Source organism: Oncorhynchus tshawytscha, linkage group LG04 (assembly GCF_018296145.1).
Source record: "Oncorhynchus tshawytscha isolate Ot180627B linkage group LG04, Otsh_v2.0, whole genome shotgun sequence".
NCBI classification, from domain to species: Eukaryota; Metazoa; Chordata; class Actinopteri; order Salmoniformes; family Salmonidae; genus Oncorhynchus; species Oncorhynchus tshawytscha.
In genome coordinates this window covers 34,849,841-34,994,019 of record NC_056432.1, presented here as the reverse complement: position 1 = coordinate 34,994,019, position 144,179 = coordinate 34,849,841, and the positions used below count along the sequence as shown (strand labels likewise).

The window sequence follows — 144,179 nt, the reverse complement described above, 5'->3', positions numbered from 1 at the left end:
ATGGCCCACTGATGGTGAGATGGGCTAGGGCTTTCCTCTCTCTCTCTCTCTCTCTCTCTCTCTTCTGGCTTCGCAGTGATTGATTTCAGACAGGTCTGGATTTACAATCACAACCCTGCACCATTACAGAGCAGCTCTGTTCCAGCCGGCACCTCTCTCCTCATTGTGCCGGGCATAATGACACGCTGATGCACTCTGGGTAATAGGCAGAGGAGATGGAACACGTCTAGGAGTTGGAACGCCCTTGATATTTCAAATCAAATACCTTTCTAACCCTTACAGAAATTGATTCCTTAACCCCAGAGCCCACTCCACTTGAACTCAGAATTATGCCCTAAAAAAAAGAATAGGAAATGTGGAGTTATAGCCTTCTTTCACACTAGAAGGAGGTTTGTTTATGGAGAAGTTTTCTCTTGCAGAAAAATGTGGTTGTGGCAACAGCAGTCAGTCTTTCCAGATGTGCTACATTGCTAGGCTACATCATCCTACACAAACAAACAAACTAACTAACATCACTTCTCTTACACATCAGCAAACAAAGCTTTATTTATTATTTTATGTATTTATTCTTGCTCTCCCTGAGGAATCTCCACTGATCTCTTCTATGATAGAGCTTTATTAGTGAGATAGGATGGGAGTTCTATCTATGGTGAGTCACAGAGGTGGCTGCTGGTATAGTGCAGAGTAGGGTTGAGTCCCAAATGACACCCTATTTCCTATTTAGTGTGCTACTTTTGACCAGACCTCTAAAGTACACTATATAGGGAATAGGGTGCCATTTTGGACGCATCCTAGGCCTAGATGTAACAGATTACCTTCACCATGTGCTGTGCCTAGCTGTACTGTGCCATCCCCTGCCTGTCCCTGGCCACCTGGCCTACTTCCCAGCCCACTGTTACACGCAAATTAAAGGCAAATTCAAATACACGCTAGTCTTTTTTTTTACGAGCCATGGTGCTATTTATAAATCCATGGTCTACATTTTTTAAGATATGATCATGCATTTTGTGACCTTTCGAAGAGAAAAGATGCTATGCAGTTGCTGAGGAAAATTAAACACTATAAAAATTGACCTATACAGTAGTGATGTACTGTACTAGCATGAACCCTGGGTTTGTTGAATGCAAGCCTAACATATCCTACATGACCGCTATGAAGTTATACCATATTTATATACAGCTGGCCTATATCAATATGTCAGTATCCCATACCACACAGTGGTTGCTATAGGTCACATTATAATGTACTTACATTTTTATTTGTCTATCACCCAGAACCGCTGAATAGAATGCTATTTCACACTGACACCTTGCAGTAAGGCACATTTATTGAAAAGCAAATGTTCCGTAGGACAGAACTGTGCTTCAAGAAGAGAATCACTTTGGTGAAATGAGACCTTGACTGACCTGTCACACTAGTTTTTTTTTAATGGGACCTGTCTTGCCAAATAGTGTCCCCCGGCCAAATAGTGTCCCCCTCTACGTCACAATGGGATTCGATGAGTTCTAGCTTCTGTTGCTAGAACTTGCCAAATACTTACGGATTACATAATGAACCAAAGCATCTGTTGCTATGCTGGTTGCTTGACTCTATTTCACCTCATAGCAGTGTCATAAGGAAGGAGGATGCGGGCAGTTCTAGTTATATTTCACCGCATAAACGCTTGCTCAGTCCGTGCAAAATTATTACCTCAGATTTGCTCTCCAAGGACGATGTTTTTGAAGGTGACAACCTGCTGCTTCAAAGGACCGAAATGGCTGGAAAGAGAACACTCTTTCTTTACTATATATTTGTCTTTATATAAGTAAATATTGTAAAATAGGAATAAATCATTTAAGCTGTTTTATATTGAAGTTGCTAGCTACTGTACTTATTTACGTGGGCCTGCCTAGCAGTGGTGTAAAGTACCTAAGTAAAAATACTTAAGTACTACTTAAGTTGTTTTTTGGGGTATCTTTACTTTACTATTTATTTTTTTGACTACTTTTGCTTTTACTTCACCACATTCCTAAAAAATATATTGTACTTTTTACCCCATGCATTTTCCCTGACAAACAAAAGTACAAGTTACACTTTTTTTATTTAAATTTTTGTAATATATTTTTTGATTTATAATACAAAAATACACTTACAATGCTACATCAAACATGTCGAGCAAACCAAACACAGGTATTAACACTACTCAAACATACAATGATGATGATAATGATTCATGAAGATGTTATTCTTGTTGTTATTCACTAGGGTTAATGTTTTAATAAGATAATTACATTCAATCAGAAAAATGTGTAATTTTGGTATGGAATTTTGAATTTTTGTTTGTGTATAAAGTATTTGGCAACAATAATACAAAAAAATAACAATAATTTCAGTGGTTTTGTTATCATTGAAATAGTAACATTTTAAAACTTTTTATGTAAAAAATATAGGTAAATAAGTTCCCTGCAAGGTTTTCCCAAAATTCTGACACAAATTTACATTCAAAGAACAAGTGTGACAGATTCTCACCCTCTTTTTCACAGCACTCGTTACACTTTGAATGCTTAGCAGGATAGGAAAATGGTCAAATTCATGCACTTATCAAGAGAACACGGGCATCCCTACTGCTTCTAACCTGGCGGACGCTCTAAACACAAATTCATCTTTTGAAAAGCCCTTAGCTATCCGTACATTTTTAAAACAAGAAAATGGTGCCGTCTTTGCTTAATATAAGGAATTTTAAGGGATTCATATTTGAGCAATTACATTTACTTTTGATACTTAAGTATATTTTAAACCAAATACTTTTACTCAAGTAATGTTAGTATTTTACTGGCTGACTTTCACTTTTACTTGACTAACTTTCTATTAATTAATAAGGTACCTATACTTTTACTCAAGTATAACAACTACATACAATAAATACAATAAATAAATACAATAAAATTTCCTCGAGGGATACCGTTGAAGTGCAAGCTACATGCAAACAGAAAGCTACAACAACAGTTACAGTAGATAGAAGAAGAAGAAAACGTTAAGGTAGCTAGCTAACGTTAGCTAAATAAAACTGTCTGGCTAGCTGGCTAGAATCTGTCTCACTTGTTCCTCCACTGCTGCCTAGTCAGCTAGCCAGCTACCCAACTAGCTAGCCAGACAGTTTTATTTAGCTAACGTTAGCTAGCTACTGTAACTGTTATTGTAGCTTTCTGTTTGCATGTAGCTTGCACTTCAACGGTATCCCTCGAGGAAATTTTATTGTATCTTTCCAACCAGGCGAAGTACTATGAAGACACCACTGATCTCGACAAGAGGTGCAACATTCAGAGAAATTCACAATTCAGGGTAACGTTGAGCAGTTAACTTCTATTAGATAACTGACGGATTTGGCTATGTACAACCATTTTCCATCTAGCTAGTTGCTATATAGTTCAGTGGAGGCTGCTGATACCATTAATTGACTCCATTCCAGACATAGTTATGAGCCGTCCTTCCCTCAGCAGCCTTCACTGATATAGTTATATGTCTGTCATATTGATAAGTTAAACCTGATTAATCAAATGGATAGGTGTAAGCAATTATGGTAATCCAAATGCCCTTAACTAGGTGTATTCACCTTGGGTGGTTGAGAAAGAAGGGGAGAGTGAGGTGGGAAGACAGATGGAGAGAGGGTTCTTCCTAGGTTTTGGCCTTTCTAGGGAGTTTTTCCTAGCCACCGTGCTTCTACACCTGTATTGCTTGCTATTTGGGGTTTTAGGTTGGGTTTCTGTTTAGCACCTTGAGATATCAGCTGATGTTTATTTACCTTTATTTAACTAGACAAGTCAGTTAAGAACAAATTCTTATTTTCAATGACGGCCTAGGAACAGTGGGTTAACAGCCTGTTCAGGGGCAGAACAACAGATTTGTACCGTGTCAGCTCGGGGGTTTGAACTTGAAACCTTCAGGTTACTAGTCCAATGCTAGTCCAATGCTCTAACCACTAGGCTACCCTCCCACCCATAAAGCACCCACCTCCTCTATATTCCACACACCAGAATTCAGTATTTTAGTCTATGATTGCCATGTGAGTGTACAAAATATCTGTGAAAATAAATGAATGACACAACTGTACCAAAAACTATCAACATTGATGTATTAAAATCTTAAATATTGGCAGGTTGGTTTTCAAAGCTATTTCACAAGGTGTTCATTATTGTAAGTTGTATGGTATCCTTTGATGGTATTTATTTGTCCCACATTATTTGTTGTTATATCCTAGGACCTACAATAGATGCATATATATATATATTCAACCACAAGGGTGTAACGATGAGCTATGCGAGATAGAAAAAAAGGAATTTATAATCGAGGGGCAGGTTCAAATAAAAACATGGCAGCCAGACAAGCCAGTGTATGAATCAAATGGATTTGCATATGAATGGAGTGGAAATTAGCTGACTTTGTGACCTGTAAGATAAGTAACTTTGAAGTGTCAAGCAGATTAGACATATTCTTTGACATTTCCGAAACGCAAAGTTTAAGGCATGGATTTAATTTTGTACTGTTAATAACAAGGTACGCAAAAGTAGTTTGAATTGATGTTTTAATTTTATTAGCTAAACAAAATTAGTTTAAATAGCGAAACTGTCATAGAAATCATCCTTGTTTGCATAGAGATTATGAAAAGTACGTAATTTAGGCTGTAATGATCTCCAAAAACGTAATCATTAGTTAACCACACCGTTGATATAGCAACGTTCACTAATAGTTTATGAAATCCCATTGAGACCCAGTGGGGGACACTATTTGGCCGCGGGACATTATTTTGCATGACAGGCCTCATTATATTTGTCAAAGCTGTCTCTACATGTCAGGCCTGTTGTCTTTCATTTGGAGGGGATGGAGAGAAGTGTGTGTGTGTGTACGCGTGTGTACGTGTGTGTGTGTACGCGTGCGCTCATGCGAGTGGTCGTGTTACTGCATTCAAGTGTTTGCATGCATTCACTGCCAGACCCCTCCCTATTGAGAATGAAATGATTGGTCATGTCCAAAGTGTCTCTGTCACCTTAGTCGCACAACAGATATGACTTACCAATTCACACCAGCCATACGCCTCTGGTGTTAACATGGCCGTTACAAATATGGAGAATGTAGCATAATGTGTGAAATATATGTCTGTCATTGTTATGAGTTATGAGAGAGTCTTGTCAAAAATAACAAATTGTTTTCGGAAACAGACATACTGAAAAACCGTATAGGGCTTTTATACCAGCAATGGGAAATTATAGATCATAATGTGTGGGGTGGTAATTGAGTGAAAGGTGAAGATACTATGAACCAACATGAATTGTTTGCTTCAAAGGGAAATATTTGTGAGAAAAAAAAAATAAAAAAAAATAATGTTCTAGTGTGCATATTGATTGGATATGCCTCCGTTTCTTGCACTTTCTATGATTATCTCTGTGATTTATGGTGATTTAGGTCAGTGCTACACTCCCCTAGTATTGCACTTGAGGGTCTGAGTATTTCATTCTGACAGGAATACAAAATAAAAATAAGAGTAAAATAAGTGTCTGGCCTTGCTGGTGTTTCTCCCTCTCCATCTTTCTCAATTAAGTTCAATTCTAAGGACTTTATTGGCATGGGAAACATATGTTTACATTGCCAAGCAGGTGAAATAGGTTAAATAAACAATCATAGAAACAGTGAACATTACAATCACAAAAGTTCCAAAAGAATAGAGACATTTTAAATGTTATATTGGATACCAATAAATATAGATTGTATTTAAAATGGTGTTTGTGCTTCACTGGTTGCCCTTTTCATGTGGGAATAGCTCACAAATCTTGCTGCTGTGTTTCACCTAATGGATATGAGAGTTTATAAAAATTTGATTTGTTTTCAAATTCGTTTTGGGTCATTGTAATCTGAGGAAATATGTTTCTCTAATATGGACATACATTTGTCAGGAGGTCAAGAAGTACAGCTCAGTTTCCACCTAATTTTGTGGGCAGTGTGCACATAGCATGTCTTCCCTCGAGAGCCAGGTCTACATATGGTTGCCTCTCTCAATTGCAAGGCGGAGTCTATGCATAGTCAAAAGCTTTCCTTCATTTTGGGTCAGTCACAGTCGTCAGGTATTCTGCCACTGTATTATGTTTAGGGCCAAATAGCATTCCACTTTGCTCTGTTTTTTGGTTAATTCTTTCAAATGTGTCAAGTAATTATATTTTTGTTTTCTCATGACTTGGTTGGGTCTAATTGTGTTGTTGTCCTGGGGCTCTGTGGGGTCTGTGTTGTGAACAGAGCCCCAGGACCAGCTTGCTGAAGGGACTCTTTTCTTGACTAATCTCTCTGTAGGTGATGGCTTTGTTATGGAAGGTTTGGGAATCACTTCATTTTAGGTGGTGGTAGAATTTAACAGCTCTTTTCTGGATTTGGATAATTAGCGGTACTATCCTAATTCTGTTTTTGCAGAATTCTGAATGTAGAGTCCCGATTTGGTGTTTGTCCCAATTTGTGAGTTCTTGGTTGGTGAGTGGACCCCTGGGCAATGGGTTCTATAACTGATTCAAAGTATTTTTAGCCAGATCCTAATAGGGATGTCAAATTTTATGTTCCTTTTGAAGATGTAAAAGGCCCCTCTTGCCTCTCAGATTGTTCACAGCTTCGTGGAAGTTATCTGTAGTGCTGATGTTTAGGCCGAGGTAGGTATAGTTTTTTGTGTGCTCTAGGGCATCAGTGTCTAGATGGAATCTATATTTGTGGTCCTGGCAACTGGCCTCTTTTGGAACACCATTATTTTTGTCTTACTGAGATTCACTGTCAGGGCCCAGGTCTGTGCAAAAGATCTAGGTGCTTCTGTAGGCCCTCCCTGGTTGGAGACAGCACTAGATCATCGGCAAAGAGTAGACATTTGACTTCTGTTTCTAGTAGGGTGAGGCCGGGTGCTGTAGACTGTTCTAGTGCCCTTGCCAATTCACTTGTATATACACATCCCATTTTTACCCCACGACTCTGCGGAAATAAATATGTGTTTTTTGCTCATTTTAACTACACAATTTAAGTTTGTGTACACGTATTTTATAATGGTGCATGCTCTCTCTCTCTGTTTCTCTTTCTCGCACTCATTCTCTATTTCTATCGCTCTTGCTCTCTCTCTCTCTTATTCCCTCCCTCCTTCTTTCTCTCTCTTTCTCCATCTCTCTCCCAGCGGGGTGAGACAGGGCAGTGGAGGGCCAGGCCAGTGGAGGGTCAGAGGATGGTCTTGCTGTGCATGAGTTATGATCACACTGAGGTCCAAACAACTCCAGAAGCTACTGAGGCAGAAATAAAAGTCACACATGATGTCTGCTCACAGGGTCCCTCCCACCGCCCCCCAGCCAAGCCACGTCAGGAAGTCTAGAACACTGCTCCTCACTCAAATCTAATATATCTGACTGGGAGAGGAGGGTGAGAGGAGGAATAGACAAAAGAGATAGTGAAAAAGGGACAAGTGATAAAATAGGGGGAGAAAGATAGAGATACAGTGAGAGTGAGCAGAAGAGAGGGGACAGAGAATAGAGAAAGGTGGACTGAGAGAGATAAAGACAGACAGGAGGGAGCCACACAAAGAAAGATGGATGTAGAAATGGCGAAAGAGAGAGAGCTCCAACAGAACTGTTGAAGGGCTTAGTATGTTTAATCTGTGACGCCTCCTACTGTGAACTAACTGTGATAGGAGGTGATCCGTTAAATAAATGATGATGCTTCTGTCTTTGTAGTGGAGGAGAGGAGAGGAACCACTGGATACTTCAGATCCCCGTTTACTGTCTGATGGAGAAGTCCAATGAATTACATAATTGTAGTCATTGTGAGGGTGACACCCTGAAGAACACAATGGTCGTACTGTTTTTAAATGCTGTTGGTGTTTATGCTGCTACCTCTTGGTCAGAGAACAGGATTTAAAAATAGATTAATATCTTAATGGAACTCAACTGAATAAATTAAGGATACATAAAAAGGTGTTTAGTAGCATGCCGCCATTGCATTATTGTGGAGGCTCAATGTCACCTTGAGGCCCAGAGACCAAATGGTCTCTCTTCCATAGTGACCATCCCTTTAAATGTCTGTGGGAAAATCATCAAAGATAATCCCTAATGCCACCAAACGATTGCATCTGTGGCAACGATTGTTGTTGTAGAAGGTATGCCTAACGTGTACCTTGTAAAACCCATTATTTTAGAAAAGGTGATGAATCTTTTATGATTACTATAAATTAATGCAGTAAAACTGTGGTTATAGCCTGCTGTAATGGTGCTATAAATTGTGAGTGAGTTAGAGAGAGCCACTGAGGAGAGATGAGATGAGAGAGGCTCCTGAGAAACACAGCTGTAAGGAAGCAGCACATCTGTTCTGCAGGAAAGGGTCTCATGTGCCAATGACTATAGTCATTATACAATGCATATTATCCCAGGGAAACAACCACAGTGGCGGCTGCTGTGAATGCCTGTGCCTTAGGGGACCACTCAGAGCCTAATTTATGTTGTTGTCGTTATTGTTGGAAATCAATAGGCTTCCATGGATGTTGAGCGCATCCCAAATGGCACCCTATTCCCTATATTGTGCTCTACTTTTGACCAGAGCCCTTTGGGCCTTGTCACTATTTAGGGCATAGGGTGTCATTTGGGATGAAGTCGTTGTTGTTTTCCTGTACTGTAAAAAATATATATGATTCAATGTACAATTATATGTACAATTATAAGGTAACCAGCTGCAATAGGATTCTGAGTTTGCAAAAATTTGGGCATATACCTGAATCAATCACATGTATTTCTAAAGCCCTTCTTACATCAGCTAATGTCACAAAGTGCTGTACAGAAACCCAGCCTAAAACCCCAAACAGCAAGCAATGCAGGTGTAGAAGCACTCTGGCTAGGAAAAACTCCCTAGAAAGAAACCTAGAGAGGAACCAGGCTATGAGGGGAGACCAGTCCTCTTTTGGCTGTGCCGGGTGGAGATTATAACAGAACATGGCCAAGATGTTCAAATGTTCATAGATGACCAGCAGCGTCAAATAATAATAATCAAAGTGGTTGTAGAGGGTGTAACAGGTCAGCACCTCAGGAGTAAATGTCATTTGGCTTTTCATAGCCGATCATTCAGAGTATCTCCACCGCTCCTGTTGTCTCTAGAGAGTTGAAAACAGCAGGTCTGGGTGAACAGGTCAGGGTTCCATAGTCGAAGGCAGAACAGTTGAAACTGGAGCAGCAGCACGACCAGGTGGACTGAGGACAGCAAGTAGTCATCAGGTCAGGTAGTCATACATTTTCATGTTAAATTGTATGTTCGCTCAACTTAGAATTTTAGGTTGAGTGAACATATAGGTAACTGCCAAAATAAAGGAAACGCCAACATAAAGTGTCTTAATAAGGCGTTGGGCCACCACGAGCCAGAACTGCTTCAGTGCACCGTGGCATAGATTCTACAAATGTCTGGAACTCTATTGGAGGGATGTGACACCATTCTTCAATGAGTAATTCCATAATTTGGTATTTTGTTGATAGCGGTGGAAAACACTGTCAGGTGCCGCTCCAGAATCTCTCATAAGTGTTCAATTGGGTTGAGCTCTGGTGACTGAGACTGCCATGGGATATTTACAATGTTTGCATGCTCATCAAACCATTCAGTGACCACTCGTGCCCTGTGGATGGGGGCATTGTTACCCTATGGGGGCATAGCCATGGTAGACCCCAAAAATGGCCTGCCCAGCATGTATACATGACCCTAAGCATGATGGGATGTTAATTGCTTAAATAACTGTGGAAGCACCTGCTTTCAATATACTTTGTATCCCTCAATTACTCAAGCTCTTCCATTATTTTGGCAGTTACCTGTATAATTCAATTTAAGAATTTATTCTACCTTACTTGCATATTTCCCAGTGTAAAATGTAAAAACACTTTTTTAGGGCCTAGTTACATCCACGTCAAGCCTGCACGGCACATTATTCTGGCTTACAAAGTGATGTGTCATTCCTAATGGATTTCAGCCAGAGTGAGGATATCCAACAATTGGAACTTAGACTCACCTACAACCTGCATTGCAAATAACTTCCAAGGTATAGAAGACTGATATTGCTGTCTACCTAAATCATATAAACTGGAACAGCCATTTCAGTAACAGGATGCGGAAGTCCAACTACTAATAGATTGGATTAGTTTAGAAAAATATGTTATTTATGTTTGTGTAGCATAACATTAATCAACTAATCAATGTACATGCAAAAACACAGGTATTGAAACCAACAATTTTGAAAATCAACCTGCAATAGAGCATGCTGGGAAATATGATAATGACGGGCGTGGTTTTAAGCAAACCTACAGCTCTCTTCGAGCAGAATTTGTTGATTTGTGCTCAACATTTCAATCAAATCAAATGTAATTTGTCACATGCTTCGTAAACAACAGGTGTAGACTAACTGTGAAATGCTTACTTATGGGCCCTTCCCAACAATGCAGAGAGAAAAATAGAAACATAATAGAAAGATAATAATGCAAGGAATAAATACACAGTGAGTAACGATAACTTGGCTTTATAAATGGGGTACCAGTACTGAGTCAATGTGCAAGTGTACGAGGTAATTGAGGTAGATTTGTACATAGGTAGGAATAAAGTGACTTGGCAACAGGATAGTTAATAAATCGTAGCAGCAGCGTATGTGGCGAGTCAAAAGAGTTGGTGCAAGGGAGGTCAATGCAGATAGTCTGTGTAGCTATTTAGTTAACTATTTAGCAGTCTTATGGCTTGTGGGTAGAAGCTGTTCAGGGTCTTGTTGGTTCCAGACTTAGTGAATCGGTACCGCTTGTGTGCGGTAGCAGAGAGAACAGTCTATGACTTGGATGGCTGGAGCAAAATTAATGATGGTGTTGGAGTCTTGCATGGCCACACAGTCATGGTGAACAGGGAGTACAGGAGGGGACTAAGCACGCACCCCTGAGGGGCCCCTGTGTTGAGGGTCAGCATGGCAGATGTGTTGTTGCCTCCCCTTACCACCTTGGGCATAGTATATAGCTGAACCAACATATAGTGTTATCTTCCAAAGGCAAATATTAATTTGTAATTTGACTCAATAAGTTTTTATACAGTGGGGCAAAAAAGTATTTAGTCAGCCATCAATTGTGCAAGTTCTCCTACTTAAAAAGATGAGAGAGGCCTGTAATTTTCATCATAGGTACACTTTTGGTCACCTACAAACAAGCAAGATTTCTGGCTCTCACAGACCTGTAACTTCTTCTTTAAGAGGCTCCTCTGTCCTCCACTCATTACCTGTATTAATGGCACCTGTTTGAAGTTGTTATCAGTATAAAAGACACCTGTCCACAACCTCAAACAGTCACACTCCAAACTCCACTATGGCCAAGACCAAAGAGCTGTGAAAGGACACCAGAAACAAAATTGTAGACCTGCACCAGGCTGGGAAGACTGAATCTGCAATAGGTAAGCAGCTTGGTTTGAAGAAATCAACTGTGGGAGCAATTATTAGGAAATGGAAGACATACAAGACCACTGATAATCTTCCTCGATCTGGGGCTCCACGCAAGATCTCACCCCGTGGGGTCAAAATGATCACAAGAACGGTGAGCAAAAATCCCAGAACCACTATGATGAAAATTAAAGGCCTCTCTCATCTTTTTAAGTGGGAGAACTTGCACAATTGGTGGCTCACTAAATACTTTTTTCCCTCACTGTACATTTAGCTCACTGTGAGCAAAGTTTGTTCAGTGAACATTAGATGCATTTCTTGTCCTTCTGAAGTCCATCCAACTCACAGGATAACGCTGATTAAGCAATTGTTTAAGTTGGCTTTTTTTTACAGTGTGAATGTTAGGCTGTTGTGCCGTGGGGGGATCCATTACTAGCTTACAGTTCCAGAACCACCAGTTCCAGAACCATCATCTCATCGTTCTGAGTCTATAACAGCAGAGAAGTAGGGGCCATATAGTAACATTAAAAACACTGTTGATTTCGATTGAACGACTGCACTCTTAAGTAGTGTAAATCTCTAACTGATTAGTGGGCCTATGTGTGGCTTGCCAGGCCAGGCTTGATCATATGGAGAGCAGAACAGATCTTGCCAAGGTACCACTCACTCTCTGTCGTCAGAGAGCGTTTCTTTCCTGGAAAGGTAATCTCATTGCCAGGGGTGTACCCATCACCTTGTTCTAGCTAATACAGTCTCTGTAACTACGGATCACCAGGCGACAGTGTGGACAGCAGATAAACACTGTCAGAATGTTTTCATGTGATAACAGCAAATAGGAATGGCAGGGAACATGTTGTTTTCTGCCCGGGCTCCACTGCGAATTCCCATTTGCATGAAATGAATATGTGAATGGGGAAGAAAATGGCTGAGCACTCAAGTTAAACTAATTAGCAAGCCCAGCAGGGGCATTTGTTCCACAGCTATCAAGGAATTCTGCGCTGAGCTTTTCATTATGCATTCAATTCCAACACTCCCAGTCTCTATTTGGTTGGATAAAAAGCATTTAAGTACTAGAGATGGGGAGAAAAAGCAATGCTTGGAGCAATATGTTAAAAGTGGTTGTTACATTTTAGAGGAGCCTTGCTTGTTTGTTTTTTATTTTGTCTAAAAGGACACATAATTCAGATGTCACTGACTGGGTGTTAATGTTACTTTGTTAGGGTTGTTGCTTTCATTTTTGTCAATGGTGCTTTCATTCTCTGTAATTCATTTTTAAATAGTGGAATACTCAAACTAGGGCTGCACAACATGGCATGTTCTTAACTCCATCACACAGCCCTAACTTAAATTCAGTTATTCCTCAGTTATGACTTGCAAAAAATGAATGCTTTCCTTTATCATGTCTTTTGTAGCATGTAAAAGGAGCACAACTTAAACTCCCTGAACCAACCAGGACCTTACTGTTTTAGCATAGTACTGTGTAGATGCAGAAGGGAAATTCCATGGTAACGACATTAAGCTGAGACTCTGATTTTTCACTTTAAATGTGCACAGTAAATGAATAAATACATTTGCTGGAAAAACTGCAGATGCAAAGATTTGGTAACAGAATTATGGTAAAACTCAGTTTTATTCTGTTACCAAACATTGCATGCGCACAGTTATTCCTGTAAATGTGTTTTTGTAAAATGTTCAGTGGAAATTGTTAAAGGTTGTCCTTGTGCATAGAGTTCAATGGTTTGTAAAACTTTGAAATCTATTGTTTTTGTTTGGTATGCATTTTAAAGTAAAAAAATGTCTCAACTAAATTACGCTATCACGGAATTATCCAGAACTACCATTAGCTGAGTCAGTCCTTCGATTGGTTTCTCTTTCTCTTTTCTCTGTATCATTGAGACTTGTAAATGCACTTAAAATGGGAATTGTCTTCCGAGCAATTCTCTAACGCATCATTTCTAAGAACCCTTAGCTGTGTGTTATTCACAATATACCCATGGGCTCTCGTGCCTTATTGCTTACTTAACTAACCACACATTTTCAGTGTTTTACTTCAGTGACAAACAATGTCATAGTGAAATGATCCAAATTGTTAAAAGACCAGGAGATACGATACACAAGTTAATCCAAAATTGATGAGCGGTTGACTCTCAACCTTCCAATACTAATGTCTTCCAGACAGTCGCAGTGCTGATTACAATATTCAGTATGATTGATCCCAGACTGAGCCTTGCTGATAGTGATGTCTCTCCTCTGCAGAAGTGTCAACAGCTCAATATACTGGACATGTCCCAAATGGCACCCTATTCCCTATGAAGTGCACTACTTTTTACAAGTTAAAAATGTTCACTCTACATGGGTGTCTGGTTACTTAAGTATTCCTGTAAGGTGAATGACTTTGAAGCAGTACATCCATTTTGTAGAAAATCTAGCAATGTTTATAGCACACAAAACATAAAGCTAACCTGCCACTGGAAATACCACAGTGGAATTTCTATTTTATTTACTTGTATTTACATTTTATTTCACTAGCCAAGTCAGTTAAGAACAAATTCTTCTTTACAATGACGGCCTACCAAAAGGCAAAAAGGCCTCCTGCGGGGATGGGGAATGGAATAAAAATGTAAAAATGCAAAATACAAATGTAGGACAAAACACACATTATGACAAGAGAGACAACACAACGCTACATAAAGAGAGACCTAAGACAACAACATAGCAAGGCAGCAGCACATAACAAAACAGCATGGTAGCAACACAACATGATTGCAACACAACGTGGCAGCAACACAACATAGTAGCAGCACAAAACATGGTACAAACATTATTGGACACAGACAACAGCACAAAGGGCAAGAAGGTAGAGACAACAATACATCACGCATTGCAGCCACAACTGTCAGTAAGAGTGTCCGTGATTAAGTCTTTGAATGAAGAGATTGAGATAAAACTATCCAGTTTGAGTGTTTGTTGCAGCTCGTTCCAGTCGCTAGCTGCAGCGAACTGAAAAGACGAGTGTGTGCTTGTGTGTGCTTTGGGGACCTTTAACAGAATGTGACTGGCAGAACTGGTGTTGTGTGTGGAGGATGAGGGCTGCAGTAGGTATCTCAGACAGGGGGGAGTGAGGCCTAATAGGATTTTATAAATAAGCATTAACCAGTGGGTCTTGCTACGGGTATACAGAGATGACCAGTTTACAGAGGGGTATAGAGTGCAGTGATGTGTTCTGTAAGGAGAATTGGTGGCAAATCTGACGGCCGAATGGGAAAGGAAACCTAGCCGCCCGAGAGCACCCTTACCTGCCGATCTATAAATTACGTCTCCCTAATCCAGCATGGGTAGGATGGTCATCTGAATCAGGGTTAGTTTGGCAGCTGGGGTGAAAGAGGAGCGATTACAATAGAGGAAACCAAGCCTAGATTGAACTTTGTGATGATATACAATGCCCTTTGTCCAGTGAGAGAAAAGAAAACAACATTGCAGGTTCTATATTTGTGATAAGGTCTAATTCTCCCTGCTTTTGTATTTACATTATGTAATCAGTTAATCAATGTTGCTCCAGCCACCAAGACATAACAGGTTCCATGAAAAAAAGTTAATCTGCTTAAAAGAGACTCAAGGTTGTCACAGTGATAAAAAGCTGGGTAAATTCAATTGGATGAAATGAGTTGAGACAGTTAATACGAGAGCTGCTTGGCTGATGAAATGGATTCATTGTGACGGCTGCAGATAATAAGCTTTACTCAATCAGCTTGAGAGTGCATCCAACTGCCATTTCAATTGCTGCTACCTTGCAATACTGATTGAATAGAGCCCTTTGTGTCTATTGGGGACACATACTGTCAGGGAGAACAGCACTGTATTGTAGTGTTATCAAAAGAGACCGCCATAGAGCTGGGAACATTAGAACATTTGAATCTGTTACAATGAGAAAAATGAACAATTTAATGTGAAAGAAAACCTTCAACATAGGGGTTTCAAATACAAATGATTGTTATTATTGCGCAATACACATCCAATCCATTGAAAAGTTCAATTGTAATTTTCAATGAAAATGAATGGCTTGATAAACATATGGTAAACATCCTTGACTATATAGTAAGCACGTCCTCATTTCCCCATGTGAGACATGGTCCATGATCATCAATATCAACAATCCTTCAACAAATCACTTAACTGACCCTAGATCGTTATTTTGTTGTGTTGATCTTGATCACCCTTTAGCTGTGTTGACGCTGAAATGTTTTTTGGGATCGTCATTTATAGGTCATTTTAACAGGAGGATTTCAGAAAACTGGCTTTTCTCACAAATTACAATTTTATGCTCCACTCTATGAAATCAGGATGTGCATATGGTAGCCTGCTTAATAGTAGTTATATTTTATCTTGTACACAAGCCACTACAGATAATCCTTTTATGGCCACATATGGTAATTGATTGGTTGGCACTGTCACAGGGTTATTACTTACCGTGATCACATTTTTTTTATCATGTTCATGTTACTAGAAAAGTTTTCTGCAATTCTCATTTCAATCCATATCCATTCACTTTATTGGAGAAAAAAATCAATCGAACTCTCTCCAATGACTGTCAATGCGAAATCTTTCTGCCCCAAGCTCTAGTCTAGTAGTCACTAAAATGTAAATGAGGAATTCCTCAAACATAGCATTTGAGAAATGTTCATTTCAGAGACAGAGATTTCTTTTGGGGAAATATATAATGTGACTTCCACACAGTGAGACATTTTGCTCACATGGCCAACTGGAAAAAGTCTGTACATCAAAGAATACATATCTTAACATCATGCTTTTAAAATGTTCTATTTGCCTCAGGCAGAAGGGATTTTTCTACAATCATCTTCCAAATGATTTGGGAGTCATGAAAACATCCTTTTACACAGTCAACAAATCCTTGACTGTGATGTCCTTCTGTTGTCTCATCTCAGGAGCTTTTAGGTTATTTGAGGATGTTATATGGCAGCCTGAGTATGAAGTCTTATGAAGGCTGGAATCCCTGTCATGTCATTATTGATCATGCAGCAATGAAAAAGAACATGGACAACTAATGCAATATCTGCTGTCCATCCAAAAGCAGCCAACTATTCCATTGACAAACCAGCAGATAAACGGTTACCATACAGAATTATTGTGAAATGCTACACCCAATGACATTGGGCAGTAAATGATTTAACTCCAAACATACAGTATTGGTATAGCCTATAGTGTCCATACCATCCACCATCAGTGCTGGTTGTTGTTTAAAAAAGCCTTGAATCAAGTCAAGTCGCAGCAGAGGGGCGACATGTGAAACACAAACATTTACTCTGGGAGAGATCTCTGAATAATTACCTGTGTGTGTGTCTGTGTCTGTGTCTGTGTCTGTGTGTGTGTGTGTGGTTTCAAATGAAACAATTGAATAGTGGACAGATTAAAGGAATCCGTCCTCCAGCACCCATTAATCAAAGACATTCGAATTAACTTTCAATTGACTTTCTTACCTTTGGGGCTAAAATAGATGTCACACTGAAAAATGGGGTAAGCAAGCAATCTAATTCAAACTTGGTTAGTTTCTGTGCTCAGTCTGCTGGTAGGCCATTCAAAAATAACTTCTGAAAAATGCATTATCTAAAAGCCTGATGTCTATTAAATATGCCAAGTAGTTAGCATAATAGATCGTAAGCACAATTTACTTGTCACGTCCTGACCTTAGTTCCTTTTTTATGTCTCTATTTTGGTTTGGTCGGAGCGTGAGTTGGGGTGGGCATTCTATGTGGTTTTTCTATGTTTTCTTTTCTATGTGTTTGGCCTGGTATGGTTCTCAATTAGAGGCAGCTGTCTATCGTTGTCTCTGATTGAGTACCATACTTAGGTAGCCGTTTCCCACCTGTTGTTTGTGGGTAGTTGTTTCCTGTTTTGACCTTTCAGGACTGTTTCGATTTTAATTTCTTACATTCACTTTGTTAGTTTGTATTTTCATGTTCTGGTATAAATAATAATCATGGACACGTACCACTCTGCGTTTTGGTCCGATCCTTCCTACTCCTCATCCGATGAAGACGAAGATCGTTACATTACCATGTTTTTCTTGCCAATATTTGTATTTCTGCAGGCAATGGCAACACTTTACATCACATTGCTCCTATGTACCTGTATAGAAACACCATGCTTTACTTACTGTACTATAGTAATAGCATTATGCATGTAAAGTGTTACTTATGTATTGACCATTGCTATCTACATCATATAGGCCCTTATATTGTATAGTATATTCTGCTTCAATACTTCTTAATTCCATTACCACCTTTCTATTATACCACCTTTCTATTACCATCTTCCAGACACGACAGTGTCCTCCCAGGGGGTGAGGTGGTAAAACGGGGAGCAGAGAGAGAGTTCCAGTGGGAGAGGAGTAGTATTGAGCCCCTGTAGTCCCCACATATGTCACCCCTCCTCTCAGTCGTCTGCCCACCGGCACCCTGCCTGTAGCCTTTTGCAGTCACCAACCACCGCCCTCCTGCATCAACTTCTCTCTTTCTCCATCGCCACACAATCATTTTCTCTGGAATAACTTCCCAAGTCTCTTGTCTTTAATTACCATCACACAGACGAGGGCTTTAGCAAGGGGAGAAAGAGAGACACGCGCAGCTTTGATGTCGGCTGGCTCCTGTGCTGTGTCTCCATTTTTTTTAAATGGCATTAATGCTGTCTCACTAATTCCCACAGTATATGTTTGTTCTCTGTTAAGTAAATAAGAACACATTCTTGCTGTTGTTGAAAGTATGTTACAAAGGCTTTTGATAGGAGAAACGCGGATGTGATTTGGCCTGACACAGTGGCTCCCCAATGCAATGTTCCAAATGTGGATTTTAGTCTGGCCATCTGGGATGCTCTGATCTGTGGTGCCAATTCCCACTTTTGGTGGATTGATCTGGATGCATGCACTAGTTTATTCATAAATACACTCAGTAGCCTTGTTATTAGGTACACCCATCTAGTACCGGGTCGGACCCCCCTTTGCCCCCAGAACAGCCTGAATTCTTCGGGGAATGGAAACATTGCTCAATTGGTATCAAGGGACCTAACCGCCACAAGGCTGTACCGATGACACCAGGCAGGATGGGGTAATTGATTCATGCTGCTTACGCCAAATCCTGTCTCTGCCATAAGCATGACGCAACAGGAACTGGAATTTGTCGGACCAGGCAATGTTTCTCTACTCCTCAATTGTCGAGTGTTGGTGATCGCGTGCCATCTGGAGCAGCTTCTTCTTGTTTTTAGCTGATAGGAGTGGAACCCGGTGTGGTCGTCTGCTGCAATAGTCCATCTGCGACAAGGACCTGCTAGCTGTTTGTTCCGAGATGCCGTTTTGCACACCACTGTTGTACTGTGCTGTTACTTGCCTGTTTGTGACCCGTCTGTTAGCATGCACAATTCTTGCCATTCTCCTTTGACCTCTCGTCGACGAGCTGTTTTCTCCAACAGGACGGTGACTGGATGTTTTTTGTTTGTCACACCATTCTTGGGAAAACCCGAGACACTGTCATGTGTGAAAAGCCCAGGATGCCAGCTGTTTCTGAGATACTGGAACCGGCGCACCTGGCACCGATGATCATGCCACGCTCAAAGTTACTTAGGCCACTCGTTGTGCCCATTCTAACGTTCAATCAAACTGAATGCCTCGATGCCTGTCTGCCTGCTTTATTTAGCAAGCCATGGCCATAGAGTACGACCTTTCTTCACACAGGAAGCGGCAAAGGACCTAATCTGGGCACTTGCCATCTGACGTCTGGACTAATGCAACTCTCTGTTGGCTGGGCTCCCCGCTTGTGTCATCAAACCCCTGCAACTTACCCAGATGCTGCAACCACACCTGGTGTTCAACCTTCCCAAGTTCTCCCATGTGACTCTGCTCCTCTGCACACTCCACTGGCTTCCAGTCAAAAGCTCTCATCCACAACAAGGCCATGGTGCTTGCCTATGGAGTAGCAAGAGGGAAATTCTCCTCCCTACTTTCAGGCTATGCTCAAACCCTACACCCCAACCTGAGCACTCCGTTCTGCCACTGCTGATCTCTTGGCCATCTCACCCCTACGGTGGGTAGGCTCCCGCTCAGCCCAGTCAAAGCTATTCTCGGTCCCTGGACCCCAAAGGTGGACCGAGCTTCTCCCTGACGCTAGGACAGCAGAGTCTCTGCCCATATTCTGAACATGTTTGTCTTTTCCTACGGGCACTGACTTTACTAGAGAAATGTACTTACTACAACTGTGATATGTGTTTGTCACACCTATCCATCTTACCAAGCTACATGACTCAAATGTAGAGACCTTAGCCACAAATACACACGCACCCTCACACCAACACACACACACGCGCACACACACACACACACCCTCACACACACACCCACACACACACACGCGCACACACACACACACACCCTCACACACACACCCACACACACACACACACACACACACACACACACACACACACACTGCACAGTAGACCCACATGTGGAATGCACACAGTACATGTGGATGTTCATTCCAGCAGCCTGGCCAGGACGACTACAGTAAATTGTTAACCATAAGAAATAATGATCTTTCTATTTTAGCATTCAGACAGTAAATCATAAACCATAAGCTTTGGGAACGTTCACTGTCTCCAGCGACAAACCTACAGAGACCCAATCAATCTGCATACTTACAGGAACAGAGCTGGATCGTCAGTATAGAATAATGATTAGTGTGCACACAGGGATTTAAAACAACAATCTGTCTGGAATAATGATGAGGTAATATGGATAGTCCATTTATCTTTGATTAGATTTTTGATGCAGTGATTCATTCCCTTGGCCAGCTGTTTCATTATTATTTCTAATTACCTGGACCGATCTCCTATCAACGCTCGCTACACTGGCGAAACGTAATTGCTTCTGCCATAAATCAAGAAACATTTCAGGGGAGTCTGGAGCGTTCCCACCCTAGTCAAATGGAAAAAGTCAGGTTTATGCTTGTATTGAATTGTATTGATAAACTCCATAATTTCAGTTTGACATCATGTCCATACCTTTGAGCAGCTGTCCGAACAACCATCTCAGCTCAAGGCCAATGTGTTGTGTTGTTGTCAAACAGACAACCTCCCTCAAGAGTGTCTGTTTGGTCGAACTTATAAAAAAAAAACGACTTGCATCTGAGACCAGAGTGGTTAAGAATGATGAATTATGGGTAGCGATAGACTAGTGTATGAAGCTCAGCGAGCACATTGTCTCTTAATGAGGCTTGTTGCTAATAAACACTCCGTCCCGTCGGCCAGCTCAGCTGCCTCCTTTCAGTGAGACTGCATTAGTCTGGGAAAAACAAAAGCACCATCAACCCATTTCAAACTTAACAGTCCACAGGGTTATTAATATTGTAATTGACGTTAAAGCATTAGGCAAATCAACGGTCCCATTTGTACTGCAGGAGAAGTGGCTTGGGCGGGTCAAAATCAGCCAAGTTAAGGCAGATAGATCTGGGTTAGCCTGAGGTCAAAGTGATAATGTATGAACTTAGAACTGGCACACTCTCAGGGCAGGCACCACTGTACAGGAAGGTATGTTTAAACGAGACACAGTTTTTGCCTGTATACGTGTACATCTGAGAAAAGCACAGTAATTAACTCTGCATCCACTACCAGTTATTGTAATCCCAGACGCACATTGGTTTGTTTTCTTCTGTATTGTGTTAGTTGCTTTCATATACTGTACTCTGAAATGTAAACCTGTTGTGTTGGCACTTTATTTTGCAGTTCAGAAATGATCATTGACATGATGAAATGGTAATTACACAGTAATAACCCATGAATTCTTTGGTAGCAAAAAACATTAACCATATGCTAAAAGCAACAGTAGCCACAACTTTGTCTAATAGGTAAGGAAAAGTGATATCAAAACCTCCATTACAAGTGGACAAAAGGGAGAACAGTGAAACCTCCTTTAACACCTCCTACCTGCTAAAGTAGTGCAATAAACTCTACATTTGGCCCTTGTCATCTGTTTCCTGAGAGTGGGTGTCTATTTGCACTCTGTCTGCTGTTTCCTTTGGTCTGGACATTTCTACAGTAGACTCACAGCGTGGATGCCCATGATCGGTCTGACCTCTGGGTATTCTTGCATAATAGCATCTCTTCTGACCGCAGTACATCTCTAAAGGATTCAGCAGACTATGTATGTGTCCCAAATGACACCATTTCCCCTATATAGTGCACTACTTTTGATCAGGGCCCATGGGGCTCTGGTCAAAGGTAGTGCACTATGTAGGTAATAGGGTGCCATTTGGGATGCAGACAATGGCTGACTCCTGTGAACCACATGCGGACGGAGAGAGGCTTCAGAGGATGAGAACGTTCTGCACACTCATCTAAAAGCATCTGTTCAAGGTTGGGGAAACAAGTTGTGTAGACTAAATGGCTCACAGGAGTTTTCCTGACTAGGTGACTGACTAGTTACATGGAAAACTGCAGGCCCGTATTGAACATTTCTACTTACAAGTTCTTAACATTGTCGGATATTGTATATATGGGGGACATTTCTTTAGCATACTAATACAAGGGACACATGCTCAATTACAGCGTATTAAAACATTCCAAATTGAGGCATTTCTTGTCAAGTGTCAATTTGATTTGGGGCTAAACATAGAATATGAGGCTCCGTAGCCTCCTCCTCTCCATCATGTCACTTTCATAGGTTTGATAGAGACGTGCAGAGACACTGTGAGGTGGATGAGTAAGGTGTGTCTGACAGCCTCCAAGGCTAATACGGCTAAAAGGCCTCAGAGCTAGTTTATGTCTGGCTAAGCTGTCTTGGGCTGCGTGCTGAATACACAAAACAGGAACCGGTCACATAGAAAGTTTAGGAGAGGAGGGGAAAGAAGGGGGAAGAATGAAGGTCGCACAATAATATACTATATTTATGTAAATGAGGTATTTCTGTTTTTCTATTTTTAATACATTTGGTAAAATTTCTAAAAACCTGTTTTCGCTTTGTCGTTATGGGGTATTGTGTGTAGATTGCAGCAGCAGTGATATTGGTATCATAATCGTAGTCATAATAGTAGTAGTAGTAATACTAATATTAATAGTATGAACAGCAGTGGACCAGTGGGCTACTGAATGATTCCCCATGACTGTCTGTTTCAGCAGCAGACTTCACTCTCCACAAACCAAATCAGCGTATTTTGTAATGTGATTCATATTCAGCAGGAAACCTCATTAAGTTCTGCAGATAAAGCCAATTATTTCAAATCTACTTGTCATGCAGAGCATAATATCTAAAGGGATAGATACATGTGTATGAATAACAGCCGAGGAGCCAACATGTTACCTAATGTGTTACCTCTTCTGAGCCTAGCAGGATAGACCATGGCCTATCATCATACAGTTGTGAAGTTCAATAGAGCAATGTCTTTCATTAACATTGAATGTCAAACAGTCCATATGTCCTGTTTTATCTCAGAAATGGAAAATTCACTATTCAGATTGGTTTCAACTAGAATGGCTTCAATTAAGTAAAACATATGCTTGGTTTAGGGGGAAAGGCTGTATGTACAAAGGATGTTGTCGTTCTTGATTTGGAGATTGAAGAAAGTAATGGTGGGGCTAATGAGCACCCATATCAGTTTGATGTATTTTGGGGGCATTTAAAATGCCATTACCAATGTGGGAAAGTTTGAAATGAGAAAGATCTCCCTGATAAGTCTAACGCTGGCAACCAAGTTGTCCTGATAAAGCACAAGAACCACAGTTGTCAAATGAAGAATGCTAGTTCTTGAAGGCCTTGGTATCAGACTAGTTTCCTGAAGAAAAACACTATCAACCTCTATCTGTAAAACGTTTATCTTAAAATGTCTCAAGAAATGTACTCTAGTGCGAGAAAACATTTATAAGCCTTGAGCTCTCTGTACCCCTACCATTCAATAAACGTTTTACAGTTATAGCCCAATTCTAATTGTATTGGAAAGTCAAACAAATCAAAGAGCATAAATCTGCACTTGGCTCCTCTGAGGAGAAAGGCCAGGGATGAAAATGTTTTGGAAGGCCCTTTTCTGGGTTACTCTAATCAAGAGAAAGTACACAGGGACTGGCTCTGTTGACTGTAATTTACTAGAATCGTGATTTATTTGTAACCACTGATCAGGCAGCAGTTGGTCTCTGGCAGGCAGGGTACACAGTGGTGAGCATAGATAAGAGCTTCAACTGGCAATTGGGTAGATGGAACCTCCATTCCGAGGACTGGGGGACTGATTTCTTGGAGGATTGTGTTCTTGAAATAGGAAACCTTTTAGCCATTGAAGTCAGAGGCTTGAAATCAAGGAATTTGTCTGGAAATGTTGTAAAAAAAAAATAAGTAAGGAAAGAAAATAGAACACCCTTTTATAGGCTATTATCAAGGGTATTAAAACCTTACAGTATTTACAGTGCCTTATGAAAGTATGCATACCTCTTGACTTATTCCACATGTTGTTGTGTTACAGCCTGAATTCAGAATGGATTTTCTAACCCATCTACACACAATAGATACCCCATAATGAGACAAAGTTTCAAAAAATAATAATTTAGAATTCATTGCAAATTTATTGAAAATCAAATACAGAAATATCTCATTTACATAAGTATTCACAACTCTGAGTCATTACATGTTAGAATCACCTTTGGCAGCGATTACAGCTGTGAGTCTTTCTGGGTAAGTCTCTAAGAGCTTTGCACACCGGGACAACATTTGCCCATTATATATTTTTTTATTATTCAAGCTCAGTCAAATTGGTTGTTGATCATAGGTAGACAACCCTTTTCAAGTGCTGACAAATATTTTCAAGCAGATTTAAGTCAAACTGTAACTCAACCACTCAGAAACGTACACTTTCTTCTTTGTAAGCAACTCCAATGTAGATTTGGCCTAGTGTTATAGGTTATTGTCCTGCTGAAAGGTGAATTCATCTCCCATTGTCTGGTGGAAAGCAGGCTGAACCTGGTTTTCCTTTAGGATATTGCCTGTGCTTAGCGCCATTCCTTTTATTTTTATCCCCAAAAACTTCAGAGTCCTTGCCAACGACAAGCATACCTATAACACGATGCAGCCACCACCATGCACTCTTACAAAAAATGGTTCCAAAAGGCTTCATTGGCTCTCCCCATAGAATAAACTCTTTTGGCTTTCATGTAGAACACTTTGTGTAAAATGTTCTACATGGAACTCAAAATGCTTATAAAGTTTAAGTCTGAAGTTTATATACACTTAGGTTGGAGTCATTAAAACTCGTTTTTCAACCACTCCACAAATTTCTTGTTAACAAACTATCGTTTTGGCAAGTCGGTTAGGACATCTACTTAAGTAATTTTTCCAACAATTGTTTACAGACAGATTATTTCACTTATAATTCACTGTATCACAATTCCAGTGGGTCAGAAGTTAACATACACTAAGTTGACAGTGCCCTTAAACAGCTTGAAAATGATGTCATGGCTTTAGAAGCTTCTGATAGGCTAATTGACATCATTTGAGTCAATTGGAGGTGTACCTGTGAATGTATTTCAAGGCCTACCTTCAAACTCAGTGCCTCTTTGCATCACATCATGGGAAAATTAAAAGAAATTAGCCAAGACCTCCACAAGTCTGGTTCATCCTTTAAAGCAATTTCCAAACGCCTGAAGGTACCACGTTCATCTATACAAACAATAGTACAGAATAGTACATATAAACACCATGGGACCACGCAGCTGTCATACTGCTCGGGAAGGAGACGCGTTCCATCCCCTAGAGATGAGCGTACTTTGGTGTGGAAAGTGCAAATCGATCCGAGAACAACAGCAAAGGACCTTGTGAAGATGTTGGAGGTAACAGGTACAAAAGTATCTATATCCACAGTAAAATGAGTCCTGTATCGACATAACCTGAAAGGCTGCTCAGCAAGGAAGAAGCCACTGCTCCATAACCGCCATAAAAAGCCAGACTATGGTTTGCAACTGCACACGGGGACAAAGACTGTACTTTTTGGGCAGCATCAAGTTGTGGGGGTGCTTTGCTGCAGGAGGGATTGGTGCACTTCACAAAATAGATGGCATCATGAGGACGGACAATTATGTGGATATATTGAAGCAACGTCTCAAGACATCAGTCAGGAAGTTAAAGCTTGGTTGCAAATGGGTCTTCCAAATGGACAATGACCCCAAGCATACTTTCAAAGTTGTGGCAAAATGCCTTAAGGACAACAAATTCAAGGTATTGGAGTGGCCATCACAAAGCCCTGACCTCAATCCTATAGAAAATGTGTGGGCAGAACTGAAAAAGCGTGTGCGAGCAAGGAGGCCTACAAACCTGACTCAGGTACCCAACTTATTGTGGGAAGTTTGTGGAAGGCTACCCGAAACGTTTGACTCAAGTGAAACAATTTAAATGCTATGCTACCAAATACTAATTGAGTGTATGTAAACTTCTGACCCACTGGGAATGTGATGAAAGAAATAAAAGCTAAAATAAATCATTCTCTCTACTATTATCCTGACATTTCACATTCTTAAATTAAAGTGGTGATCCTAACTGACCCAAAACAGGGAATTTTTACTTGGATTAAATGTCAGGAATTGTGAAAAACTGAGTTTAAATGTATTTGGCTAAGTTGTATGTAAACTTCCAACTTCAAAGGGTTCTCCTATGGGGACACCCAAAGAACCCTTTTGGTTATAGATGGCACCTTTTTTTCTAAGAGTGTGTTTGAAAATATGAAGAGTGGTTCTCAGTGATGTGTTGTATTTGCCCCAATTATAACACTTTGTATTCAGGACTAACATGACACAGGATAAGACCAAGATGCAGACACAGGAGGCAGACAGTTCAAGTCTCAGAGAACCAGGGGCAGGTAAACAGCAGGTCCAGGGCAGGCAGAGGTCAGTTATCCAAGACAGCGTCAATAAAGGACAGAACGGCAGGCAGAATGGTCAGAATCGGGAGGACTAGATAACATAAACTAGAAATACTGGACAACAGGCGAACTTGCTGGTAAGACTTGACAAGACAAACTGGCAACAGACCAACAGAAAATGCAGGTGTAAGTACACAGGAGATAATGGGGGGAAATGGGTGACACCTGGTGGGGGGTGGAGACAAGCACAAGACAGGTGAAACAGATCAGGGTGTGACAAGGACAAAAAGTTGATTTATTTTCCAGATTTTTTGCAGTATTACTTTAGTGCAATGGTCACCAACCTTTTCTGAGTCAAGATAACTTTCTGAGTCTAAATGCAAGCTGAGATCAACCACTCAGATTTTTTTTAAACGTGACTTTAAAAAAATTAAAGCCTATATAATATCAACCAATTAAAACAGCTCTATAGCAATGACGTTTGTGCAGTAGGCTATGGGCCCAATACATTACCACTGCATACTCTATTTTAATGGACAGGTGGCCTGCATCTGATGGTCAGTCTGAGGGGAGGGAGGGAGCAACCGTGAGGCTGTCTTTGACCCGACTCACCGTCCCTCCACTGAGTAAAGGGGTCACAGTCTTCTAGCTGATGGTGAAACTTAAGTCACACTGCATTATTTCTGCCTCAAGCACCAATACATGTTGTTACTCCTATGACCAGAGAAAGTGAAATATTCCTTGATATTATAAGACACAAAATGCTAAAAATAACAACAGAAGATTATCAGAACACTTTGTTATACTCATTCGTTGCAGCTGGTTGTAGTGTGATTGGATTTAGGGAGAATGCACAATTTTTGGCTTCCAAAAGTATTGACAGTGCTGAATAACAACTTAAACATGAACTTACTAAAAAAAACAGCAGGTCTTTGCTGTATTCCTCTCTAGTCATGGTTTTAAAAGTTTTGTAATCTCACATTATCAATTTTGCTGCACGTTCAAGGCTTCTTCTGGGCCTGCCGTGTAGGTAGAGTTCTACCTTCAAACACATGAAATGGTTCAAAATGGGAACACTTATGCCTTCCCAGCGCCAGGGCTGCTTAATCAAGTGCACCTACCGCCAACAACGCAAAACAAATAAAATAATTTGGAACGCAAGGCTTTATTGTTGGGTTTTTTACAGAGATGCTTGGTGATTAACTAGGAATGACTTGGAGATCGCTATCGACCGGTTGGTGACCACTGCTTTAGTGCCTTATTTCAAAGAGGATACATGTTTTGGAATATTTTTTATTCTTTACAGGCTTCCTTCTTTTCACTCTGTCATTTAGGTTAGTGTTGTGGAGTAACCTCAATGTTGTTGATCCATCCTCAGTTTTCTTCTATCACAGCTATTTAATAACTCTGTAACTGGTTTAAAATCACATTTGGCCTCATGGTGAAATTCCTGAGCGGTTTCCTTCCTCTCCGTCAACTGAGTTAGGAGGAAGGTGTATTGATTCACCACCCAAAGTGTAATTAATAATTTCACCATGCTCAAAGGGATATTCAATGTCTGTTTTTTTTACCCATCTACAAATAGGTGCCCTTCTTTGTGAGGCATTAGAAAACTTCCTTGGTCTTTGTCGTTGAATCTGGGCTTGAAATTCACTGCTTGACTAAGGGACCATACAGATAATTGTTATGTGTAGGGTACAGAGATGAGGTAGTCATTTGAAAATCATGTTAAACACTTATTGCACACAGAGTTATTCCATGCAACTTATTATCTGACTTGTTACACAACAGATTACTCCTGATATTGTGTAGGCTTGCAATAGCAAAGGGCTTGAATGCTTATTGAGACATTTCAGCTTTTAATTTTATATTACTTTGTAAAGCTTTCAAAAAACATAATTCCAATTTTGACATTATGGGGTATTATGTGTAGATCAGCAACACAACATCTACATTTAATCCATTGTAAATTCAGGCTGTAACACAACAAAATGTGGAAAAGTCAAGGCACTGTACATTATATTTTGCATTGGTAGGTGATGTCAAGCCCTGATCTGTTTCACCTGTCCTTGTGCTTGTCTCCACCCCCTCGGGTGTCGCCCATCTTCCCCACTTATCCCGTGGGTATTTAAACCTGTGTTTTCTGTTTGTCTGTGCCGGTTCGTCTTGTTTGTTTAAGTCAACCAGTGGTTTCTCAGCTCCTGTTTTCTCCCAGTTTTCCTCTTTGTCCTCATCCTCCTGGTTTTGACCCTTGCCTGTTCTGACTCTGAGCCCGCCTGCATGACCACTCTGGCTGACCCTGAGCCTGCCTACCATCCTGTACCTTTGCCCCTACTCTGGATTATCGACCACTGCCTGACCTGACCCTGGGCCTGCCTACTTCAACACTGTGACGTAGAAGTCCATCACTGGCCACGGGCAGCATTTGGTTCTTTAACGCACACACATATTCATCACTCCTCCCTGCGCCATTATACCATAAGTTAACAATGTGGGTCGACACACAATTTAACTTCTGTCTTGGTGCATGCATTTCACACTTGTCAATGTTCATATTTGAGAGATACAATAATTATTATACTTATCAATGTTGTGGATGAGCACATTGTTTGTTTGTTCTGTTCCTCTCTCTCCATCTCTGTAGCTTCTGGGTATGCTGGAAAAGGACCCGAGCTAAGGGAATTGGGTTGGCTTTATAGTGCCTGTCCCAAATGGCTCATTAATGCATATGGGCATATTGAAAGATATTGTCAGTAATGATGTAATGTTGTAAATGTTATGTTGTGATATTGTTTAAAACCGTGTTGCAATGTATATCCTTTAGTATGTTTAGTTCATGGAAAATGTAGGTTTGTATTGTTAATTGATTAATTAATTAGGGTTAATTGTTCTGAGGGGAGGGGCTAGCCCTACAAAAGGAGCCTCTCTCCAGTCTCTAAGGGGGATTTTTTGGATTGAGCTGTGGATGGGGCAGCATTGTTGTTAAGCTGTCCCATAAGGTAGACGTTGATGGCAGTACTGTTGTTTTCTGTTCCGGAATCACTTGTAAATAAACACCTTTGCACAGAAGAACTTTTGCGGTTCCGCCATCTTTTTATTTTTATAGAGGTTAGGTTATCCAGTTTAGCCATCTGGCCTACTCTACGTGACAAACACAGTCTGCACTTGGGTCTGATAGGTGAAGTTGATACGCGTTTTTACGTCATAGGCTACTTACACCTGTGATACCTGTTTGCATTTTGTATAGCCTAACTAAATTAAGATATCTCTAAAGAGGTTGACTTGAAATCAATCAGCAATCAATTAAATCATATACCAACAATAATTGATAAACCATTTTCTGGCTGTTGTTCTGAAGGGGAGATGAAAAATGTATAGGTTATGGAATCTCAAACAACCTGCTATTTTGTGTGTGATTTATTCTGTTGGTGTTAGGATAATACAATCAATCTCGAAGTCAATGCCAGGTCAAATGTGTTTAATTAATTTGATATTAATTTTACCCTCTAGTATTGTCCTTAAAGGTTTTTTTTTATAGCTGCCTGAGACCTAGCAAAAATAAGTTTGGGAATTATATATTTTTTACATCAAGTCTTTGGGGTGAAAACAACATGTTTCAAAGACACTGTAGTTGTCACGTTCTGACCTTTATTTCCTTTGTTTTGTCATTATTTAGTATGGTCAGGGTGTGAGTTGGGGTGGGCAGTCTATGTTTGTTTTTCTATGATTTGGGTATTTCTATGTTTCGGCCTAGTATGGTTCTCAATCAGAGGCAGGTGTCATTAGTTGTCTCTGATTGAGAATCATACTAAGGTAGCCTGGGTGTCACTGTGTTTGTGGGTGATTGTTCCTGTCTCTGTGTTTTGCACCAGATAGGACTGTTTAGGTTTTCACATGTTTCTTGTTTTTGTAGTCAGTTGTTCATGTGTACATTTACATTTACAAGAACCATGGACACTTACCACGCCGCATATTGGTCCTCTGATCCTTTTCGCCTCTCCTCTTCGGAAGAGGGGGAGGAAATCCCTGACAGTAGTGGCCATTAGGACTTGGTTGATAGTAAATATGAAACATTTTACAATACAGTAAATGGGTCAGTAAGTAAAAAATATAGTTAAAATGTATGCATATGTAGCAAAAAAGTTGTAATAAAAACTGAAAGATACTTGCCCTGGCCATAGAGAGGCTTTTATTCTCTATTTTGGTTAGGCTAGGGTGGGCATTCTAGTTTCTTTATTTCTATGTTTTCTATTTCTTTGTTTTTGGCCGAGTGTGGTTCCCAATCAGAGGCAGCTGTCTATCGTTGTCTTTGATTGGGAATCATACTTAGGTAGCCTTTTCCCCACCTGTGTTTTGTGGGTAGTTTTTTCTATATAGTTGATTTGCCTTACAGAACTATTCATTTTTTCTCTGTTATTTTGTTAGTGTTTTGAGTAATAAATAATCATGAACACTTACCACGCTGCGCTTTGTTCCGATCCTCATTCTGACGTGACAGAACTACCCACCGTAAAAAGACCAAGCATTGTTCGGACGTGGGAGGAGATCCTGGCTGGGAGGGATCGCCTCCCATGGGAGCAGACGGAGGCAGCAAAGAGGGAGCAATTTTACAAGGGGTCACGGCTAGCACAGAAGCCTGAGAGGCAGCTCCCCCCAAAAATATTGGGGGGCGGGCACACGGGGAGATCGGAGCCAACTCCCCGTGCTTACCGTGGGGAGCGTGTGACTGGTCGGGCACCGTGTTATGCGGTGATGCACACCATGTCTCCAGTGCGCAGTCACAGCCCGGTGCACTATATTCCAGCTCCTCGCATTGGCCGGGCAAGAATGGGCATCCAGCCAGGACGGATGGTGCCAGCTCAGCGCTCCTGTCCTCCAGTGCGTCTCTTCGTCCCAGGATATCCTGCGCTGGCTCTGCGCACTGTGTCTCCGGTACGTCTGCACAGCCCAGTGTATCCTGTGCTAGCGCCCTGCATTTGCCGGGCGAAAGTAACCATCCAGCCAGGACGGGTTGTGCCAGCTCTACCCTTTAGACATCCAGTGCGCCTCCACGGCCCAGTGTATCCGGTGCCTGCTCCACGCGTCAGGCTTCCAGTGCATCTCCCCAGTCCGGTGAGACCTGTTCCCGGTTCCACGTACCAGGCCTCCAGTATATTTCTCCCCAGCCTGGTAAGCCCTGTGGCAGCTCCACGCACCATGCTTCCAGTACGTCTGCTTCCTGTTCCGGCTCCACGTAGGAAGCCTCCAGTGATGATCCATGGCACGAAGCCTCCAGTGATGATCCATGGCACGAAGCCTCCATTGATGATCCGTGGCACAAAGCCTCCAGTGAAGATCCGTGGCACGAAACCTCCAGTGATGATCCGTGGCACGAAGCCTCCAGTGAATATCTGTGGCACGAAGCCTCCGGCGATGATCCGTGGCACGAAGCCTCCGGCGATGATCCGTGGCACGGAGCCTCCGGCGAAGATCCGTGGCACGGAGCCTGCGGCGAAGATCCGTGGCACGGAGCCTGCGGCGAGATCCGTGGCACGGAGCCTGCGGCGAGATCCGTGGCACGGAGCCTGCGGCGAGATCCGTGGCACGGAGCCTGCGGCGAGGATCCGTGGCACGGAGCCTGCGGCGAGCCGTGGCACGGAGCCTGCGGCGAGGATCCGTGGCACGGAGCCTGCGGCGAGGATCCGTGGCACGGAGCCTGCGGCGAGGATCCGTGGCACGGAGCCTGCGGCGAGGATCCGTGGCACGGAGCCTGCGGCGAGGATCCGTGGCACGGAGCCTGCGGCGAGGATCCGTGGCACGGAGCCTGCGGCGAGGATCCGTGGCACGGAGCCTGCGGCGAGGATCCGTGGCACGGAGCCTGCGGCGAGATCCGTGGCACGGAGCCTGCGGCGAGGATCCGTGGCACGGAGCCTGCGGCGAGGATCCGTGGCACGGAGCCTGCGGCGAGATCCGTGGCACGGAGCCTGCGGCGGGGGGCACGGAGCCTGCGGGGGGGACATTTTGGTTAGGACAGGGTGTGACTAGGGTGGGTATTCTAGTTTCTTTATTTCTATGTTTTCTATTTCTTTGTTTTTGGCCGAGTGTGGTTCCCAATCAGAGGCAGCTGTCTATCGTTGTCTATGATTGGGAATCATACTTAGGTAGCCTTTTCCCCACCTGTGTTTTGTGGGTAGTTGTTTTCTGTATAGTTGATTTGCCTTACAGAACTGTTCGTTTTTTTCTCTTTGTTATTTTGTTAGAGTGTTTTGAGTAATAAATAATCATGAACACTTACCACGCTGCGCTTTGTTCCGATCCTCATTCTGACGAGAGACATGACATATATATATATATATATATTAAAAATCAAATTACATTTTATTTGTCACATACACATGGTTAGCAGATGTTAATGCGAGTGTAGCGAAATGCTTGTGCTTCTAGTTCCGACAATGCAGTAATAACCAACAAGTAATCTAGCTAACAATTCTAAAACTACTACCTTATAGACACAAGTGTAAGGGGATAAAGAATATGTACATAAAGATATATGAATGAGTGATGGTACAGAGCGGCATAGGCAAGATACAGTAGATGGTATTGAGTACAGTATATACATATGAGATGAGTATGTAAACAAAGTGGCATAGTTAAAGTGGCTAGTGATACATGTATTACATAAAGATGCAGTAGATGATATAGAGTACAGTATATACGTATACATATGAGATGAATAATGTAGGGTATGTAAACATTATATTAGGTAGCATTGTTTAAAGTGGCTAGTGATATATTTTACATAATTTCTCATCAATTCCCATTTTTAAAGTGGCTGGAGTTGAGTCAGTGTGTTGGCAGCAGCCACTCAATGTTAGTGGTAGCTGTTTAACAGTCTGATGGCCTTGAGATAGAAGCTGTTTTTCAGTCTCTCGGTCCCAGCTTTGATGCACCTGTACTGACCTCGCCTTCTGGATGGTAGCGGGGTGAACAGGCAGTGGCTCGGGTGGTTGTTGTCCTTGATGATCTTTATGGCCTTCCTGTGACATCGGGTGGTGTAGGTGTCCTGGAGGGCAGGTAGTTTGCCCCGGTGATGCGTTGTGCAGACCTCACTACCCTCTGGAGAGCCTTACGGTTGTGGGCGGAGCAGTTGCCGTACCAGGCGGTGATACAGCCCAACAGGATGCTCTCGATTGTGCATCTGTAGAAGTTTGTGTGCTTTTGGTGACAAGCTGAATTTCTTCAGCCTCCTGATGATTGAGTTGGAGGCGTGCGTGGCCACGCAGTCGTGGGTGAACCACGATGCTGTCTGTGTGGGTGGACCAATTCAGTTTGTCTGTGATGTGTACGCCGAGGAACTTAAAACTTACTACCCTCTCCTCTACTGTTCCATCGATGTGGATAGGGGGGTGTTCCCTCTGCTGTTTCCTGAAGTCCACAATCATCTCCTTAGTTTTGTTGACGTTGAGTGTGAGGTTATTTTCCTGACACCACACTCCGAGGGCCCTCACCTCCTCCCTGTAGGCCGTCTCGTCGTTGTTGGTAATCTAGCCTACCACTGTTGTGTCGTCCGCAAACTTGATGATTGAGTTGGAGGCGTGCGTGGCCACGCAGTCGTGGGTGAACAGGGAGTACAGGAGAGGGCTCAGAACGCACCCTTGTGGGGCCCCAGTGTTGAGGATCAGCGGGGTGGAGATGTTGTTGCTTACCCTCACCACCTGGCGGCGGCCCGTCAGGAAGTCCAGTACCCAGGTGCACAGGGCTGGGTCGAGACCCAGGGTCTCGAGCTTGATGACGAGCTTGGAGGGCACTATGGTGTTAAATGCCGAGCTGTAGTCGATGAACAGCATTCTCACATAGGTATTCCTCTTGTCCAGATGGGTTAGTGCAGTGTGGTTGAGATTGCATCGTCTGTGGACCTATTTGGGCGGTAAACAAATTGGAGTAGGTCTAGGGTGTCAGGTAGGGTGGAGGTGATATGGTCCTTGACTAGTCTCTCAAAGCACTTCATGATGACGGAAGTGAGTGCTACGGGGCGGTAGTCATTTAGCTCAGTTACCTTAGCTTTCTTGGGAACAGGAACAATGGTGGCCCTCTTGAAGCATGTGGGAACAACAGACTGGGATAGGGATTGATTGAATATGTCCGTAAACACACCAGCCAGCTGGTCTGCGCATGCTCTGAGGGCGCGGCTGGGGATGCCGTCTGGGCCTGCAGCCTTGCGAGGGTTGACACGTTTAAATGTTTTCCTCACGTCGGCTGCAGTGAAGGAGAGTCCGCATGTTTTGGTTGCGGGCCGTGTCAGTGGCACTGTATTGTCCTCAAAGCGGGCAAAAAAGTTATTTAGTCTGCCTGGGAGCAAGACATCCTGGTCCGTGATGGGGCTGGTTTTCTTTTTGTAATCCGTGATTGACTGTAGACCCTGCCACTTAGTTAACGCATCCTGGTGTACATTACAGATAACATGTATTAACAAGCTCTTATTTAGCTCTTATTTAATGTGAAACATTATTACACTACTCTGAAAACCCACCAAACTATTCCTGAGATGTTTGCATATTAGAAACAAGTGTGGTGGTAGTTGTGATGCTAGCGGTTTTGAAGAACCAGAAAGAAAATGTATCAAGGTGATAAAAGCCTCTCAAAGGTACAACACAGTGGCATGTAAAGGCCTTAGAGATATGAACCAAAAACGAATGTCCATGAGAAATGACAAAAATTAGGAGCAGATGTGTTGGCAGTCTGGACATAACTACTAATGCTGCAATGGGAAAAACAGTAGCTATGATACTTACAAGCTCATCAACTCGAGGTACAATAGTCAATACACATAGTGGACATAGCCTAGGGTTGCATAATATATTTTCTAATGACATATTATTGTTATCATGTTATTGTTATTAAGTGGCCGGATACAGTGCACCGTAAGAATTCAAAGAAAATAGATTTTTATATTCATGTGTATTTTATCCCTGAGACAGCTCGTGAATATTCATGACTGTGCCGCTAAACGTCACAACGCAGTAGCGCTTTCCCTGCGCTCTTCCTCTGAGAGACGTCTGAACAGAGTGAGGGTGGGATGCAATACAGCATGCGAGAGCTGGCAACAGAGAATGGTTGGCTCGCTCACCATGCAGAGAGGCAGTGCGAGCATCGGAACCGTTTGACAGCATTTGAGGACAAACCCGTTCTGAACTTCTGTCACCACCTCAACGTTCTATTGCGACCAATGGTGGATTGATGGAAGAAACTCACTGCATAATTGAGGGAGGCATGTGCACATTTCGAGATACATCCGAATCTATTTCAGGATCAGGCCGAATGCTGTGACCACAACGCCTTTGAGAGAGGAAATGTCTAAGCAGTGATATCGCATGCAGCTTCGCAAATACGGTATTATGCACTGTTAAGGATGGACGAGCTGATGTTGTCCTTGTGACTGAGATTTGACGACTTTCCACATTACAGTGCACGTAGATATGTCTTGCTACAGTACATATGATCTCCTATTTAAGACTTTGGTTCGTGTCTGACGTAATGTATTTATAGTGGACACCACAGAAGACATTTCTCTCCACCAGCAGTGAGTCTGTAAAGGTATAGGGGTACTGCGTTGATCTAAAGAGAAAACATTGTTTTGTCCAGCATGCTTGTCAACCTTCAACTTCTTCAGTACAGCATCTGGATACACAGTCTGGGAGACCATAAGCTTGAACAGTAGTAGCTCCACACCAGCCCTAGAGAAGCTGCCGCCGGTATCTCAGTGGTGCTGAAAAGACAGCTCCTCGTTTCAGGACTCCCAAAGTTGACTTCCACTGAAAGCGTCTGCTTTTCACTGCTACAGAGCCGAGAGTTAGCTAAATACTCTAAATGGATTATTATTTGGCTTGACGGAGTAAGCCCGACTGTTCTCTTAGGTTACATGGCTGTGGCACGCAAAATAAAAACTTTGCTCACGGTTAACATTTTTGTTTTTGTGGGGATCATATTGTTCTCAGTGTACTGCAGAATACAAGACCGTTCTGAGGAACTCATTCAGATCGGCAGGATATCAGACCAGAGACTGAGAACCAGGAATGGAAAAGTGTCCAACTTAGTGGACAGGCAGTCTATACTTCAGAGGCTGGAGCGGCTCGAGGACGTTGTCTACAACCAATTAAACGGTATGGAGTATACTTACTTAACAACATTCAGTATAGTCTTTACTCAAGTATGAGTTCTTTTTTTAATTGTCAGTATTAATTTTGGAGACATATCTCTATAGTTATGTACATCCCGAGTTACTGTCATTTTACTACAGAGCAACTATAAACAGCCTATGTATGTTACATTGGACTTGATCAGACAATGGTCAATAAGATATTATGCAACTGGTATATCAGCCAATCAGATGGTGTCAGTCAGTACGGTACAGTTATTTTGTGCAGCGTGAGTCATCCTGTAATGGATGGTGGCTCTTCATGGTGTTACGAACTATTGCCAACTAGTGAATATATTTTACTCAAGTAGAATCAATGCTACAGTTCCTAATATGTTCACATAACTTGGTATGATCCCTATCAATAACTGAAATCAACGACCTTAGCCAATAGTTTTATATTATTCCCATAGGGGAAAACAACCCTGCCTCTGGCTACTGAGTTCTGCTTTTCTCATTCCCTTGGCCCCAATACAATCATCTTGATGGGCTGTCTGAAATCTAAAAGAAGTTCCAAAAAAATGGTTCTTTATCAAATGAAAAAACAGTTTTATTTTGTTATGTTGCCATTAGTCACTGAAATGTATTGTAGGAAATTTGGTCTGCCTGGCAAAACAGCATCCTTTAAATCGTGTTAAAAACATCTGTGTTCCATGGTCCTACTCGCTCATGAAACGTGAGAGCCATAGACTGAAAAGTCCAACATTTAATTTGAGAGGTCCTTTTAACCCTTGTAGAGAATATTGAGTATGCAGCATTTTATACAGTCAATTCCCCAAATGCAGTAAGAATCAGCCATATGTCATCAATAGTAGCCTGTGCCATTACTGATTTGTTTGAAGTAGCGAATCATTCCCTCAATCTCCCTATTCAGTTGACGTCAACAAAACTCCGCTTCAAGGTGAAAATGTTAACATAAAATCATTTCCATAGAGGCAGGTTCTTAAAAGATAAGTTGTGTACTCACTGTATCAAACCACCATAGTGAAATTGGGCCTTGGTGCCCAGCAAAAGGCCTATTAATGCCGGCACTATTGTATTTTGAACAGGATTTTGGTGAAAGTGTTTGTAGTCAGTTTATTCCCTTTCTCAAGAGTTGTCAAGGCCTTTGGAGCAAAGCCAGGAGGCACTGCCTCACCAAATATGATGCATCCTCACATTCAGGGGGCTTTATCTAGTGTAAGGGGCCGGGGAGCCACCATGTATTTATGTATGTAGGGCAGCAGGTAGCCTAGCAGATAGAGCATTGGGCCAGTAACCAAAAGGTTGCTGGTTCTAATACCCGAGCCACCAAAGTGAAAACTCTGCCGATGTGCCCTTGAGCAAAGCACTTAACCTTAATTTGATCCAGAGCCGCTGAACTACTATGGTTAACTGTAAAAAATAACATTTCACTGCACCTATCTGATGTGTGACAATAAAAACATTGTTATTCCCAAACATTTTTTTTATGTATGTTCCCTAAATATATTTTCCAGTAATGATAGTGTGGCAAAAAAAATGTATTTAGTCAGCCTCCAATTGTGCAAGTTCTCCCACTTAAAAAGATGAGAGGCCTGTAATTTTCATCATAGGTACACTTCACCTATGACAGACAAAATGAGAAGAAAAAAATCCAGAAAATCACATTGTAGGATTTTTAATGAATTTATTTGCAAATTATGGTGGAAAATATGTATTTGGTCACCTACAAACAAGCAAGATTTCTGGCTCTCACAGACCTGTAACTTCTTCTTTAAGCTCCTCTGTCCTCCACTCGTTACCTGTATTAATGGCACCTGTTTGAACTTGTTATCAGTATAAAAGACACCTGTCCACAACATCAAACAGTTACACTCCAAACTCCACTATGGCCAAGACCAAAGAGCTGTCAAAGGACACCAGAAACAAAATTGTAGACCTGCACCAGGCTGGGAAGACTGAATCTGCAATAGGTAAGCAGCTTGGTTTGAAGAAATCAACTGTGGGAGCAATTATAAGGAAATGGAAGACATACAAGACCACTGATAATCTCCCTCGATCTGGGGCTCCACGCAAGATCTCACCCCGTGGGGTCAAAATGATCACAAGAACGGTGAGCAAAAATCCCAGAACCACACGGGGGGACCTAGTGAATGACCTGCAGAGAGCTGGGACCAAAGTAACAGAGCCTACCATCAGTAACACACTACGCCGCCAGGGACTCAAATCCTGCAGTGCCAGACGTGTCCCCCTGCTTAAGCCAGTACATATCCAGGCCCGTCTGAAGTTTGCTAGAGAGCATTTGGATGATCCAGAAGAAGATTGGGAGACTGTCATATGGTCAGATGAAACCAAAATATAACTTTTTGGTAAAAACTCAACTCGTCGTGTTTGGAGGATAAAGAATGCTGAGTTGCATCCAAAGAACACCATACCTACTGTGAAGCATGGGGGTGGAAACATCATGCTTTGGGGCTGTTTTTCTGCAAATGGACCAGGACGACTGATCCGTGTAAAGGAAAGAATGAATGGGGCCATGTATCGTGAGATTTGAAGTTAAAACCTCCTTCCATCAGCAAGGGCATTGAAGATGAAACGTGTCTGGGTCTTTCAGCATGACAATGATCCCAAACACACCGCCCGGGCAATGAAGGAGTGGCTTCGTACGAAGCATTTCAAGGTCCTGGAGTGGCCTAGCCAGTCTCCAGATCTCAACCCCATACAAAATCTTTGGAGGGAGTTGAAAGTCCGTGTTGCCCAGCAACAGCCCCAAAACATCACTACTCTAGAGGAGATCTGCATGGAGGAATGGGCCAAAATACCAGCAAGAGTGTGTGAAAACCTTGTGAAGACTTAGTATTGAGAAAGTATTGAGAAACTTTTGTTATTGACCAAATATTTATTTTCCACCATAATTTGCAAATAAATTCATTAAAAAATCCTACAATGTGATTTTCTGGATTTTTTTCTTCTCATTTTGTCTGTCATAGTTGAAGTGTACCTATGATGAAAATTACAGGCCTCTCATCTTTTTAAGTGGGAGAACTTGCACAATTGGTGGCTGACTAAATACTTTTTCCCCCACTGTATGTAGATAAGGAATCATCTACCAAACATTTTCAGGAACAGATGATAATCATTTCATCAGTTCCTGTCTTTAGGAATTTGAATCTCTAATGAATTCACCGCCTCTTCTGACAATCTGCATTCTATCTACAGGATAATGACACTTTGGGAAGAGCGAGAGATTTCATACGGTGGTTATTTTGAAACTTGAATTTGATTCCCTACAAAGCCCTGATATGAATATGTCCTTGCCCTCCTAAATATGTCCTTGCCCTCCTAAATGAGAGGTTAGATCCTGCACCCATCTGGACATTTCACTGAACCTATCTGGTGTATGACAATAAAAACATTGTTATTTAAAACATTTTTTAAATGTATTTGCCCTGAAGTGTACAGAGTCAGACAGAGTCTGGAGTAATCCTCCCCCCCTGTCACCAACCCCTCCATGTTTAGCATCCAACTATTTATTGACACACTTAATCATACATTTATATCCCGATTTATTACCCAATATGTAAATGGGGCACAGACCACTAATTGTATTCTATTGCAATTGGGATTGGCTGTACAGAGTGAGAAACTTGCGTGCCAATAACTATTACCATGTCCAGCAGCGATTTGAGGTAATTGCCCATTTTTCAGTTGTTTATTGTCCAACAGTGACATGCCAATGGATTAAGACAAGGTCCAATTAGATTTAGAGGACATTTAAAATGCCCAATCTTCTATTACATGGCTTTGCAAAGTGATGCAGCTCCTGTGCATTGTGCAAGCATTTGTTCCAGTACTGCTCAGTCAGTGATTTGGACAATGTGCCCTCATTTTGTATTTGACTCTGTGATATTGGTTAATGTGTGGGTTTAAATATTCCATAGATTTGTGAACCAGTCAATTTGGTTGCAAAGGCCGCTTCACTGGCATCACAAATGGCACCCTACTTCCTATAGTTAGCACCCTACTTCCTATAGTGCACTACTTTTGACAAGGACCCATAGGGCAAGTAGTAGTGCACTATACAGGATAGGGCATAGAGTGACATTTGGGATGCAACCACTATCTAATATTATCTAATGTCATCTAACACTATCTAATATTTCAATGAGGTCATTGCTCACAAAAACAACAGTGAAGTGTGTTATCAGCAACTCTTTCAGTACGGAAATAACTGACAAGAGGGTTATCAGCATCTCTCCTCTGCTGAAGAGGCACTATCCTCTGCTGGATAAGCGTCTATCTGGGTTTAAGCTTCTGGTTAACAGGCTTATAGGACAGTGTTGTGACCTAAACAGTATATAAAAAATGCCAGATCTCTACTTACTATCAGTGCAACTTTAGATTCATAGATAGATCCTCTCTGATCGGTGTATTCATGTTATGGGCCAGAAGTGTATTTGTTTATCAATAATCATCAATAAATACAGTGCCTTTGGAAAGTATTCAGACCCTTTGACCTTTTCCACATTTTGTTATGTTACAGCCTTATTCTAAAATTGATTAAATAGTTTTTTTCCCTCATCAATCTACACACAATATCCCATAATGACAGAGCAAATAACAGGTTTTTATAAATGTTTGCAAATGTATAAAAAATAAAAATAAATAACACATTTACATACTGCAAGTATTCCGACCCTTTATTCAGTATTTTGTTGAAGCACCTTTGGCAGCGATTACAGCCTCGAGTCTTTTTGGGAAGGACGCTACAAGCTTGGCACACCTGTATTTGGGGAGTTTCACTCATTGCTCTCTGCAGATCCTCACGAGCTCTGTCAGGTTGGATGGTCAGTGTTGCTGCACAGCTATTTTAGTTTCAACATCAGTTGCATTCAGATGTCACAGCCTCCAACCCAATGCTGTCCTAAAACAGACAGGCTGAGCTGAGCAGGGCTGAGTGTTTGTCATCAGTGATGCATGTCACTCCTGGTTTCATCCTGTGTTAGTGGAGGTGATGAGATGGCATGGACGTGATGAGATGGCATGGACATTCCATCTGCAGCACTAGATATGACTCATATCTATAATGCCCAATTGAATAGTTTAATTTCAAAACGCTATATATATATATATATATACATACATTTTCTGAAACATTGTTAACTTAGCTTTAGGTTTTACACAGTCAAATGTATCAAATAACTACACTTCAAATTAAGACATTTACATTTACAAATGCTACATTTATGACGTCAATATTAAACTTCAATACAGTAAAATGAGATCTGTATGTAAAACATTTACATTTGACATTTTAGTCATTTAGCAGATGCTCTTATCCAGAGCGACTTACAATAAGTGCATTCATTTTAAGAAAGCTAGGTGAGACAGTCAAATATACAGGATACAAACATTCCATTTCAATTGAACAATGGATATATAGTGTTTTGCAAAAAAATGGATTAATAAAAATCAGAGAAAGTAATATTTTACACACCCATGAAGGTACCAATATGCAATAATTTCTAATGAAAAAAAAAACAAATGTGAAAAATTGGTGGGTAAAGCATTTGGGAGATAAACTCTTCGATTATGCTGCAGTGAGCAATGTTGTTAATAAAGCCTGGGGAGAGAGAAATCCTGACAAGGAATTAGAATGTAATTTTGTCTCATCTCCCATACCCCATACCTTAATAGTATTCATCAGTAATTCTACAGTATATTGGAGAGCCCACAGACAACTCCCCAGCAGATTGGAGTGGGGGAATGGAGCCTGTGAAGGAATTCAATATATTTTCCAGAAATGATATGTCGATAAAGAATCATCTACCAAACATTTTCAGGAACAGATGATAATCATTTCATCAGTTCCAGCTTTTAGGAATCTGAATCTCTATAATGAATTCACCGCCTGTTCTGACAATCTGCATTCTATCGACAGGATAATGACACTTTGGAAAGAGCGAGAGATTTCATATGGTGATTATTTTGAAACTTTAATTTGATGATTCCCTACAAAGCCATGGTATGAATATGTCCTTGGCCTCCTAAATGAGAGGTTAGATTCGTGTGAAAATATTTCCTTTTCATTAGGAAACTGGCGTATTACATGATTTATAAACAGATATACTGTACTAGATTAATAAAGTATTTTTGCCTTATAATTGCTAAATGGTGCTATAGTGCACTTCTTCTTTTGAAAGAGTTCTTTCCACTCTCAGACCTTTGCATGTGTTGCCATGCAAGCTTAGATTGTTGTGATGGCACATTGGGTCTCGAGATATCATTCTGATCATTTCCAGATACGAGTCACCCCTATGATTCATTGTTTTGCGTTTTTTGAAAAGAGCAGAAAATTAGGACTTTATGCGTAATGCTTTTCCCGTGTTGCCAATGTTTTATGGATCGCCCACATTGTAGCTTTTAAAACCAACCACAGGGAGTTATTTTCCTCTTCTTGAACAACAGATCACTCGACCACATCCAAGACATCAATATTTATAACATCTCAGCTTCACTTTTGACACGCATAACTCTACTTTTCCTTTAAATCATTCACAAAATTGGGATGTCTTTTACTTTGACATCTATCGAAAAAGCCCAAGTTAGACACTTTTTTAAGGTTATTGCATAATTTATCACTGTAATGCCTTTAATGTATCATGTTGCGGGCGCCTCTGTAAAAATGGAGAGGTGAGCGACTGAACATCAAGATAGATATGCACTTGGACATAGTGCACCTAGATTGATGTTTGATGGTAGTCAGTCTTTCTCGTTCTCATATCTGCACAGACACATCTGTCCATCTGAGTGCATAGGAACAGTACATCATCCTCCTCTGAGTCCCAAATGGCACCCTATTCCCTATAGAGTGCATTACTTTTGAACAGGGCCCATAAAGCTCTGGTCAAAAGTAGTGCACTATGTAGTGAACTAGGGTGTCATTTTGAATGCAAACCTTTATCTCCCAATAGCGTGCTGCAAATCTCGTAATACAGGGAATAGCACCTGTGTGTTTACGGTGGAACAACCAGATGTTTCCCTGTAATTACCTCATTGTGGGATAATTAAGGTGTTTTGCTAATGTGTAGTTTGAAGAATGAAACTAGAGGAAGTAGAGGATATTGGGTTGAGGATGTGTCAGTGATACAACATGAATCATCACAATAGGATAGGATTACACACGTCTGTAGATATGCTTGTGTTTACGCTAAAAAGCTTGATGCTCTTTTTGGTGGCTTTGCCATAGTGAATAAGCAATGTACAGTTTTACCCCAGACAGAAAAGTCATTTAAAAGTGCCCTATAAGTCAGTCTAATAAACCTGTTGTCAGTGTCCTGGACAAATCTTGTATACTTGATTCCCCTACCCTTCCTTCCCAGATTTATTCTGCTTCATAGTCACAGAACGACATCATGGTAGGCATATTGTCTGCCTTGACTGAATAAATGAATGTTTCTGCACATTGTATACAGGTCCAACCCAATGGAGCAAGCACAGTGCTCAAACACAGTGCTCAAACACTGTGCTCAAACACTGTGGTCAACTGTACAGTAACACGATTAGTCATAGAGGTGCACTGACATTCAGAGTTCTGGCCAAACACTGGTAGCTGGAGCATATGCCATTGTTGTTTCCCCAGTAGTTTGTCCAACCTGAGTCACAATAATCTTTACTCTGAATGAGAGTCCAATATATTTCAATGATGAATCGCACAAGCATATTACTGTTGTATTTTGTTGCCTTGTCTGAGACGTCTCTCATTGTTGTAGATAATGAGTCAACCTACTCATGGGTTTTAGTGAATGCAATCATTCAATGTTTGATTCGGTCTGGAATATGAATTATATTGAATGGCTTGAGGCTTGTCTAATTTAATATCTCAAGTAGCTTTACACACTTAGCAATATCTACTGTACCAATTCAGAGTGGTTTGTAATAAAACCCAATTTAATTTATACATCCTTGTAGCGGACTTGTCGTTTTTCATCCAAAGCTTAACCCCTCTATTTACACTAATAAGTTGTGGCATTGTAAGGATTCCTTGCTTTGCTCCAATCAACAGAATATTCAACCTCAAGAGAAAAAAAAACATGAACAGATGAATCAGCAGCAGAGTGAGAAATTGTAACTACAACAAATGATTCTCTGAGGTGTTATCAAAGCCCAATTGTTTTGGCAGCAGCACAACAAAGGCAGCTCCAAACCAATCACCACCAAATCCCTGAGCCGGTTCTGTTTGCTGTTGCTGCTCAATAATGCGTAAAAACAACACAGGATAAAACCAGTACTCTGGACCACACTCCCATGATGAGCAGTGATGTAGTGGTAAAAAAATAGGAAGGTAAACTCTGATCCTCAGTCACGGTGAAAAAAGTATCGTTCCCTAGACTTACAATGGATTTTTCTGCAAGGTAGGTTAACTGTCACGCAAAATAGAAAAAGGTGGGTAAACTGTATTTACCCTCCACTACACCACTGATGATGAGTAACACTGCTTTAGACATAGAGTTGCATTGGCTTCCTGGACCACTGACTAAGATTTAGCTTAGCGGGCTAATGTGCTCTTCTGATGTGTAAGAGACCAGGGTTCAAACCATGTCAGTCGCACGAGGCCTATGTTGAAATACCTCTTCACCACTCTGTCAGGCAGCAGCAAATGGCACACAGACTTCCTGGCTCAATGTGCATCCGCTCATCCTCTAATGGAATTTTCTTCAACCAGCCAGAAGAAGCGGAGAGTGAGGGGAGCAAAATAACAAGGACTGCGGAAAACAAAACTGCGGGGATGTTAGGCTGTTTCCGAGTCTCACGCAGAGGCACTCCAGATTTTACTTTCAGTTGCTTCTTAGATTGCCTCAGTGTTATGAGAGCGGCGATTGGGATTCAGACTGGGTTCATAACGCTACTGAACCCCACCCAGGGTGTTCAGATGACACCACTGCGTGTCCCCTGATGTGATCCCTCTCGTGACAGGTGACAGCTTGCAACCGCCAACCGTTCAGCTCCAATGGCAAATCTCCCAGAACCTCAAAGCCCTCATCCCCAAAAATGTTTCTTTGCAATGGCTTGGGGAGAAGATCTTCATTAGTATGGCCTGTTTACTTGCTGTTTCTCTTCATCTGTTGAGAAGAGGCAACATGGTTTACCTGTGGAGATCACACTGGAAGTATGACACACAGATACAATTAAGCCCCTACAATGTCACTGTGCAGCATGGTTTAACATATCCAAACCAGAAACGCTATGAGACTTCATACCTATAGTAGACAAGGTGCAGCAGAGTCTCCATACTTAAACAGACAAGGTGAAAGGTAAAAAAAGAAAGAGACAGGAATATAAATACAAACCAAAACATTAAGAGCCAGACTTTGAAGTCGTTCTGGAAAGTTTAACAGCAAAATATCACTGTCTGTGATTAAAGACTGAACCTCCAAGAGCATTCACTTGATGAGTTAAAGGTGAAATGAAAATAATATTTTAAAAATGAGACTGCTGAGATCTCGGAAAATCTCATTTCTGATAACCCATTGTACCCTTAATTTCCGATAACTGATAATAATTTTCTGATAATAATTTATAAATGTCACAGACAGGGGAACTGTGTTGTAGTCTGCTAAATGCATTGTACTGTGTCATTTTAATAAGGGCATCAATGTCTGATACATTCAATCGGATGTCAAGTCACAATCAGTGCTGTAAAGTACTTAAGTCAAAATACTTTCAAGTACTACTTAAGTAGTTTTCTTTAGGTATCTGTACTTTACTATTTATATTTTTGACGACTTTACGTTTACTCCATTACATTCCTAAAGAAAATAATTTAAATTTTCCCTGACACGCAAAAATACTTACCAGGACACGAAAATGGTCCAATTCACTCACTTCACTCATCAAGAGAACATCCCTGGTCATCCATACTGCCTCTGATCTGGAGTACTCACTAAACACAAATGCTTTGTTTGTAAATGATGTCTGTGTGTTGTAATGTGCCCCTGGCTATCCGTAAAAAGAAATCTGTCTGATGTGCTTATTATAAGCAATTTGAAATGCTTTATACTATTAAGGAAGGTGTCTATACTTTTACTCAAGTATGATAAGTGGGTACTTTTTCCACCACTGGTTACAATAGTGGGAGACTTAACTGACAAATGTATTTCTGATGTGTGATCCACTGTGCACAGTAGACGTCAATTCAACATCTATTCCACGTTGGTTCCACGTAATTTCACGAAAATGACTTGGAAACGACGTTGATTCAACCTGTGTGCCCAGTGGGAAGACTTAAGACTTGTGTAGTTGAAAAGCTGTATTTGTTTGTTGATAGATTTTGTATTTACAGAGCTGACCCCTTCCTCTGCAGGGAATTATAACAGTCTAGAGAACTGCAATAGTGACCAATAGTATCTGTAAACCTGTCAGTCCCAATCGGTTTCAGTCTAATTCTAATTAGGTTATAAGGAAAGCGTATCTAATGTGCTTCTCCAAATGAGGATAATTCCAACAGTGATTTTAGACCTGATATCCTGGAAAATGATCAGTACCAGGGAAATGTAGACTGAGTGTACAAAACATTAAGAACACCTGCTCTTTCCATGTCATAGACTGACCAGGTGAATCCAGGTGAATGCTATTATTCCTTATTGATGTCACTTGTTAAATCCACTTCAATCAGTGTAGATCAAAGGGAAGAGACATGTTAAAGTTTTTTTTAAAGCCTTGAGACAATGCCCATTTACCCTCAATGGCACACATACACAATCCATGTGTATGTGTGCCATGGATTGTGTATGTGTGACATTGACGGTAAATGGGCAAGACAATATATTTAAGTGCTTTTGAACAGGGTATAGTAGTAAGTGCCAAAACTCCTGGGTTTTTCACATTCAATATTTTACCTTCTTTTTAACTAGGCAAGTCAGTTAAGAACAAATTCTTGTTTTCTAAGAATTTAGGAACAGTGGGTTAGCTGCCTTGTTCAGGGGTAGAACGACAGATTTTTTACCATGTCAGCTCGGGGATTCGATCTTGCAACCTTTCAGTTACCAGTCCAACGCTCTAACCACTAGGCTACCTGCCACCCCAATAGTTTCCTGTGTGTATCAAGAACGGTTCACCACCCAAAGAACATCCAGCTAACTTGAAATAACTGTGGGAAGCATTGGAGTCAACATGGGCCAACATGGGCCAGCATCCCTGTGGAATGCTTTCGCCCCCTTTTTGATTCCTTGCCAACTCAATATTAGGAAGGTATTCTTCATGTTTTGTACACTCAGTGTTCATATCTCCAATGCAATCCTTGTGCCATAGAAGTAGAATGCAGATGTTATACTTTATATGTCTCTCTATGTCTTGCACCACTGTTTTTTCTCTGCTGCTCACTCTACTCTGTCATCTCGAGAAATCCACGCCCAGGCTGGTATTTTCAGCACCTTTAAAGACAGATAGGGTAATGATGCACTCCCCATGATTCTCACAGCCCATGAATGTCAATCACCTGTCCCTCTGTATGGCCTCTCCTCTCACCTACCACTCTCTGTCTCTTTTTTTGTCTGTCCGTCTCACTCTCTCTGTGTGTGTGTGTGTGTGTGTGTGTGTGTGTGTGTGTGTGTCCTCTAGGGCTGGCGAAGCCCATGGGGCTGGTGGAGGGGCCTGGGGGTCTGGGCCAGGGAGGAGCAGCTGCCACTCTGGGGGACGACAGCCATGTTGACGGGGAGGGGAAGTACGAGGAGTATGGCTACAATGCCCAGCTCAGTGACCGCATATCCCTGGACCGTAGCATCCCGGACTACAGACCCAAAAAGTAGGTTTGACTTTATTTATTTATTCATTTTGTATTTTGTATTATATTTATTTGTGCAAAAGAAAATAACATTGTCTGTAGGTAATAGAAGAGCCAACTGAATTGAGGTAAAACAGTGAGAACCCCAAAATGGGTTTTTAGATTTGTCTTGTCTCCGTACAGTAGCTAGGCCTGGGCAGCTGCATTAGACATGAGTATTCCTTACATGGAAAGACATTGTCCCAGACAGCTAGAGAAGATGTTGATAGTGGGGCGGCAGGCTAGTTAATAATGCAATAAAAGAGAGAGTCCAGCAGTATTTCTTATGAAAGAGACCGTGGAGACCCCAGTAGGAATATTAATGGCCTTTTTAAAATGAATCTTATATTTAGAATGTGGGACTACATCTGTGATACAATGACTGTGAGTGAATAATAAGGCATGCCACTGGTGTTCAGACCAGCTCGTGTCAGAGAACAAAAACAGACAGACAGAGAGACGTCCAGAGACTTCTTTGGGCTTTGCTGGGGATAACAATTCATTTCATCCACATCCGCTTTGTAATCCCCTTTCTTTCATGCTGGAAAATCAACGAGAGGAGAGAGCGAGCAAGGGAAAGAGTGAAAAGACGGGTTACTAATTAATAACCAGCTGAAAATTGCTTGGTGGAAAAGAGGATTTGAGGAAATGAGTCTTTATGAGGAGGATAATGTCTACAGGAAGTCAGTGTTAACGGTTTGATAATGTCTACAGGAAGTCAGTGTTGACGGTTTGATAATGTCTGCAGGAAGTCAGTGTTGACGGTTTGATCATGTCTAAAGGAAGTCAGTATTAACAGTTTGATCGTGTGTACAGGAAGTCAGTGTTGACGGTTTGATCGTGTGTACAGGAAGTCAGTGTTGACGGTTTGGCTAGACCATTTATTTCCATATATTGTTTACTCCCTCGTGATAGATAATCATACCCCCAGTCCTGTGTTTGACATATAATGCAAGGGGCAGCTGTATGTTATGTATACCCTGTGGAAATAATAATGATTCATGCAGTTCTATGCTGTGTGTGTGTGTGTGTGAGACGTGTGTCTCTATTTCAACACAATTGGTCACGCCATTAACAAACATGTGCAGCAAGATATGCTCTTTCTTTAGACGTCATTCCAGAGGGTGAAACCCTTCCCCAAAGCCAAGCAGTTCATAACAACCATATAGACACACTGTTTGATGAAGATACAGTGGGCTCCCTATGCATAAAGGAAATCAATATGTTTAAGCTTAACATATTCATGTCTCACTGGTCTGCGTATTATTGCACCATGGCTGGAATGATATAAAACAAACATTGTCCCTGCACTTTGAACGACCTTGTTGGGATAATTAATTAGACATAGGTAGCAAGATGTCTACTGATTGGAACAAGACAAGGACTGTGATTGTAATCAAAACATGGGTCCTTGGTGCAGGAACGGGATAGGGCTATTTTCATACCATGTGGGTGCATTGCATTGCGTATTGGACTGAATTGGGCTGTGCAGAAACACACAAGACACACCTTCAATATACTGACACCATTTCCACACTACTGAGCCGAGCCGAGCCGATCTGTACCGCATTGCCCTGCTTATGCGGCCGCCTTGATTTCTGAAACATTGCCTGAAAGGACAATGTGAAAAGAAAAGACCTTAGCCAGCAAAGTATAGGATTGTGGTCTGTAGGATAGTGTGGAAAGGGTAACACAAGACACCTCTGGTCAAATGCCATAATTGCACGGGAGTCATGGAGTGGAGAAGGGGGGAGATTATTGAATGATCTCTACATCCACACTCCTCATCCCCTCTGTCTCTGTATTACACTGTCTTTCTCCTTTTGTAGGGTTTTAAGACCTACCTCCGATCTATTCATTCTAATTACAGCCCACTATCATCATGGTCAAATCAAGACTTGTCAAGACGGACCCTTTTATCCCCCATTCACTGTCCAGTGGTCTGAGCTTTATGTTGCCAATCCTTCCAGCGGTGACATTTTCTAACATTGATCCAGAGGAAGTTAACTTGAGGCTTTATTATCCCATCCTGGAACGGATTTCACACCACACCATGTTGCCCATCCTTGGGTGGCCTGTAGCACAATGCTGCAATACTATGTCTTAGAGAAGGGATGGGCCAATAAGAATGATGCACTAGCTAGCACCTGAGGTTCACAGAGGGCAGAAGAGAATAGCATCTGAATGAGAAAGAAAATGAAAGACACGTCTAGCCTATACCTCACAGTCAATGTGAAATTTTAATTTCCATGCTGTTAGCTCTCTGTTGCTCTCTAGTTTGGCTCTTTTAGCCCCTGATGCGAAGTTGTACAATATTTTCTATTTCAATTCATCTATATCATCTGTAATCATTTGTAGCAAGACATGTCACAATTTTGCTCCTATATTCATTGAGATCAAGCAATGCAACAGATGTTGAGGTTGGTTCCCCATAGACTTCCCCATAGACGTATCTGGGACTTGGAGAACTAGACTATAAAGCAGGAAGGTCACGCGGCTGGGCGCTACCTAATTTCTTAAGCCTCTGATACCCTGGAATGGGATCGCAAGGTCACCGCAGCGGCCATTTGTAAGTAAAAGGCTTCAGCTCTAATGTTTCTCCCACAAAAGCTGAGTTTATCTCCTCAACAAGGCAGCGAAATGACAAGGCAAACTAATGTCTTTTTGAGAACAATCTTTTCTATAGGGGTAGAGTTGCTTTCATTTCCTGTGCAGCACAGGTTATCTCAGGTTAATGTGAAATTTCAAAGCGAATAACATGGCTGTGAAAAGCAGGCGGGCCGGCCAGCCAGCGTCGCAGGCCGAAAAGGGAGTGTGATGGGAATAAGTCTTAATCTGGCGCTCTGTTTCTGTCACAGATCGTTCTAGGTTGAATTATGAGAGCTTGCCAGTGCGCTTAGTTCCATTACAAACAGATGAGTCGATCGCTCATACTGTTATGGACCTACAAACCTCCCCGTTCCAGCAGACAGGCACAAATTTAAGGTTGAGCAATGTCCTAAATTGAATTCAGTAACTAGGGCATTGGAACTACAATATCACTTAACAACCTCAATACTGAATTTGCCCATAGACACGACTCAGCTGAAGTGATCTGGTGCCTTTTTCCAGTCCCTTCTGGCTTTTATTCTTATGGTAACCATATTCATACACATACTAGCCATGACAAATTAAACTTTGCCCAAATAAAACATATATCATTCGATTTGGCATGGTTGTCAGCTTGTGGCTGTCGCCCCACTAAAGGAAAACTATTGCACAAAGATTCACTTGTATTCACTGCCAGACATGGCTTCGTGTTTACGTATAAATGCATGTATGGCTGATTGAAAGAGGCACTGGAACAGCTATGAAAGAGAACAAAATAAACTTGCTGAGAGAAAGGGAATCCTTTTGGAAGGATTTCAGGAATACACTGAAAAGCTTATCAATCAAAACAGTCCTGTTTGCTATTATTGAGAGGAAACATGGAACTTTCTGTATAGAATCAAAAACAAACTAGGAAACCTACAGTATATAAACTGATAAGTAAACCAATTCTGATTTTCAATCAAATATTTTCCTGACAGAATAAAATAGAAATGTACTTTAACTGAAATAATCGTAAAGAACTTCACTTTGAACTTGAATAGGGTAATATACTGCAAATAATACATCAACAGTATGACCCATTTAGACAAAATAATGTACAGTACAGCGTCGGTTTTTTGTAGCTCGGCCTTGGAGCGTTGTAGGAGAGAAGGATTGTTTCCCCCTTTCAGTCCTGAGAGCGGAGGCTGTAGGATTGTGATTTTTGTTGTTAGTGAGGAGCAAAGATATGAGTGATCTTGCATAAGTTATGAGCCTAAGTGCTTCATGATACACTGTGGCCAGCACCCTGAAAGGTACTGGCAGAAGCTTGCATGTAAATAGTGTCACCATAGTCCAACACAAATAAAAATGTCCCTTGAACAAGTTCCTTTCTAACTGACATAGAAAAACCTGATTTTTGTTTTTCAAATAAAAACCTATTTTTAGTTTCTATGCCAAGTTTTTAATGTGCTGTTTTTAAAATTGAGCTTTTCATTTAACCAGATGCCACTTAACCATTTATACAAGAGGCACAGGAGTAAACAATTGTGTCGTCAGCATACAGGTGGTGTTTTAAACATTCCTACCAACATCATTTGTGTATAGTTTACAAAGGACAGGCCCTAAAATGGACCATGTATAACACCCTTACAGTCTCCTCCTCTCCATATCACTGTACATTTCTCTCCTGACATTTCCCATTGCTGTGAGGTGAGAAACAGTTAGTGCAGGCCAAACACACACACGCACACACACATCATTGGTTTATGCAGAACTGACTGACTGCACTATTCTCAAGTTTAGGTGGGTAGACAGGACGCAGAGCAACGCTGGGTTCCATCTGATGCACACGCACACGCGCACACACACACACACACAGGGTCAAATATTATACCCCCAAGACATGCTAACATCCTCTGTTGTTGGTAATGGTGAGAGGTTAGCATGTCTTAGGGGTATGATCTTTCACCCTCTAACTTTCTCACTCATCATTATCCACGGTTCATTCACGATTATCCTTAATCATGGTAGCATCCACATTAATGTAGAAGTGTTTAGAAACATATTATATTCTTATTTACAAAAGAAGTGACTCCAAGTCACACAATATATTATTTACCATTAATTTCTATTGGGCACAAAATAATATGAAACACAACCGAAACTAACTGCAAATGCATCCAACAAGTTTGTCACAAGCTTGATGTAGTCATTGTGTAGTAGGAATATGGGACGAAATACTAAACTTTTTGTGGGGAAGATTATGGAAACAGTAGGGAAAACAGCGCCACTGTCTGCCCCACGGCTGTTGTTTTTGTTTTGTTCACGAAGCAGAGCTGGGGATCCTCGTGCTTCGTGGTGAAAATAATTGCAGCACATATGCTGCTGTTCTATTATGCATGATGTCTAAGGGGGGAAAAAACTGTGGTCGTTTGTAGTAAAAGTCTTTGTTGTTGTAATTTCACCATTAAGGATTCCAGCTTTAAATGACTAATTGTGTTTGTGACCTCTGCTCTCATCTACTCAGAGCCAAGCCGATTTAAGTTTTGAATTCATTTGTTGTGTTGACGTTTTGCCGCCACCGCCTCATAAACCATTCATTTCAACCATAGATGAGAACATTGTTGAACATATAAACACATCTTATTGTGACTAGTACTTCATTAACACCTAATTGTGGTGCAATATGATTACACCAAAAAAATTCTAGATTAAATAACACCCCGCGTCAATTGAACGCCTAGTCCACGTCGGCTCAACGTAATTTCACAGAAATTATGTGGAAACAACGTTGATTCAACCAGTGTGTGCCCACTGGGACAGCAGTTGAAATATAATTAAGGTGCTGGTGGGGGATGGTTTACAAAATGTGGTTGTTGCCATAGGAATCCATTTCAGTATGACCAGCTTTACCTTTAGATGCCTGCAAAGCCTTATGCTACTGTGAAAGCCCTAGGGAAACGCAATGGGAGGAGTCAAAAAGACTATGATGAACTGCATATAAAAATATACAAAATCTAAACGCTACTGTATGGTGCCTGTTTACGTGCTTGTGTACAGCAGCAACCACTACTGTGGGCGTGTGCAATTCATTCCATTAACTGGGTCATTGAAAACGACAACATGAAATTGGATTGCAATCACAAGAATCACTGCTCCACAGCTCCAGTTACCATGCGTTGGTGTGAGAGGCCTAATCAGTGGCTGCAAGAGCGTTTTCTCTAGTTGAGATCCTGGGCTGTAGAGAGAGAGTTGTGGGAGATGGAGGGAGGAGCGATAGGGAGAGACACAGAGAGAGAGACTGTTGGCTCTGGAGACTGGAGAGGGAAGCCAGAGAGAGATAAAGAGAGAGAGGGAGGAAAGCCCTAGCCCATCAGTGTTGGTGTCATTCCCAGCCCTGTTCTCTACACCTCATCTGCCTCTCACCTCCAGCTTATAGATCTAGCTAGCCAGGAAGGGGCTGCATCTTTCATTTGCAGCCAGGCTGCAGCTTTCCCTTGCCACAACCCTCACATTAAAGAGTGTTCCTATTTCCCCTACTTTGCTTTGTCAGAAAACGTTTCGGGACCGTGGTATGCTTTAAGGGGAATCGACTTAAAACACTATTAATTCACTGAGCATACATACACAAGTCTTACTATATTAAATGTATGAAGACTTGTGTATGTATGCTCAGTGAATGAATAGTGTTTTATGTTTGAATGTTCTGAATACATGCACATTTTTTTTGCATTTTAATATCTTCCTTTTACAATGAGAGTTCAGAACTTTCAAACAAGACTTGGTTTATTCAAATGAAAGAGGGCAGCTCACTTTTACCGGTTCACTGGCCAAATCCTGAATTGTGTTCCATAATTATAAAACCGTAGGATTTGTTTCCATACAGGTGCAAGCAGATGACCTACCTAGAGGACCTCCCTCAGATCTCAGTGGTTTTCATCTTTGTGAACGAGGCCTTGTCCGTCATCTTGCGGTCCGTCCACAGCGTGGTCAACCACACCCCGGCACACCTTCTCAAGGAGATCATCCTGGTGGACGACAACAGCGACAGTGGTAAAATGTCTAGATCAGATGCTTCTTTAGCATAACCATCTAACTGTTCATTCCCTGTGACTGTGCTCAATCAAATGATCAATCAAGTGAATTTATAAAGCCCTTGTTACATTTGTCACAGTGCTGCCTCTGTTACCTGACCTAGTGTTTTGCTTCCCATATCTCGTTTGAATAACCACAATCCCCGTATTACTGCATTGTTTTTTTGTGGCTAATTGCTCCACAAACATTACCTCTCCAATTCATTTTTGTCTCTTTAAATGTGTAGGGTGGAGTCACAAACTTAGGATTGCATCTGTTTGTGTGTGGGGAAAAGTGGAAAGGACTCAATTCCCTTATAAAAGAAATAAACAGCCGTGATCGAATAAGTCAAGTTAAACAAAATACATTACTAACTTAAGTGTTATTCTCTCCCTCTTTCTCTCTCTCTCCCTCTCTCTCTCTGTGTGTGTCGGTTGTGCATGTGTTCAGAGAAGAGAATGAACAAGGGCAGAGTAGAGAGGAATGGAGAACCCTTGGGGGTGTGCTCTTAAACACTGTTAGTGAGTTTAAAAATATCCAGAAAAAAAGAGAGGCCTCTATCCTCTGTTGAACTGATGTGCAGTGCACAGCCTTCATTGTGATTTGGTCGACATGGGGCTTTGGTTGCTTCCACACACCTGCATGGCCCGTGGCAGCCGGCCCCGCTCAGCCACGACTCCCAAAATCCTGACTGTTTCAGAGAGGGACAATGAACTAGATTCCAAACGACAGTAGGCAGGCGTAGAGAGGAGGCACAAATAACGTACTGAAAGAGGACCAAGTAAGAGTCAACATTGGCACCTGCCCACTCTCCATGTAGAGGCTCTTAAATAGGCATCCATTTAAACCAAACAAAGTAGGCACAAATGGCAGCCGCAGCAAAATACCAAACCAAGTACTCCCCCTATCCGTCTACCCCAATATTTACTGGTTGTGATTGGTGATGATAATTTGTGCAGATGTTTAAGCTGTTCTCTCCAGTGACAGACTATTAATATGCAGGCTAGGCTACTTGACCTTTTCTTGCTGGCTATGCCTGTCACCTCTCATTTGACCACGACTCTGAGAAATGACTAGAGGTAAGGCACAGAGGCTCACTTGGTGCATAATGAATCACACACAGGGAACATCTCACTGGGCACAAACTGGTTGAATCAACGTTGTTTCCACGTAATTTTAATGACATTGCTTTGAACCAACTTGGAATAGAAGTTGAATTGTCTGTGCCCAATAGGATGTTTGCCTTGTCTTTTTGACATATCCTTTAGCTGGGACAGAGTGACAGTTATTGGGCTGCTCCTTTGCCTTAGTGAGTGCCGGGCGCGCGGGGAAACTAAATGCTTGTTCTACTTGATGAAGTTTAGCTAGCTGTGTATATCATACAGTAACAGTCACAAACACTCATTCATTGTTGCAGCTTAAATATTATCAGAAGGACAATGTTTCATTAATAGGCCTTCTGGAATTTCATCTCCAAATATGGCAAGTAAATTAATAACTTAATGGTTCATATAATGAAAATAGCATCCCAGCTGGCACATTTAGTTCCATGGAAGTTGATGGAACGTAGGTTTTTGGTTTCCCATTGGTTCTGGGAATGAAGCGTTAAGTTTCCTGAATGGTAAAACTTAATGTTTTTTTAATGTACTGAGAACAGAACATTTCACCTGTTCTGGGAACGTTTTTAGGTTGCAGGGAGGTTCTGAGAACGTTTTACTATGGTTCCCTGAAAGTTTTCTTGGGAGATTCTATTAATGTTCTTAGAACTGAAATTATTAATGTTCTGAGAACATGTTTCAATAACACTTTTAATAACACTGTTAGCTTAGTTTGGGTTAACTGTTCTGAACTCCAAGCACAGATAGGACACATGGAAATTCATTTGCTTAGTCATTAATCATGCAAAATTAGTGAGATTCTGTTCTCTATCCATGGAATTAGTCCACACAGGATGGAGCTACAATGCCATGTATTTTAAAACTCCTATTAAGGTGTTGATTTTAGTCTATTCAAACGGAAACTCATTAACACTCATTAACATGAGTTGTGGCCAGTTATTGCGCCGCGGCCAACACACCTGAACACACTTAACAAGATAGAAGATCGAGAAAGTTTGGTTGACGCTGAGAACAGAATGTGTATGTTTCTAAATAACTTTTTTTTGCTAGCTGGGCATCCTGCACCATTCCCAGAATCTTGTGTTTTGTTTGTATGCAAAATAACCGTAGGACAACCACACTCTCACCAAGCTCTAGGAAACATATGGTTCTCAGAACGTTATGTGCTAGCTGGGATCTGTTGAACTGAAGCGAAATTGAGTGCAGCTCATAACGTGACATGAGAGCTGAATCCAAATACAAGTGGATTGCAGTTGATCATCAAGACAAGAAATATGACCAATCTCTCCTCTCTCTTTCTCTCTCTCTCTGTCAGTGGTATAGGCTATATAAGTTATGTAATATATGATGTAACCCGCTGCCAATTGGCCTTAATCAACATGGCTACACACTGGCCTTTGATCTCTGGTGACCACACAGGACATATTTGGCAATAGGCATAGTCTAGAAGTCATTCATCAAAATAAACCACTTGATATACATGTATGCAGATGAAAATGTAAGCCTTTAGACTGATCAAATAAAACCAATGCATGTGAGAAAAATCTATCAGACACAGCAGAAGGCCTCTCACAATCTGACCATTTCACCCTGAAATCCTTTGGCTCCCTGTATGGTAAAATATGTATTCATTCCATATTCACAGTATGATGGATAGTTATTTATTCTTTGCTGTTTTGCATCGTCGATCCCTTTAAAACATAGTCCATGGTCCATAATTCTCCACTGCCACGGATGCAATCCACATTTCTATTTGTTTGCTGGGCACCAGAGGGGATCCTATAACGTTTCTCCCCCCAGCAGAACAGCCATGCAATTATGGCGCTTTTTGTTGGGTTTCGTCATCTTTTAGCTGCATCAGTGGTGATGCAGTTTTCACACAGTTCACAAGCCATTCTAGTAAACTTAAACATAGACAAACAGAAAAAAAGCCCAGGGAAAAACTTCAATTTAGGGTGTAGAGGTCAGGTCACAGTCGTCTATCGCTACGGCCCAGAGTTTTTTGTGGTCAGATCACATGACCCGGGAAAAACATTTGGTTTTAGTCATTGGTTGTCTGTTAGTGTCATATTGTAGTCAAAGGTTGCTTAAAGGCGCAATCAGCAGTTGCTACATACATGTTTGGACTTATAAATGAATGATATGTACCCATTCTTGAAGAATATAACTTAGAATATAAATGCCACATGAGCTTTGTTCAACTGTCGTACCCCATCAGAACCCAAATATAAACTTGTTTTACCCCAATGTTTGTGAACAAACACTATGTAGCCTCAACACATGGTTCAAACTATAATGTTTATAACTATGAACTATAATGTTTATATCATGGTTGGTCAATCCTTGCATAGCTCCATAGCTCTGCCTATGAATTTGAGAGTGATTACATTTCTCCAGGCGCATCCCTTAGCTTTTTACCAAACCAGGGGTGCGGAGGCAGCTTTGTAAATGTTTCTACTGATGATTGCCACTTTAATGTTATAGGCAGACCAGCTTTACCCATTCTGACAAAAGGTACTGAACACACCTCCAATGACAGCACCTCCTCTATCCAACTGAGACCTACAGATTAGACCAGGTGTTCTTTCAGAGGTTGATTTATGTACAGAGCAGGCGTCAGCTCCAGGCGTCAGATCCATTATGAAACTTTGCTCGCCATTATTATTATCTCTCTTCCATAGAAGGTAGAGCACTCAGCAACCTGGGGGGAGAACCTCAAACACTCACCAATCCTCCAAAAACATTATGTGGGCTCAAGTCAGTCGGGCCATTTGTGGAACTGCTTGTTTACCTCACAGACTTTATTTACAGGTAAGATAGCGACATGGAAAGAAAGCCAGGCTCATCCCTTGGAGTAGAGTGAAGGGAGAGGGAGAGAATGTTTTTACAGTACAGAAATAATAAAGTCATCTGTGTTGTGCTGGGTCGCTCTAGTTCTACTTCTACATAACTCATGATGCTGAGCTCTGTTGTGTTCTTCTTGGGGCAATTCATTACCCCGTTTTTATTCAGACAAACAATGCTAATTGATTGTTGTATACCAGATTCAAACAACACTTTCTGCAAACTATGCATTTGCGGTGAAGCCAATACTATTTTCTGTTGTTGTTTTCCAACAGAACTGATTCTCTTTTTCTTGTCTTTCCAGTGGAGCTGAAGTTCAACTTGGACCAGTATGTGAACAAGCGTTACCCAGGCCTGGTAAAGATCGTCCGCAACAGTAAGAGGGAGGGCCTGATTCGAGCCAGGATACACGGCTGGAACGCTGCAACAGCCCCGGTCGTAGGCTTCTTTGATGCCCATGTAGAGTTCAACACTGCCTGGTAAGAACTGTGCTTCATCTTCATACACTCTTCATTCTCCTTTTCCCTCTTGGGGTTCATGTTAGAGTGCAACGGTTGTAGTCCTACATAATCATCAATGAAATATGCGGGTCGCTCCTTAAGCATTTTGATTAAGCGTCAGCTAAACAGTGCTTACGCTACGAGGAATTCTTACTGAGGCAGCACATTCAGGGAATATGACCTTCATTTTGAAAGAGTTAGAACAGTTAATAAGCTTTTCCTCATCACTCCTGAACTGTGACTAATGGCCAATAGAAAATACATGTTGGGTTTCAACGATGGTACGGTCCTGTACTGTGCTGTCCTGTAAGTCGCTGACGTTTTAATAGAGAACAGCTCAAATGTTGTGTTTGTCACACTGTTCCCACCCTCCTCAGGCCTTAGACTTTAGTCTTATAAGCAAGATGGGGGTCTCAACCCAATGTCTGGCTGACAGTCAAGGTTACCACCAAACATGTCACTCAAGCGCATTGTAATTGGCACCTCATTTGAGCCTGTAATCCTGTCAGGCTTTTTAAGACTGAGTGTGTGGTGTGTTCCTGGGGAAGCTAGGGGGAAGCTGTGGGGAAGCTGGGTGAGGGCTGGAACCGAAGGTTTGGGTAATAAATTGTTTCTCTGCCTCCCTGGTTGTAGCTCAGGTATTTCACCTAACAAGATACTGCCATTGCTTCATAACTCAAACATCAGACATAACAGGAAGAGAAGACAGATGACAAATATTTGCCAAATATATTTACTTATCACTTCAATAAAATTGTGGTTAAATATCTTGTTCAAGAGTATTGAATGGCATCATTTGTAATGAATAGGGCCTAGAGTTGCCCTGGACCAGGAAAATCTAGGGCCTGGAGTAAGGTCACAAGTGAGATCACATGGTCATAAAAACTCCTTGTCCCCTCCTCCCTAGTTATGAGTAAACGACTATGTGATTCCTACACACATTTGACTATAACAAATCAACATACAGCATTAAAGGTAAAAAGGCTCAAGGCCCTCTGAGTTTAGTCTAGTCCTCTGGAGGAGAATCTCATGTACCTTGATCCTGGACCAGGAGGGCTTTTAGTCGACTGTGATCGAATCCGCTATACATTCATCACCGCCGACCTTTCAACTTCTGGGTGGAGGAGAATCTCATGTACCTTTATCCTGGACCAGGAGGGCTTTTAGTCTACTGTGATCTGATCCGCTACTCATTCATCACCGCCGACCTTTCAACTTCTGGGTTGAGGAGAATCTCATGTACCTTTATTCTGGACCAGGAGGGCTTTTAGTCGACTGTGATCTGATCCGCTATATCAAATCAAATCAAATTTTATTTGTCACATACACATGGTTAGCAGATGTTAATGCGAGTGTAGCGAAATGCTTGTGCTTCTAGTTCCGACAATGCAGTAATAACCAACGAGTAATCTAGCTAACAATTCCAAAACTACTACCTTATACACATAAGTGTAAAGGGATAAAGAATATGTACATAAAGATATATGAATGAGTGATGGTACAGAGCGGCATAGGCAAGATGCAGTAGATGGTATCGAGTACAGTGTATACATATGAGATGAGTATGTAAACAAAGTGGCATAGTTTAAAGTGGCTAGTGATACATGTATTACATAAAGATGCAGTAGATGATATAGAGTACAGTATACACGTATACATATGAGATAAATAATGTAGGGTATGTAAACATTATATTAGGTAGCATTGTTTAAAGTGGCTAGTGATATATTTTACATCAATTCCCATCAATTCCCATTATTAAAGTGGCTTGAGTTGAGTCAGTGTGTTGGCAGCAGCCACTCAATGTTAGTGGTGGCTGTTTAACAGTCTGATGGCCTTGAGATAGAAGCTGTTTTTCAGTCTCTCGGTCCCAGCTTTGATGCACCTGTACTGACCTCGCCTTCTGGACGATAGCGGGGTGAACAGGCAGTGGCTCGGGTGGTTGTTGTCCTTGATGATCTTTATGGCCTTCCTGTGACATCGGGTGGTGTAGGTGTCCTGGAGGGCAGGTAGTTTGCCCCCGGTGATGCGTTGTGCAGACCTCACTACCCTCTGGAGAGCCTTACGGTTGTGGGCGGAGCAGTTGCCGTACCAGGCGGTGATACAGCCCAAAAGGATGCTCTCGATTGTGCATCTGTAGAAGTTTGTGAGTGCTTTTGGTGACAAGCCGAATTTCTTCAGCCTCCAGAGGTTGAAGAGGCGCTGCTGCGCCTTCTTCACGATGCTGTCTGTGTGGGTGGACCAATTCAGTTTGTCTGTGATGTGTACGCCGAGGAACTTAAAACTTACTACCCTCTCCACTACTGTTCCATCGATGTGGATAGGGGGGTGTTCCCTCTGCTGCTTCCTGAAGTCCACAATCATCTCCTTAGTTTTGTTGACATTGAGTGTGAGGTTATTTTCCTGACATCTCGTCGTTGTTGGTAATCAAGCCTACCACTGTTGTGTCGTCCGCAAACTTGATGATTGAGTTGGAGGCGTGCGTGGCCACGCAGTCATGGGTGAACAGGGAGTACAGGAGAGGGCTCAGAACGCACCCTTGTGGGGCCCCAGTGTTGAGGATCAGCGGGATGGAGATGTTGTTACCTACCCTCACCACCTGGGGGCTGCCCGTCAGGAAGTCCAGTACCCAGTTGCACAGGGCGGGGTCGAGACCCAGGGTCTCGAGCTTGATGACGAGTTTGGAGGGTACTATGGTGTTAAATGCTGAGCTGTAGTCGATGAACAGTATTCTCACATAGGTATTCCTCTTGTTCAGATGGGTTAGGGCAGTGTGCAGTGTGGTTGAGATTGCATCGTCTGTGGACGTATTTGGGCGGTAAGCAAATTGGAGTGGGTCTAGGGTGTATACATTCATCACTGCCGACCTTTCAACTTCTGGGCGGAGGAGAATCTCATGTACCTTTATCCTGGAACAGGAGGGCTTTTAGTGGGAACTTAATGGCCACACCAAACCCAGCTGTCTCTGCCAGCCAGCTACATGGGGGAGTCGGTTGGTTGGTTTCATCAGGACTTGGAGTGAGTGATGATAATTGATTCCCTGGTGGTTCCCTCATCTGTTTCCCCATCTGCTCCTGAAAAAAATGGATGTGCTTTTCCATCCCCTCACCACCCTTTCACCTCCACAGGAACCACCCTCCTTGTTTCTGATGTTCACTCTCTTGTTTTACATGCAGGGATCAGTCTGAATTTCTTTTGATTTAGTTCACCTGCTGCCTTCGCGACTCACACACACACACTTCACGTTTCACTTTTTTTATAGTGTGGCTTCTTTGTTTGGTACAGCAGCCGTTCATTTGTTTTACTACATGAGTCCACATTATATTTGTACATCAGCTTATGAAATGAACTTCTGGAGAGAGTTTGCTGCACTGAAAGTAAAGGGGCTGAATAATTTTGCACGCCCAATTTTTCAGTTTTTGATTCTTTAAAAAAGTTTGAAATATCCAATAAATTTCGTTCCACTTCATGATTGTGTCCCACTTGTTGTTGATTCTTCACAAAAAAATACAGTTTTATATCTTTATGTTTGAAGCCTGAAATGTGGCAAAAGGTCGCAAAGTTCAAGGGGGCCGAATACTTTCGCAAGGCACTGTAGATTTCAGTGTGAATAGCTAAAGATATGACACATGTTGAATGTACAGTATGTGGCGTATTGTGCTGCAAGCCCTTATTCAAATACTAGAAGAAACCTTAGATGTGTCCATTCGCTGCAATCACAAGCCCTCTATTCATCATCATATGAATATGCATTATGGCACATACATAAGTGATAAGTGAGATGGATTGTTCCCCTGCTTTTTGTCATGAGGCATAGTGAATAACCTTGTTAGAGCCAGTAATGCATGCAGGCATCCAGTTTTCTGAGCCAAGTGAATGTGCTGGCACTCTGAAGCCAAGAAACTGTCCAGTTGATATTGTTTACCCTTAGCATAGAATTGATTATACACATACGGAATTCTAGGACAGTTTGATATAATTGCATCATAAAATGTATTTTGACAATTTCAATTTCCTTGAACCCATGTTGGTTTATTAAGTATGAATAGTTTGAGTTTGAACAGTTTTCATTGTTGGAATGGATGGAACAAATTTACATTCAGTTTGACATTTTCCTCGATGGGTAGATGTTATATCATTACATTGCATTATTGCTGTTATCCAAAGCCACAACAGTACAACTATACATCCAATGCTGAGAAACTAGGGTCATCCATTCCGAGGCTAACTTCCATTTTTCTGTAAATACAATTAATGTGGTGGAAATACGACAGGGTTGTAATGAGCATCCGTGCCTCTTGAACTCTGAACTCCCACAGGGGGAACAGCCTCAGATAAATGTATATTTATTTGTTTTTTGAATTCTGCACTGTTTCAATCAGGTTATTAATGATTCATTATTAGTCCATGCGAGCAGTGTATGTGTGTGGGGGAAGATTAAAGGCTGTGCGTGTTGGATGTAGGCTGCATGGCTGTAATGAAATGCACAGGTCACAACCCCACACTTTGATGGTGCTGTGATGCTGCTACACCTTGTGATCCCACCGTATCCCAGGATTCAGATTGAGGTCAGAGAATGGAGAATAGAAAAAATAAGAGACCGTTCCAACCTCTTCCAAGGACCTCTCAATTGGTTTGGATTGTGTGCTTTGCATTTGTTGTTCAGAAAATTTAAATATATTTTAACAGGATTCAATGAGGTGCTTTTCTTGGATACATTTGTGAACTAAACACTTGATTTCCAAAAAAGGTTAAAAAAAAGGGTAGATAACATCTCATAGACCTTATACTGAGTAGTTCATCTTTTCATTGTGCAAAACAGTTTAAAAATCGGACATATTTTGACACTTGTGTTCTCTTCTCAAAGCTTGTATCTCTTTTAGTGGATATAATGAGCTCAGTCTGCTTGCTGTGCAAGTGTGCTAAAAGTATTATTTTTCATTTAACAGTACTGAGCTCTAGAAACCCTGTGGCCTTTTTTTCACAGCTAAATTGAAACATGTCTTACCTTTCTTCTTGCTCTGACTGACTGGTCTTGGTTCAGTGTTTATCCATCTTGAAAGGAGGAAGATGGCGTAACGCTTACACAGTGAGTGCTTCACAAACCACACACTAGGCGGGCATCCAAAAATACAGAATAGACAGAGATTTATGCTGCTAATACTACAGTATTATCAGCTTTTATCCCCAAGCATATATACCTACCAGGTCAACTGAAAATGATCAAAGTAATATCAAGACATAAAAGCTAAAGGTAGGTAGTATTGCAAGCTCCTAACCTCTATAATGATATTGCCAAAACCTTATTCAGTGGACCTGACACTAACTTTAAATTCAGTGTGAATAATGATCCCTACAGATGTAGAATCTTAATTTGAGACAGTTTGCTACAGCAGGAAAATACTGTAGTGCTGCAGCAACAGGAAATGTGAATTATTATGTGTATTATAATTCATGCACATTTTTATAAGGGTTGATACATTTTTTCGTAACGGAAAATCAAGTCTGAAATTTCAAAGTGGAAATTACAAACTTCAAAAGCATTTTTAAACCTCAAATACATGAAAGGTTTTTAATTTTCTGAATTGCAGGAAAGTTCTCCCGCAACAGGGTGATCAATTTAAGATCCTACATCTGTACATTTCATTCAGCCATTTTTACAGGAGTAGTATTGCCTAATATGAATATTTTTGCTACAGATTCATGCATTATCTATCCAAAACAGCCCTGAAGACAACTGTGTGACTGGGTAGTCCAATATCTGTGCACAGTGTGCAGTCTTAATGTGCTAGAACATGGCTGGAGGCGATGAAAGGCTTCTCACATGCAGACACCACACACACACACACACACACACACACACATAACACACACAGACACACATAACACACACTCTCTCTCTCTCACACTCACACTCACTCACACACACACACACGCTCGCACACACAAACAAATGTGCATGCACACACACACATTCTCTCTCTCACACGCAAACAAATGTGCATGCACACACATGCTCACATCTACTGCGCTCATAAAAGCTACAGTAGGTCACAATGAAATCCCCTCGACTTTCTACATGGGCAACTCACGTGTTCTGGTGCATTAACCTGTAAACGAATGAAACAGATACTGTTTTAGGCACTTAGCGCCTGCAGTTCTGTGGCTGCATGGTTGTGAATGAAGCTAGATTCCATTATGTGATAAATCTGTGTTTGAGAAACTTTCCAATATTCAAGACGTGTCACACAGGAATTCCATTAATCTGGAAGAATGGAGTCGTAATCTCAGCGGCCTGCGTTCTGGGCTCTGTGCAGAGGACAAAGGTAGGACAGATAGGGAGAGAAGCCATCCTCAGAAGATGGCATGTAGACTTAAGTACACACAGATTGAAATCAGGGCATTTCTATCCTGCCATATGATGCTGCTCAACCCCAGGCAGGCGTGTTTGCTTAGGTCAGGAAAATAAGTGTTGATCGCAATATTAGACATCTTCCGTTGGTTTTGAGTGGGTTAAAAAACACGCAGGGCTGTTTATTTTTTTTGCATGTAGACATCAAGTAAACAACTCATAAAATGTTCCATTTGTCCAAAACGTCTGTACATGTATATGTTGAAAAGGGCTTGAGACCAGACCAGGTAGTAATAAAATGAGAGAAGCTCCAGAAAAACAATGAGACCTATTGTGACAATGTATTTGAACAAGATTACATGAGTCATCACTGTGGGGAAAAAAACACTACTTGAATATGAAACCAAATTGAATCTGGACCGATGTGAGTGAATAACCGTCACGGAGATGGTGCAAATGAAATGATGGGAGAAGAAGAGGGGGGGAAATGAAAAACCTCATCAGTCAAACCTGATCCCTCATTGTTTCTGAGGTACCTGGTGAGGTAGCTAGTGTTGAGCACGCTGCTAGCTAGCGCTGGACTGCTACTGTACTGTCGAGGGACAGGTGAAGATGAATGACTGATGGAGTGTACTGGATGGGGGTTCTGAGTTCTCAAGGTAGAGAATGCATACAGGATCCACCAAAAGCAAGATCTCAGCATGTGGTAGATATACTCTATTCATCCTTGCCTATCCATGTTAGGCACTTGGCAATATGACGCTTACAGAAGGTTGTTGAGGGAAGTAAAACTTAGCCTACTCATTCTAAGTTGAATTAACTCCATACAATATTTATTTGCTGGCTGAGAAATAACATATTGGCAATAGATATGTCAAAACTAACCTGGGGATTAGGGCTACACAAACATCCTAGCGTTTAATGAATCTAAATGCAGTCGTTTTCATTTCAAGTGTTCAGTGACAATAAGTTAGCGTTGCAATATTTTTTAGCCCCTTTCAATTATTACGTTTTATTACTTCATCGTTCAAGTTTGACTGTTCAAAGCACAGTCGATAAATTATGTTTGTCAGAAAATGTAGCTCATCAACACATTTCTTTACCTGGACACTGACCAACTTTCCAACAGCAGATGGGGAAGTCAACCCCTCTCCCACGCATACTTTTATCCTTTCCATTACACCTTAAAGTAAGTAGAGGCCCAGGTCTCTCATATGCCAATCTTTCCGAATGAGATGGGAAGGTTTTTACAATCATGCCGCTCTTATTAAATGATTGCTTTTACTTAGTAGTGCATCTGTCAGTCATTTTTACCGGAAACCCACTTATAGCTCCATTTGGATCCATTCCCCTGCACTCTTTCCACTACCCTGATGTGATAAAGAATACTTCTGCTTTTGGAAGATAAATGGGTTTGGTTTTTAAAGAAATAGAGAGAAAGGGGAGGGAGAGAGAGAGAAGGGGATAGAGAGAGAGTTTAAGAAAATATGGTGAGAGCGATAGAGGATGAGAATGGAGGGAGATGAGGGAGAGGAGTTACGGTAATTATGGATCATAATTGCAGCCTGTCAGATTGAACGTTGTGCGAAATGCAGCTTCTAGGTATGAGTAGTTGCTCTGAAGCTGTACTGAAGCAGAACTAACATTAGACAGATGATCAAAGTACATGTATAGCCAGGGCTAACAGTATGGCAAATGAAGAGACCCTTGGCAGAGACCCTTATTCCCCTTCCATCTACCCAAAGGTATCAGCATGCATGCCATAGGCCAAGTGAGTAGGAAATGAAGGGAACAAACACACACACTCTGTAGCCAGCCACTTCAATAACTAGGGGACAACAACACCAAGGGTGCTGCATACAGTTTGATGTACTCTGACACCGAACGTGGCAAGCAAAACACCCTAGAGTAAGCCACTGTTGAAGACTTTGGCAGGCTTTTGGAAAAAGGCTTTTATTGAGAATCCCTGGCAACCCTGTAGAGGAGAAATAAAGATTTTGAGGGAGCCAACACTGCTTTTTTTTATTGCTGGCCATATGTATTACATTTATTTCTCTGCAGTGTTTTAAAGGGATGTTGATGGATGATTTTTATTTATTTATTTATTTCACCTTTATTTAACTAGGTAGGCTAGTTGAGAACAAGTTCTCATTTACAACTGCGATCTGGCCAAGATCAAGCAGAGCTGTGTGAACAGAGTTACACATGGAGTAAACAATAAACAAGTCAATAACACATTCGAAAAAATAAAAAAGAGTCTATATACATTGTGTGCAAAAGGCATGAGGAGGTAGGCGAATAATCACAATTTTGCAGATTAACACTGGAGTGATAAATGATCAGATGGTCATGTGCAGGTAGAGATACTGGTGTGCAAAAGAGCAGAAAAGTAAATAAATAAAAACAGTATGGGGATGAGGTAGGTAAATTGGGTGGGCTATTTACCGATGGACTATGTACAGCTGCAGCGATCAGTTAGCTGCTCAGATAGCAGATGTTTAAAGTTGGTGAGGGAGATAAAAGTCTCCAACTTCAGTGATTTTTGCAATTCGTTCCAGTCACAGGCAGCAGAGAACTGGAAGGCAAGGCGGCCAAATGAGGTGTTGGCTTTAGGGATGATCAGTGACATACATCTGCTGGAGCACGTGCTACGGGTGGGTGTTGCCATCGTGACCAGTGAACTGAGATAAGGCGGAGCTTTACCTAGCATGGAATTGTAGATGACCTGGAGCCAGTGGGTCTGGCGACGAATATGTAGCGAGGGCCAGCTGACTAGAGCATACAGGTCGCGGTGGTGGGTGGTATAAGGTGCTTTAGTAACCAAACGGATGGCACTGTGATAAACTGCATCCAGTTTGCTGAGTAGAGTATTGGAAGCTATTTTGTAGATGACATCGCCAAAGTCGAGGATCGGTAGGATAGTCAGTTTTACTAGGGTAAGTTTGGCGGCGTGAGTGATTGTTTGATGGTTGTGACAGTGTCACAGTACAATAGCTCAACCCTGATGTCTCTCTTTTCTTATCAAAGGGCGGAGCCTATCCTGACCAGAGTGAAGGAGGACCATACCCGGATCATCCTCCCGGCCATCGACAACATCAAGTTCAACACGTTCGAGGTGCAGCAGTACGCCAACGCGGCCCACGGCTACAACTGGGGCCTGTGGTGCATGTACATTATCCCCCCTCAGGAGTGGCTGGACAAGGGCGACGAGACAGCCCCCATCAGGTAACACACCTCACCATAGTTGAGCACCCCCTCCATTTTGATGAGGAAACCTTGATATTGGGTCATTAGTGTAATTTCATACAGTGAGCGCTGTATATGACTTTAGTCTACAGTGTGGTGCTGTATTGTATGGAATAAATGTTGTCACTGTAATCATAGAGTTGATGATTATTACAGTAAATATTCACCTAGGAGCCTCAGGTAAATCATGTTTTATGTATTTTCTATATGTTCAGCATTATTATTATTATGTCATATTTCTTAAATTACACAGAAATAGTCTTATTTCTCATGTCATGGCAATACACACAAATCAGGTCATAAAATAGTTGTAATTAATTATTCATATAGCCCCTAATGCTGTGTCTGAAGACTGGAGGTGACTGCTGAGCCATGTGCTATGGGCCATTTGTCTTCTGGTTGAGACATTAAAGCATCATTTAGCTTATGATTCTAATTTAACACAATGTCAGAAGCCAACCAACAGAGACAGAAGAGACAATATGAGACTTCTCCTCTGAGGAAAATTTCAATCAGACTGTTCTGACATCATGGCTATGCTACTTTGCTGATCACTGTTTGAATTACAACCGAACCACGCTTTGCCAGTTAGAGACAGAAATGTTAAGCACTGGAAATAATGTCAAGCAGGGCTCTGTTAAGGGGTGTTACTGTTGCCCCTGAGACAGATTAAACGGACACACAGGAGAACAAGCATGAAAAACTAAACTTTAAATATTGTAAGAGGATTCCTTTTCATATGGACTACAGTAAAACAATAGTTTCTGTTGTAAGATATCAGTTGTAAGATAACAGCAGTGGAATGACTGCAAACATTGCAGGTGCTATTTGCAGTCCTGTTATTGACACTCCACACCTCAAGAGGCAGGTGGAGTGTGTTGGCTGTGTTGATCCCTATTGGAGATCATTCCTGTTACTTGTTTCCTACATCTTTCTGCCCATCAACAATAATGTAGTGTAGGCCTATGGCTATTCAGAGCTGAGGTGTTTGGGCATCCAAAAATATATCCACAACAGTGCCTTCAGAAAGTATTCATACCCATTGACTTATTCCACATGTTGTGTTGCAGCCTGAATTCAAAATTAATTCAATTGTTTTTTCTTCTCAGCCATTTACTCACAATACCCCATAATGACAAAGTGAAAACATGTTTTTATAAATGTTTGCAAATGTATCAAATGAAATACAGAAATATAATTTACATGCAGTAAGTATTCACACCCCTGAGTCATTACAGCTGTGAGTTTTTCTGGGTACGTCTCTAAGAGCTTTGTGTACAGCTGGATTGTGCAATATTTGCACATGTTTCTTTTTTAAGCTCTGTCAAGTTGGTTTTGATCATTGCTAGACAGCCCATTTTAAGTGTTGCCATGGATTTTTCAATCCAATTTAGGTCAAAACTGTAACAAGGCCAATCAAAATATTTAAAGTCACCTTGGAAAGCAACTCCAGTGTATATTTGGCCTTGTGTTTTAAGTTATTGTCCTGCTGAAAGGTGAATTTGTCTCCTAGTGTCTGTTGGAAAGCAGACTGAACCAGTTTTTCCTCTAGGATTTTGCCTGTGCTCAACTCTATTCCACATCTTTTTATCCTAAAAAAAACTCCTTAGTCCTTGCCGATGACAAGCATGCCCATAACATGATGCTGCCACCACCCATGCATGAAAAAATGAAGATTGGTACTCAGTGATGTGGTGTTTAGGATTTGCCCCAAACATAATGCTTTGTATTCAGGACATAAGGTTCATTTCTTTGCCACATTCTTTGCAGTTTTACTTTAGTGCCTTATTGCAAACAGGATACATGTTTTTGAATATTTGTATTCTGTACTGGCATTTCACTATGTAATTTAGGTTAGTATTGTGGAGTTACTACATTGTTGTTGATCAATCCTCAGTTTTCTCCTATCAAGGTCAACTTCTTCAGGATCGGTGTCCCGTCCACGGGATGGTTGAGCTAACGTAGACTAATGAGGTTGTACGTAACAAGAACATTTCCCAAGTCTGTAACTGTTTTAAAGTCACCATTGGTGAAATTCCTGAGCGAATTCCTTCCTCTCTGTTAACTGAGTTAGGAAGGATGCCTGTATCTTTGTAGTGACTGGGTATATTGATACCCCATCCAAAGTGTAATGAATAACTTTATCATGCTCAAAGGGATATTAAATGTCTGCTTTTTATTTATTTTTTACCCATGTACCAATAGGTGCCCTTATTTGTGAGGCATTGGAAAACCTCCCTGGACTTTGTGGTTGAATCTATGTTTGACATTCACTGCTTGACTGAGAGCTTACAGATAATTGCATGTGTGGGGTACAGAGATGAGGTAGTCATTCAAAAAATCATGATAAACACTATTATTGGACACAGAGTGAGTCCGTGCAACTTATTATGTGACTATGGATATTTTTTACTCCAGAAATGATTTATGCTTGCCATAACGAAGGGGTTGAATACTTAATAACTCAAGACATTTCAGCTTTTCATGTTTTATTAATTAGTCACACGTTCTTAAAACATAATCCCTCTTTGACATTGGGGTATTGTGTGTAGGCCAGTAACAATACATCTCAATGTAATCCATTTTAAATTCAGGCTGTAACACAACAAAATGTGGAAAAAGTCAAGGGGTGTGAATACTTTCTGAAGGCACTGTAATAGAAAAAACGTCGCTTTTATAAACTTTGACTGACTGAAAAACATCATAAAATAAGAAAAGGAGGTGAAAAACCAGACCGAGGATGAGTGTATAAGCAGTTTGCCCACTGGAAAAGGGAGATTTTTGCAAGATATCTATAGAGCAGTGATTGCGCAGATGTTGGTTTGTGTGTGTGTGTGTGTGTGTGTGTGTGTCTCTTCCTTACCCCGCATAATAATTTCATAAAGCACACTCCATGCAGATTATTTTGGGAAGACAAAACTACTGCAATTATCGTCTAAACACGACTATATGCAAACAAATATAAACATGCACAGCATCCTTGATATCCCTAAACAACCTCCTTTTGAATATTAACACAGTGTCAATTAATCATTATAGCGTTCCCTCTTCATCCTCCCTCTCTAATAACCTCCTCCCGATAACATACAGTAGGGCCAGCCGTACAGAACTGCACTCTCCACTGTGCATGTTAATGTATGGTGTACTAGGCTCCATGCTGCAGTAGACTACAGCTACCCACTGATCAGATTGAAAATAAGCTTTTTGACTCCATTTGTCATCGCACATCATGACCTGCTATATTTTTATATTACATTTTTATGAAGTCTATGTCATCGAGCACTAAATGCATTGGCTAAAGCCAGTAAAAGCAAGCCTAGGGTGACAGTGGCCTGGAAATAAAAACAACTTTAGAGACCTAGAGAGAGCAGGCTGGAGTGGAGAGGACAGTGGCCCATCCATCAGGCCAGCACAGGTGGCTCTCTCATGGAGGTTTGTGTGTGTGTCTGACCATCTATATTTACTAGAGGACCTTGTCCCCATCATAGCTTCCCTCTCATACATCCCTAAAGCAATGTTCCTTGTTTTTTCCCGCTGACCACTAGGCTACCTGCCACCCCTCTTCCTTGAAGAGCTTTATAGACCCAGTTCTATTGTATTATGGAGATGTCTCTGGAAGCTGGTCCTCTTGATGTTTTAACACAGACACTTATGGAAAAATGCATATCGAAAGATATACCAAATGCTGAGCCTGTGGTATTTTCACAGAAGGTCTGGGTGCACTTGTACCCCACATGTAGATGTACAATTAAGAGAGGAGAATGGTGTTCTCCGTTTTGTAAAATGCATTGTTACTCAGGGGTTTTCCCAGGTTAATCATGCATAGATTTTTGTGTTAAATGAAATGAAATCAAGTAAATAGTGTATCTGCCTGCAGTGTAGCCCAGGGTGCAAACAGCCTGGTGTGCAGTGATTATTAACATTACTATGAATCCTGTTTTATTTTAGTAAAGTGTCTACTCAACAAGAGTGCACTGTGGGTGTCACTGAGGCTGATCAAGACAGACAGGGGAATGAACACTGTTTTTAAAAGCCTCTCTCCATCTGTCTTTTCATCTAGGACACCAGCTATGATCGGCTGCTCCTTTGTGGTGGACAGAGAATACTTTGGCCAGATCGGCCTCCTCGATCCTGGCATGGAAGTCTATGGAGGCGAGAACATTGAGCTTGGCATGCGCGTGAGTACAACACTGATTCATTCTGCCGATTTGAATACATCCACATTCTTTTGATAGACTCAAATGGACACATTTATTTTTGAGAAGTTACAACATGAAGGTACAAAATCATAATCACACAAAAAAGGAGTTAGAAGTGTCATTGGAAGTTGAGGTTGTTAATAAGCCTATTCAGCTAAAGCGAGTGGGATTGGAAAAGAAAGACTAGTGTGCTGGAACATAATACCAGTAATTACAAATCCAATATTAGGTACAGCGCCGGCTCACTTGGAAAGTCCTATTGAAATGATTTATTGTGTTTATATTCCCTTCTTTGGAATGGCTCACGATTAAGTTTCCTTATGTTTTGTAGAATACGGGTAGTAGCTTAAGATACAATACCCAAAGGCGTCAACTGAGAGGCGTCAACGTTAGAAATATGTTTCTCAGATGGGAGGGAAAATCCTTAATGCAAATATTTCAGTCAACCCTATGGCTTTAAAGCCCTATACTGAAAATGTAAATCTCTTTGCAGCTGCTTTGAGTTGAATTTAACGCTTCATGTGAGCAGAGGCTTGGTTGAAGAATTGGTCGCGTTTAAATTCAGAAAATGTTTCTCCTCAGCCAAGTGGAACCACTCTGAATCTAAACTCACTCTGGGCTTATTGGAATGAGACGTGCTTGAAAAAGTATCCTTCATTAATGTCATCACATCCAGTTTAAAATCTTTAGATTGCTTGAACGGTGCTTCAGAAGGGTTTCTGCAGTCTTTGAAAATTCACTTCAGAGGCGAGGGGATAGATCTTGGTTAGTTTATTGATAACTCAACCCCTCTGAGGAACCTGGATGGAATATTATAGTAGCTGATGACCGTCTCAAAGTCCTCATCATTCTAAATGGACTAGCATGACATATCCTCATCAATAGAAAGGTTTTCCCGCTGAATAGTAAGGGACATTCAGACAACAAGTAAATGTTTGTTTCAGGTTTGTTACCAGTGAACAGTCACATTCTTCATTGAGCCTAATAGTAACTTCAATGTTCAGTATGCCACCCCCGAATTTCAGTCTTCAAGGTTAAACTCTGCTTTGTTATTCACCGGACCTGCCGTTATGCAGCAAACCATGCCACTGAGTGGTCGGTTCATAAGGTAGGAGATTGATTCAGATACGGCCACTAAATAGAGTGTTATAAGAAACCCACTGGAGTGTGTTTTTTTTATACTGATGTACTCCACTTTGTCATTCTGCTCCATTGAATGACTTGCATCAGGTCTGACATGTGCACAATGCTTACATAAAGTGATTGCACTCTCCTTGATTCCATGCAATAATAACACCAATGTCACAAATGTCGTAACATAAGTCTCTCTTTGTCTTTCACCATAATGCCTATGCAAATACTAGTACCGTTTCTTCTCTAGTTCTGTCTTTGTGAGGAAAATGAAACAAATATACCTGTATAAGAATGGTTGAATAACAAATCAACTTTGATTCACCACCATAAATACTGTATTGTACAGCCTCTAATGGAATGGAGATTGGCTTCTCTGTTGCATGGAGCAATTATGTCTCTGAGGCCATCTCATTGATTGATAGCGAGCGAGAGAAGATGCTGGGTTCACAGGCCACAGTGGTCTTCTGTGCGGTAGAGGAGATCTTTGGGTAAGCAGTAGCTGAATAAAACAGTCATTGGATGGAATCAAGATCAGAAGTGTATGATCTTATTGCATTTTTTCAATGTACGGTATCAGTGGCGGTCAGTGATGAGGGAGGACAATTTTGATGAGCTTGGCCTTATTTCTATTACAGCATATTGGATGACTGTCATTCATATTCCATTCACCCAGTTCAATGTAACATCGATAGGTTTAGGCTACTACATGATACTATAATTTTCCATATTGCCCATCATGAGGTTGCTACAACCTAGCCTATGAATGAAAGTTTACAATGTATACAGAACAAAAATATATACAGTACCAGTCAAAAGTTTGGACACACCAGTGAAGAGGAGTGGGACAACATTCCACAATCAACAGCCTGATCAACTCTCTGCGAAGGAGATGTGTCTTGCTGCATGAGGTCCAGATACGGACTGTTTTTTTTAAATCTCTTGTGACCAACAGAGGCATATCTGTATTCTCAGTCATGTGAAATCAATAGATTATGGCCTAATGAATTTATTTTAATTGACTGAGTTCCTTATATGAATTGTAACTCAGTAAAATCTTTGAAATTATTGCATGTTGCTTTATATTTTTGTTCAGTATAGATGCACAGGTCAAGAGAAATGTGAGTAATCAAGGGGTAACATTCATTTAATAACACGCAACACCTGTTGAATATGACGGGTGTCAGTATATTGTTGCCAGCCGCAGTTACAGTCAACGCACTAGATAACATGAAAGCAGGCTAACCAGCTCTGCTAGGGTGAATAAAATGGTCAGAGTGAGGTGTTCTCTCATTACCAAGCTAGCCAACTTCAGTCAGTTAGCTTGGGTGCTGCTGTTGTGAGGTCAGAACGCTAGCTCGGATCAAACCTACTCTTTGGCCAGAGCGTCCAGTGTGTGTTTTAAACACTCCGGGAGCAAAACGCTCTGAATTTTATGAACGCCCAAGAACGCACTGAGCAGACTCTGGCATTCCAGAGTGAATTTACAAACACAGCCAAAGCGACAGACAGCGACACATTCAATACCACCTTGCACACTCTTGCCTGCCTGTGGGAGGAGTAGCCCATACAGGAGTGGAGGATGGGACTGACTACTGGTGAGCACAGGTGTAGAGGACAGAGGCCCAGGTGGTGGAGTAGCACATACAAGAGTGGAAGCCAGGGGACTGACTGATGCAGCTGTGGACTGGATGCTGGTAGAGGGGGTGGGAATAGGACGAAAGGTGCCAAGAGGCAGGGCTGTCTCCAGCACTGGAACTGTCAGGTACTGAAATTCCATAAAGCCCTCATCCTCCCCTTGGACATCAGTGTATTTGCCTGGAACAGTGTAAGGAACCATAATCTTTCCAAGCATATCCTCCCTGAGGGTGTTGGCAGTGTGACGAAGGATGACACTGTAGGAGTGGGGCTCCTTCCTGTCACTTGTAGCTGCAACAGCATGGTCCTGATTCCACCGTGCCAATCCATCAACCAGGTACGTCTGATAGAAGGTATCACTGGCTAGTGTACCTGAAATATAAATTCACAAGGTTGGTACATTCGAATACAACCACCAGTTCAAACAGAGACAACAGTAATTGTACATTAAAAGTGAATTGTTTTGATTGTGTTTTTTCCTGGGAGGAATCGGTTCAGGTGAAGATGGAAGCATTCTAGTGATGTGGAACTTCTGGCACATCTGTATATGGGCAGGGGAAGTCCTCCCTTGATGCTGATGCCAGTCTGGATATATAACTGGGCACCCTCTTGGTCTTGCAGGCTGGCCACATGCTTGATCTGTGTCCTCCAGATGTCCTCCATCCTGCAGGAGTTGATCAGAGGCACACCCAAGGAGTCACGCCCCTTCTCACCATCAGCCATTGATGAGCTCAGTGATCAGAGCCTGGGTTTCCTCTGTGCCACGTGTGGTTCTTCGGCAGTGCAGGGCCAGCTCACTCTGAGTGATGTTACGCATGACATCAGCATCTAATGGACCCATGAGCTTTGCCTCCAGCTCTTTTCGTTTTGCATCCTTCAGTGCTTTTAGGTCATCCTGGTCTTACTGGAAAATGCACTGGCTGAGACAATTCATGAACGTTGCATACAGCTGGTGGGAGTTAGTGTTGCAACCAACTGCAATGCACCTCATGCAGTGCCACATGTCCAGCTTTATCTTCAGCTGTGGCCAGGCAGCAAACATCTTCTGAATGTGGCTTTCTCCGCAACAGTCCCTGTTCACATACAGGATGGAAGGTGTTGTGATTCCAGCATCCGCATACTTTTTGATGAGGCCATCGACCATAGGGCCCAGTCCTTTTGCCCTCACTGGCTGTGAGCACGGACATGAGGACTTGTCCATGCTCATTTCCCACATTAGTGGCCCACACAGCAGTTTTGGCACTGTGGCTTGCCAACTTCTTTACCACCTTCTTGGTTGAGTCGATCTTGAGGACCGTGGGAGGTAATGCTGGCCTTGACCTCATCCAGTTGGGGCAGGACATCCTGGGTGTATACCTGCATTAGCCAGCGGTACTTGGGCACAGATGTCATGTTGGGGGGGGGGCTCTTGGATGCTACTAGTGCCACCAGTCCAACACTGACTGCACTGGAGTAGAGCTTGCAGTCAGTCAGGTAAGGGATAGTCCTCTGCAGCCAGGACTGCATTGTTCCTCCACCTTCTTTTGTATATGGCTGCTGCTGTTCCCTAGACCTCACTGTCTCATCAGATGAACTACCTTGATGTCACAGACGGGTTTAGCTGTCAAAATGAAGGGAAACTGGATGCTGTGGCCTATGTCCAGCTGGGAAAGGATGCTGTGGTTCCAACTGATGACCTTCCTACTGCACTTGGGACATTGAAGGTATTCTGCTACCAGATAGTAAGATCTGGGCAATACAGCTTCACCTGCCAGAGGTTCCTGGGCATCCAGAGCAGCAGAGGATGGACAAAGTACCTCTCCATCACCGGTGCTGAGCTGCTGATGAGGGGGTGGTGGAGGGGCGTCCCACCACATTTTGTCAACCCTGGCAAAGTCCATCTCTGGAATCCTATTCCCCGACCACCTGAACAATGCCTTGGACACCCACTTATGGTCCACATCAGGCAAAGTGCGTTGCCAATCCTTGGGAAGGCATACTACGTCGCTCTCTGAAATCAAAAGACAACATCTCAACACAATAAATAATGTATTGATGATAAATTCCCCAAGGACAGGTCCTCATATCACATGAGACATACTGTGTAGGCCTGATACATTTTAAATGATGTAAGTCATCACTATAAAATCACCACACAAACACGTAGAATGAGACTTAAAGAGGCTGAGCAGTGAGTACTATAAGTAATAACTTGATACTTGTAACTCCATTGGTTGCGGCACATCTGACTCCTGTGACTCAAGCTGCTCTGCTACCATAAGGAGCTCACCATCATCAGGCTCAGAGGCTGGAAGGGCTGAAAAGTAGAACTATTCAATAAATTAGATCAACAGATTAAACATTGTTTTACTTATCTATTATCTCCATAAACTAAAATATAACATTATGAAATAATTTATATTAACATAATATAGAGCTTACTAGGCTGAACCTTCCGAGGAGACATGAGCTTCCTTATTGTGCTGTCGGGATTCTGGGAGGGGCGTAACTGTCCAACCAGCAATGACCTGAGTGAGGATGTTGAGGACCTCTGGGAACCAGTGGTCATCTGGTCTTTGAATGGCTAGGTGGTGGAGGATGGCTGGGTGGTGGACTTAATCCTGATAGCCTCCCGGCCCTCGTGGAAGAGCTCCATGTACTCCTTGAAAGCCATCTTATTAGCAGCATGGTTTTTGAAATCACTCCTCGCTGGCTGAGAGGCAGATTCTTTCTGCATCGATGCCACCAAATACCCAGCCCAGACCAGCACATTTTCAACCACCCACTTGAAAGACTGCTCCTTATAAAGGCCAAACTGTATCTCATGCTGACCCAGCAAATGTGCCCTGCTTGTTGGGTTGCCACCTTTGAGCAGTACAGCCCTCCTGGCTGATTCCACCACATTGCCTGGAGACACAGCCTGGCTCCACACTCTTTTAGTAGTTTATGTCCTGTAAATCCTATAGAATCCTTACTGTCTGTTAAGACAAGGCTTCCATTTGGCAGTTTTCTGAACCCAAGGCTCCATGTCTGCTGTGAAAATAAAGGGGAAAGTTTGTATTTAATAAGCATAAATGATATACATTTTAATCACAGTGAGCAGACTGGGTTAATAGATGGAACAATAAAATTAAGTATATAAACTCTAGCTACTTATGCTATCTTTAGCTACTTGCTAAAGGACATTTCTACCACAAAAACACCAGCATAAGCAAGAGCATAGGATATCGCTCGTGCCTTTTGATTCATAATTGACATGACCCTAGCCGATTTGATATGAAGACAGTGTTTGCCCAATAGCTATGTCTAGTCCAATTAGCTAAATTAATTAAAAGAGAAAAAGAAGTTTGATGATGCTGAGTTTAGTGACAAAACACAACTATTAGCTATAAAATCACACTTTGTTTAGATAGCTAGCTACGGTAAAAAGCAAATAATAACTCCAGTTTGCAAATAGTGGGGTTAACAGACTATTTTGATGGTCAGAGTCATCGGACGTTAAGCTAGCTAACGTTACTTTACTTCGATAACCTGTGTCAGTGTCAATACACCAGTTTACTAACGCGTTAGAACGCATTACTGTAGCTACACTGTAAATCTTGTTAACCTTGCTAACATATTACTGTACACTGATCTTACCTGCTAGATATTCCGATCGATGATGATGATGATGATGATGATGATTAATAAAAACAGCAGACAACAATAAAATTGTAGCTAACGTTACTTCAGAAAAGAAAGATAAATCGCCAAAATTACCTGAGAGGAAATCTATTTTTCCATGGTCCTCTTCTAGCGTTTAAATATCCCGTCATAGCTAACGTTACTTCAGAAAAGAAATAACTCCCGAACAAAATTTCCTGAGAAGAAACGTATTGTGACGACCCTGGGGTTACAGTATTTTTCCATTGTCCTCTTCTAGAGTTTAAAGGTCCCGCCATAGCTATGACCTCATCGGCTAATTCTTGGTTACCACTTGGTTGCACTTGTGTCTCGGATTGGTTGGCGAGTGCAATTCTTGGTTGCAGACGGAGATATGATTGGTTGTCGCAACCAGAAATGTCCTTGACTCACGGTTTGCTTACCGCCCAAATAGGTCCACAGACGATGCAATCTCAACCACACTGCACACTGCCCTAACCCATCTGGACAAGAGGAATACCTATGTGAGAATGCTGTTCATCGCCTCAGGGGGCCCCACAAATGCGTTCTGAGCCCTCTCCTGTACTCCCTGTTCACCCACGACTGCGTGGCCACGCACGCCTCCAACTCAATCATCAAGTTTGCGGACGACACAACAGTGGTAGGCTTGATTACCAACAACGGAGATGAGGGCCCTTGTGGTGTCAGGAAAATAACCTCACACTCAACGTCAACAAAACTAAGGAGATGGTTGTGGACTTCAGGAAACATAGCTATGACCTCATCGGTTAATTCTTGGTTACCACTTGGTTGCACTTGTGTCTCGGATTGGTTGGCGAGTGCAATTCTTGGTTGCAGACGGAGATATGATTGGTTGTCGCAACCAGAAATGTCCTGACTCACGGTTGTGCGCTAAGTGTATCTAGGGTGTACTCGTTTGTCCAACAGTTGCAAACGTGAGTTTCTTTGGGACAAATTCCGGTATGTTTATCCCCGTTTCGTTTGCTACCATTTAAGAAACGTTTTTAAACCCCTGATCCCACTAAAACAATGCACTTTCATAGCAGTCACCTACAAAAAGTCATGGTCAACATAGCTACTAGAACTAATGCGTTAGTAACCCCGTTACAGTACAGTTAAGCAAGCAGTTACACCGGTGGGCCTCGGTGGCAATATATTAATAAAATCAAAAATTGACATTAATTTGAAAGATTTCCAGTGTTGGATAGCCATAGCCAGCAGGGTTGGGGAGTAATGGCTTACATGTAATTCATTTTAAAAAAAAACGTAATCCCTAACATGTAACTAACTTGTTACCAGCAAAATATTGTAATCAGATTACAGATGCTTTTGAAAAAGTAGATGATTACTTCGAGGATAACTTTTTTTAATTCAGAAAGTTTGTTGTTTCAACTATGGATTTAAACAGCTGCATATTATCAAGACATCAAAGTGTTACCAACGAAAAGGTAAACAATAGGCCTATAGCAATTGCAGCATATGGCAATAATTATTCACTAGTGCTCAGTGCATGCCATTCCATGAGCACAGCATTTATTTTTCAACTTGATCAATGAGCCCAATCAGTCCTCCATGACCATAAAATCATCAACAAGAGAGTAGGGCTGGCTAATAAGTCCTTAGTTTTGGTATTCTGCTCAGGTAAAACCATTTGGCTAATCTATACTTCCATATTTCCAAGTCATATTCTTGATCAAAGGGTATAATATTTATTGGAATGACTGAAGTTCTGAGACTTTGGTTATTAATGTAAAGATATCATTTAATCATGTTATTATATTTAGTAGAAAGCGATAGGTTCGTTGGAATGAATGTCGGACCAAGGCGCAGCGTATGTTGAGTTCCACATAATTTATTAAAGAAGTGAAACTAGAGCAAATACAAAACCATAAACTAACAAACAACGAACTGTGACAACATTAACTCAAAACAAACAATATCCCATAACCCACAGGTGGAAAAAATTCTACTTAAGTATGACCCCAATTAGAGACAACGATAGCCAGCTGCCTCTAATTGGGAATCATACCAAAACCCCAACATAGAAAAAACAACCTAGAACCCCACATAGAAAATATAAACCAGACTAACCACCCTAGTCACGCCCTGACCTACTCTGCCATAGAAAATAGAGGCTTTCTATGGTCAGGATGTGACAATGGGTTACAAGAAGCTAACCCATAAAGTAAAATGTAACATCCCATATATGGCCAGCTATGTAAATTTTAACATTGATTTATCCTGAAATAGATGTGGTTCAATTGGTAACATACATTTTTGTCTTCTTCGAATGAGTCTTAAGGGGAAAGTAATCTAAAAGTAACCGAATGTAATTGTATTATGTTACTGAGTTTTGGTAATCCAAAAGTTACGTTACTGATTACATTTTTTGGACAAGTAACTAGTAACTAATATATTACATTTAGAAAGTAACCTACCCAACCCTGATAGCCAGCTGGTGCAACACTACAGACTGCTGTAGAGGCTACTGTAGAACTTTATTCCAAAGTGTGTGTTTAATCAATTATTTGGTGACGTGAATATATTGGTCCTCCCCTGAGGAGCCTCCACTGAACAGTTTAGAGATTTATTTACACTACAGGGAATAGGAGGGGTTTTCATGTAAATGTGGGAGAAATCATAAAGAGAGGAAGATGTAGACTATAGATGTTAAAGTAAATGTTTCTGCTTTATCTTGATATCACAGTTTTACCATTTATCCCAGTACTGTATGTGTACAAAATAGTTAATTTAGTCATGATATTTAATGATGTTGATTATCGATGCCATTGCAGCTCTTCCAAAATATTAGTATTAAAGTAGTTTATTTTTGCTGCAGTTCACTGTGACTTATAAATAAGTCTAATTTGAAACCCATACCCTGGTATCAGAGATGAAAACATTGCTTACCATGAGGCTGAGTTTGCAAAAATAAAAAAATATCAAGAAGGAATAGAAATGAATTCTGCCAGAGGTGTCAATACACATTTATTGCATCATGCATTTTCCATCTCTCACTTATTGTTTGATGATACAGCATCTCATGAGACCAACACACTGCCCTTCATTTTCAAGTCCCCTCGGGAATATGTAGCTACTATATATATATATACAGTTGAAGTCGGAAGTTTACATACACTTAGGTTGGTGTCATTAAAACTCGTTTTTCAACCACTCCACAAATATGTTCTTAACAAACTATAGTTTTGGCAAATCGGTTAGGACATCTACTTTGTGCATGACACAAGTAATTTTTCCAACAATTTTTTTACAGATTATTTCACTGTATCACAATTCCAGTGGGTCAGAAGTTTACATACACTAAGTTGACTTTGCCTTTAAACAGATTGGAAAATTCCAGAAAATGATATCATGGCTTTAGAAGCTTCTGATAGGCAAATTGACATCATTTGAGTCAATTGGAGTTCTACCTGTGGGTGTATTTCAAGGCCTACCTTCAAACTCAGTGCCTCTTTGCTTGACATCATGGGAAAATCAAAAGAAATCAGCCAAGACCTCAGAATAAAAATTATATACCTCCACAAGTCTGGTTCATCCTTGGGAGCAATTTCCAAACGCCTGATGGTACCACGTTCATCTGTACAAACAATAGTATAAGTATAAATTCCATGGGACCAAGCAGCCGTCATACCGCTCAGGAAGAGACGCGTTCTGTCTCCTAGAGATAAACGTACTTTGGTGCGAAAAGTGCAAATCAATCCCAGAACAGCAGCAAAGGACCTTGTGAAGATGCTGGAGGAAACAAGTACAAAAGTATCTATATCCACAGTAAAACAAGTCCTATATTGACATATCCTGAAAGGCCGCTCAGCAAGGAAGAAGCCACTGCTCCAAAACCACCATAAAATGCCAGACTACGCTTTGCAACTGCTTATGGGGACAAAGATCATACTTTTTGGAGAAATGTCCTCTGGTCTGATGAAACAAAAATATAACTGTTAGGTCATAATGACCATCGTTATGTTTGGAGGAAAAAGGGAGAGGCTAGCCAGTAGAAGAACACCATCCCAACTGTGAAGCACGGGGGTGGCAGCATCATGTTGTGGGGGTGCTTTGCTGCAGGAGGGACTGGTGCACTTCACAAAATAGATGGCATCATGAGGGAGGAGTATTTTGTGGATACATTTAAGCAACATCTCAAGACATCAGTCAGGAAGTTAAAGCTTGGTCGCAAATGGATCTTCCAAATGGACAATGACCCCAAGCATACTTCCAAAGTTGTGGCAAAATGGCTTAAGGACAACAAAGTCAAGGTATTGGAGTGGCCATCGCAAAGCCCTGACCTCAATCCCATAGAAAATTTGTGGGCAGAGCTGAAAAAGCATGTGCGAGCAAGGAAGCCTAGTTACACCAGCTCTGTCAGGAGGAATGGGCCAAAATTTACCCAACTTATATTGGGAAGCTTGTGGAAGGCTACCCGAAACGTTTGATTCAAGTGAAACAATTTAAAGGCAATGCTACCAAATACGAATTGAGTGTATGTAAACTTTCTGACCCATTGGGAATGTGATGAAAGAAATAAAAGCTGAAATAAATCACTCTACTATTATTCTGACATTTCACATTCTTAAAATAAAGTGGTGATCCTAACTGACCTAAGACAGGGGATTTTTACTCTGATTAAATGTCAGGAATTGTGAAACTGAGTTTAAATGCATTTGGCTAAGGTGTATGTAAACTTCCGACTTCAACTGTATATATACGTATCTAGGGGTCAGGGTGACAATGCACTTGATGGTGTCTTCTTGAAAGTATTTGTAAAGTGTTTTTATCTCAACTCATCTGTGAGTGATTGCACCACGGCACTTTTCCTGGGATATTCAAATGAACTCAACCAACCCAAGATTATTTTAATTTTACATTTATTCAACAAAATAAAGTTGTAATAATTAGTTTTCTGAAAGCCCATCAACTGTATCCACACAGGCTCTCGTTCATCCCTGGCATATGGTCATAATCTCGCTTCTGTTTGATGTGGAATTAACTTAATTAAAACTCCAGAAACATCAACACAAAGTAGAAGAAAGGGAGAGGGTGATTGATCGCTCAACTCAGTTGGGTCCTCTCCTGCTCAAAAGATAAGATACATTCCTGCCTCGTCACTTTCCGGGTTTATTGTTCGGCCAGATAGTTTCAGGTACTTAAGTGTAGACAAATGAACCCACACAGGACAGGGGCATCATTTCAGCTAAACCTAGAGTATGGCAAAGTTACATCATTTCTACACTTTTTTAAACTCTAAAATCCAAGTTGGAGAACAGCAAAAACAAGCACATTTGACTCCAGCCATTATCACCTTGTTGCTGTAGCTTCATTCACCTCAGTCAATAAGGGACTTAACATTCTATAAACACACCCAGTCAACACTCGGGAGGCCGGCGTCCCTCCAGAGTGGTCGAGTGCCACGCAACATCTGTTTTGCCCATTGCTTCATTCATGGGGCACCCGCAATGGGTCGCTTTGTCAAGTGGCAGCCGCGCACCTGTCGTTTTCCTACACAGCCTACCCACCCCTCACCCGTCATTCTCCCAGCTGGCGACACTACAGCTGCAAGTCGGAGGCAAGATGATTTTTCAGGGTCAAGCCAGTGGCGTGCCTACTCCCTTTCGACACTTATTTTTATACATTGTTAGGGCGGAGCCAGCCAGCCATACAAACAGCCTTACCTTCCACTTCCCATGGAAAAAGTACCCAATTGTCATTATTGTCAGGATGTGTATGAAGTCGAAGTCAGGTGCAGGAGAGCAGAGTATGAATAAATAAAGCGCACTTTATTATAGTTCCAAACCGGGAGCACAACAAAACAAACGCACTCAGAAAACGGAACAATAAAGTAAAGCGCTTAACGAACATCACTTGACATGAAAACAATTACACACAAAACATGATGGGAAACAGAGGGTTAAATACAAATAGATTGATTGGGGAAATGAAAACCAGGTGTGTATGAAAACAAGACAAATGGATATATGAAAAATGGATCGACGATGGCTAGAAAGCCGGTGACGTCGATCGCCAAACGCCGCCCGAACAAGGAGAGGAGCCGACCTCGAAGGAAGTCGTGACAATACTTGAGTAAAAGTAACAATACATAGAATGTAGTTAAGTATAAAAGTAAATGTAATTGCTAAAATATACTTAAGTATCAAAAGTACATCATTTCACATTCCTTGGAATAAGCAAACCAGATGAAAAGTGTGCCCAAAGTAAACTGCCTGCTACTCAGGCCCAGAAGCTAGGATATGCATATAATTGGTAGATTTGGATAGGAAACACTCTAAAGTTTCGTAAACTGTTAAAATAATGTCTGTGAGTATAACAGAATTGATTTGAGTATTTAGTATTTGAGTTTTTTTATTTTTTTATTTGGCGCTCTGCAATTTCACTGGCTGTTCGCCAGGTGGGACGCTAGCATCCCACGTACCCTAGTGAGGTGGGACGCTAGCATCCCACGTACCCTTAGATTAAGCTAACCAGACAGCACAATTTAATTGTTTTATTATTTTACAGATAGCCAGGGACACACTCCAACACTCAGACATAATTTACAAATTAAGCATCTATGTTCAGTGAGTCTGCCAGATCAGAGGCAGTAAGGATGACCAGGGATGTTTCCTTGATAAGCGTATGAATTGGAAACATTTTTTGTCCTGCTAAGCATTCGAAATGTAACGAGTACTTTTGTAGTAAAAAGTACATTATTTACTTTAGGAATGTGGTGGAAAAAAAGTAAAAGTTGTCAAAAAATATCACTAGTAAAGTAAAGTACAGATACCAGAGAAAACTACTTAAGAGGTACTTTAAAGTATTTTACCTCTTGATGCTACCCATCCCTGTCGCGGGATCATTTTCGTCAGCAACCGCTAAATAGCATAGCGCAACAGTCAAATAATATCACAAAAAATATTCCTATTCATGAAATCACAAGTGCAATATTGCAAAACACAGCTTAGCCTTTTGTTAATCCACCTGTCGTCTCAGATTTTGAAATTATGCTTTACAGCGAAAGCAATCCAAGTGTTTGTGTAAGTTTATCGATAGCCAAGCATAGCATTATGTACACTTAGCATCAGGAAGCTTGGTCACGAAAATCAGAAAAGCAATCAAATTAACCGTTTACCTTTGATCTTCGGATTTTTTCACTCTCATTTTTCAAAATAAAAGCCTGAAACTATGTCTAAACACTGTTGACACCTTAGGGAAGCCAGAGAAAAAGGATTCTGGTTGATAACCCTTTAAATGGAGGATAGGCATGCAAAGGAACAGAAGGATTTCAAAATAAGAGGCACTTCCTGATTGGATTTTCCTCAGGGTTTCACTGCAATATCAGTTCTGTTATACTCACAGACAATATTTTGATAGTTTTGGAAACTTTAGAGTGTTTTCTATCCTAATCTGTCAATTATATGCATATTCTAGCATCTGGTCCTGAGAAATAGGCCGTTTACTTTGGGAAAGTTATTTTTCCAAACATAAAAATAGTGCCCCCTAGCTTCAAGAGGTTATTAACTAAGACTGCCTTATTTTCTACAGGTGAAGATATTGGAGTGAGGTTGTGTCTTTTCTGTAATTAAAAAACAACAGACACAGATCAGTACATTACTGAACCTGGGTAATGCCAAAGCTTTCAAGTAAAACACTCACAGCTTTGAAGTGGTGTGTTTAGATGCTGTGGCTAGTTTGTGGCCACTGTGCCTCAAACAACAATTGTTTGTTCCTCTTGCAACTGAATGCTCCTTTTATGCCTGGGAGACCAACTCTCTCCCAAATAAAGAAGCATGCCCACAAGGTTCTAAATGGGACCTGTATGGTTCTATAGATGGGTTGGTTGTTTAGCAAGAAAACGTATGCTTGCGCAACTATGGGACAAAACAGATGGGGTGGGCTTAGATTGTTGAGCACATCTAAACTATATTTCGTCTCCAATGTTTATTGAAAACATAAATACATTTGCACAATGAGTACTTGTTGTCTCTCAAATACATAATTACAGATGTTGGTTACCTAGCTAGCAATTTCTTTTGCCACATTGAAATTGACATGAAATCAGGTAAAACACCTCAAAACAAGACATGGTATCAAGAACAAGATGAAACTAGCTGAAACGAGTCACTTACAATTTCCTACATGGCAGTTTATTGTCATCATTGGTAGCTACAGTATCTGGCCATCCAGAATCACAACAACTCACAGACGCCCCATTGAAGCGTGCACATCGTTTTTGTGACCTTGTCAGCTAACCCATCTATAAAGAACTCTTTCCTAAGGTTGTATAAATAACCATTAAAACGTATTCTATATAGCACCAAAACAGGGTTCTGCTCTGGTTGCAACCTTTTGGGGGGCTATAGAGAACCCTTTTTATGGTTCTTTATAGAACCTTCACATCTGAAATGTTCTTTGTAGATCCTTTTGAAGAACCATACAGGGTTTTTCATTCCGGTCAGCCATTTGATATGGTTGATTATTGCGTCAGTGAACAATTATCGCAAGGCCAGTCTTTCACAAAACACAATCATTAGCCATCATTAGCCATAGCCATATATAATATGTAATGTCATAACACAAAACATTAGATAAACTGGAAAGACACTCTCACTCATGGTTGCACAAAAAGAGCTGTGTGCAAACCACGACCCCACATTTTCAAATGTAGAACCATCACCCTTCCCAAAGAAACCTTGATGAGCCATCACTTTTTAGTGTGTAACTACAGTTCATGCTGACCACAGAATTAACTTGTTATATCTCTATGATGTTGACAGAGCCACCACCGTGCAGTAGATACTGGGAAGTATGTTCAAAATCATTATATCCGAAGAGGAGAGGGGATCTCTCTCTAGTGGTGTTTGCTTTACTTTGCTTTCCTCCATATCCTCACATCTATAGCATCATCTATAGCAAAGAGAGAGTCACCTTGAAAAGGTCAGCCCTGTCTTTATGAGCCCACATTAAGCCTCAGCCATCTGTGGTCACCAGCCATTCCAGTTCCATCCGCGGCTAGCTAAAATCACCCTCATGCCCACGCGGCTGAACATATGTGGGCCCACTGAAACAAATAGACCATTTAAAAAAAAGGGACTGATTTGAGCCATTACATGAGGGAATTTGCCCATTAGGCTACTCGTCACAGTCTGAAGGCAGACATGAAGAGTCATGGGAGAAGATGGAGATAGATGATGAGAAATATCTACATTTGTGTGAGAGATCAGTACAACAGGAGACCTGGCCTGTGTCGTATATCGACTACAAATATACTGTATATCTCATGTGGATTTCTTCCTCTCCTTTCCGTTCCTCCACTGGCTCATCTCCCCGTCACATGAATGATTAATTCTCAGAGAATACAGTCCTTTAACTGAGAAGACGTGGGAGGAAAGATCTGTTTTTCATCAATAGGAACAGTGCAAAGGTAACAATGGGTAGACCATTTCATATTGATCAATTATTTGTCTTTTTCAAGACATACATTATTTAGAGGGCCTGAATCAATCTGCTGGGGCTTAATGGACTGAGAGGTATTTACTCTAGGCTTCATTACAGTAGGTTTTATCTCACTACCTCACCACTAGTCATAGGAGGGAGGACACAGAGGAGGGAGGAAACAGAGGAGAATAGGATATAGACCTTTCTTAAAATACCACATAGGAACTATTTTAATGCTCCATTCATTCAATGGTTTGAGTTTACAATGTGGCCATCCTAGTTGTATAAGTTAAAATTGAAGTAAATAAGTATAAATCAAGAGTTTATTTTTATAATGTTATATCCACAAATGTTTTGTGTTTTCTCATCAGAAATGATTGCTTATGGGTACCTTCATTTATATTTAAAATATTACTGTTCTCAGATCTTGAATTTGTATATTTTAGATGTGTATGAAAACATGTTTTTTTTTGCTAAACGATATACAGGCCAATCCATTGTTTAGCTAGAAAGGAATGTTTGTATCCTGTATATTTGACTGTGATATGTGGTTGTCTTACCTAGCTGTCTTAAGATTACGGTAATACATTTACTGTAAGTTGCTCTAGATAAGAGCATCAGATAAGTGATTAAACTACTAAAATGTCAAATGTAAATGTTTTACATATAGATCTCATATTACTGTATTTAATTATTTAAAAAAAAAAAACATTTTGTGTCTGTGCGCACAGAAATTGGACTGGGTTTATATTGTTTTGTAAGGTATATTGCTGACCCAGAAATCTGCCACTAAATGCTTAAACAGGTCACGTTTTGAAAAGCAAAATGATTCCCTAACAACAGCCCATCCAGCTTATTTTCAAGTATTTGAAATCCCCGAATGCCTTTTGGAGTTTGACATGGTTATGTGGGTTTCAATACATATTGTAGCGCTCGACAGCCAGACAGAGAGTTTTCCTATTCAGGGCCACAGGGAGTAGCAATTAGGCAGAACTTGTCAGCACACTTATTATCTACATGAGTCATAAACTTCATTATAGGTCTCTTTCAAGTGTGACTGCTCTTGCACCTATCTTTAAACACACATTGACGAGGCAATTAAGATACTTTAAGACGTATTGTTCATTTCATAACCCTCTGTTTTCAGAGCCTGTTATGCAAAAAGAAAAAGTGAGCTAATTAACCATCCAACTCTGTCTGAAGTCACCATACTTACTTAAATAAACTTTAAAATCCACACACTTGAAATTGGATCATCCTTCTCATTATAGAAAACATGTTTTTAATTTGTTAGTTTAATCGGAGGGTGTTTGATGGTGTTAGATGTGTTTGACAAGATGGAAATGATTTTGACAGCTAATCTACTATAACAAACAAAAAAACACTTAAGTAGTGAGGGAAGCACTGGTATGTCAGACAAACTCACTACAATTAAGGGGACTGCCGATGAGAAAGCAGGGGATTCAATTGCTTTGCGCGGTTTGACAGTAGAGTTGAAAGTGCTGCATCACATCACTGAGACATCCTGATTTGAACTATACATTTTGGGTATGAGAGAGAGAGAGAGACCTTCAGTTCATTCTGCTTGAAACATCACTCATCTCATTGGACACCCCATTGGGAGGGGTGGGATTAGACTTTGCATTGCAACACATTATGATGCTGCTGCCTGGTATTCTAGTCATTCTTAACAGCTTAGAGACAATGGTCTGACTAGTTCTGAATGTGTTAACTATGGTGTTGCACGCATGTAACATGGATGCTGACAAAAGCATCAGTTGAGGGGTGTAGGCCCAATGAATTGTGCTCAAACCAAGGTTTACCACTCATTATTTATTAGTATGGCCTGTTATAGAGGAAATGTTAAGTATTCTACTATTCAAGCTAAAGCTTTGAGGGAAAGATGTTATGCTATCATGCCTTTTTGTTCTTCATATCCACATACTGAATCAATTGATGTATTTGGGATTTTCATGGAGTGATTACATCAGTGGTTTGAATGCTATAGATGTCCACACTACACGGTGGGGGATCTCAAATTGAATTAATCTTTAAAGTCACACTGTACATCACAAAAACTTACAAGAAACAGATGTGAGGAGTATGTATTTCATTTTATAAAGCCAAACAGCTTCATGGGAGAATATATCACTTTGTGGTCAGGATTTCCTGCTATGTCTTTGAAATGGGCAAATCAGATATTACATTAAAAGGAAGAGAGCTCTCCTGGGTACAGAGACTCTAGAAGCCAGTGAGAAACATTTCAATTAAGAACAGAGACAGAGACACAAATTCCTAAGACACAACTAAGCACGCACACACACACACACACACACACACACACACACAGCTCAAGTGGTAAAACAAGCCCACAAATGCAAGTATGTCTTTCTTATTTTTCATTGTGAATATTTCCATTCTGTGTTGTAGTGTTAATCTCTGTAAGAGCTCTGGCGGTAAAACTGTTAAAGGAATTCACCTGGCTTTGTTTAAAAGGGATAAGATATCCCAATCCCTTTAATCCTCTCTCATCCATTGGTTGCTTCGCTCTGACTTGACACAAAATTGATCCCAGAATTGCAGCTCAGTGGCAGAAATGGAAATGAGGACCTTTAGGGCAGTCAGTGTGTCTCCCTCCCAACTATGGGTCAGGAGACACTGGTGGCTGGTCCCCTTGTGTCATGTGATAGAGCATGGAGTTTGTAACGCCAGGGTTATTGCGTTTAATTCCCAGGACCACCCATACGTAAAAATGTATGCTTGAATAAGTCGCTTTGGATAAAAGCATCTGCTAAATGGTATATACTATTATATTATTATTAGTATATAGAAGGAAAACTGAGTCAAAGCTCATTTATTTGACAGGTCACAAGAATATTCAAAAGATTGTAGGCATTGTAGCTGGGACTGTATATCTCAATACAAAAACAGGGTTAAGAGCCGCTGTCTTTGAGAAGCTTGACTATTTACCAGAACTTTGATTATGCTAATTGGATACATTTACAGTATGTAAGAGTGGGGAGAGGTGAATATATTTTTGAATGTATCAAGTGCTAGAACTCAATTTCAATTATGTGATTTGTGTGATTGTCAATGGGAGAAGACCATTCATTAGCTAACCTAACGTGTAGATTTTCATAACCGTATGGCTGATGGCAAACATCCCTGTATGTACACATACAGTGCCTTTGGAAAGTATTCAGACCCCTTCTTTTTCCACATTTTGTTACGTTACAGCATTATTCTAAAATTGATCAAAGTGTTTTTCCCCCCTAATCAATCCACACACAATACCCCATAATGACAATTTATATAAAAAAAAGTTTTTGGGAAATATCACACATAAGTATTTAGACCCTTTACTCAGTACTTTGTTGAAGCACCTTTGGCAGCGATTACAGCATAGAGTCTTCTTGGGTATGGCCTGTATTTGGGGAGTTTCTCCAATTCTTCTCTGTAGATCCTCTCACACTCTGTCAGGTTGGATGGGGAGCGTTGCTGCACAGCTATTTTCAAGTCTCTACGGAGATGTTCGATCGGGTTCAAGTCTGGGCTCTGGCTGGTCCAGTCAAGGACATTCAAAGACTTGTCACGAAGCCACTCCTGAGTTGTCTTGGCTGTGTGTTTAGGGTCGTTGTCCTATTGGAAGGTGAACGTTCACCCCAGTCCGAGGTCCTGAGCGCTCTGTAGCAGGTTTTCATCAATGATCTCTCTGTAATTTGCTCCTTTCGTCTTTCACTCGACCCTGACAAGTAACCCAGTTCCTGCAGCTGAAAAACATCCCAACAGCATGATGCTGCCACCACCATGCTTCACCGTAGGGATGGTGCCAGATTTCCTCCAGGCATGACGCTTGGCATTCAGGCCAAAGAGTTCAATCTTGGTTTCATCAGACCAGAGAACTGATGCGCCAACCCAGACAGGAAGATCACATCAGTGACTCGACCCACTCAAGTGACGCACCCCTCCTAGGGACGGCATGAAAGAGCACCAGTAAGCCAGTGACTCAGCCCCTGTAATAGGGTTAGAGGCAGAGAATCCCAGTGGAAAGAAGGGGAACCGGCCAGGCAGAGACAGCAAGGGCGGTTCGTTGCTCCAGAGCCGTTCCGTTCACCTTCACACTCCTGGGCCAGACTACACTCAAATCATATGACCCACTGAAGAGATGAGTCTTCAGTAAAGACTTAAAGGTTGAGACCGAGTTTACGTCTCTCACATGGGTAGGAAGACCATTCCATAAAAATGGAGCTCTATAATAGGAGAAAGCTCTGCCTCCAGCTGTTTGCTTAGATTCTAGGGACAATTAGGAGGCCTGCGTCTTGTGACCGTAGCGTACGTGTAGGTATGTACGGCAGGACCAAATCAGAGAGATGGGTAGGAGCAAGCCCATGTAATGCTTTGTAGGTTAGCAGTAAAACCTTGAAATCAGCCCTTGCCTTGACAGGAAGCCAGTGTAGGGAGGCTAGCACTGGAGTAATATGATCACATTTTTTGGGTCTAGTCAGGATTCTAGCAGCCGTATTTACCACTAACTGAAGTTTATTTAGTGCTTTATCCGGGTAGCCGGAAAATTAAGCATTGCAGTAGTCTAACCTAGAAGTAACAAAAGCATAGATTAATTTTTCTGCATCATTTTTGGACAGAAAGTTTCTGATTTTTGAAATGTTACGTAGATGAAAAAAAGCTGTCCTTGAAACAGTCTTGATATGTTCGTCAAAAGAGAGATCAGGGCCCAGACCCTACCTGTGACTTGCAAGTAGGGTTACAAAATTCCGGAATATTTTCCAGGTTTTCCAGAAATCCCAGTTGGAAGATTCCTGGAAATCGGGGAATTTTGGATAAAGTTACCTGAATTTTGCAACCCAACTTACAGGCCTGTTGTGGCCTTTAAACCATGAGTTTCAGGCCACTGAATGAGGGTAATGTAATGAACATGAGGCGAGACAGAGAGCTGGTTTCAAGCGCAGGGCGCAGCAGGTGTTTATTGCAAAGGACCACAGGAGGAGGCAGGTAACTTGGTCCAGGGGCAGGCAGAAGGTCATACACAGGGGGTCCAAAAGGGCAACAGTACAGGCAGGGAAAAGGCTAGTAACATAGTCCGGGAGATCAGGCAATAGGTAGATAACAGGAAGTCCAATAGGCTAAAGTACAGGCAGGGAATAGGCAAAAGGCATCATTCGTGAGGCAGGCAAAAACTATCATACACAGGGGGAGTGTGATGGAGTGCAAAGAACTGAACTAAATAATGTGTGATAATGACATGCAGGTGTGTGAACAGGTGACTAGAATTCAGGTGATTGAGATCTGGAGAGTGAGCTGCGTTCAGGGAATCGAGGTGTTTGAGAGTGTGAGCTGGAAAGTGGGCTAGAAAGTGGGCTGGAAAGTGAGTTGCGTTCAGGGAATCTACATGTTTGAGGGTGTGAGTTGGAAGCAGATGTTACAGGTAAAGCTATGCCTCAAAATAAGGCCTTATGTTTTGTCATAAAGAGTTTAATTAGAATTATATTATTTGTGTTACTGAACAATTTTCCAAGCTGTCTGTCAAATCAGACAGCGACCAAGCAAGATGAGGCAGAAAATGAACTCAGCAGGACTTCAGGAAACCTTCTGATGATCTCCGACTAAGTCCCATTGCTGGGTGTTCCAACCTTGTCTCCTCTCCTTGTCTCCTTTTCTTTCCTTGTCTCCTTACTTCATGACTTCTGGTAGATTAGAGGGATTAAATGCAGACTCTGCATAGCAGTGTTCATGAAAGAAAGTACATGGGAAAAGAAAGTTTGAAGAACACTAATGTAAGAGATCCTCTGAGTAACAGAACCTTATATAGACCTTAGATTATCCAATATGTTGGGTTAGTAGTGATACTGTGTAATGGTGCTGTTTCCAATTCTGTTTACGGCTGTTAATAGTTTTTATGGTTTTTACAGTTGATGTTTCCTATATCCCTCTAGGGCTTAGCTCACCCAAATGGTCCTGTGCCAATTAACTAACGCCACACAGCGGCAATTATATTAGCAATTAAATAACCTCTACATCAAAGTAAACAGTCTCCTATGTTAAGTGATGCGATCTCTATCCTGTGTTTAAACAGGAATTTATGCAAATCAGACTTCACTATATATTCCTATGAAACCATAGTAAGATACTTAAAGATGGTTGTTTCCTAATCTATTTAGAGGTGTAAAGGTAATGTGTGTATGATACTTCTGTGTTGGTCACCAACTTGCCCTGATGCATGGCTGTTGACTCCTATGATGCCATATGAATCAACAACCATATATCAGGGCAAGACCCCAATTTAACTTAATATATTTGAGATAATTGTTGTTTTTACTGTGGTAGTAAGAAGTTTGATTACTGCTTATAGAAAACACTTTTTAATGTGACTTGACAGGCCAGATGATTCACATACAGATCAATTATTGTCTATTTGAGGAGATCAGGCGCAAGCTGTGCTGGCGAGGCTCTCTCAGCATGGCATAAATGTGTTTTCCATGCAGCCCTGGTGCAAACATCACATCATAATTATGCCTTTTGTGTCCAGGGACAAAAAGGCATTTGGTCTGATTTGTTTAGCTAATGCCCTGGCTGAGACCTCCAAAGTTACTAGAGAGTGGCAGCAGCGTCATAAGACATCCTGGAACAGACGTGACGTACATGAGAAGCCTGCAGTCTGCTCCTTCCTCTGCCTGGTCCTGGCCTGCTGCACGCCACCTGTTCTCTCTCGGATTGGCTAAAACTCTCTCTCTTATGCTGCAAAGGTCACATTATCACAGATGATTTTGTGTGTTTTTAAAAAAGGAACTGACCTGACTCTCCTCAGACTCCCATGTTCTGTGATGTCTGTTAGCTATTTATTTCCCAAACCTACCCTGTCATAGAGGATTTGTCTGATCTGAACTGATTAGGCTTTTTCAATGTCATTCGGGCTGATTACAAGAATAGACAGAAAGGACAATCTTAGATAAACGCACACTGTTAAAACCATACGTCCCAAAGGGACGCATACCGACACGACACAAACACAAACGCACACTCACAGACACACACTTTTACACTGATCCTTTGCTGCTGCTACTCTGTTCCTTATTTTACTCTTATTATTATCTATCCTGATGCCTAGTCACTCTACCCTGCCTTCATGTACAGGACATATCTCGTACCTCTGCACATTGATCTGGTACTTGTCCTCCCTGCATAGGCTATGTGTATTTAATTGTATTCCTCTTGTGTCACTATTTTATTTTTAAACTGTGCATCGTTGGGAAGGGCTTGTAAGCAAACATTTCACAGTAAAGTCTACACCATTTATAATAGGTACATGTGACATAGAACTGGATTTGATTTGATACACCCACTCTGACACACTTGATTCTCTCATAAGTAAACAAGCATTACATGTGCAGATCCATCTCTGCAATCACCCAATGCTACCCTACACAGTTTTAAAAAGAACACATTGAAAATGTCCTGACTGTAACAGAGGCCAAGCTAGGAGTTTCTTGTTGAAGCTGATAAACACCACAGAGGGTTATGATTTATGTACAGACTAAAGCTACAGCGTTTATCTGGCAAATCCCTGTTTACGATCCAGCTATTACTCTGGTGTGCACATTGACTGAGAATGGAGGTGATTGAAGTGATTGTGTTAGCTGCGTTGTTGGCTAGCTCCCGACGAGTGAGCACATTTTCTATGCCAGGCAAAATTGCAACTCATAAGCTCATTGTTATGGATGTATCCAAATAAATGTCACTAGAAAACAGCTTAAACAAATGCAAATGCAGCTACTGTTATTCTGGCTGCACTTTTTGACGTGACTGTAAGTTAGCTATAGTTGGCTAGCTAGCGAGCAAGAGATACGAACGTTGCCAGCCAGTTTGGCAATGAAACATTTAAAACAAACGACTGGGTCACGTCCATAGATACAGAGCAAAAAGAATGATCTACTGGGTAGCATCTCTGTCAACCGAACCGATAGAACGAACAACCAGCCGGCTTGGGTAGCAACCCTAGATTTGTGTTGGGACTATATCTTGTGGAAGGATGAAATAGTATAAATAAATTCATCAAAATAAGGTTTTTAATTAAAATGTCAATCATTATTTGAATATGTTGATAATAGTGTATTACCACTGCATGTTCATCAGTTAAGTGCTTGTGCTTTAGTAGAGGCAGGGTTGAATATGAGTCTGTGTTTGTTTGATTAGGTCTTTGTTATTTGAAACCTAACCATTGATCAGTAAAATAGTAAGTAATCTATTAGTGAATGCAATGTCATCCACAGACACACAATGAATGCAAGTAGTTTGTTTCTTTGTCGTAGCCATGAAGGAGCAGATTGGTCATGTAATGGTAATAGCGCTGATTGATTTATTAGTCCAGGGTCACTCCACACTTCACTGGTGTTTAATCTAAGAGAGGGTTTACAACCAATCTGGGTCATTATGGAGGTTGATTGAGTCAAATGCAACCATTGAGGGTGTGAGATGGAGGAGGGCAAAGGCCTTCACAGCTAGGGAATGGATCAGAAAACACATGTATTAATGCTATGCCTTTATTAACATTCAATGAAACACTCGTCCACATAAACACACTTGAGTGGTACTGTACCGTACATGCAAATTATGGTAACAGTGACTTGATTAATATTTGCTGTATTTAATTTCCATGAACATGGCACACAGTACCATATGGCATGGGGGCTTAGCGGCTCCAACATCTTTCCTCAATGAATTACACAGACCAGCAAGAATGTATTTGGTTTATTTGAATACTTGATTTGACTTCTCCTTTTGTTAGCACTCAGCACAGCATACTCTATTTGTATAGTGCTTGTAATACAATCGCTCAAATACCTGTGTTATGTGCGGTGAAGTACAAGAAGTTCCAACATAAGCTGCCACAAACTGCTAGGGAAAAGATGGAGGAGTAGATGCTCTGCATAGCAGCAGTCTTTTTGGGGTCATACACTTAACAAAGGGATGTTTTCCAATGTTTTTAGTGTCAGTGGAAGGCCCAAGTAAATGCAATGGGTTTAATTTATGCAGCCCTGTCCAGCAAAAAGGGTGGAGAACAAACTTTTGCCGCAATGTATCCTTACTAGGGATCCATCAATCAATGGAATCTGAGCAATGACATTTCTCCTACTGATTCCCTCTGCTCTGCCTCATGCCCACACTCACTCAGTCGACCAACACGCGTCATTGCATGCAGTTTGGTATGAAACCCTTTTATGTTTGACGTAAAGTAGGAGCACAGTGGAATCCATGCTAACACAAAATATGAAAAATGAGTGGTACACCTACAGTAAGTCACTATCATGTCAAGTATTCCTTACTACCCCCTCCAAAACAATGGTGATGTCGCTGCTAGTCTAAATGTTTTTTTTTTTACTTTAGGGGGGTGACTCATCAGTATTTAATTAAAAAACGTATTAGTATTTCGGTACTATAAATTCGACTGGTGGATGTCCTGGTTTCTTCAGGGTATTTTTCTGCGGCATGCAGGCAGTTATCTGTGTCCTCTTATGCTGAGCATGAGGTAAATGTTGGGTTCAGTGGAATGTTAATGGTTTGGAACATCTGTTCTGCATTGTGAAGATTGTCATTAAGAGACTCTCGGAGTGCTGGTGGCGCTGCAGTTCAAAAGACAGGAGGACTACATTACCATATGCTGTCCTCTCTATCTTTCCTGCTCTGGTGTTGGAAATGTTCTCGTTTAAGTTCTCTCTCCCTCTCAACTTTTTATTTTCCTTTTATATGCTATAATTTTGTGTCTGGGCAAATGTTATCCTTATAACAGGTAGGAAGGTATGATCCAGATGCAGACAACGTCGAATTAACAATGGTTTAATAATCCAACAGGGGCAGGCAAAAGACAGGTCAAGGCAGACAGGGGTCAGTAAACCAGAGGTTGGGCAACGGTACCGGACAGCAGGCAGGCTCAGGGTAGGCAGAGGTCAGTAATCCAGAGGTGGGGCAAAGGTACAGGTCGGCAGGCAGGCTCAGTGTCAGGCATAGTGGTCAGGCAAGCAGTCGGGCTCATTTTCAGGACAGGCAAGGGGAGGGTGAGAAAAAGAGAGACTGGGAAAAGCAGGAGCTGGGGCAAAAACGCTGGTTGACTTGCCAGTTCGTCTTGTTTGTCAACAGAAGAACAGAGAACAGGGGTATAAATACACAGGGGATAATGGGGAAGATTGGCGACACCTGGAGTGGGGTGGAGACAATCACAAAGACGGGTGAAACAGATCAGGGTGTGACACCTTAGGTTGGAATCGTTTTCCAATAACCTGGAAGAATTCATTCTGGTAGTCGTTGCTGATGATGCAGCCACTATTTTCCTTCCTTGAGTATTGAGTCAGTCACAGTTGAGTGTCACTGCATTTTTCAGGCCCGTAGTCAGTCAATACTTTTTGCAGTGATGGACGTTGTTCTCCAGGGTTACATGCTTTTACCACCTATTTTTATGTATTACCACTTTTTCACAGACAGACACTATTCAACCACAACCCAGTGCCAGGGTTACTGTGTGTCACAGGAAACTCTCTAGGGACACTCATATTTATGGGCCATTCCCATACAGACACATTTTTCAGGCCTGTTTTCACCCACTTCAGCAGAAAATAATGGCCTGTGGAACCTAATTGCTGCATCAAGCAAACACCCTCCTCCGTAAAAAGATAAACAAGGAGGCAGCTATAACAGCTAGCAGGAAATCTTGCAGATACAGATGTTTTCTCTGTCTGAACTACTAAACAATCCTCTAGACTAGGCTTGACTCTGTCCTCTCTCTGCTGTCTCCTCTCTAGGTGTGGCAGTGTGGCGGGAGCATGGAGGTGCTGCCCTGCGCCAGAGTTGCACATATCGAGCGGACAAAGAAGCCGTACAACAATGACATTGACTACTACGCCAAGAGGAACGCCCTGCGGGCCGCTGAGGTCTGGATGGACGAGTACAAGTCCCACGTCTACATGGCCTGGAACATCCCTATGAATGTGAGCGTAGTCATAGTCTGACAGCGCCGGACCTATGGAGAAACATACGGCCAAGGTCAAGGCTATCATCTATTGATGATATAAATAGAATGACATTCTATGACAAAACAGGGCTTATTTCTGTTGATGATATAAATAGAATGACATTCTATGACAAAACAGGGCTTATTTCTATTGAGTGTAATGGAGGTGGTTCTATGAACCAAGCTCATGAGAAACCTTGCCTAAGACCTGAAGACTTGTGTTAGCTCATACCAAAGCTTTAGCTCAGCAGGGTAACACAGTATTATGGCGCACAGGAGACCGAGTTCGAACACAGATGGTCACATGAGTCTGTCTGCTCTTTTACTCATCCATCCATCCATCCATCCATCCATCCATCCTCACCACTTGTTCATTCAGACCAGCATCCTGTTCTGTGCCGGGCAGGGCCCCTCTAGAGAGACTATGCCTCAATAGAAATTCAGAATTCAGATTTCATCCCACTCAACCTTCAGAGCTGCTCAGTGAGATCTGAACGACGACGTCTGGCTCTGGGTGGTGGAGCTGAGAGTTGAAACCAAATGAATGAGGGGGCCTTTCATTTAATCAGAGTCCGCTTTCATACACATCAGTTCAGACGTAATTGCTTTCAAGAGCCATTGAGATTGGAAAATAATAATTTTCAATAATAAAAAAAAGAAGAAAAAAAAGGATCTTAATTGCAGAACACTAATTTCTGTACTGCAAATTATCTGTGTGTCACAGGGGGCGGGTGACAATGCTTTATTAAAACACAGCCTGGTAGAAATGGTATGTTTTTCAAAACATTATTGTCAGTAGAAACAAGCTTTGGATTGTGTTTCACTCAAATAAGGCCTCCTGCACAGGAGCACATTAAGGTAACAATCCTAGGGAGGCCAATGCCTCTGTAAATGTGGCAGAAAGCTAGGGAGAAGAATAAAATAAAATAAAATTTATTTATATAGCCCTTCGTACATCAGCTGATATCTCAAAGTGCTGTACAGAAACCCAGCCTAAAACCCCAAACAGCAAGCAATGCAGGTGTAGAAGCACGGTGGCTAGGAAAAACTCCCTAGAAAGGCCAAAACCTAGGAAGAAACCTAGAGAGGAACCAGGCTATGTGGGGTGGCCAGTCCTCTTCTGGCTGTGCCGGGTGGAGATTATAACAGAACATGGCCAAGATGTTCAAATGTTCATAAAGGACCAGCATGGTCGAATAATAATAAGGCAGAACAGTTGAAACTGGAGCAGCAGCACAGTCAGGTGGACTGGGGACAGCAAGGAGTCATCATGTCAGGTAGTCCTGGGGCATGGTCCTAGGGCTCAGGTCCTCCAAGAGAGAGAAAGAAAGAGAGAATTAGAGAGAGCATATGTGGGGTGGCCAGTCCCCTTCTGGCTCTGCCGGGTGGAAGAAGGGAGAGGTACAATGGATGCATGCAGGAGGAGCAGCCTACTGATTGAAGGCCTCCGACAGTAACTAAGACAGCACCCTATAGACAAACTAGCTCATTGCATAACATTCTTTATGTAATTACAATCCCAGTGGCATGGTGCTTTTGCCTCTATGTCCCATGGCATATAAGGTATTTTATGTACTGTACAAAACATATGTTATAACTAATCCATCTCCCATTCCCTCCAACACACACACAGAATAATTGGTTATTGGTTACTCTGCTAGGAGGGCAGGGTCTATGATTCACTGTGGTTACCACCATCAGGTAGTCCAAATAACGTCTCCCAAATGGAATGCATCTGTTAGCCTAATGTTACAGCTAGTTAGAAAGACAGAGGACAATGCCATTATTCTCAGATATTAAAATATGGTTGATGCCTGTGGAAAGGGGAGATTTCAGTGTGCCTCTTAACGAGGCAGTGTATGTCTGCTGCAGAGGCCAGGGCACAGTGCAGAGCAGTTATTAAGCAGCCACCTCCATGCACAACACCGGCCGGCACGGCGGGGCCGTGAGGACTCATAATTAAGCAGCTGATTAGAATTTGCACAGCATACATGTCTAATGAAAGAACAATGAGGGTCCCACATGACAGGCCACCATCCATCCATCTCTAAACCAAATCCACTATTCCTCTCTCAGCTTCTCCTTTCTTTTCCTTTTTTCTACCCTTCCCCCCTCCAGCAGTCTTTCCAGGCCTCCATTTTTCTATTCAAACCACAAACAAGTGTAGTCACATGTTGCTTAGCTAAGTAGATAATAAGTAATAGCCTCCTGGATAAATGTTAAATGTGATTTATTTTCCTGTTGCTACCAGAACCCTGGGGTTGACTATGGGGACGTGTCTGAGCGGGTAGCCCTGAGGAAGAGGCTGCAGTGTCGGAGCTTCCGCTGGTACCTGGAAAATGTCTACCCAGAGATGCGCATCTACAACAACACAATCACATATGGGGAGGTGAGACATTCACTGTTCACTATTCACTATCAACGATAGCGATATAAAAACAAAAGCATGTTTTGAGTGGAATACCTATACTGTATGTAGTGGAATAACTGATTACATTTTCACTATCAATGACACAATAAAAAACAAAAAAAACTCATATTTGAGTGGAATAGCTGCAGCCTACTGTGTGTTTGAAGACACGTTCTACAAAAAAAAGACATTTCAAATGAGTTAATTTGCAAACCCACAAATTCTTCAAATCTTCCCTTCAGTCTTTTGTTGAATTATTTGGCATGCACTTGTCCCTTGCAGTGATTGCAGGGTGTGCTTTGTTTTTTTTCTCTGTATTTGCATATAAGAGCTTCCATATAAGAAGCAGTGTTTTCTTTAATGTCACATACAGTACCACACAAGCTATGTTTACATAATGTACACTCAATCAATCTACCATTGACATTATATTTCACCGCTTCTGCACTTCTGCAAAGATTACATGTTGAAGGAAATACATTCATTTACAGGGAGTCATCGAAAGGTAAAGGTATCATGTTTCCACAGAAACGCTGCGCAGCTACAAAATTTGATGCAATTTCGCCCGTAATGAGTTTTAATTACACACTTATTAGCTTTCGATGCCGACTTGATTGTTTGGGCTCGGCTGCACAACCCTGCACAGCGGAAAAGATTATGACAGGATGAGAAATTGAGCGCAAGAAGTCAGACAGCCAATTCAGAATCATTGTAAAATAAAAATACTTTTACTTATTGATTTCGACATCAGAGTCGGGGGAGAAAATCAATAAGCTTTTCAAGTTTATGGTCGGCATATATCAGAATTAAAATAGGCTGTAACTTCATCAAGCAGCACAATGTTGGCGGCCCTGGCCCCATGAATGCTGCTAGCCCTGCTTCTTGCAAATGGATTCAAGTCTTGGAACAGTTACCTTGTGTTGCCACACCGCAGCAGCTGAACCACAGCTGCACCCCCTGCACTGACCAGACCAGTGGCCCAGTACATCACTGGGACCATGCTCCCATCCATCCAGGACATCTACTCGAAAACGGTGCCTGAGGAAGGCCCGCGGCATCATCAAGGACCCCACACACCCCAGCCACGAGCTATTCACTCCCTTACTGTCGAGCAGACGTTATCGGACCATGAGGCTCAGAGACCGTTTCTATCTACAAGCCATCAGACTGCTGAACACTTGAACTGGATTGTCCACCACTTCAGACATACACACATCCACACACACACACACACACACACACACACACACACACACACACACACACACACACACACACACACACACACACACACACACACACACACACACACACAAACACATTCATGCTACACACACATCACAGCTGCTGCTACCAGTTTCTTACTATGATTTGTCAATACTGCACAATTTAAACACTTGCCCCTCCGATCCCCCCTTCCCCAAAACACGTGTCAACACATGACTATAAATTCAGCCTTCCTGTATTATACTTATGCTAAAATGTTTATTCTGTTCTTCTGAGCCATTTACTTTATAGTTGTCTTTATTCTTGTGTTTTATTATTTATTATTGTTGTTGCATTGTCGAGAAGGAACCTGCAAGTAAGCATTTGGTTGGACAGTGTATACCATGTGTATCAAATACATATGACTAATAAAACGTTAAACTTTAACCAGACAACACAACATGATAGATATCTTCATGTAACAGTATTGTTTCTGTCCCTCTCCTCACCACAACCTGGGCTTGAATCAAGGATCCTCTGAATACATCAGCAACTGCTGCCTACAAAGCATTGTTAGCTATCGCTTCACAAAAGCTGCAGCCCTTGCAAAGCAAGGGAAACAACTACTTTCAAGGTCTCAGAGAGAGTGGTCACTGATTAAAACGCTATTAGCACGCACTGCAAACTAGCTAGCCATTTCACACCAGTTACATTCACAAGGTGGAAATAAAGTGATACACATTCAATCACATAGTTTTAAAAGCACATTAATCCACACTACCATCTGGACTAGGAGGAGTCTAAGAGATTAGAGAGGTTTATTTTGCTTACATGATCTTAGATTAAGCCTATCAGTCCCGAGACCCCAGCAAAAATGGGCTTTTCATATATCTGACATTAATTTAGTTGCATGTTCAGCCCTTATATTTAGCCTCACTATGAAGTGAGGCTAAATATAATTAGAATCCAAAACAACACAAAACATTTATTTATTTATTTTATATTTAACCATTATTTAACTTCTTTGTGAACAGGGGCAGTATTGAGTAGCTTGGATGAATAAGGTGCCCAGAGTAAACTGCCTGCTACTCAGGCCCAGAAGCTAAGATATGCATATTATTAGTAGATTTGGATAGAAAACACTCTGAATGAATGATGTATGTGAGTATAACAGAACTCATATGGCAGGTGAAAACCTGAGAAAAATCCAACCAGGAAGTGGGGAATCTGAGTTTTGTAGTTTCTCAAGAGATTGCCTATCCAATATACAGTGTCTATGGGGTCATATTGCAGTTCCTAAGGCTTCCACTAGATGTCAAGTCTTTAGAACGTTGTGTCAGGCTTCTACTATGAAAGGGGAGAGAATAAGAGCTGTTTGAATGAGGGGTCTGGCTAAAAGCCATGAGCTAAGTCTCGCCTGCGGCCGTGAGCGCAAGCTCCATTCCTTTTAATTTCTAAAGACAAAGGAATTGTCTGGTTGGAATATTATTGAAGATTTATGATAAAAACATCCTAAAGATTGATTCTATACATCGTTTGACATGTTTCTATGAACTGCAATAGAAAGTTTTGACTTTTCATCTGGTCTTAGTGCCCGCGCCTTGTGCTTTTTGGATTACTGGACTAAACGCGCAAACAAAAGGATGTATTTGGACATAAATATGAACTTTATCGAACAAAACAAACATTTATTGTCTTACATGGAGACCTGGGAGTGTCATCAGATGAAGATCATCAAAGGTAAGTGATTCATTTTAATGCTATTTCTGTCTTTTGTGACACCTTTCCTTCTTTGGAAAATGGCTGTATGGTTTTCTTTGGCTAGGCTCTGACCTAACATAATTGCATGGTGTGCTTTCACCGTAAAACTTTTTTGAAATCTGACACAGTGGTTGCATTACGTTAGGTCAGCACCTAGCCACAGAAACCACAGAAACCCATACAGCCATTTTCCAGCCAAGGAGAGTGTCACAAAAGTCAGAAATAGCATTAAAATGAATCACTTACCTTTGATGATCTTCATCTGGTGGCACTCCCAGGTCTCCATGTTAGTTTTGTTCGATAATGTCCCTCTTTATGACCAAAAACCTCCTTTTTGTTTGCGTGTTTTGTCCAGTAATCCGAATGCGAATCCGTGCACTAAGTCCAGATTAAAAGTTTTTTTGAAAGTACAATAAAAGTCAGTAGAAACATGCCAAACGATGTTTAAAATCCATCTTCCGGTTGTTTTTGTCATAAATAATGAATAATATTTCAACTGGACAAAAGCTTCGTCAATAGGAAAGGAGAAACAAGAAAGGCGTGTTCCCGATCAGGCGCATGGCTGATGAATAGAAATTTCCACTGGCCACTGATTGAAAGTGCTGTATCTCCCTCATTTTTCAGACTAAAAGCCTGAAACAATGCCTAAAGACTGGTCACATGTAGAGGAAGCCACAGAGCCCGTGAACTGGGTCCTAAGTCTTTGTATGGTGGATAGGCTTTCAATGGAAAAACAGCCTTTCAAAATAATAGTACTTCCTGGTTGGATTTTCCTCTGGTTTTCACGTGTCATATCAGTTCTGTTATACTCACAGAGATTATTTTAACAGTTCTGGAAACTTTAGAGTGTTTTCTATCCATATCTACTAATTATATGCATATCCTATCTTCTGGGCCTGAGTAGCAGGCAGTTTAATTTGGGCATGCTTTTCATCCAAAATTCCGAATGCTGCCCCTACCCTAGTGAAGTTAACACTTGTATCTTAGATAAATGTTGATGATGAGTATTTTTGTAATTTGATGTGGCTCTCTGCACTCTCACCGATGTTTGTTTGAGATAATGCATTTCTGAACCTAACGCGGCAATTTCAAATGAGGTTTTTGGACATAAAGATGAACTTTATCGAACAAAACACACATTTATGGTCTAACATGGAGTCCTGGGAGTGCCATCCGGTGAAGATCATCAAAGTTTAGTGATTCATTTTAACGCTATTTCTGTCTTTTGTGACACCTCTCCTTCTTTGGGAAATGGCTGTACGGTTTTCTGTGGCTTGGCGCTGACCTAACATAATCGCAAGGTGTGCTTTAGCCGTAAAACCTTTTTGAAATCAGACACTGTGGCTGGATTAACAAGAAGTGTATCTTTAAAACGGTGGATAATACTTGTATGTTTGAGGAATTTTAATTATGAGATTTCTGTTGTTTTGAATTTGGCGCCCTGCAATTTCACTGGCTGTTGTTGACGCTTGCATCCCACATATCCCAGAGAAGTTTTAACTAGGCAAGTCAGTTAAGAACAAATTCTTATTTACAATGACGGCCTACCCCGTGCCAAACTTGGACGACGCTGGGCCAATTGTGCTCCACCCTATGAGACTACCAATCATGGCCGGATGTGATACTGCGCAACTTGGGAGCATTCATGAATTTTATTGACAGATGTCAGTAAAAAAAATAAGGTCTGCCAAAGCAAAAACCTGATAAAAATGGATTTGTTTGCTCACTGGGAAATGAATATACAACTATTCAGTGACAACTGTGTGGAGTTTGGAGTTTGTGACAGCAACTATGTGAGCTTATTAGAGTATTATAGACACTATGTCCTGGGATTTCCAATGATCTTCTATGTAGAAGAACCCCTTACCTTCTAATGCTTGTCAGTGTCATAGACATGTCCCGTGCATATTCATGAGAGTCTCAGCTTTTTATAGATAGTTTTTACTAGCTCAAACTATTAAGACTCTACATATGTTTTTGTAAAAAGACCCGAATCCGGGTCCCTTCTGGTTCCGCCCTTGTCTCACAAACACAGAATAATGGTTGGTACAGTATATACGGATGCAGAAGAAATAGACAAATACAATGGTCCAGAACAAATCCCAGAAGTCTGTAGCTGTTTTAAAGGGGTCCAAAACATCCCGGTGTTACGGTGGGACACATTAGGTTCAAATGGAATCTTTCATCACTGTAGTGTGTACATTCTTACTTTATGAGATATGAGATGATAAAGTGCCGTTTCTTGTTACTAATATTTACAAAAATATATATTTTTACAGTATATTCTGGACAAGAGGTTCTAAAAATTATAGAAAATAGGTTCGATAAGACTGTTATAACAACAGTTTTGTGTTTATACCATTAATTCCCTTCTGAAAATAATAAATGCAAACTTTGCACAGACACATGCACTTAGTACATCTTTCCCTGAATCTAAGCATAGCCTGATTTCCATCTTCATGTGTGTATATCTGTGTTGTTTGGTGTGTTGCAGGTCAGGAACCGTAAAGTGTTTTTTGTATGGTGTGTTGCAGTTCAGGAACAGTAAAGTATCTGTCATGTTTGTATTGCAGATCAGGAACAGTAAAGTGTGTATGTTGTTTTGTGTGTTACCTGCCAGGAACAGTAAAGTATCTGTTCTTTGGTGTGTTGCAGGTCAGGAACAGTAAAGTGTCTGTTTTTTGGTGTGATGCCGGTCAGGACCAGAAAAGTATCTGTGTTGTTTGTTATGTTGCAGGTCAGGAACAGTAAATTATCTGTTGGTTGGTGTGTTGCAAGTCAGGAATAATAAAGTTGATGTGGTGATTGGTGTGTTGCAAGTCAGGAACAGTATGTTGTTTCGTGTGTTGCATGTCAGGAATAGTAAAGTGCCTGTGTTTTTTAGTGTGTTGCAGGTCAGGAACAGTAAAGTGTCTGTTTTTTTGGTGTGTTGCAGGTCAGGAACAGTAAAGTTAAGGTCTTCTTTGGTTTGTTGCAGATAGGGAACAGTAAAGTATCTGTTGTTTAGTGTATTACAGTTCAAGATCAGTAAGGTTTATGTGTTGTTTGGTGTGTTGCAGGTCAGGAACAGTAAAGTATCTGTAGTTTGGTGTGCTGCAAGTCAGGAACAATAATGTGTATGTGTTGTTTGGTGTTTTACAGGTCAGGAACAGTAAAGTGTCTATTGTTTGGTGTGCTGCAGGTTAGGAGCAGGAAATAGTCTGTTGTTTGGTGTGTTGCAGGTCAGGATCAGTAAAGTGTCTGTGTTTGGTGTGTTGCAGGTCAGGATCAGTAAAGTGTCTGTGTTGTTTGGTGTGTTGCAGGTCAGGAACAGTAACGTGTCTGTGTTTGGTGTGTTGCAGGTCAGGAACACTAAAGTGTCTGCTGTTTTGTGTGCTGCAGTTCAGGAAGAGTAAAGTACAGTGGGGCAAAAAAGTATTTAGTCAGCCACCAATTGTGCAAGTTCTCCCACTTAGAAAGATGAGAGAGGCCTGTAATTTTCATCATAGGTAAACTTCAACTATGACAGACAAAATTAGAGAAAAAAATCCAGAAAATCACATTGTAGGATTTTTAATGAATTTATTTGCAAATTATGGTGGAAAATAAGTATTTGGTCAATAACAAAAGTTTATCTCAATACTTTGTTATATACCCTTTGTTGGCAATGACAGAGGTCAAACGTTTTCTATAAGTCTTCACAAGGTTTTCACACACTGTTGCTGGTATTTTGGCCCATTCCTCCATGCAGATCTCTAGAGCAGTGATGTTTTGGGGCTGATGCTGGGCAACACGGACTTTCAACTCCCTCCAAAGATTTTCTATGGGTTTGAGATCTGGAGACTGGCTAGGCCACTCCAGGACCTTGAAATGCTTCTTACGAAGCCACTCCTTCATTGCCTGGGCGGTGTGTTTGGGATCATTGTCATGCTGAAAGACCCAGCCACATTTCATCTTCAATACCCTTGCTGATGGAAGGAGGTTTTCACTCAAAATCTCACGATACACGGCCCCATTCATTCTTTCCTTTACACGGATCAGTCGTCCTGGTCCCTTTGCAGAAAAACAGCCCCAAAGCATGATGTTTCCACCCCCATGATTCACAGTAGGTATGGTGTTCTTTGGATGCAACTCAGCATTCTTTGTCCTCCAAACACGACGAGTTGAGTTTTTACCAAAAAGTTATATTTTGGTTTCATTTGACCATATGACATTCTCCCAATCTTCTTCTGGATCATCCAAATGCTCTCTAGCAAACATCAGACGGGCCTGGACATGTATTGGCTTAAGCAGGGGGACACGTCTGGCACTGCAGGATTTGAGTTCCTGGTGGCGTAGTGTGTTACTGATGGTAGGCTTTGTTACTTTGGTCCCAGTTCTCTGCAGGTCATTCACTAGGTCCCCCCGTGTGGTTCTGGGATTTTTGCTCACCGTTCTTGTGATCATTTTGACCCCACAGGGTGAGATCTTGCGTGGAGCCCCAGATCGAGGGAGATTATCAGTGGTCTTTTATGTCTTCCATTTCCTTATAATTGCTCCCACAGTTGATTTCTTCAAACCAAGCTGCTTACCTATTGCAGATTCAGTCTTCCCAGCCTGGTGCAGGTCTACAATTTTGTTTCTGGTGTCCTTTGACAGCTCTTTGGTCTTGGCCATAGTGGAGTTTGGAGTGTGACTGTTTGAGGTTGTGGACAGGTGTCTTTTATACTGATAACAAGTTCAAACAGGTGCCATTAATACAGGTAACAAGCCTTTTAAAGACGAAGTTACAGGTCAGTGAGAGCCAGAAATCTTGCTTGTTTGTAGGTGACCAAATACTTATTTTCCACCATAATTTGCAAATAAATTCTTTAAAAATCCTACAATGTGATTTTCTGGATTTCTTTTTCTCATTTTGTCTGTCATAGTTGAAGTGTACCTATGATGAAAATTACAGGCCTCTCATCTTTTTAAATGTGAGAACTTGCACAATTGGTGGCTGACTAAATAATTTTTTGCCTTACTGTATATGTTGTGTTTGGTATGTTACAGGTCAGGAACAGTAAATTGTCTATTGTTAGGTGTGTTGCAGGTCAGGAACAGTAAAGTGTCTATTGTTAGGTGTGTTGCAGGTCAGGAACAGTAACGTGTCTATTGTTAGGTGTGTTGCAGGTCAGGAACAGTAAAGTGTCTATGTTTTTTGGTGTGTTGCAGGTCAGGAACAGTAAGGCCAGTGGCTACTGTCTGGACCAGGGATCAGAGGACGATGACAAAGCCATTCTCTACCCCTGCCACGGGATGTCCTCACAGGTTAGCAGATTTCACTCTCTTTTGTATATTTACATATAATATAAAGACTGTTTACATTTTCGGTTGGTTGAACATGAAGGTACCTTCTTTCTTCACAAAATAATTTAAGCATTATTCTTACAGTATGCAGTGTATTGCCTTGGTATAACACTTATCTCAATATTGACAGCCAAGCAAAATCTACAAATCACTTTTCATTTTGGGGAAATAAGCTCAGAATTGTGAATATATTTAGAATATAATGAACAAAAACAGAAACGCAAATGTAAAATGTTGATCCCATGTTTCATGGGCAGAAATAAAAGATCCCAGAAATGTTCCATATGCACAATAAGCTTATTTCTGTGGACAAAATTGTTCACATCCCTGTTAGTGAGCATTTTTCCTTGGCCAAGATAATCCATCCACCTGACAGGTGTGGCATATCAAGAAGCTGATTAAAAAGCATGATCATTACACTGGGGACAATAAAAGGCCAGTTCTGTCACACAACACAATGCCACAGATGTCTCAAGTTTTGAGGGAGAGTGCAATTGGCATGCTGACTGCAGCAATGCCCACCAGAGCAGTTGCCAGAGAATGTAATGTTAATTGCTTTACCATAAGCTGCTTCCAATGTGGTTTTAGAGTATTTGGCAGTATGTCCAAATGGCCTTACAACTGCAAACCACTTGTAACCATGCCAGCACAGGACCTCTACATCCAGGTTCTTCACCTGCAGGATCATCTGAGACCAACCACCTGGACAGCTGATGATACTGAGAAGTATTTCTGTCTGTAATAAAGCCCTTTTGTGTGGATGAACTCATTCTGATTGGCTGGGCCTGGGTGGGCCTGGCTCCCAAGTGGGAGGGGCCTATGATCTCCTGGGAACACCCATTTGCTGCGCCCCTGCCCAGTCATGTGAAATCGATAGATTAAGGCCTAATGAATTTAAAAAAACATATATTGACTTTGTTCCTTATATGAACTGTAACTCAGTAAAATCGTTGAAATTGTTGAATGTTGGGTTTATAATTTTGTTCAGTAAAATTCATAATTCGATTGATTTTTTTCTTTCCCATTTGTTGATTCTAATATTTTAATCAATGTCCTCCCTGGTAGTTCCATTATAGAATATTCACTAGGTGCTGACCTGTGAGTGTGAGGGCAAAAGGGTCTTTGCAACTATTTTTGTGTGCCTGCAATCATGCAAATATTATTCATGGCTGATTTTTTTCTCCTCTGGATGCGGAGTGACATGTTTATTATCAGTCGCATGCTGAATATAAAATAGTTGCAGTGTTGGCTGGCTCTTTTCCCCTTACCTCCTCCGGAGAGAGCTCAGTGCGGTCCAGTAAAGCTACACTGAGTCTTTAATCCGACCCTCAGGGGAAATAAACAAATGGAAATGAATGTTATGTCATTGTATCATTAGATTACAAAGCTACTACACAGGATCCAATTCCATTTTTAGAGTCGTTTTGATTTTACTGAACTTTTCCTATTATGTATAAAAAATGTAATTGTGCGGAATAAATCTTTATTAGTCTCTCTGTTTCCCTCATGCCTCTTGTAAGGAGGTTTAAAACCAAGATGACAATGGCTCACCTTGTCCATTTGGGCTAATCCTGATATAGGGCATGGCAGAGGATGGGGATTCCAGGGCCAGGGTCGCCCCACTCAACCCACCTGGCTCATCCCAGCAGGAATACCTAATTTGTGTGGTGTATATGGAGCAGTGGATGATGTTTGTTACACTCTGTTTGAACCATTTATGCTAAGAGGCTTTTTAAGACCCCAGCATAGGGATCTGTAGTAGTCAGGGGCTGCGTCCAAATGGCATAGGATGTCATTCTCATACAGAATAGGGTGCCATTGTGGACGCAAGCAGGGTGTTTCACATCACACACTGGTCTCCTGCTGTTGCTCAACCCCCATGTGTTCTGTCCAATGATTCTGTACTGTATGGTCGGCTTGCCTAGGAGAATATAACACAATAGAGATGGTAGGAGAAAATCCAAAGAAAAAACAACCGGATTAATTTTTTTTTGAGAGCCCATGCTCTTAAAATGGAAAGTATAGGGGCATACTGAATTCTAACTCCCAGGATGCAATTCCTATGGCTTCCACAGGGTGTCAGAAGTCTATGTTCAAGGCTTGTAACTTCCAAAACGAATAAGAAATATCAGTGTTAGTACAGGGACACAGTCTTGGAAATTCATGTATTTGCTCGCAATGAAGACGAACGCAACAGCTAAAATCGGTTTCCTATTGAACATACTTCTTTTCGTAAGAAATATTATAGTTTGATTACATTTTAGGGTATCTGAGGAGGGAATAGAAATGTATTTTGACTTGTTGAAACAAAGTTTAGAGGTAGATTTTTGGATTCCTTTCTCTGTATGTTGAACGAGTGGATTACTCAAATCGATGGTACCAACTAAACAGACTTTTTGGGATATAATGAAGGATTTTATCTCACAAAACGACACTACATTTTATAGCTGGGACCCTTTGGATGACAAATCACAGGAAGATTTTCAAAAAGTAAGTGAATATTTAATAGTTATTTGCGAATTTATGAAACCTGTGCCGGTGGAAAAATATTTTGATGTGGTGCACCGTCCTCAAACAATCTCATGGTATGCTTTCGCTGTAATGGCTACTGTAAATCAGAAAGTGCAGTTAGATTAAGAAGAACTTAAGCTTTCAACTGATATAAGAAACTTATGTACCTAAATGTTTAATATCCATAATTTTTATGATTATTTATTTGAATTGCGTGCCCTCCAGTTTCACTGGAAGTTGTCCCACTAGCGGGACCCCTAGCCCTAAGGGGATTTATTAAGGGAAATTTCAGCACTTTTCAACCTCATTTCATTACCTCCAGCACAATACCAGTGTCAACATATGTGAAAACAGCACATTTCTAAGTTTTGTAGAAAAAAATATTGAAAGTTGAAAGTTCTACTCAATGTAGTGCTGAGCGATTAACTAAAATGTCAGTTACAGTTGAAGTCAGAAGTTTACATACACCTTAGCCACATGCATTTAAACTCAGTTTTTCACAATTCCTGACATTTAATCCTAATAAAAATTCTCTGTCTTAGGTCAGTTAGGATCACCACTTTATTTTAAGAATGTGAAATGTCAGAATAATAGTAGAGTGATTTATTTCAGCTTTTGTTTCTTTCATCACATTCCCAGTGGGTCAGAAGTTTACATACACTCAATTAGTATTTGGTAGCATTCAGGTTTGTAGGCCTCCTTGCTCGCACAAGCTTTTTCAGTTCTGCCCACAAAGTGTCTATAGGATATAGGTATGGGCTTTGTGATGGCCCCTCCAATACCTTGACTTTGTTGTCCTTAAGCCATTTTTCCACAACTTTGGAAGTATGCTTGACCCATTTCCGACCAAGCTTTAACCTGACTGATGTCTTGAGAGGTTGCTTCAATATATCCACATAATTTCCCTATCTCATGATGCCATCTATTTTGTTAAGTGCACCAGACCCTCCTGCAGCAAGCACCCCTACAACATGATGCTGCCACCCCCATGCTTCACAGTTGGGATGGTGTTCTTTGGCTTGCAAGCCTCCCCCTTTTTCCTCCAAACATAACGATGGTCATTATAGCCAAACGGTTCAATTTTTGTTTCATCAGACCAGAGGACATTTCTCCAAAACGTATGTGCAGTTGCAAACCGTAGTCTGGCTTTTTTTATGGCGGTTTTGGAGCAGTGGCTCCTTCCTAGCTGAGTGGCCTTTCAGGTTATGTTGATATAGGACTTGTTTTACTATGGATATACAGTGGGGAGAACAAGTATTTGATACACTGCCAATTTGCAGGTTTTCCTACTTACAAAGCATGTAGAGGTCTGTAATTTTTATCATAGGTACACTTCAACTGTGAGAGACGAAATCTAAAACAAAAATCCAGAAAATCACATTGTATGATTTTTAAGTAATTAATTTGCATTTTATTGCATGACATAAATATTTGATCACCTACCAACCAGTAAGAATTCCGGCTCTCACAGACCTGTTAGTTTTTCTTTAAGAAGCCCTCCTGTTCTCCACTCATTACCTGTATTGACTGCACCTGTTTGAACTCGTTACCTGTGTAAGACACCTGTCCACGCACTCAATCAAACAGATTCCAACCTGTCCACAATGGCCAAGACCAGAGAGCTGTGTAAGGACATCAGGGATAGAATTGTAGACCTGCACAAGGCTGTGAGAGCCGGAATTCTTACTGGTTGGTAGGTGATCAAATATTTATGTCATGCAATAAAATGCAAATGAATTACTTAAAAATCATACAATGTGATTTTCTGGATTTTTGTTTTAGATTCCGTCTCTCACAGTTGAAGTGTTCCTATGATAAAAATTACAGACCTCTACATGCTTTGTAAGTAGGAAAACCTGCAAAATCGGCAGTGTATCAAATACTTGTTCTCCCCACTGTAGATACTTTTGTACCTGTTTCCTCCAGCATCTTCACAAGGTCCTTTCCTGTTGTTCTGGGATTGATTTGCACTTTTCGCACCAAAGTACGTTCATCTCTAGGAGACAGAACGCGTCTTCTTCCTGAGCGGTATGACATCTGTGTGGTCTCATGGTGTTTATACTTGCTTACTATTGTTTGTACAGATGAACATGGTACCTTCAGGCGTTTGGAAATTGCTCCCAAGGATGTACCTGACTTGCGTAGGTCAACAATTTTCTTTTCTGGGGTCTTGGCTGATTTCTTTTGATTTTCCCATGATGTCAAGCAAAGAGGCACCAAGTTTGAAGGTAGGCCTTGAAATAAATTCACAGATACAGCTCCAATTGACTCAAATGATGTCAATTAGCCTATCAGAAGCTTCTAAAGCCATGACATAATTTTACAAGCTGTTTAAAGGCACAGTCAACTTAGTGTATGCAAACTTCTGACCCACTGGAGTTGTGATACAGTGAATTATAAGTGAAATAACTTGTCTGTAAACAATTGTTGGAACTTTGTGTCATGCACAAAGTAGATGTCCTAACCGACTTGCCAAAACTATAGTTTGTTAACAATAAATTTGTGGAGTGGTTGAAAACAAGTTTTAATGACTCCAACCAATGACTCCAAGTGTATGTAAACTAAAGACTTTAACTGTATTTTTTGTTTATTAAACAACTAATTTACCAACGTCAGTTCAGTTTAATTGAATTCCATTTAGTTAAGTTTTCTTCTGTGAGCGCAATGTGTAGTTTCTCTAGAGATAAATTTAGATCAAGCCCAAACTATGCGATGTAGTAGGGAGTTGAGAGAAGAGACAGAAGAACGCACGATCTAGAGGGATATAGAGTAGTTGTTTCGTGAGCTATCTATCTGAAAGTACATGATCTAAGTGATTGATAGTTGGTATTCAGCAGTCATAAAAATATATACTATTTACATTGAAAAGCTACTAATGCAGTGTAATTGTTCGGAGAGCATAGTCAGCAGCTTTATAGAAATGGGATGATAGGCCTCAAACTAATGTAATTGTACAGTGGAGTACAGTACAGCAATCTCAGAGTGGCACATTGCAGAGCTGTCGCTCCGTGGTAGACCGAGGTGCGGAGGGGGGGATTTCCATAGCAAGAAGTCTCACTCTGAAATACTTCCTGCTATACAATAACACACATACATCACATTTACTATACTGTACCCCAGCCTAGTCTTAATGAGCCAATTAGGAAATTCATGATTAGCCTGACCCAAAGAGGCTCCCACCCAAACTTTACTGCGCCAAGTAATTGAGCATCAGGCTCTAATGTTTAGAGAACAGGTTGATTGGCTTGGCATAATACTTTCCTTATGGTGGCAAATGATTTGTTATAGTCAGATTTTAATTGCGTTAGGAAATAAAGGCATCCACTCCTTAACGCTGTAAACACATTTTTAACAGGGATTATATTGCTGGACTGTCTACAGTTCTCATTTCCACTACTGATGAATCAGTTTAACACGCCAGTTGCTACACATTTACTCAACCCCTAAACACCAGGATGGAAAGTCAGTTGGAGGACATTTGAAAGAAGAAAAAAGAAGAGTGAAATGAATGAATGACAAATTAAATCACATAATCGTTTAAGATGTATTCGTCTTGCTGCCGTCTTGCTGCCAGGAAGGAATCCATGTTCAAACAGGGTTATAGTGATTAAAACAGTATGGAAAACGGCTACCACTTTGTGATACAGATAAAGCTGTGTCGGTCATGAAATTTTGTCAGACGGTAACTGTCAAGCAAATAACTGCCGGTCTCATGGTAATTGACCATAAATTAACATAAATACGTTTAGCATCTCCAGGCTTCCACGCATTGCATACAAGCCAGTGATGCAGACTTTTCAAACATCTACATTTGAAAAAGTTGAGTAAATAAATGTAATATAGCCTACACCATCACAATAAATCCATTATTATAGGCAGGTCTAAATTAACATAATGATATGAAGAAAATGTGGATTATTTCAGAAGAACAGAATAGCATATAGTTGTCCTTATGTCAGGCCCAGATCTGGCTATGCCATATGGCTGTGGGCTACACTAGTTCATTTAGCAGATAAGATTTGCTTATAATTCCTGGGGCATTATTTTATATTATTATATGGTAAGAAGTAAACAATTGAATGTAGCTGAATAAAATAGAAAGGATATTTTCCCCAAACGATTTCTGAGGGAGTGTGCACATGCAGCTGTTCTTTAACAAAGTGATCATTTGAAACAGGTCCTCCTACATTGCCTTCAGAACGTATTCATACGCCTAGAATTATTCCACATTTTGTTGAGTTACAGCCTGAATTCAAAATGGATTAAATAGATTATTTTCTCACCCATGTACACACAACACCCATTACGGCAAAGTGTGTTTAGAAATGTTTGCAAATTTATTGAAAATGAAATACCGAAATATCTCATTTACATAAGTATTCACACCCTGTGGCAATACATGATAGAATCACCTTTGGCGGCGATTACAGCTGTGAGTCTTTTCTGAATAAATCTCTAAAAGCTTTGCAACACCTGGGTTGTGTCGTGGAAATTTATACCGAGAGAGACTTTGTCATTTCTTCAAACAATCATCTTTATTTAATAGCGATTAATTATTGCAATAACGAAGCTGGTCAACAGCACAATCTGAAGTGCATGTTGCAGAGAGCTTAACCAATAATGAAAAAACAGATCTTATATAGGAGACCTAAAAATGCTTAGTCAGGGCTGGTTCCACCCCTCCTATGCTGACTTGGGGGCACCACAAGCCACCTTGGGTTCATCTCCTGGTTATCTGCATAGATGTTGTTTTACCCCCAACCTGGCTTAGTTTCCCAGATGCCAGGATGTAGATGAAACAATGAGGGATTGTTCTAAACTCTTCCAGGCTATCTCTGTCTCGGGTCACACACACCACATCTTGTCTATGGAATGCCAGCTGTAGATATTTATCACCAAGTCATTGTCAGCTCAAGCTATTTCTAGCATAAAACCCATTCCCTTGACCATACGCCCAGACTAACTGCAGGAAGCTAGAGTGGAAACCATCCCTTTACAGAAACACAGCATTAATAGAACAGAAATGTCTTACTATTTGTTAACTATTAATTGTTAGCTGTTAATATCAAACAAATCAGGTAAATGCGTTATTTTTCTCTCACAGTTGTACAATATTTGAACATTATACAACACATGGGGCTATACTGGATGCTGATTGGTTAAAACCACATTCCAGCCGGTATCTATTCCACAATTTACAACCGGCTAAAACTATGATGTTGAAATGCCTATTTACTCTGTTCCATCTCACTGACCAATCTACTGTCTCATCAGCCCATGCAGACAATTTATAATCTTGATCTCCACTATAAAAGCATCTAGACATTATCTCCCATTTTTTTAGACTAGCATTTGGTTGTCAACAGCGGAGCTTTGTATAAACCTTACTGTCTGTCTTTCTGACATTTGTACATTGTTTCAGTACTGAAATTCGATCATCAGCTGTCCCATAGTAATGCACATGTCGGGAATTGGGTTGAGACAGATGGGCAGACCGCTTTTCTCAGCCAGTCGAAATCAAGAATCAGCTGGCATCATTTTTGTGGATATGTACAAACAACTGCCAATAGAAAACATGTCAAACAAAATTAATTGTTGATAGTTTTCAGTCTTTCCAGCTTCAGTTTGAAGTGATTGTGAGAGCTGTGTTGTTGGCTAACTTAGCTTCTCTGAACAGTGTCCTGACGAGCACATTTTCTATGTCAGGTGAAATCGCGCATCATTAGCTCATTGTTATGGATGTATCCAAATAAATGTCACTAGAAAACAGCTTAAACAAATGCAAATGCAGCTACTTTGCTGTTATTCTGGCTGCGCCGTTTGATGTGACTGTAAGTTAGCCGTAGTTGGCTAGCTAGCAAGCAATGGATCAGAATGTTTCAAACCAATATAGCAATGACACATTTAGAACGAACAACTGGGTCATGTCCATAGATACATAGCAATAACACTTAGTCTCGGGCCTAACAACACCCGTGACAATATATCCACCAAATACCAACTTCTTTGGGATAATCACCTAATTATTATTTTTAATTTCTTCAATCTCTAACAAGTTGGTTGTTGATCATTTCTAGACAGCCACTTTCAAGTCTTGCCATAGATTTTCAAGCTGTTTTAAGTCAAAACTGTAACTAGGCCACACAGGAACATTCAATGTCATCTTGGTAAGCAATTCCAGTGTAAATTTGGCCTTGTGTTTTCGGTTATTGTCCTACTGAAAGGTGAATTTGTCTCCCAGTGTCTGTTGGAAAGCAGACTGAACCATGTTTTCCTCTAGGATTTTAACTGTGCTTAGCTCTGTTCTGTTTCCTTTTATCCTAAAAAAAAACTTTGTCCTTGCTGATGACAAGAATACCCATAACATTATGCAGCCATCAACCATAATTGAAAAATATGAAGAGTGGTACTCAGTGATGTGTTGTGTTGGATTTGCCCCAAACATAACTTTATATTCAGGGCATACTGTAAAGTTATTTTCTTTGCCACATTTTTTGCAGTTTTACTTTAGTGCCTTATTACAAACAGGATGCATTTTTTTTGAATATTTGTATTCTGTGCAGGCTTCCTTCTTTTCACTGTCATTTAGGTTAGTATTGTGGAGTAACTACAATGTTGTTGATCCATCCTTAGTTCTCCTATCACAGCCATGAAACTCTGTAACTGTTTTAAAGTCACCATTGGCCTCATGGTGAAATCCCTGAGATGTTTCCTTCCTCTGTGGCAACTGAGTTGAGAATGACACCTGTATCTTTGTAGTGACTGGGTGTATTGATACACCATCCAAAGTGTAATTAATAACTTCACTATGCTCAAAGGGAAATTCATTGTATGCTTTTTACATTTTTTTAGCCCTTCTTTGCTAGCCATTGGAAAACCTCCCTGGCCTTTGTATTTGAAATTCACTGCTCGACTGAGGGACCTTACATAAAATTATTTGTGTGGTACCGAAATGAGGTAGTCATTTTATTTAGGCTGACAATAACAAATGGGTTAAATATTTCATGTTTTATTAATTTGTAAAAATGTCTAAAAACATAATTTCACTTTGACGTTATGGGGTGTGTAGGCCAGTGACACAAAATCTTAATTTAATCCATTTTAAATTCAGGCTGTAACACAGCATGTGAAAAAAGTCAAAGGGTGTTCATACTTTCTGACGACACTGTATGCTTAATTTATAACTGTATGAGGGATTTATGCAACTTTAGGATATATTAGAAATCAAAACATATCGGCTAAGGTTTGTATCATAACTAAAGCTGCATGATGCGAGTCTGATGATTTGAAAAAAGTTACATGAAACTTAACTGCTCTAGTCTACTAATTAGCCTACTAACAGTTTTTAATATGCCGGGTAGGTTACACCGGTTGTAAAGCGTATTCATGTACTTACTTTTAAGAATTGAACAATACATATACTGTATCACAAGAGAACTGGGATCCTCTTTTTAATAGTTGCAAGTCAAAACTGTTTTCACACGTGAGTGCACATTGACTGGGTTTATAAAAATACATATTTCTGCACCTGCTGGGCATCATTCACAAGTGATAATATTCTCACCCATCAGACTATTCTCAATGTAATCTTGTCTTTACATGTACTTAATAAGAAATGTGTGAAATTAGTTTTGATTTACTGTACAATGGGCAATTATTATGCAACTGTCAGAACAGGAGCAGGGGGAAAATAGACATGCACTTCAATAACTAATGGAGGACACTTTTCCCGCTGTTCATTTTCATGCCAGCCAGGTAGGCTACTCTGGTTGTAAAGTGAAGCAATATGCTTAATAGGCAATTAGTAGGCCTAGTTTATAGAAAGCTGATGGGATCCTCCTCTTTTTAATAGAGGCCATCAAAACTCTGTTTTCTCACGCAATTGCATAGCATAGGCAGTATACGTTGGGCTCATATGAACACATTTCATTCCATGCATCAACCAGCTATGAGGAGCAGGCTCTCGCTGCTCAACAGGTGATCCTATTCCGCTCAGACTCTTAATGCCAGGGCTCTGATTAAGTTTTTCATTTGATTTTCATCCATTTGCATTGATGTCAGAGTGATTAGAGGGACAATAGAGTACCAATAGAGTACCAGGCCATTAGCGACTAGCCATTGGCAAGTTTGGTATGCTACTAATGACCATCAGCGACATCAGAGCGCACTTTTGGAGAAGCCTAGGGGGTCTCAACTGTCAGGTGGAGTTTGACTGGTCATGATTCGTGACTGCCGGTGTGTTGGCAATATGGTCACTTTAACATCCCAAGACACAGAAAAATATGGATAGAGTTTAACTTCAAGGATCGACTTTACTCCTCCAGGATATACATTGTACACTTGTTTTCAGCATGAAAAATATTTGAAAAGATGGTATTTGAAGTACATTCCCTTGGTATTTCAATAGAAATAGTGAAAAGGCAATCAGCCACAGGACCTTCACCAGACCCAAGGTAGTAAAAGTCTGGACAAGTAAGTGATGAACCTATTCCACATTTTTCATGTGTTCCAAATTGGTGTCTCTTTATGTGCAGCACTCTGCACAAAGAGCACTCTGTCACCTTCAGCCAGAGCTCCAGGACAGCCACTGTCCCCACATGAGCTGGCTTGTACATTTGTTTATCCAGCTCTGAGTATGTGGTTTAAGGGAGTGGTAACAGAAAATATCAGCCTGCAGCAGCAGCCATTCATTCAGCTGCAAGGCTCACATAATGTCCATCTAAGCCGGGTCGTCAACAATATGGGTTGAAAAGCATTCCATTATATTGATCGACCCGGACCTCCTCTTGTTCTGGTTCATACATTACCTCCGTTACAACACCCCCTTTTACCTGGATGACTGTGGAACAATGGGGAAGAGCAGAACATTGCGATGTTGGGCTGTATTGAAGACCCACCTATCTTTATCTACTCATTTCTGTGAGAGGATCAGTGTAATTAATAATGGATGCTATTTCTACTGTATCCTTAAGTAACAGATACGACACACAGACACACACACTTTCTAGTACTGGATTGAATGACCAGGGATTATGTCTGGTTGAAAAGATCTTTAGCATTAATAAACTGTGCCTCTGTTCTGTATTATCATGTCCTCAGACAGTAACATAGATAATAGACTTAGCAGCTCCATAAATATCTTAAGTCTGCATACAGCTAATGAATTGGCTCACTGAATTAGAGTTGGATGGTGAAAATACTTCCTGGTGCACTACTTACCAATTGTATTTGCAGCATTTACTCAAATGTACAGCATTTTGGATCCATGTTTCTTTTTGTTATAATCAAATGAACTGCCTGATGTTCATCTCTGTTTTTCAGCTTGCCCGTTACTCAACAGAGGGCCTGCTGCAGTTAGGACCCCTAGGGTCAACCACCTTCCTGCCCAATACAAAATGTCTCATTGACGACGGAAGAGGGCGCACGCCCAGCTTGAAAAAATGTGACTCTGTTTCGCGGGTTTCGCAGAGGCTGTGGGATTTTACACAGGTAAAATCAAAACACAAATGGATTCAAATACAATAATTGATCCATGTTTCTGGAAGAGCCTCTAGCTTCTTCAAATGAACTGAGCCATGTATTGCATACATAGAGGAAAATAAATTGTTCTCTATAATAGTATGAGCTATGTGTTAAATGTTGTTGCTGCTGATAAAGGTCCCTCCATTGTAGAAGAGTATACCAAATCCCACGTCCATTTAGTGCATTTGCATTCACAACTGTCACATGACCGAGTGTGCCTGTATGGAGCGGGTAATAGTAACACTATTTGAACATAATACCTACCATCAGGAATATAGAGAGTGATTTGAGGATACAATGTGTTCTATTTCAATATCAGTGTTTTTGATAGGATCCTTTCGTGTCTTGTTTTGCAGAATGGTCCAATCATCAGCAGGGACACTGGACGGTGCCTGGAGGTGGAGATGTCCAAAGATGCCAACTTTGGCCTTCGACTGGTGGTGCAGAGATGTTCTGGTCAAAAGTGGGTGATACGGAACTGGATAAAGCATCCGAGGCATTGAGGCAAGACATTTCCTCTGAGAAAATTATATAATTTCAGTCTTGGAAGACAAACCCATGGACAGACAGTCAGAGAGCATTTCATATGAGATAGCTATAGGCCCTGGGACTGATGAGATGAGTTCACAGTGTGTGGATTATTCTATGGACTGTGTGCACTGAGCCCTCCCCTTAGAGCAAAAAGCTTTCAACTGCTGAATCTTCAGAAGAATATGATCAATATACAGTATGTGTTCAGCTGAGCTGGGGGTCAAATGTGGAGACCATACAATAGGCTTACAGCGAGCTATATAGTACTGTTTGAAATACTCTACATTTCTTACAGAACATACACCTACATGTACAAAATAATAATAAGACACTTGAATGAAACTCTCAATGTGGTTCAACACTGACAATGACAAGAATTGTGATTTTGATATAAAGCCAATCCCAGGAATCTTTGCAGATGAGGTTGGAGCGAGTCATTTTGTTGATTCGACTGAGCAGATCAAAATATGAAATTGCTTATCAGTCGCCATATCAATCTGTAATTACTTCAGGCTGTCATTTGGATAATTGCTTTGGACATTTCACAATCCTGATAAGAGATTTTTTTATATGACTCAAAAAGCTGTTCATCTTCCTGATGAACTTATAAGAATGCAAAGCAACTACTGTTCTCACAAATACAAAAGGATATTATTTTGTATTTTTCTTTTGACTGTATTGCTTGCCACTAATTATCAGAGCAATAGCGTGCCTTTTTACATCCTTATGCTTCATCTGACCAGGGAATGTCAATTCCACAAGCATGTACAAATTATGTTAAAGTAATTAATATATAAACCAATGTAAAGATGCCTAAATAATAGTAATATATTGTAAAATAGAAATTGGTATCAGTCCTCCAAGAAAAGTTAGGATAATAAAATGTTTTAATTAACTGCATTAATAAAAAAAAATCTATATTTTAAACCATTGTGTACAGAGCCAGGCAGTGTACATATTGGAACATTTCAGGATTTCTAAAGATTTTCCTTACCCACAATGATGTTCACTGCATGTTACATGGAAGCCAGGACCTATTTTTTACAGATGTAAAGCCAGATGCGGGTGGTTGTTTGACTTTGACAGTGTAAGCCCACTTACCTGCCTTTGTTGTGTTTCCACTTACAGCCTCCTACTGGATAATGGCCTCGCAACTCTCTAATCGTTAAAACCCACCCACAGAATAACAGGTCTTCACAAAGTACTGAAAGCGTTCCAATTTATTACGCTCAGCAAGAAACTCTTTTCCCACTGTATTTTCTGATGCCCGGCCAAAAAGTGAACAACTTTGAAGATAAATAACTCTCTCTAAACCTTTTTTGGTGCCTCTCATATTTTGTCTCTCATTTATTTATACTGAATGGTCAAAATGTAGGTGCAAAGGGGATTGTGATTGCTATGACTAATGTGCCCCTAACATTTTCTTTACAAAGGGATGATATTTTGAAAGCTGATGAATGTGACTTGCAAGAAATGTCATTGAATGTCATCTAGTGGATTAGCATTAAGCGGTTGAATATGAGACAATAGCTATTGTGCACCTCCTAGCGGAGACCAAAGCGGTTCGTCGGACAGGGTATGCATTACACGTTTCATTCTCGCTCACGTGCTGTACAGACAGATAGTGTGACAGTGAGTGATGAGCTGGGTGGCAGAGGGGTGGTAGAAAGGGGAGCGGTGTGGGGGCGAGAGGTGCAGGTGGACAAGGACACATAGCTCGCATGGGAAGGAGACCTGGTAGTTTCTCATTGTCATGCTGACAATAGTATTTTTATGCCTGGATCCCAGCCAACAGGGAGAGGTGACTTCATTATTCAGACAGACGAAGGGAGCACTCTCTGACAAATGAAGGGGGAAGGGTGAGTCACACAGAATCTCATAGGACCCATTGTGAAATACAGTCAGTCACACTGCTGTGAGATTCTGTCAGACTTGGTTTGGGAACATTGCAAACTATTGGCCTATAAACTGTGTTGCGTTGTCTGATCACATATATATGTAGGCAGCTTGTTACTGCAATCAGATAATTATTCTACAGAAACATTGATGGCAATTACTGGGACGTACAAGAAAGAGGAGAGCACTGAAGCATATAGTTTAATGAGGTTTCAAAATAAACCTAAACCCACTGTAGGCTGTAGATATAGGATACTTTGAAGATATGTAAAATAAAATATCCCATTGGTCTACAATTGAAAGCCCCAAAACATTCATTATTATCTATTCTGTTGAATCTTAACTCGTAATTAATTAAGAATAATAGTTCAGTTCAAGAAACACCCTGTGCAATTCCTGACTATTTGTCAGAGGTAACTTTATGTTGAATTTGAATAAGTCGCGTCTAATGTATTAATGTTAATGTTTATGAGCTCCCTGAGATAAAATTATAATTTCCCCATCCAATATTTATTTTACTGTCTCATTCTGGCCTAACCAAAATGCACATAATTCTGGGCACCAAATCACTAAAAGTAAATACATTAATAAATGGGCAGCACATTAACACATTTTAGATTTTTGAAATAAATTGAATCCTACCCTGAAATTTGTGTAATGGGTAAAAAAATCTGCATAGCTACAGTATTCACAGTTGAAGTCGGAAGTTTACATACACTTAGGTTGGAGTCATTAAAACTTGTTTTTCAACCACTCCACAAATTTCTTGTTTAACAAACTATAGTTTTGGCAAGTTGGTTAGAACATCTACTTTGTGCATGACTCAAGTAATTTTTCCAACAATTGTTTACAGGCAGATTATTTCACTTATAATTCACTGTATCACAATTCCAGTGGGTCGGAAGTTTAAATACACTAAGTTGACTGTGCCTTTAAACAGCTTGGAAAATTCCAGAAAATTATGTCATGGCTTTAGAAGCTTCTGATAGGCTAATGACATCATCAACCAAGACTTCAGAAAAAAAATTGTAGACCTCCACAAGTCTGTTTCATCCTTGGGAGCAATATCCAAACGCCTGAAGGTACCACGTTCATCTGTACAAACAATAGTATGCAAGTATAAACACCATAGGCCCACACAGCCGTCATACCCCTCAGGAAGGAGACGCGTTCTGTCTCCTAGAGATGAACATACTTTGGTGCGAAAAGTGTAAATCAATCCCAGAACAACAGCAAAGGACCTTGTGAAGATGCTGGAGGAAACAGGTACAAAGTATCTATATCCACAGTAAAACTAGTCCTATATCGACATAACCTGAAAGGCCGCTCAGCAAGGAAAAAGCCACTGCTCCAAAACCGCCATAAAAATGCCAGACTACGGTTTGCAACTGCACATGGGTACAAAGATCGTACTTATTGGAGAAATGTCCTCTGGTCTGATGAAACAAAAATAGAACTGTTTGGCCATAATGACCATCGTTATGTTTGGAGGAAAAAGGGGGAGGCTTGCAAGCCGAAGAACATCATCAAGTTTCCGCCAATATCCAGTCACTTTGCACAGCCATTGAAGAGGAGTGGGACAACATTCCACAGGCCACAATCAACAGCCTGATCAACTCTATGCGAAGGAGAGGAGTCGCGTTGCATGAGGCAAATGGTGATCACACCAGAAATCGACTGGTTTTCTGATCCTACATTTTTTTAAGGTATCTCTGACCAAGAGATGCATATCTGTAGTCCCAGTGATTTGAAATCCATAGATTAGGGCCTAATGAATTTATATCAATTGACTGATTTCCTTGTATGAACTGTAACTCAGTAAAATCTTAGAAATTGTTGCACGTTGACTTTCGTTTTTTGTTCAGAACAGATAGTGATTTTAGGCACTGATAAACAGCATGTACCTTGTGCTGTATTTATGATAGTTTGACATCTTGTTGAAGTTGTAAACATGTTCTCAGAAATCAGTCTGGAATGCAGCAACAGATGACTCGATACTGTCTGCACTGCAGTGCACTACTTGTTTTAATGCATTTTTGTTACTGGAGAAATATTGTACCAAACACCTTAGCTAGATGTAAAATTGTACAACTAAGACTTCCTTGACCAAAAAAATCTAAATTAAATTCAGATTTCTTGATTTATCTAATTCTGACTATTTAGAGGGGGAAATGTTGCCTCCGTGACTCAAGAGGGACAAACAACTATAACTGCCAAGGTACGATATAGCGAACATGACACACCCACATCAAACCATACCCCCGAGACCAAAATATTTTTTTTCTGAACAATCAGCAGAAAAACACGTCTGGAAGTGGTGCATTCGGACCCCGTATTATGCTGAGTGCCAAGCAGAGACACATCAGGTCCCATTTTTGCAGTCTTTGGTATGACTCGACCAAGGATCAAACTCACAACCTTTCAAACTCAGGCTGGACTCTCTAACCACAAGGCCACTGAGTTGGGCAGGTCAACTGACAATGGCATAAAGATGGAGCCATGTAATTGAATTGTCACAGACAACCCCTGTACTGCCTGTCCATTGGCTCTCCTCCGATTCTCTAATAATACAGCTGAATGAAATCAATCTCCCCTAGCACTGATGTGGTAATGCGACATGCATTATTTTATGTGTGCAGAGGGCTAAGTGGAATAAAGTACTGCAGTAGAGTGGACACAGTTGAACAGGTGATCTGTGCTGATCTGTTCAGTGTCTCTTAAACCTTAGCAATGCACTGGACATTTGTGTTTGTGTGTGTATGTGTGTGAGTGCGTGTGTGTATGCGTGCTTCGATGAATGATTGATTGTCTATTTATTTCCGTCAATGGGAGATACGTTTGCTATTTCACGTCTAACAAAGTTAATTACATTAGTTTGCAGCACTTTGGTTCACAACGCTCTTCAACTAAAAGTACTCAACAGTCTTACTTTGAGCCAAACGTCCCTTGATTTTTCCTGAAAGTCACTAAAGAATCGTGCTGAAAATACAATATGCCTCTGCAGCCTATCTGATAAAGTACCAGCACTTATCATTGACGGAGGCTGGACCCTTCAGTGTTCACTTAAAACCAAAGGAAGTGACTTTCACAGCAAAACAAAAAATAATTGACTTTCCCTACACAAAGAAAAGTGGTGTTACTTTATTTGAAGGGTACCTACAGTATATGAGTACTTCATAACACATTCATAACAGTGGGTAAGTGTTTTATAAATGCTAATGTCAACTGCCAGTTGTTGTCCACTCGGATCCACAGAAAATAATATTGTTGATTGAAAACAACTACAGAAAAGTCAGTTGTTTTCAATAAACAAACAGAACTGCAGATCCCATTCTCACTCAGACCACAGTCTTCAGTGAGCAGTATGTGCTGAAGTTTCCAGAATATGCTTTCGCTGTGGGACCACACTCCCTTATAAGCATTTTAATGTGTCACTCTCACCTCAATTAAGACTTACATTAGCGTTGGTGCTGCACTTACTACAACTTGTAGGTTCTCCTCCAATATCCATTCCAGCCAGAGCCACATACAAAGTAAAGGACGTCATAATGGCACCGACAGTTCATATGTAACTTTTAATATGTTCTCAGCACAAAATGTCAAAGCAGATGACTATGGTCATTTTTTAATTTAACTCGGCAAGTCAGTTTAGAACAAATTCTTATTTACAATGACGGCCTAGACCAGCCAAACCCGGACGACGCTGGGCCAATTGCGCGCTGCCCGATGGGACTCCCAATCACAGCCAGTTGTAATACAGCCTGGATTCAAACCAGGGTGAGATGCAGTGCCTTAGACCGCTGCCCCACTCAGGAACGAGGTACACTGAAGGTACACTGAACAAAATATAAACACAATATGTAAAGTGCTGGTCCCATGAAAAGAGCTGAAATAAAATATAAGAGACATTTTCCAGACGCACAAAAACCTTATTTCTCTCTGCTTTTGTGCACAAATTGGTTTACATCCCTGTTAGTGAGCATTTATCATTTGCCAAGATAATGCATCCACCTGACAGGTGTGGCATATCAAGAAGCTGATTAAACAGCATGATCATTACACAGTAGTGGAGACAATAAAAGGACACTAAAATGTGCAGTTTTGTCACACAACACAATGCCACAGATGTCTTAAGTTTAGAGGGAGCATGCAGTTAGCATGCTGCCCCATGGTGGCGGTGGAGTTATGGCATGGGCAGGCATAAGCTACCGACAACGGGAAAAAAATGCATTTGATCAATGGACATTTTTAGACACAAAGATACCGTGACAAGATCCTGAGGCCTATTGTCGTACCATTCATCCTCCGCCATCACCTCATGTTTCAGCATGATAATGCATGGCCCCATGTCACAAGGATCTGTTCACAATTCCTAGAAGCTGAAAATGTCCCCGTTCTTCCATGGCCTGCATACTCACCAGACATGTCACCCATTGAGCATGTTTGGGATGCTCTGGATCGACGTGTACAACAACGTGTTCAAGTTCCTGCCAATATCCAGCAACTTCGCACAGCCATTGAAGAGGAGAGGGACAACATTCCAGAGGTCACAATAAACTGCCTGATCAACTCTTTGTGAAGGAGATGTGTCGCGCTGCATGAGGAAAATGATGGTCACACCAGATACTGACTGGTTTTTGGATCCATGCCCCTACCTTTTTTTTGTATCTGTGACCAATAGATGCATATAATATAATCTCAGGAAAAAATAGAAACGTCCCTTTTTCAGGACCCTGTCTTTAAAATGTAATTCGTAAAAATCTAAATAACTTCACAGATCTTCATTGTAAAGGGTTTAAATACTGTTTCCCATGCTTGTTCAATGAACCATAAACAATTAATGAACATGCACCTGTGGAACGGTTGTTATGACACTAACAGCTTACAGACGTTAGGCAATTAAGGTCACAGTTATGAAACCTAGGTCACTAAAGAGGCCTTTCTACTGACTCTGAAAAACACCAAAACAAAGATGCCCAGGGTCCCTGCTCATCTGCGTGAACGTGCCTTAGGCATGCTGCAAGGAGGCATGAGGACTGCAGATGTGGCCAGGGCAATAAATTGCAATGTCTGCACAGTGAGATGCCTAAGACTGCTCTACAAGGAGACAGGACGGACAGCTGATAGTTTTCGCAGTGACAGACCACGTGTAACAACACCTGCACAGGATCAGTACATCCAAACATCACACCTGCGGGACAGGTACAGGATGGCAACAACAACTGCCCGAGTTACACCAGGAACACACAATCTTTCCATCAGTGCTCAGACTGTCCGCAATAGGCTGAGAGAGGCTGGACTGAGAGCTTGTAGACCTGTTGTTAGGCAGGATCTCACTGGACATCACCGGCAACAACGTCGCCTATGGGCACAAACCCACCATCGCTGGACCCGACAGGACTGGCAAAAAGTGCTCTTCACTGACGAGTCACGGTTTTGTATCACCAGGGGTGATGGTCGGATTTGCGTTTATCGTCGAAGGAATGAGTGTAACACCGAGGCCTGTACTCTGGAGTGGGATCGATTTGGAGGTGGAGGCTCCATCATGGTCTGGGGCAGTGTGTCACAGCATCATCGCACTGAGCTTGTTGTCATTGTAAGCAATCTCAACGCGGTGCGTTACAGGGAAGACATCCTCCTCCCTCATGTGGTACCCTTCCTGCAGTACCCTTCCTGCTGGCTCACCCTGACATGAACCTCCAGCATGTCAATGCCACCAGCCATACTGCTTGTTCTGTGCGTGATCTCCTGTAAGACAGGAATGTCAGTGTTTTGCCATGGCCAGCGACGAGGCCGGATCTCAATCCCATTGAGCACATCTGGGACCTGTTGGATCGGAACGCCAGGGCTAGGGCCATTCCCCCCAGAAATGTCTGGGAACTTACAGGTGCCTTGGTGGAAGGTTGGGGTAACATCTCACAGCAAGAACTGGCAAATCTGGTGCAGTCCATGAGGAGGAGATGCACTGCGGTACTTAATGCAGCTGGTGGACACACCAGATACTGACTGTTACGTTTGATTTTGACCCCCTGTTTGTTCAGGGACACATTATTCCATTTCTGTTCGTCACATGTCTGTGGAACTTGTTCAGTTTATGTCTGAGTTGTTATGTTCATACAAATATTTACACATGTTAAGTTTGCTGAAAATAAATGCAGTTGCTGAGTTTATGTACTCTAAGTCATGTGAAATCCATAGATTAGGGCCTAATGAATTTATTTTAATTGACTGATTTCCTTATATTAACTGTAACAGTAAAATATTTGAAATTGTTGAATGTTGCGTTTAGATAATTGTTCAGCGTAGTTTGTCAAATTATAAAACGTATATGGACACCCCTTCAAATGAGTGAATTTGGCTATTTCAGCCACACCTGTTGCTGACAGGTGTAAAAAATTGAGCACACAGACATGCAGTCTCCATAGACAAACATTGGCAGTAGAATTACCCTTTCTGAAGAGCTCAGTGACTTTCAACTTGGCACCGTCATAGGATACCACCTTTCCAAAAAGTCAGTCCGTCAAATGAAAGTGCTGTTATTGTGAAGTGGAAACGTCTCGGAGCAACAACAGCTCAGCCGCAAAGTGGTAGGCTACAGAGAACTTGGCCGCCAAGTGCTGCAGCATGTAGCGAGTAAAAAATCTTCTGTCCTCGGTTGCAACACTCATTACCGAGTTCCAAAGTGCTTCTGGAAGCAACATCAGCACAATAACTGTTAGTTGGGAGCTTCACTAAATGTGTTTCCATGGCTGAGCAGCCACACACAAGCCTAAGATCACCATGTGCAATGCCAAGCGTCAGCTGGAGTGGTATAAAGTTCGCCGCCATTGGACTTTGTGTTTGGTAGATGCCAGGAGAACGCTGCCTGCCCGAATGCATAGTGCCAACTGTAAAGTTTGGTGGAGGAGGAATAATGGTCGTGGTTCGGGCTAGGCCTCTTCGTTCCAGTGAAGGGAAATCTTAACGCTACATTATACAATGACATTCTAGACGACTGCTTCCAACTTTGTGGCAACAGTTTGGGAAAGGCCCTTTCCTGTTTCAGCATGACAGTGCCCCTGTGCCCAAAACAAGGTCCATACAGAAATGGTTTATTGAGATCGGTGTGGAAAAACTTGACTGGCCTGCACAGAGCCCTGACCTCAACCCCATTGAACATCTTTGGGATGAATTGGAACGCCGACTGCGTGCCAGGCCTAATCGCCCAACATCAGTGCCCGACCTCACTAATGCTCTTGTGACTGAATGGAAGCAAGTCCCCGCAGCAATGTTCCTACATCTAGTGGAAAGCCTTCCCAGAAGAGTGGATGCTGTTATAGCAGCAAAGGGGGGACCAACTCCATGTTAATGGCAATGCATTTGGAAGGAGATGTTAGATGAGCAGGTGTCCACATACCTTTGGTTATGTGGTGTATGATTTTACAGGGATAGATACAGAAAGCAGAGCAGACAAAGCTCCTTGTCTTAAGAGCAAATGTCAATCCACTCCAGGACACTCTAAGCCTTGTTTAAATGCCAGTCAGAGATTAGGCTGGCATGGTTCCCTAACCAAATTAGGGAACCAGTTTCAACAGATGTGGCTCATATTAGGATGAGGAGAGAGCAGACTTTGATTTGTATAGTTTTTCTGAAAATGAACCATTTCTTGTTTTCTCAAAACATTTCTGAACAACTATTGTTTGAATGTCTTCGTAAAATAACTTGACTGCTTCTTGGCTCTACTAAAGATATATTCGCTACCTGGATTTGGGCATAATCTAAGAATATTTTCCCGAACACAAGCCTTTATTCTATTGTACAATGGCTTTCAAACTGGTATCATGCTGCCAATGAATATTAGCTATAAAACCAAGGACATGAATTTTAAGTCAGTGACTCATTTCTCTTCCTATTTATTGTTATTGTCACAGTGTCAATTTGACCAAGGGTGCCACTTATAGTCTATTTTCATTTGCAATACTGATACCCGCCTTGACTTGAGGCCACAATGTACTCTCCACGGCCATGTGAATGAAAATTATTCTCGCTTTATCTCATTCAATAATCAACCATGTCTGTTCAAATCTATGCATAACCCCTCACCCTTGATTTCGTTTGTAGAAGGGAAATTTGCACAGCACACATAAGTGACAAGGTCAGCAATTATACATACTCCTGTCTCTGTAATGACATGAGTCCACAGACATTTTCAAAGAGAACAAGGAGTTCCACTTTAGTGTGGAAGGAATTATAGCCTTCTACTACGACCAGGAGACAGAGAAGAGGGCTAGTATCCTCAAGGTCTTTCCTGGGGAGAGGGAGGGAGAGAGTTTTTCTTGCTCTTAGATTACCTCTGGAATCGGCCCTATGAGAAGTGTGATGTGATAAAATACATTACACGCAGCTTCTCTCAGATGGAAAATCAACATTTAATCACCATTTCTGTGCTGCACCAGGAAGATGATTATCATTAGGGGAAAGTAGCCCATTGTTTAAAAAGGGACTATGTGGACTAATGCATACCAATGTATTATACTCAGGAAACCAATGTATTTTACTCAGGAAGCACACAGGTAATTGGGAGGATGTAATAACACAAAGCACAGTCTGTCCACATAATCAAAACAGATTTTTCAGGTGTAACATTACCTATGTAATTTATTTTTGTCTGAACAGTGTCTACAAAAAGGTAAGAAATTATTAGCCCGATCAAATCATCAGCAAGCCATATGTGATGATGTGGAAATAACTTGTCATCTATCATTGACATGTAGATGTTGTTGTGCTGAATGTCTCACTCATGGAACTCATCATTTCAGTTACAGTTATTTTCAAATGTGCCTTATGTTGGAGCCTATGAACAGCATGCTATCCCTTCGCTATAAACTGTCCCATAATTGAAAAATTGCACTGTTTATCATTGTTCACCTTGTGCCCACTCTAGCAGCCATGTCATATCGCTGTAATCTGAAATGACACATGCCGTATTTTGCTTTTACATAACAACAATGCATTATTATTGGAAGGAGCCTGCTTCCTGCAGAACATTTCCTTGTCTCCTCATTTGAAAAGGGCAAATCTAAGTTTGGAGGAGAAATAATGCAATATTAATGATATTGTGGCATGCCACTGTCCTGGTTTACATTTAATGAACATTTCACCAACCTCAGACAATATTGCACAACCTTTCTTTGTTCTCTCATTCTTAGATTAAGAGGCAATGGGTGTGTACCAAATGGCAAGCTATTACCTATTTAGTCCGTTACTTTTGACCAGAACCCTATGAACCTATGGGCCCTGGTCAAAAGTAGTGCACTATACAGCATAGGCAACAATAGGGTGCCATTTGGGATGCAATCAATGTATTCCAGTTCCACTCAGAGTGTAAAACTGCACATCGATTCAGATCAGAGTATATTTTACAGGTTGGTCTGTGATTCCTCTGCCTTCCTCTCTTTTCCATCTTGCCAAATACGTCTCAATAACATGCAAGCTGCTGTGTCTATATTGTGAGATGGGATGTAATTTATTTAGGCATTTCCCAAACTAAACTTTAAGTCTCCTTGACCCAGTGCATTCAAACATTTAATTTTTCTAGGTATTATATATATTTCCACACCATGAGGTTGGAATAATACTGTGAAATTGTGATAATTGTGATACATGCCCTTTTAGTTGTAAGAACTGTTTGAAAAGACCGCCTGAGATTTCAGCCTGTTTTAGTGGGATGGAATTTTGGCCTGCATGGTCACATCACCAAGAGGTACATTAGTTAATAGACCAATAAGAAAGATAGTTCCAATCCTCTGCCAATAACTGCTAGTTTTCAGTTTTCCCCCTCCCCACTCAGACCACTCCCAGACAGTCCTAGCAAAATTCTTGCTTGAGAAATTGCTCTTTGCTATTTTTGTTTCTATTTGACCATTTTCATTGAAAACAATCACTTTAAGGTACTTAATTGTTAACCAGAAATGATTTGATATTGCGATCAGACCATCTGCATTGGACCCAATTTTCTTATAGTTGTTTTCTGTTTATAGTTTCTACTGTTAGGTGCTGGTACTGTTTTCCCCCTGCCTGAATGATTAAAATCACCATGCATTTCCCTTCATTAATAGAAGGATGTAGCAGGGCTTATTCTGACTTCACATCAGGGCTAGGAGTCTAACTAGTCCCCAAGAACAATTCATCAAAACTATGCCATTTTGCCCATGTAGTAAATACAATATTTTTAAAACTAATTGTATGCACTGGGGCTGGTAATTAATTGTGTTTTGCCAGAGGAGTGTGTACAACAACCGTGTTTTAATTTGGGATACTCAGGAATGGTCATTAATCTTTCCAGCGTATTGTATATCTAGAGTACCTTGTTTTTTATTCACTCCCCCCTGTATATGCCACATACAGGTTTCTAAGGGAAAATAAACAGGCCATCTTATCCCCAGTGCATCATTCAGAACATCAGAGCTTGTGAATTATGAAAGAGGTGGTATAGCTGCAGTCAATTTAACCCTACAGTATGCGTGGTGAGTAACTAGGACAGTGCAATGATTCTGAAACATAAGTACTATGACATAATATGGTAACCAACAACCAGATTCAACTTGAGTACAAGTAAATAAGGTCCGGTTATTCTCCATGTCATACTGATAAACATTACTCAGAGTCAGTCCTTTTAAGTTACAAAGAGACAATAGCAGTCTTACCAGCTCTGTTTCACAGTGTTTGATCCTCAGTCGTTCTGAGACGGTTTGGGACCCCCAGGGTTTGAAAAGAGTAAGTGTTGTTGTGATGCCCGGGAGATAGAACATCAGCCACGGTCTCTCAGATCAGATCTGAGGGATCCCTCCTGCGTGCCTTGCCAGGCAGTCAAACAGCCAGAAAGCACAATGTGTGCAGGGTGTTAGAAAATACAGGGGAATTTCACTGCTACTTCTCACAAGGGAGCTCTTTACTCCAATGACCAATGATGACGAGACCAAGACACTTTGCTCTTTGGAGGGTATGTGTGACTTTGTTGTTTACACCCGACTGGGAGATTGAATAGCCATTATCAGACTTATTCCAGTGATTGAACTTCACCGACAGTACACCCACAATACAAATGCCCAAACAATTTTTTTATTTTATTTTACCTTTATTTTACTAGGCAAGTCAGTTAAGAGCAAATTCTTATTTTCAATGACGGCCTAGGAACAGTGGGTTAACTGCCTGTTCAGGGGCAGAACGACAGATTTGTACCTTGTCAGCTCGGGGATTTGAACTTGCAACCTTCCGGTTACTAGTCCAACGCTTTGTAGGCTACCCGGCAGGGTACATGGCAAGGAAAATAAATCGGCCATAAAAAGCATGGAAGCCACTGTGTTATGACATAGAAACGTATTTGCCTCTGTATTACTATCATAACAAGTAAATGTTTGTTTGGCATCAAAACGAAAACCAGATTCCCTGTCTCGAATTAACATTTATTGTACAGTATGTGTGTGTATCCTCTCTACCACACCTAATTTCTATGTCTCTTACAGGTACCGTAGGAATGAATAGGGCCAGTATATGGATGTGTATATATAACGTCATTACATTATCTTGACAGTAGAAACATTTGCAAACCTTGGGCTACTCTTCACTCTCAATTTCAAGGAACATGGAGGATGCATTTAGTCTGGTGCAGGAAATGAAGAGGAGGAGGAGGAGGAAGAGGAGAGGATGAATGGATGAAGATAAGCTGACACCGCTGCAGGGCTCCTATCCCTGGCTGTCAGGGTAGATTCCACTCTATTCTCCCAGTCTCAATGCAAAAGAAAAGCACAAGAGGTCAAACTTAGCTCTGGCAATCAACTGGAAACCCTCTCTGTATTGGCACAATATAAGACAAATCCTCAGTTACCGTATATATTATTACATATTACTGACAACAGAACAAATTGATAATTCTTAAAGTTTTTGGTTACATTACGTTTCAATCTGGGGAATCTTGCTTAAAACATAGAAAGATTTGTTGATGAAGTTCAGAGAACACTGTTCAATTTTCCATTTCCTGCCTGATATTTAAAAACAAGATGCAACTTTTGATGCCTAAATGAATCTATAAATTATGTGAATAAAAACATGAAGAATGTAATGCATCTATAGATGATTGTGTGATATTTATAATGAAGATATGGCTGGTTGCGCCCATCGGCTTGTTCATTATATCACACTGTGGTCTTAAACTCTTCATTGGAAAACTAATCATGAGTTTTTTTTCCTGTGGTTTTACAGAAAGTATTTTTATTGGAAACAATAGCTGGTAATTGTATGTACTGTAAAATAAAGCACAACCATTTTAATTTCTGGCATTACCACAGTGCCACCTCAATCAATCAATCAATCAATCAAATGTATTTATAAAGCCCTTTTTACATCAGGTTACCTGCAGCACGTTGATTTGATCGACGTTGATTTGACGTCTGTGCCTAGAAGGAAATGCATTTATGAGCACACAGTGCTATTTCATCCTTTTTCCATGAGGAATTGAATAGGTTGACCTTTTAAAACAATTACTGTACTGTACTGTTTGTAAATTGGATCAGGAAGCATAGGTGACAAGTTGATTTAAAGGCATACTGTCCTCATGTAGTGTTGGCATTGGAAGGCTGTGTGGACTGGACTGGGCTGAGGGAGGAGAAGATGTGGTTGCTACATGCTGGCTGCTTTGGTTGTATATCAACACTCTGCAATGTCCTTCACAATCCTATCGGCTCCGCTATTATAGAGTTGCACACTTTTTTTTATGGAGGATGATATAAAACTTGGCCTTCTTTTAATCATTCATCTCCTTCAGGATTTCTAACTAATCTGCATATCATAGGCTACTTGGATGAATACACAGACTAAAATATATACAAACAGATAAAGTACACAGGAAACATCCCAAAGTCAAATGCCAGTTGGACCACCAATTTACTTGGCCACACTTGATCTAACTGAACCCATTCCTATACATACACCAGAGAAATTATTTATGGTACAGGTGGACCACTGGGGAGAGTTTTCTTACTTCGAGGAGATCTGAGGAGTCAAACATTTCTCTGAAAAAACACTATAGGAGAGAGATCCATACCTGGTGGAAGGAGCAAAGGGCCTTGCTGGCACTGCCTGCTTCAGCAGAGGGAGAAAAGGGAGCTAATTGAGCTGCCCGCTGTTGTGCCACAGGACACATGAAACACTGATGGACCTGATAGACTGGTGAGAGCACCAGAGGGGTTTGGGCGAGTGAAGGACAAGAGCTGACAGAGCTCTCACACTGGGAGGGGGGAGGGATATAAATCCAGCCGGATCACAGTCTGTATAAGGTATGACATATCTCTCAGAAAGGGCTTATGAGAGGATACTCAGTGGAGAGGGGGAGATTGGTTTTAAGGATAAGCCCATGTGTGTGGCCACAATAAGGTTTGTGTCAGCAGTAACCAGTAAGGTTACTACTGCTCAAACATAATGTGGTCTTGACTGATATTGTTTGGTGTAATTGTTGTGTATTACTAAATTGTACATTTATACATTTTCCAATGCTTTCTTTGTAATCTTTCAATTTCAATGTAAATATATCCCCATTCATAATTCCCTCAGCACAGTATTTTAAAAACGTAAATTGAAACCCTATCTCACACAAAAGCTTTAAGATCAGGCATTGATTTTCCTTGGTGTCAGTAATAAAAACATTTCAATATTTCCCTGATGCGTCAGAACCAACCAGGAGAAGCTCAAAGAACACAAAGATTACTGCCATTAAAGTGCAACTGAAGGCAATAAACAACTTCTCTGACAGAAAATGGCCTTTTAGTCAGAAACACTTATTCTAGTGTCGAAATTGACAACAAAGTGTAAATTGGATCATTTGTGTCATAAATTCTTGTCCAAAACTGAGTTTTGTGAGTATGTCATGACTTTGAGTGTTGGGATTTTATTTCGACAATGCCCAATTGCCCACTAACATGGGATACACAGCTGCAGTGATTGCCTCCATCCAATCCTATCACAGAACACACAGCCAGTGAGACAGACTGCCCAGCAGCACATAAGACAACACGTCACACATTTTTTAAATTGAGAAACACAGCACCAACCACCTTAGATAGATATAAACTTGTATGACTAAAACCTCCTCAGCAGAGCTAATTACGGATTTCTATTTTGTGGAAGTGATACTGGCTTTGTTCCTATAGTGTCTCATGGGGGACAAACATCAGTAACTGTCTAATTGAACCACACCCCCAAGATCACATTTTTTCTTAAGGGGCTAGGGGTCCCACTAGCGGGACAACTTCCGGTGAAACTGGAGGGTGTGCAATTCAAATAAATAATCATAAATAATATGGATTTTAAACCTTTATGCACATATAAGTGTCTTATATCGGCTGAAATCTTAAATTCTTGTTAATCTAACTGCACTGTCCGACTTACAGTAGCTATTACAGCGAAAACATGCCATGCGATAGTTTGAGGACGGTGCCCCACATCAAAATATTTTTCCACCGGCACAGGTTTCATACATTCACAAATAACGATTAAATATTCACTTACTTTTTGAAAATATTCCTCTGATTTGTCATCCAAAGGGTCCCAGCTATAACGTGTAGTGTCATTTTGTTAGATATAATCCTTCTTTATATCCCAAAAAGTCCATCTAATTGGCACCATGGATTTGAGTAATACACTCGTTCAACATACAGAGAAAGGAATCCGAAAATCTACCTCTAAACTTTGTTTCAACAAGTTAAAAGGCGTTTCTATTACTCCTCAGATACCCTAAAATGTAATCAAACTATAATATTTCTTACGGAAAGAAGTATGTTCAATAGGAAACCGATTTTAGCAGGTGTGTAATTTCTTCAGTGCGCACGAATTTCCAAGACTGTGTCCTTCTGCTAAAATTGATATTTCTAATTCATTTTGGAAGTTACAAGCCTGAAGCCTTGAACAGACTGCAGAGACCCTGTGGAAGCCATAGGAATTGCATCCATGGAGCAAATGTTTAATATGACCTTTTACTTGCCTTTCTAAGAGGATGGTCTCTCTCAAAAAAAAAATTCTGGTTGGTTTTCCTTTGGATTTCCACTTACCATATCTATTGTGTTATATTCTCCTACATTATTTTAACATTTATACAAACTTCAAAGTGTTTTCTTTCCAATGGTACCAGTTATAAGCATATCCTGGCTTCAGGGCCTGAGCAACAGGCAGTTTACTTTGGGCACGTCATTCAGACAGAAAATGGAGAAAAAAGGGGCCTAGCCCTAAGAAGTTTTAAACAACAGAGAAACACATACGGAATCGGTGCATTCATTTGCTCTTTACAGGGGTTCTGATCCAAAATAAAAAGGGAGTAATGTTATTTGGCAGCAGTTTTAATCAGCCAAAGTAAATGTTTTCTGTGGAATCCGCAGGGGAATCGAGGCAGTGACAGGGAGTTGCCGCCTTCTATGAGCCGGTGTTGTGCTGTGTGTGAGGGACACAAAGCCCTTTACATGATGGAATCTCTCCTAGAGAACAGATAGGCCTCTACTTTAGGCCATCCCATCATCTGTCTCTCCAAATGAAATATAATGGAGAAAATGGCCATTGGGTGATGGAGATTGATTCAAAAGGAACATGAGTGGTAATCAATAAGGTTCGCTGCAAGTCATCCCACCTGCTGGTTATAGGCTACTTTCCGCAAAGTTGGGCGACACCAAGCCGTCTGCTGCCGTGTAATTTATGATGAAGGTGTCACTCTTAGACTGATACTCTATGGATGAGAGGTTCTACACCATAATGAAAATAACAGCTTTTTGTCCTCAGAAAAAGTTGCTAGCTCTATGCAATAACGTCTCACTCCAAGATGATAGATTGATCCAACATATCGCATGAAAAGTTGGTTTCAAGTGAAGAATAGTAAGTGATTTTGAAGGGCAGATGAGACTGAACTATGGTGCTTTAATTCGTATGTAGATCCTACAGATCTTTAACTCCTAAACAATGCAGTGAAATTAAACTATACCATATAACTATAGTTAAAAAAATATTTAAATGAGTTCTACATTATTAGTCTGAATCTACTTTGATGGTACATTTTTAACCGGTCACGATGAGAGAAGTGAGATCATTTGTGAGTTCAAACTCCATGGGAAACTGAGGCTTTGTATCAAAGGCTTTTAATCACTTTTAAATACAGCACGGAACAGAAGGGGACATTTCGGTCAACATGGATTTCTTAAATAGGTAACCAAGGCAACTGAAATCTCCGCACTCAGCATCCCCAGAATATGATAGTCAATAATAAATATGTGACAGGTCATAGCTCAAGTGGAGGGCAGTGATGGGTAAACACATATTTCTATATGACTCACATTGCATGCATACAAATACTGTACCTATGGCAATCAATAAACATTCAAAGTAATCTTAAAATTCTCCATGCGTGTACACAACACAAACACAAACCCCCTGGCCTGGACTACACTCGTGAAAAAGAGAAATACCACAAAAAGGTGAAAAAAACAAGCTTTTATGGGGACACACAAAATCACTTCCTTCCCTTTCAAAAAGCATTGATATGCGATATGTGGGCTGCTGTGATAGAGAGAGAGAGAGAGAATCATGCAGGGTAAAAATAGATGAATGCTCCTCCAACCATCGGGATGTTATTTGCTGACATGGGCTTGTGCTGCCAGCCACTGTCACTGACAGTCTTCACTTTAGCTGACTGCATTACACAGTCAGCTCCACTTAATCTGCACACTGAATGCATTCCCTTTATTTATTAATTCATTTCCAAGTGGCGACAACTGTCACTTTGATGAATGGGAACTTGAACTGGCCAATTGTTTTCACTTCGCAGACAAGTCTTCCATGCTTTGAACTTAAACGTTCTTTCTTGTAGGAGAGGGGGATCTCTGTGCTCCCCTTCACCCCCCCACTCCACTCCCACCGACTTCCTCAGAGCCCCCTGAGGAATCAGCATTGTACGGTTCTATCCAGGCTCAGTGACCTGAAATGCGTCATGCCAGGCGGTTATTATTGAGTCAGCTCCGGCTCATCTGGTGAGGGTTTACAATGTAACAATGGTGGATGTTTAGAGCGACTGGTGGTGTGGAGTCCTTGGGATGTTGAGACCACAACACGGCACTATACAACACAGTACAGTATGGTACAACATACTGTACAATTGGTACACATATAGAACATCTATGGGCATTGTATGCTTCACAGAAACACTTCGCAAAACACTACATTAACCAATTTGATTTGATTTGATTTGATTTGTGATTAAAGACCTACAGTACAGCCACAATGGCTAGAATTAGCTTGATTTAATCAGAGGTTATTGTTACTGGTGATTTTAATACAGACATGCTCAAAATAAAAATGCTTATTTTAAAGCTCTTCAGATTTTTTGTAATCTGCTTACTTTACACCAGCTGATTAATTAGCACACCAGGGTCTGTCCTTCTACCTAAATCATCATTGACCTCATGTTGGTGTCAGAGAGATCAAGGATATCAAAGAGTGGGGTTGTAAACTATGGGCTCAGTGATCGTTCCATCATTTTCTGTAATAGGAAGGTTCAGAAAACGGTTTTATTTGTCATAACTCAATACAAAGTTGGTATATGAAGAACTATAGTGCAGATGTTTTTGTTAATTGTTTGAGCAAATTGGATTGGTCACTGTATTGAAATGCAATGAAGTGGAAAATGCCTGGGGCAATTTTAAATAATTGTTTTTAGATGCTGTTGACAAGCTGGCTTCAGAATTTTGGGGGGGAATTAAGCAAAGAACAGCACCATGGATAAACGATAACATTTAAAAAGCAATTAAGCTAAGAAATTAACACTTTCTGGAGTTCAGGATATCCAGGGCACATTATGTTTTTATAAACTACAAGAAACTAAGAAATGAGGCTAACTGGATGATAGAGAAGGCCAATAAAGAGTATTTTAATAACAAAATGTTTTAGAACAGGAACAATCCAAATAAACTATGGAAGTGTCTGAAGCTGTTAGGTTACAGTCACAGATCAAAGACTAAAGATCGAAATCTTAGCCTGGACATAGGAGGAAAGGTTACATCAGGCAAGACCATGGTTGCAGACACTCTGAATAGCTACTTTACAACTATAGCTAATACATTAGTTACATGGTCAATCAGGTTGTTATGGGAAGAGTCAAGTCCAGCAGTTTGACTCGCGGCGAGGGATTCAAGTAGATGGTTTTTCGCTTGAAAAAGTGTCAACTGTAAAAAGAAGCTGAAAAACCTGACCATTCCAAGGCAACTGGCCTTCACAATATTCCTGGCAGATTTCTAAGGGCTGTTGTGGTAATTATCACCCCATGCGTAACTCACACTGTAAAGATTATGTTCGAGCAGATTTACAGTTATATTTCCTTACATAACCTACTATATGAGCTCCACACTGGCTTTAAGAAATCCGATTCTACCAACACTTGCCTACTATATCTAACTGACCACATCAGGAAGGAAGTAGATGGAGGGAAAATTTGTGGTATGGTTATGTTATATTTCCAAAAGGCGTTTGATATAGAGCATCATGAAATTCTGTTAATCAAACTAAGAGCCATGGGCTTTAACAACTTAGCCATAAAGTGGGTTATCTGCAAGGAAGATAACAGATGGTAGATGTGGGTGGGACCCTGTCTAAACCCAAAACCTTGAACTGCAGGTACCCCAAGGGAGTGGGATGTGTCCACTTTTCTTTCTGTTGTACATAAATGATCTGAAATCTTTCTGTACATGACCTTTTCCTCTATGGTGATGATTCTGCACTGTTGGTTTCCCACAAAGACAAAAAATGTGGTTGAGAACGCCATCAGTGCTTGTAAGGTTCCAAAGTGAAACTGAGGAAATCCCCTGACTTTAAGATGGGAGTAGGTGACATAGTGAGCAAAAGACTTAGTTAATTATCTTGGATGTGTGCTAGATAACCATCTGACAGGGGAGAGCATGGCACAAAAAGTTATCTCCAAAG

At 41.0% G+C, this 144,179-nt stretch overlaps 1 protein-coding gene across 1 annotated transcript; it reads left to right on the top strand.

Moving 5' to 3' along the window:
• Positions 1–35,371: 35,371 nt before the first annotated feature.
• galnt9 (polypeptide N-acetylgalactosaminyltransferase 9) lies at positions 35,372–124,612 on the top strand. Its single transcript, XM_024417803.1, has 11 exons — positions 35,372–36,455; positions 48,071–48,254; positions 54,730–54,896; positions 59,184–59,358; positions 68,759–68,956; positions 73,038–73,155; positions 99,843–100,028; positions 102,303–102,440; positions 110,601–110,696; positions 122,568–122,735; positions 123,125–124,612. The coding sequence occupies exons 1-11, from the start codon at positions 36,215–36,217 to the stop codon at positions 123,269–123,271; spliced, it is 1,818 nt and encodes a 605-aa protein (XP_024273571.1). The 5' UTR covers positions 35,372–36,214; the 3' UTR covers positions 123,272–124,612.
• The last annotated feature ends 19,567 nt before the right edge of the window (positions 124,613–144,179 follow it).

Excerpts from the sequence above, each read along its gene's own strand:
- galnt9 (XM_024417803.1), top strand. The coding sequence starts at position 36,215 with ATGGCTGTGGCACGCAAAATAAAAACTTTGCTCACGGTTAACATTTTT. Across the intron at positions 73,156-99,842 it reads ACATTGAGCTTGGCATGCGC|GTGTGGCAGTGTGGCGGGAG; the intron begins GTGAGTACAACA and ends TCTCCTCTCTAG. Across the intron at positions 122,736-123,124 it reads GGCTGTGGGATTTTACACAG|AATGGTCCAATCATCAGCAG; the intron begins GTAAAATCAAAA and ends CTTGTTTTGCAG.